Below are 144,179 nucleotides of genomic sequence, written 5' to 3' on the forward strand. Positions count from 1 at the left end.
TGGGTGGAGAACTAACTGACAAAACAGAGTCAAAACTTCCAGTTCAGTTAATATTCAATGTAACACAAATAAATCAATTTAAATGCTGTATTATTTGAAAAATGTGCGGATAAAAGGTACTTAAATTCTCTTATACATCCAGTTGAATACAGCTAGATCTTAGCCAGCCAAATAGTGCTGGCAGCAAAGAGTATCAAATCAATCTGCAATTCATTACCTACATGATTTTTTGATAGAGGAAGATGGCATGTTGGGGGATGCAGAAGGGATGGCAATATTTATGGATATTTGTACTAGCCTAGGGGCTCTACTGGAAGAGGATAAGGATAAGGAGGTTCCTGCTCAAAAATTGACATTTCTTGGTTTGGAAGTGGACATTAAGTCAAAGTCCTTCAAGCTTACAGATGATGAGCTAGATCAGCTGAAATATATAATTCAGAAGTTCCTTGGGGCCAATAAGGCTAAGGCATTGCAACTTCATCAGTTATTAAACTTCAGCTGCAGGGCTATTGCCCCAGGCAGAACTTTCCTTCGAACAGTTTTGAATTTGCTGAAAGTCAGCAAACCCAACCATTATAAAGTTAGGATAATTTGACAAGTCAAGGAAGACCGTGGTTCATGAAAATATAAGCTTGAAGTGAAAGAGCTATTCTGGTAGATGAAATTATTTGCTGCTGGACCTAATGGTGTTAATGATGCCATCTGTAATTTACCCATTTTAAAATTGAAATAGGTTATTGCATGTAATTCATTATATTTGTATATTTACTATATTTTTTCATTTTAAATATTTAATTGAGAAGTTGTTGTGCTCAAATAATAATGGGGTGAGTTTGTATTTTCTTACATATTAAAGTTAATTTTATATTTGACTTGCAATTATATGTCACTGTCACTTTAAATATTTGAAAAGTTCAATGCAGTTCAGCAAGTCCAGTTTTAAGTTTATAAAAGGAAGCAATGTTTCATCCATTTTTTTTATCTTTGATGAAGCTCTGTTACAATTTAGTGGGACGAAAGTGCTTAGAATTTTTCATTAAACGGTTGTAGTACCGTTTTTCTTTCCTGAGTTTCAGATGTCTATTTTTTCTTTATCATTGATGTTTATGCTGATATTGTGAGTGGCTTGCAGTCCTGGTTGTGAGGCACTTTTCAAGAGTGTTCCTTCAAATAGTTTTGAATTTGCTAAAAGTCAGAAAACCCATGCATTATAATGTAAGGATGATGTGGCAAGTCAAGTAAGACCTCTGTCTTTTGTTGGTCGACCTTTTTGAAAAAGTACAATGGAGTATCCTTCTGGCAATCACCTTGGGTATCATCCAGCAAGTTGCAGTTGTTCACCAATGCCACAGCTAGCATGGGGATAAGGGGTTACTTTAGAGGTAGTTGGTTTGCTGCCAAGTGGCCTAAGTCCTTGTCCTTAGGAGGAAAGATATTACCTTCTTGGAGATATTTCCAATTTGGGTTGCCACTTTGGTTTGGAAAGAGCTTTTGAAGAATTGCAGGGAGTCTTTTTATTCAGACAATTTGGAAGTAGTACATTCCATGAAAAAACACTCTTTTAAATCCAAATGGGTACATTCACTGGTTCAGCTTCTAGTCTTGTGTTTACAAAGCAATTTAACTTTTTCAAGCATATATGTTCCAGTGTGTGATAATGGTACTGCTGACAGTTTGTCCCATTTTCAGTTTGTCAGCTTTTGTCAACCAGCATGGGAGGTGGAGTTGCATGGAACCTTCATTTCCCTGGAAATGTGGTTGATTGGAAACATAGCTGGATCCCTAGTGTCAGATTCTTGGGCCATGAATACAAAAAGTACATATTCATCCAAAGTTCAGTCCTTCAAAGTTTTTTTTTAAAGCTGAGTACCCATAAGTCAAAGGAAGTGGAAGTTTATACCTTTGTTCATCCATTTGTTGGTACACAAGATGCTCCTAACACAATTATTATTCATTTGGCAGCCTTAGCATAGTTAGCCATGCTTTGGGGATCACAAATTATTTGGGCCATTGGTTATTATCAAGACTGATTAAAGGCTGGGTGAATGTTAAAGTGCACTATGTGGGTATTAGTGTCAGAGGTTTATTTATTTATTTCTCTCATCCATTATTTTTTACTCATCTGCCATGTAAACAGCATTGTTCTTCTGTCTTTATGCTTGCACTTTTTGTGCCAATGAACTGGTGAATTCCTTAGTCTGGGATGATGATGTAATTCATGATGAATTCCTGCTGATTTGGTTGGGAAAATCCAAGACTGATGAAACAGTTAAGGGATATCAAGTCTGCTTAGAGCCAAGCCCTTGGTTATTTGCCCTGTCCACTAGTTTTGCCTGCATAGCAATGGAGATAGGTCCGGGTTATTTTCTGAGATAGGTCAGGGTTATTTTTCAAGTCCGTGGCTGGCAGACCTGATAAATTGTTAGATGCTAACTTTGTCTTAGTTAAAGCTCTTTCCTACCAAGGTTTAGATTCACATGGATACGTTTCCTCTTCCTTCCGAATAAGGCATACATCTGATTTAGCAATGGAAGGCCACTCCACCAAAGTTTTGAAAAGAACAGGTAGGTTAGTGTATGATGCCTTTTTATCTTACATAAGACATTAAAATTGTGAATTTGTATTACAGGAAAGGAATCTTCCTGGATTTTGGGTCACTTTTTCATGAGAAGAGCAGTTGTCCAAGTTTTATCTCAGCCACTGGGTCATTCCAGTTCCCTTAAGTGTATTCTTTGGCCAGTCCAATGTTTTGTTTTTTTCTGGTCTTTATTGGTATAATTTCTGGGAGACATCTTGCCAAATATCAGCCCACTGACCTCATGCCTTAGTTATCCATTTGGGGGAAATGATTTAGTTGTGGCCCCCAAAAGGATTCTGCTTGCTAGAATTTTGTCTGACCTACTGAGGCTCCTCACATTTAACCCTCAAATGGTATTGTTATGGTTAAGAATCACACCCAGAATTCACTGGGCTAGAGGCAGGAAGGAGGCAGCTATTGAGCACTCCAGATGTTTTATAAGCTCATGCTTCCATTCAAGTTGGATTCCAGGTGATAGAACACAAGGACTTAGACAAGCCAGATGAAGATTTTTATGATGGTGACAGATTGCACATTAACAATTTAGGGTTCGACCTTTTTAATCTAGACATTACTTTGACAGTTGAGAAACATTTCTGTATGCCATCTACCCAGGTTGTTAGTGATTTACTGATTTCATTCTGGTAGAGGCTGCTGAAGAGGGGAATAGCATAGTTTTGCTGTCTGGCAGATGCCTTGCAGCTTTTGCACGGATTTTTCTTTCCCCCTTGGTTGCTTATCAGATGACTCATCAAATGGGCATTGGGCATTTGGCAGTTGTAAGCCCTGAGCAAGGCAATTGGGACTGGTGATGAGAGTCAATCCTATGTTTAGTGATAAACAGGTCCGAGGAAGCCTGTGGTATGCACCCAGATCTTTTAATGTTGGGTCAGAGTAGGCTTGATTACCTTTGCTATTGCTAACCAGCTTGAGGGAAATTTATTTTACAAATGTGTTGTATGGCAGATGCAAAGTTAATTGTTGTATTATCAGTAATGTTGGTTATCATTCAATAAATTGTCACAGCACCAGTTACTGATGTAGTTATTGTTTCAGCTTAGAGAATAAACTCCCTGTGACCTTTACCAGAAGGTACCATGGGATCCCTACCTTCTAACTAAACTCACAGGAACTTGGAATAGTGGGTGTTCAGACCAATATTTCGTAGAAATAATAGTTTAGGAACACTGCTCCCCCTCCACACACACACACACACACACACACACACACACACACACACACACACACACACACACACACACACACACACACACACATACACACACACACACACACAAACAAACACACACACACTAAGGCACTCCTTAAAATGGAGAACATCGATATCTGTGCAGTGACTGAGACCTGGTTCAAGGCTCCATAGAGCACTCCTGCACTACCAGGCTTTAACTCATACCACACTTTTCGGCCATGTAATCTGGACTGAAACACCAAAGGTGGAGGTGTGTCCATATTCATTAAGGATATCCACACCTCCAGGCTAGTTGCTCAGCATAATGCATCTGAGGTTATCCAAGTACAACTAACTCTGGGCAAAACTGCAATCCAAACTGTAGCTTGCTACAGATCCCCCACCATGCCCTAAGGTTTCCACTCCTCTTTTCTCGATGTACTGGAAAATATTAGGGTTCAACCAAACACCCTAATAATGGGTGACTTCAACTACCCCACCATTAACTGGGAAAATGACTTGTGTACCAACTCCTTAGCTCAACGCTTTCTGGAATTCATAAACTCCAATGCCCTGGATCAACTTATCCACACCCACACCAGGGGCAACAATATCCTAGGCCTAGTCATTACCAACATGAGTGACCTGTGTTCCACACATGAAGTCAACTCCTCATTGGTCCGATCTGACCATAAGCTAATCGCCCTTGATATCCACATCCCGCCTGCACCCCCCATTAAGGAAACCACAGTAAAACATTTCTCCAAAGCCAACTTCATGCTTCTTAAGACAGAAGTGGTGAACTTCATGACACCCATGCAGATGGACAATACAGTTACAACTGCTGAATCCTACACAAATGCACTCTATAAGCACTTACACAAGTGCATGGATCATGCTATCCCAAACAGAACCAAGACGCTATCCTCCAAAAAAAGGAAGCCAATCTGGTGGTCCCCTGCCATAAACAAACTGTACAACAGAAGGAAGAAACTGTTGCAAAAGAGAGTAAAATCCCAACAGTGGAGGAGCTCCCTGGTCAGCCTCAGTAAGAATCTGAGATCCCTTATAAGATCCTCCAAAGCTAGCTACGAAAACAAAATCACCACTAATTCCAAGGACAACCACAAAGCATTCTATATAGCTATGTCAAGAATCTCGATGGCAACACCAAGATCTGCTCTGAGTTACAGCACAAAGGCATGAAAATTATAGAACCAACTGATATTGCCAACATCCTGGCAGATAGGTTCAGTGCTAACTTTACCCCTCCTCTCACCCACTGAAGGGCCCATATCTATACAGGAAGAATGCAGAGTCCCTGTAATCACAACTACACAGGTAAAAGCTGCACTCTCTAAAGCCAAAAACACAGCATCCATGGGACTTGACAACATCCCAGGCTGCATTTTGCACGAACTTCAGAATGAACTGGCTCCCCATTTAAGCATTATGTTCAATAATAGCCTTGCATCAGGCTTTGTGCCCACTGATTGGTGCACAGCAACAGTTATCCCACTCCACAAAAGGGGGAGCCACCACTGATCCCAGGAACTATCAACCTATTAGCCTGACGAGCCTGGTCTGCAAGGCCATGGAACGTATCATCATGGAACTCATAACAAAGACATTGGTAACCTCCAAACTCTGGATCCCACCCAGTTAAGGTTTGTGAAAGGCAGATCATGCCTACTGAACCTGATCGACTTCTTTGAGGCAGTCACCAAAGCCATAGATGAGGGTAAGGTGGTTCACACAGCCTATCTTGACCTTGACAAGGCTTTTGACACCATCCCCCATTCTGGAATTATAGCTAAACTCACTAAACTAGGTATAAATCCCTACATCACAAGATGGATTGCCAATTGGCTCACTGACAGAACCCACACTGTAAAAGTTGCAGACTGCAAATCTGACCTCAAAGCAGTAACAAGTGGAGTACCACAGGGTTCCATCCTGGGACCTTTCCTGTTTGGTATCTACTTCTCTGAAGTACAGGCTAACACAGAAGGCCTCTGGCTAATGAAGTTTCCAGATGACTGTAAACTAGGAGCCATAGTCAAGTCCCAAAATTATGTGGACATCCTGCAGAAGGGCCTCGTTGAGACAGATGCCTGGTGTCAGAGCCATGGCCTCAAGCTCAATGCCAAAAAGTGCACTGTCATCCCCTTTGGTAAAACCTCTGTACCCATGAACTACCACATAGGCAGCAATCTACGTAACACCGAAGGCGTGATAAGAGACCTTGGGACCCAGGTGGACAGTAGTCTCTCCTTTGATAGTCACATCGCCACAGTAGTCAGGAAGTCCTTCTACATGGCAAACCTCATCATAAAAGGGTTCTCATCCAGGAAAAAAGAGGTCATTATACCCCACTACTCGACACTCATTAGACCCATTATAGAGTACAACACCCCTTTTGGAATGTACCTCACAAGACATCTGCAGCAACTGGAAAGGTCACAGAAGTACCTCACAAAGAGGACTACTGGCTTCAAACAAATGCCCTACACTGACTGGTCAAAAAACTCCAGCTTTGCTAAGTAGCATATCGCCTACTCCGAGGTGATCTCTGCCTAACATATAAAGCTATGTGAAACTCAGAGCTGTTGAACATGCTACACATAAAGAAATCCCAATCCCTCTGAGCTACACACTCTAGGAACCTAAACCTTGTTGCCACAATAAGCAGGACATGCTGGAGGGATAGATTCCTGTCCCAGAGACTTCCCATACTCTGGAACAGACTACGCATCAATGTCAAGCAAAGTTCTTCATTAGCACTCTTCAAGAAAAATCTTGGGAAATACACCCCGGGGATCACTTCTGTGTCTCTGCTCAACAGTGGCACAGGAAAATAACTTTTTTGGGTGGTGTAAGCCAGGGAACCTTGTTGGCTAGGCTTACGTAGGCCCTTGGGTCGATAGCCTAGTACCTACCTATGAACCTATGAACACACATAGAATCCAGCGGTATCCATGGCAGAATATGAATCCAAGCATCATGTATGGGGCAACAGCATACCCTAATAGTGTGTAATCCACTCATTAAAACAAATATGGTGAACACTGGGCTATTGACACTCCACAGGTGTTTTGAAGGAAAATAGCTAACTGAAAACATTCCCCGGGATTCATGAAGCTTGCGCCAGGCACAGGCATAGCATAGGCGGTATAACGGCAAATATGGCCACCGAGCGATTCAGGTACGATCAAATTCCATGTGCACTACCAGCGTATGCCAGATCTGCGCAGCCCTCGGCTTAGGTATGATAATCACCCCATGCACAGTGCTGCACCATGCAAATGAAGGTACATAGCGATTCGTGATGTGGTGCAGGCGTAGTGTAAGCCCACAGAAATGTAAACCAGAAAAAAACGGTTTACATTTTTCCAAACAGAACATCGGAGCTATGAAAGCGGACCAGACTCATGAATTACAAAGTTAACATATGCCAATGGCTAAATATACAGCCAATGGCATAAGAAAAGATGCACAACACCTAAAAAACAACATTTAATGTCATGTCCACAGTAACGCAAAGTACAACCGCAGGGCATGTGTGCGTAAACAGGAGCACAACGAAAATATATACAAGTGTCATAAAATTGCAATGTAATACAAATCATGATTTCACCATAATACTCACTGGTATGCATGGTACACCACAACCAAGCTGCAAGGGTTGCTAAGGGTCAGTGACAGTGTTCGGCGTGGTAACTAGGAATTTGTAGTCAATGCCATGCAAATGAGGCAAGTAATAGTGAATCGCAAACGTCCCGCCGGACTAAGGATGTACCATACGGCGCAGTGCTACAACACTGAGGAGAGGTTTAGAGGTATACATGACATCAGCAGTGGGGTGCGCCACCATAGCTGTAAGCACATTGGAGCAATGCAAATCTGGCCTGGCCATTGCTAAGCAAAGCCGCAGGACAGGAGTGGGGATGTAGGTATAGCATTGTTTAGCTGAGAGCACATATGGTGCCCAAAAGCACATGTGTACGGGGATGAAAACATGCCCGAAATGCGGTAAGCGGACTCACGCGCCGTGCACCATAACTCAAACAGGAAGGTTAGGGGAAGAAAATAAGGAAATGCCGCAGTAGGGTAATTGGAGTACAACTGAGCAATTAACACCTATTAACTCGTAGTGGGCAATTGACGGCAGCTGACAAGTCTGCTCGCAGAAACCTGCAAAACAGGATAGGGGAGGTGTCAGATTGCAAAGTAAAGAGAACTGTCATAGCAGAGCAAAGCAAACCTGCAGTAGACCGGCCATAGAACACATTACGCAAGATAAGCCAGGTTTAGGAAAGTACAAATGAAAGCAGGCTGCTGGATGCATAATAGGAGGTGAAACGTTAAGAAATGTAAAGGGAAGGGCAAGAGGTAATCCACGGCAGCCAAATGTAATTTAACACCAAAGGCACCACAATAGTAGTACCTGTCATAAAACACATAAGATACCCTGTAGATACAATTGTACATACACACCCTATGACATCATCAGTGTTCACAGCACATTAGTATAAAGTGTGAAAGCACCTGACACACACCTGTGTATTCCCAAACACTGCACCATCGGTGTAAACAGATGGGGAACTTTTACAATGTACATGTTGGGAGATGCCATAGCTGTGATTCATCACCATGTGTTAGAGACTGAAGGTGTTGTGGAGGATGATGCTGACAACCACCGCAGGCCCCGGAGGAGGAGAAGAGTGTTCAGACCAAGGGTAACCTACCAGGGCCTACATGATCTGGAGATAGTAGAGTGTTACGGGGTGTACAGGGACATCTTACAGCAAATAGTTGAGCTGTGCCAGCCATGCCTGAGATCCAGAAACAACAGAGGGGAACCCATCCCAGTGGACACAAAGGTATGGGTAAGCTTGCGAATACTAGCCACAGGTACCTTTCAAAGGCCAATTGGAGATATAATGGGGATCTCAAAGGCATCAGCATCCAGGGTACTACATCAGTTCCTGGATGCCATGTTACCACATGCCAATGAGCATATATACTTCCCCCGAACTCAGGAGGAGTTCGCCAGCAATATGGGTCTCTTCCACCATGTGGCACATTACCCGAAGGTACTGGGTGCGATAGACTGCACGCGCATACTTATCAAGTCACCACCCAGTGAGCATGGTAGGCACTACATAAACAGCAAGGGATACCACTCCATCAACTGCCAGGTCATGTGCAATGCCCAGGGCATTATCATGGATGTGTGTGCTGGCAGCCCTGGAAGCTACCATGACTCCCACATCTGGCATGCCTCACAGCTGTATCAGATATTTGTCAGGGGGGACATCCCACATGGCCACCTTGTGGGGGATGCTGGCTATGCACTGGAGCCGTAGATGATGACTCCCATCAGAAATGCACACATACCCATGCAAGAACACCATAATGAGGCACACGCACAAACCAGAATCATCATACAGCGTGTTTTCGGGATGCTGAAATCACGGTTCCATTGCTTGGATGCATCTGGTGGAGCCTTGCAGTACTCTCCAGGCACGTGTGCCCACATCTTCATAGTATGTACCATGCTACATAATATGATCCTGTGGAAACAGCTGCAGCAGGGACATAATGGTGAAGGCGCTCACAGCCCACCACAATTGCCAAGGCCATCACAGGCACAGTGGGATTCAGACCATGAACACCCTGTGCCAGCCCCAGTAGGTAGACGGAGGCATGCCCAATATGCCTATGCCTTGGCAAAGAGGGAACGTATAGCACATACTCTGACAGTGTAGGCCCCTACGGACTGACACACCTCTCCACCTGCACACACAGTAAAATGGATGGCACACACACACAACCACCTGTAAATTGTAAAGTATAGGTGGCCTACTGTGTGAATCCTACATAGGCAGCCCTCAACCATTGCACACACAACAGCTATTGGAACAAAGAATGTCAGCACCTGAACAGTACACACACCTATCAGCATATGTTGGTACTGTATGTATAGGTTCCTAGGTACATCGGTAGGTACACGCCCGATTGTCAGAGGCCATTCATCAATCGAGGCAAGCAGTGTCTGCTGTTAACACCACATCGAGTAACCAACTGTCCCTCAGTGGAGCAGAGCCAATTGCGGGATCCATGTGTGTAATCACTGTTCCCCACAGACTCTGCATGGATTCCCTGGTGTGTTAATGAGGGGTTCCATATAATGTAATCATGGATGTAGTGGTAAAGCATGGGGTGTACCCATGACAGGTATCTGTCACCCCAGCATGCTCCACCTATGGTTGTGTAAAGGTGTAGCACATTTTAGTGTGTGGCTCACTGTGACATACATTCCCAATGCTGGAGCACATCTATTAAACATCACTTGGACATACTATTAATAGGTCTCATCCATATGTAAACTAACTGAGTTACCCATTTGATTGCGTAGTACAGTCCACATACAAAACGCCATAACACGTGTACAAATCCCAGATGCCCAAGTGGTAAATGCACTGACTGTCGTGCATGTTCCCGGTTCCACATCCTGCAAGGGACGTTACGTAATCCTGAAGGCACGAATAATGGATGTTGGTTGCAGGTCATCAGATCAGGTTTAGCACATGTTAGTGGGAATATGCGTTGCCCAGTGCTGGTAAGCGTCCTTTAAACATGACTATACGGATATGCGCGAAACAGGGCTAAGCTTCTCTGAATATCGCGCAGATCACAGTCAATGATGTCCAGAACAGGTGAAACTAGCATTATTCACCCCTGTACTAATAGTGCCTGCTCTGAAGGGTAAAACGACCACTGCCAGGAGTAGAACATGCAATCATGTACACAATCACCTAACACTAAGCTACCCAAGATGTACCAACGGCAGTTGTGTAATGTGACAAGTTCAAACACAAAAGTGCGGAGTCCAGGAAACAGTATACACCGACATGTACACAATGAAAGGTGTATTCTCCCTCTCACTCTCTCTCTCATAGATATATATATATGTAAATATATATATATATATATATATATATATATATATATATATATATATATGTGTATATATATATATATATATATATATATATATATATATATATATATATATATATATATATATATATAAAATAGAGATAGAAAGGGTATATACAGATTCACTTATATCTGCAAATATATAGATAGGTCAACGACATGTACACATCCATGGAGGTAGAAATAAATAGGATACTGCCAACTATGGAATGTGTCACATACTGACACACGTAATCACTAGGCTTAAAGACTGAAAGAACACAGTACCGGAACACTGGAACCGCGTGTAATATTATTACTATATTAAGGGACATTTAGTTATTGCTGTCAGTGTTGCGGTCCACGTAGGTACTGTGTTCAACTGTGTTTGTGATTGCTGTTGTCTGTGTATGTGTGTGTTGAGGGTGCCGTGTGCGTTTCTGTGGGACTGTAATGCGTGTGTGTGTGTGTGTGTGTGTGTGTGTGTGTGTGTGTGTGTTTGCATCGTGTGTCTGTTAGTGCTAACTCGGATGTAGATTATTACGGTAGGTGTGGTTATAGCTGGCCGTAGGCATACGGTTACCACCTGTCCCACTTTAAGAGGGACAGCCCCTCCCTGGGCAGTTGTGTCCTGACAAAAAATATTAAAAAGGGCAAATGTCCGAGACTATAGGATATAATTATGTTCCATATATTATGTAATAGTTGCATTAAATAGTTATGCCTGCATCTACAAAACGTAAATGTTACATGAAACATGATAAGTAGCTAAAGTGCTACAAGAATAAGTATGTATTCAGGATAAAAGTATGTTCTATCCTGTGTACTGACCGTGGGTATGTGTCGGCCTGTAAACACTGATGTGTGTCCTGCAAATGTCCCACTATGGCCATTTGAAAAGGTGGCAACCCATGCCAAAGAGGTTCAGTCACCAACACAACTGCAATGAGTGCAAATATCTGTGACAGAAATCCACGAGACAGCTGTCATTTAGTAACATTCCTTTACATATTGCTGTATTTCCGGAGGTATGGAAGTATCAACCTCACCTGCATACTATATAGAAACCAAATAACAATGGCTCAATGTATAAGCCTGTAGCAACCATAGTTCAGTCTACTACCTGATAGGACTTCAATTAGGGAAGGAGCCCACACACATATATGGAATATGTAGAAATGCAGTGCCCACAAACCTGCATATGCTATGTACACCCACCTAAATCTCCCCCACACCCGAAACAATTGCAATACAGACTGTAATAACATCACAAACATCCACTCACTCAATTACATCTGCAGAAGTGTTAACATACCTTGTGAGAGACACATTTGTTAAGGAGCCATGTGAAATCATAGCTGTTGTATAATGGAACAGACGGCGATGTTACATGTTTTGCTTGCAATAGTCCCTTATCAGACGGTTGAGATGAAGTGTACACTTACATGTAGAACCACATACTCTAGCCGTCACACACAATCCACGGGGGACATGAATTCAAAATATCCGTGTCTCTACAAATAGCAGTTGCAATTCCTCACAACAGAACAGATACAGGCCATCTCCCCAAAGGTAGGGCAAAAGGGCAACGCCCAAGTGGAGAATTAAATTATACCCCACTGTTGCCACGTAATTGGTGAATGGAGTAGCTGCACAGCTGATGTGCATGTAATAATTTACTCAGGAACACCAATTGGCGGCAGGAAACCACATGTTACAGGTATCGATGTATATAAGGATGACTTGCCATACATTTAAACCGTATGCTCATACCATAGAACTGTTTAAACAGTAAAGGTGTAAGAGAGATATTTACGAAGATTCAGAACACTAACAAGGTATGTAGAACACTCAGTATGTTAGTGTATGTAGATCCTGTTTTGTATTAATTAAAAATGTACGCAATGCATAAAGTGGGAAAAGGTATTATGTAGTGATGTCTTGTTGAGCATAGTAACGTTTGTAGAAATTATGTGTCCTGCTGTGGGCCACAAGGTAAACATCACATACACCACAAGGGATGTTACATGAGGGCTTTAAACAGAACAATTCAACACCACCCGTCGTCAGTGGTAGGGTATGTCCAACAAGTACGTGCCATAGCAGGGGATAGTATATATTGATATACTGTCACAGTAGGCATGTGTATGGGCATATAATGACAATAACATGCCTAAGGTGGTCCTGCTGTGCAAGTATGCTTTGCATTATGGGATAATGTGTAAAATATGTGTAATGTACAGTTTTGTAGGTAGATATGTCAGATATTCTACACAGCATAACTGTTATATCATGCAAACAAAAGGTATCGTCCATTGGCATGTACAATACACAATAACAGGATACATATGGCTTGTAGTCATGGGACACTGTAACAGCATGATAGCTAATTGAAATGGAAGAGCTACTAAAGTAACCATGCACAAAGGACATGTAATAGCGTCACAGGTTCATAGTGAGGTACTATGCTGTCTGGCAAGTCTATGTGTAAACCCAACTACAGTGTTTACACCGGCGTCACCTCTCTAGGGTAGTTTCCTGTCTGGGAACAGCAGAGCCATGTGTAATCTGCACCTCTGTACAGTACAGCCACTGCAGTGATCCCTGGCATATCAGTGTGACCGCCTACAGAGTCACCTATGACTGGTGTGTTGGGGATGTTATAACACCCTATTGGCTGTAGTTGATGGGCACACATGAGTTTGAGGGCTATAAGTAATTGTTGTTGTGTTTGGTGATGGGGCTGCCTCTGGTGCCTACACAGAGTATGGAGAGGTTCTGCAAATGTCGTACTTATACTATGTGTGGCCTGTGGTGGTGGAGATCTAGTGAGACTATGTGATGAGTGGGGTGTGCTGCAAATGTTAAACGTCCCCACATGAATGTCAGGTTCAGTCTGGGTTGGTGAGAGCATTACCCCCAGCATGGCTACATATGTGCATCTCCCACAGGCTGTAGTGTCATATGTTGGGAGGTGAGCATTGACTGTGTACATGAGACAATTGCTCTATTGCCACATGTTTGCCATATTCATCATATAGACAGGCAATAGCACTGGTAAGTGACACTTGGACATGCCTGTATATTCAACCATGTCTCACAAGATATGTGAGTTACGTGTGTACAACAGCTGTTGTACTGTAAGCAAACTGGAAATGTAAGGACATACAGTGTACTTGTAAGAAATGAGTTGGAATGGGTGCTATAGTAATTAGTAGCTCAAGAAGTGTTTGCATGTTCTGAACAAGTGCTGAGCATGAATATGCAATACAGATAGGGTGTTGGATAATATCAACCCACTGCAACCCACAAGTGGAGACGACAGTCATAACTGGAGGCACTGCACTATTACCCTGCTGAGTATGGTCTGCAAGTCTATGAACCTTTATCAACGTAGATGTTAGCAGTACAGAAGTAGTATGACAGTACGGAAGATTTCACACTGCATAGCATACCTGTGACAGGTCATAGGACATCATCACCCATACCGTGTTCCAGCTACACTGAGTATACTAGATGTACCTTCGTATGTCACAGGAGTGTTCTACCAGTGGCCTGTTGACAGAAGCAACACTACAAAAGGTGTCTGAGTGACATGTGCATATCACACCAGTGGCAGCTACAGTAAAACAGGGTTAATGTTTTGTACTCCCCCCTCATTGTAGCCCATACCACACAGACAAATGGGAGGCATCTGTGTATGTAAGGATATGAATGGCCATGACCTAGGAGCAATAGCTGTCTCAGTGTTGTGGACAACATACAGAATGGGATTTGTGGGTGAGGTGTGTGACATATGTGCACAATCTGACAGTTGATAATAGCATTGTCACCGCTAGGTGAATAACCCTGTACCCATTAACTACCACCTAGGCAGCTGTCAACATTATGGACACTGTGAAAGGGATGGTGCTGTGCAGTTCACCTCCCTGATTTGGTGACGTCTCCAGGCCTATTAGGTAGTCATACAAGGCACCCATGTCATGACAGGGTGCTATCCATGAGCATGGAGATCATTGGACAGGCATACTCAGCACTCAGGTGACCAATATCGGATCACATATCTCCTTTAAGGGGTATTGGCCATGCGTGGATGGGCGATACCAGCCTTCACGATCCTCACCTCCACTATGCAGCATGCTGGTTACCTTGCATAAAGACATGTGCTACACTGTGATGTTGGACATGCTACATGTACATATCCTGATCTGAAAGACATACGTCATGGACAGCCACCGTCCTACTACAAGGATCGCCACATGCTGGACAGATCCTTGTGCCATACATGTTACATACTCCTGCCATACCATGCAACCCTGTCCATCAAAGCTGCACATGTCATCTCTGTCATACATGGTGTGATGACCGCATGGTAGATGTATTATTAACTGTCTGGATCAGTAATGTGGCACTGATGCACCTCGCGGTGGCAAAATGGCTGTCAGATACAGCTAGAAAACCACCGCATGGTAGATGTATTATTAACTGTCTGGATCAGTAATGTGGCACTGATGCACCTCGCAGTGGCAAAATGGCTGTCGGATACAGCTAGAAAACCTTGCCCGTACATGCTATAGTTGATAACCATCCCTGCGAATGACGTCCGGCTAGCCATTGTCCCATGTCTATCACATGTGCAACACAGGCGATACATGGCAGGATGTTGAACTGCTGTACAGTGCTGTGTAGATGTATATGGCAAAACACATGCATGTAAAGGTTTCCGTGCATATGTGTACATTGTCACTGCTCATGTCCATTAAGGCAGTGTATGTGTTGATATGTGGCATATACACAGCATCAAGGTCAACAGCATTACTGTGGACACATCCAAGCATGTGCTGATAGGTAAGAACACCAGTACAGGCAAACAGACATGCCCACATCAAGACAGCATTCACATGGAGTATGAACAATGTAATGATATCCAATGCATAATGGGTGTTACATGTGTGTGACACAAACATATCAGTCGTGTCAGTGTCATGACGATTTGCAAAGATAACTGTTCAGATGTACTAGATTTAATACAAATGTATGTGCAGCTGTATCTCTGTAAATCTCTGTGATACGGTGACCTGTCTCCATCATTATGTCTTCCAGATAATGCCTCGTTCACGCCTGCCAGCATATAGCCGCCTGGAGGATGATGCCCTCATCCCGTACCACCATGAGAACTACGAGGTGTTGTTCAGCCATGTGCCACAGCATGCCCAGCAGCGTGACAACCTGTGGCAGGACCTTCGCAGGAGGATTAATGATGTGGGTGGCCATAACCGCACCTACCAGCAGGTGCGCAGACACTGCATGGACCTGATACAACATACGAAACAGCTTGCCAATGCAATCGCCAGGGATCAAGGTGGAACAGGTGGTGGGCCACCAACCCAGCCCCCACTCACACCCACCGAGGAGCTACTGGCCAGCCTGGGGACACCCTCAGAACAGCATCCACAAACACTAGCTGCCATCATGGAGGTGGGTGTCTCCCAACCAATGAGCCTGGAGTTGCCTGGTAAGTCCCTACTGCACATATGACTATTATATCCCATTTAGTTGCATGTGTCACTGTGCAATATGTAATGTAACATCATATGCAAGGTATGTTTACACACATGCCGCATACTACAGTATGCTACCCTGTGTATGCACTCATGTGCATACTATATGCTATTGTACAGGAAATGTGTTAACATGCACAGTGCACCCTGTGGCTGTCATACAGTCATGGATAATGTTCAAACTGCTGTGTCACCCCTATACAGGTACCTTTGGCGTGCTGCACAGACATAAGTCAGTTGCAGGTGAAACAGTTATCAGTATCAGGCATGTTAATGCATATATCTATTCACCGTGTGGCCAGTTAACACATGTAGACATAATGTATGGTCAAGTCACGATATACAGGTTGCATCTTTTATCATTCACACTGGCTACCCATGTGCAATATATACAAACTAAATGAAACACTGACATGAAACCACAGTTTCTGTCATTGCTAGATGTGTGACAGCTGTGCATGCAATGGTGGAGGTGTTCAACGTAGGCATATATACTTTACATTGGAACAACACGTGTGGTACGCAAACAGTACCACACAGTGAGCTGGGATAAGGGCATCCCACAGGAGTCACCATTGTGTAATATGCCCCTGCAAAGGGTGCACACATTGTGATGTGCCATCTGACATGTCCCACACATGTAGTGTTCCGGCTGCAATATTGTCTCACTATCCCATAATACATACCCCACATACCAAACATACAACCCATTGTCTGCATAGCCCCATGGACAGTGACATATCTGACATCTATGGGTGTATGTCATATGGGACAACACAGACGTGAGATAGACGGCCATCACAAACATTTGGCCAACACATGTTCACACATGGCCATGGAGGATAGCCAGAGACATGTAGCCACACAGTAGATGTGATGTGTATACACCCTGTTGCATATTGTCCACACATGGTCCAACTATAGCATTAGTTGACTGATTATATCATTGATTTGGAACACTGACCATCCTAAAAGCCTGTGCACAGCTAGTGGAGGTGTCACTTAATTCGACCATATAAGATACGTTGAACATCACGACTGTGTCATAGCATGACAGTAGTCACCTGTACAGCTTGCACAGACATTGACACCACATCAGGCCACAGATACCATACATTTCCCTTGCTGCTGTAGGACATCACTGTCAGACGTGCACCTCATGTGTGTGGTGCATTAATGTCATGTGGGACATGGTGTATTGACAAAACTGCCATGTGTGGACATAGTTGCCAGGCAGCTAAGACTTTGTAGTAGTTGTGCAGGGGTGTCATCTGTAGGTCTTCCAGTGACCTGTCTCATGACACAGCATGGTTTGTTGTGCATACACCTCAGCGATGTGGGTCACAATCCACAGTTATGTAACGTGTATGCACACAGTTATGGCTATGCACTGTGTGCATATTACACACTGTATAGCAATATAGATGCCTCATGATGCCATGCAATGGCACAGTGTCTGTACTTCACACTGTATAGCAATGTAGATGCCTCACACTACCCTTCAATGCTCATGCACATTTGCTAAAAGTGCATTATATCTGTAGGGCATACAGACAACACTGCAACGTGATACCCATTACAACACTGTACATGTGTCAGGACACCATTGTGTCAGACATGTATGCATGTCAATGCACACATCAACAGATTATATGTCGAGATCACTTCAGCCATGTGTACTGTTAACCTGTGCTGGTCCACATGGTGTATCACAGGGATGCATGCTTACTACCATGATTGTGTGAACTGCATGGCTACTGATATGACACCTGCTTGCTGTTGTGTGCAACCCAGGGAGGTATGCTAACTACCACTATTAATGTCTGAGCTGCACAATGTCTGCTGTATCACGTGCATGCTGCATGCCGTCTGTCAAATCACATGCATGGTGTGTCTGTGTGTCTGTGTCTGCGTGTCTGTGAGTCTGTGTCTGTGTGTCTGTGTCTGTGCGTCTGTGCGTCTGTTTGCCTGTGTGTCTGTGTGTGTGTCTGTGTGTGTCTATTGTAATGTAAAGTCTTTCTTTGCATTCACAGGTGATGTAGGTGCGTTACCCTCCTGCGGTCCATCTGATGTTAGTGTCCCCACAGATACTAGCAGTGATGAATCCCCCTCTTCCCCACACACAGTTCTCATGCCAATACATACCTCATCACCAGTGGCTATAGAGGAAGGACAGTCAGCGTGTGTTAGCTTAGAACAGGAATGTGTGGTGGCTACAGAAGGTGTGTCTCCACACCATGGTGTTAGTGTAATGACTGCAGATGTGCCACACAGGCATGTGGCCAGTGCTGTTTGTAGGAGGACCTCTGGCAGACATGCAACTGCAGGACAGAATGCAGCAGTTGGTGTCACCAGACACATGTTCCAGACTGTGATGGTGGCACAGGCACATGCTGAACAGCAGAACAGAGAAGGGCAGAGGATTCAGAGGGCTGCTATCCGTACTCTAAACGACAACATCCAGGCATTGGCAAATGCTCAATAGCAGATCGCTGATGTTCTGGACAGGTGATTGGGTGGCGTGGTTGGAATTCTTGACCATGGCATGGCAATCCGTGAGCATGAGCTGTCTGTGCTGAAACATCTGGTAGCAGTGAGGCATAGGCCATGTGGACGTAGGCCAGCTACACCACCTAGTGCAGGTCAACGTGAATGAGCCACCTCACATGCCCACTCCCATAGTGCCGGTAGCAGTAGCAGTGCAGCTGGTGCTGTGCTGTCCACACCAGGACACAGCAGGCCATGTGGACGTGGTGCTGGACTTTCCCAGCAGGGACACAGTTCCAGTGGACATGTGTCATCGGACAGTAGCCAATCTGTACCTCCGCCTGGTAGTGCCCGTGTAACCCCTGACAGGCACAGGTCATGTGGCCATGGCCGGACACAGTGAGCTGTATATCCTGGTCTGTACAATCTGGAGCTGTCAATAATACCCCTGTGTAGGCCTGACAAAAGGCAGACCTGTGTGCACACATACATGCACACAGCAGAAACATCTGTAGGGCACCGCAACACCCACATGCATAACAACCACACATGTCCAATCAGATCACCCGACCTTACCCACACACATGATGTCATCCACTGGTGCAGCTTATGCCCCTGGCAAACACTATCACCCTGTGCATATGATGATGCCTGTGCCGCATCCCTGTCATCCACACCATCGGTGCAGTGACATGCTCATATGGTCTGATGCACAGAATAATGAGATAAGTGTATATTACATTAGTTGTGTACTGTTGACATGCACCAGACATACCATGTAGTACAGGTTTATAATGCATTGTTATATGTTCACAGTATGTGTCTTGGTAAAAATGGTAACAGCATGTTGGTAATTATGCTCTGCTTCCCTCCTTAAGGTCTAATTGCAAGTGCCATTATGTTATAGTGTTTTCAGTTGGAGTGCATTGTTGTATGTTCACAGTATGTGTCTTGGTAACAACAGTAACAGCATGTTGGTAATGATGCCCTGCTTCCTTCCTTAAGGTCTACTTGCATGTGCCAATAAGTAGCAGTGTTTGCAGTTTCATATGTGTAGGTGTGGAGTACTCACAGGCATGTATGGCAATACAAGCATGCTATACGTAGCCTCAACCTCACTGTTAGAAAGGCTACCATTCCACGGATGTCCACACATCTACTGATCCAGAAGCATGTGGGCTGTTTAATAGGCTATAGTGGCTAGAGACGTGACATCCATACCAGGTCACATCAAAGGTATGGTGACATGGTGTGGGGGGTTTACACAGTGGTCTGGTCGATGATAACCTTAGAAGCCACTTGATAGCATAAGGCCTCACTGTGTAGCAGTAATACACTGTCACATTACTGGATGATAACACAAACAGACATACACAGAAACACACAGTAACATGCCCACACTCATGGGGTCAACAACACTATAATGCACACTCGATAGTGTTGAGGTGAGGAACCCTGCCTATTTGGTAATCACCCACACAGTACTGTGCACCCAGACGATGCAACCCAGAGAATGAACATGTACAGGTAGCCAGTAAGGCTGAGACCGATGGCATCAACAGGATAGTAGACTGCATCACCATGAGGGGTTGGGGATCCTGTCTGTTCTGTACGATAGCATACACCCTCACTCCATGCACCAGACAGCCATACATACATACACACACACACACACACACACACACACACACACACACACTGTGGAGTCCACAAATGTCATTCACATACAGATAGCTGACATGTGTGTGATACACACACCACCCCTGCCTACGTCATGCTTTCTACACTGCAGTATGTACAGATCTCTACAACAGTGTACAGGGGTGCGTAACAATTGGGATGTATTCCCCACCATACGTGGCATATATGGTCACACAAGCAAACACACATGGCAGTACTGTGAATCATACACCTACTATATGATGATACATCTGACAGACATGCAGCAGTATTGGCCGCATTATGTGTACCAACGCTACCTTCGGCAATTGTGCTGCTATATGCACACGGGAGGATGTAAGTGTTACAGGTGTCAAGTGATTTACAGTCAGTAACACCATGACTGCTCTGTAGGTTGTATGTCTTCACCTTCAAGTAACAGTAACATAGCGTACTGTTTGCACATGTAATGGTAGGATGGCTTGTGACACACCTGTGAGCCGTCTTCAACAAACATCCATCTGCAAAGGTGGATCACCCCTTTATGTACTCACATCCATCCATACCTGATGTACATCCTACCGTAGTGTCAGTATTTCACCATATAAAGGTGTCAATGATGGGGCTGCATTGCAACTGCATGTTGTAGTTAGGCACAGATGAATTACATACATCAGCTACTGCACATGCATGGTAGCTGCATGCACACCACTACATGTACATGTGTGTTGGTCCTACATTCCTGTCATGTAGCCATGTTTGTATGCATTGCAATTGGTGGACATGTGTGATGACATACATAACACATGGACTGTTGTATGATATGATGGTTGTCATGGGTAACTAGTACAGAGGGAATGTTACCTCGGTCAACATTGCTACGTTATGTACTGTTAGCATTCAACAGCCATGGACCTACCATCCATGTGCATGCTTGTGATTGCTGTAGCCAATTGTCTGCATGGAGGACAGCAAAAGCTATGCTATGTACATATGTGTTGTGTGTGTGTGGGCCATGTACATATCCACTGCAATTACATGTATGTCATATCCAAACATGAGTGTTGTTTGGTGTACAACGACAGTCATCTGTTACATTTGTGTAAGACCCAGGGCCTCTGTTATGTGTAGAGCCAACCTGGTTATGAACAGTGGTATCATTGCATTGCAAAACACATGATGGAACCCTGTCAGTACATGTGTAGTCTGCACAGTTGCTGTAGACCTATGTACAGTCCCCTGGTCATGAGTCACATGGTGTTGTAGTAATGTATGGATGTGTGTTGCTGGGCTACACAGTAGAATGCAACATTTACCACTGTGATCTGCACCTGAGACATCTGTGATGGCTCTTGAGTGTGTACTGGTCAGTACATGTGAGTTGCCTTCATGTACGTGGGGACAGTAACACCAAACTGTGGCCTTCCATGTTTAGAATCCATGTGCATGCAAGACAGCCCTTCGCTACTACTGTGTGAGCATGCCCAGTACGCCATTGTGTAGATGGGCACACAGTACATTCCAAACTGTGCCCTTCCGTGTTTAGAATCCATGTGCAAGCAAGACAGCCCTTCGCTACTACTAACTGTGTGAGTAACACCAAACTGTGCCCTCCCGTGTTTAGAAGCCGTGCGCATGCAAGACAGCCCTTCACTACTACTAAGTGTGTGAGCATGCCCAGTACGCCATTGTGTAGATGGACACACTGTACATTCCAAACTGTGCCCTTCTGTGTTTAGCATCTGCATGCATACAAGACAGCCCTTCGCTACTACTAAGTGTGTGAGCATGCCCAGTACGCCGTTGTGTAGATGGACATACAGTACATTCCAAATGGACGTGTGATACTGTGTGAGCATGCCCAGTGACACCTTGTGTCGGTTATGTGCCTTTGTGTATGGGTATGGCCATTGAAATCCTGTATAGCGATGGTGGTCATCCAGGCAACAGATGTCCATACCCCACGTCAGGATGGATTCCTACATTGAACACACTGGTTGACTGTCTTGAAGGGTGTACTGTCTGTGGCATGTCTTGTATCTATGTAGTGTTGTAATAGTGCTCCATAGATAGGCAGTTGTCCCATTCACACCACTGCCGTGTGTTTGTCTACATCTACCTTGGGACAGTAATATACTTTTAGACTGCTCACTCTCTATACATTCCCTATCGGCATCTTTGCCTTTGCGGATGATGTCATCCACCTAGACGTATGCCTCTGGGAGTGCTGTGTTCTAGTAATCTCGGTAGCACGTTCTGTAACTGCGTAATACTGTAGTGTGATAAGGTAGTTTGGTGTATGTTTGACTCCCAGCCCTGCCAAGTGTGTGTGTGTCTGTGTGTGTTTCCAGCTGTCTGGGGACAGAGTAATGCTTTTAGATGGCTCACTCCCCATACATTCCCTATCGGCGTCTTTGCCTTTGCGGATGATGACATCCACCTAGAAGTATGCCTCTGGGAGTTCAGTGTTCCAGTAATCTCAGTAGCACATTCTGTAACTGCGTAATGCTTTAGTGTGATAAGGTAGTTAGGTGTGTGTTCGACTCTCAGCCCTGCCAAGTGTGTGTGTTTCCAGCTGCCTGGGGACAGAGTAATGCTTTTAGATGGCTCACTCCCCATACATTCCCTATCGGCATCTTTGCCTTTGCGGATGATGTCATCCACCTAGAAGTATACCTCTGGGAGTGCTGTGTTCCAGTAATCTCGGTAGCGCATTCTGTAACTGTGTAATGCTGTAGTGTGATAAGAGTTAGGTGCATGTTCGACTCCCAGCCCTGCCAAGTGTGTGTGTGTGTGTGTGTGTGTGTGTGTGTGTTTCCAGCTGCCGGTGGACAGAGTAATGCTTTTAAACGGCTCACTTCCCATACATTCCCTATCGCCGTCTTTGCCTTTGCTGATGATGTCATCCACCTAGAAGTATGCCTGTGGGAGTGCAGTGATGCTGAAACTCGGTAGCACGTTCTATTACTGTGTAATGCTGTAGTGTGGTAGACTAGATAGGTGCTCGATTCCAAGGCATAGCAGGTTTGTGTGTTTGGCAGTTATACCATATGTGTTGGTATCTTTGGGTGGCTAGCTGCAGGATGTGTTCAGTGTGTTTTGTTGATGACCTATATAGTGTCCACAGCCCGCATATTCTGCCAAGACACTGGGTTGTCAACACATACATTCGCCAATAGGTCTGGTGAGTAAATGTCAGCAGCCCTACTCTTACCCTTGATACAGTCTGACCCATGTGATGCAACAAAACACACGTGCCTTGATAGTAACAACACTACATGATGCAGGTGGCACATGTAGTTTCCTTTTCATTCCTGTCTAAAGCTTTGCTGTCATGTGGTCCGCTGTTGTGATATATATGCAATATCTACATATGTGTGTACATGTATATGTGTGTATGTATGTATATATATATATATATATATATATATATATATATATATATATATATATATATACATATGTCTATGTATATATGTATACAAATAATATATACGATATATGTAGATATAGAGATAGACATAGATGTGAACATATATGTCTGGGGACATCAGCACTATTGAATGTTTGTGCCGGATGATCTGTACGTGATAATCTGGGATGTATGTACATCTGCCATGGCGTAGTGGTAATGCACATCGTCTGTAGTGTGCAGGGTCATGGGTTGTAGTCGTGTAGACACTGGTTATTTTGTTGCTGGGAAGACCATGGGACATCGAATATGGTGATAGTAAGGCACCTGTTGCCAGTTGTGTACGGATCTAAGCGACACTTAGCAGTGGTTATTAATTTGGAGGTTCGGTATGGGTCATATGACTATTCATTAGAAGACTGTACTATGCAGATGAGGTTGACAATAGTGTATCCCATTTATCCCCAGGGTGTGATGCAGGTCCCTGGAGTATATGTGTGTAGTTAGCCGTGTGCAGGGCTCGAATATAGTTGACAGCATGGGAGGGGGGGTCAGGCATACTGTACGTACATTGCAGAACTGTTCCTCGGGAGTGCTCCTGCCTTAGAACGCCTAAGCTAGGGGTGTGTCTATACCTGCCTGGTGACATTGGAATGACGACAGCAGTGGTGGGGTAGTCAGGGTGTACAGGCTGCACAAACAGGTGTTGATCAGCACAATCAGCAGATGACATGGCCAGCCCGCACCTGAACAGTACGGTAATGTGAGCAAGCAGCATACACACAGGTTTCTTCCGCACTCTACACCAGCGGTGTATACCTGCGGGGACATGCCATGACACAGTCCAACCAAATGAGAAGGGCTGCAGCAGGCAGCATAAACCAACATGTGCAGGAGGCTGAGGGCAGTAAGGATGTGTATGCTGCCGAACAACCCTTACTGGGGTGACAAAAGACTTTATAGACCCAGGGTGACTTACCAGGGGCTACATGAGCTTGGGATGGTGGAGCACTATGGGGTGGACAGAGACCTCCTACAGCGGCTTGTTGACCTGTGCCTGCCACACCTTACACATCAAACAGGCTGAGGGAAACCCATCACAGTGGATACCATGGTATGTGTTGGCCTAGGTGTACTAGCCACAGGTACCTCACACAGCACAACTGGGGATATCATGGGTATCTCACAGGCATCTGCATCCAAAATATTGCACCAGTTCACAGACGCCATGTCAACACATGCTAGTGAGCATGTACATGTCCTCAACACACATGATTAGTAGACCAGCAATATGCATCAGTTCAACCACATAGATGACTACCCTGGGGTACTGGGTGCTATAGCCTGCACACACATACACATGGAAGCACCACCCAGTGAGCGGGGTAGGGCCTACAGTCACTGCAGGGGATACCCTCCAGCATCAAGGCCATTTGTGATGGCCAGGGCATGAGACTGAATGTGTGTGCTGTCTGCCCAGGAAGTTATGATGATTCCAATATATGGCGTCTGACACAGCTGTACCACACCAATGCCAATATGGACATCCCCTTCAGTCTCCTAGCAGGGGATGCTGGGTAAACACTGGTGTCGTGGCTGATGATACCCATCAGCAATGCACACACACCTGAACACTCACACCATAATGAGGCAGATGCTCAGGCAAGACATATAATTGTGCATGTGTTTGGGATGCTCAGTTCATGGTTCTGGTATCCGGACACATCCGGTGGAGCCCTGCAGTATTCATAAGCTACATGCACACAAGTAGTTATGGTATTTGCTATGCTGTACAATCTTATCCTGCAGTAGCAGTTGCAGAAGGAACAGCATGGGGCAGGGCCACACAGCCCAACACCACTGCCAAGGCCTGTACAGGCACAGTGTGACTTGGCGAAGGAACTACCTGAGGAGGGCACAGTCGGCAAAAGGCTATGCACAGTATGATCTGCCCTTGGAAAAGAGGCAACACAAGGCATATGCACTGACACAGTAGGTACCCATGGATTTCCCCTCTCTGACCCGCACACAGTACAATGGATGCCAAACATGACACTACCTGTGCTCGGCCATGTATAGGAGGTGAAAAGGAATGACAAGCAAAGTAAGATGATCCGTTTAATATATTACACATTTGAAAAGGTGGCAACCCTAGTCCCCAGAATATATCCCAAAGAAGTTTGCATATGTAACGTACGAAAAGCACTTCAGTGTAATATATTAAATGGATCATCTCACTTTGCTTGTCATTTCTTTTGACTTTCGAAGTTTTGTTTGGTGTTTAATATGTATAGGAGGTGCACTGTGTGCATCCGACATAGGCAGCCCTCCAGCACCATCCTAAGGTCCAGAACACCCCCAGGGTACGTCTATCAACCTAACAATTGGCAGATGTATTAGAATGTGTATTTACCCATTGCTATGGTATGTATGTGAGCATACAAGTGACTGTGGTGGCCGAATGTTAGGGTGGCAGACAGTACACATCCATAGTGGCACCATGACCTTTGTAGCACATACGGGGGTCACAATGGTAGACATTAGTACACAGGGTGTCCTAACCCACTGCAGATTATGGGCTGACCATCATGTGTGTCCGTACAGCCCACACACGTTCCATGCAACTGGACAGGTGTGGACCAATACAGACAAATGATATACAACGGCCTATGGATATGCCCAATGAATGACCCCAACCCCCCTAAGACACACACAGACTACAGCAGGCCAGGCAGTTTGATGTAGGTTGTGAAAGCTAGGACGTCCAACACCACTGTGCTGTATTTAAAGCTGGGATCTGATGTACACTGGTATCCCTCCAACCAGCAATTTAGGTAGGTCCACACACTGACATGGAGTACCTGGCATACCAGTACGGTAGCGGCAGATGTGTACAACTGTCAGCTGTGCCCCCGTCTAACCTACACATATGAGAGTCATGTGCGCCACCCATGGTGCTGTGTAGGACTGTGGTTGCGGTCGGATGTCCCCCCACGCTATGCAGACATGTAGCAACTGTCAATGCCACATGACCATTAGCTACCCTGCAGACACAGCATGACACCTGTCTGTGTAGAACGGAGGGGTCAGCAACACAGTACTAACTATCTGGACATGTGACACATGCAATACAGTTGACCATACTTGGCATGCTCACACACATGACAGTATGACGGTAATGGTCGACAACATGCGTAACAGTCATACTGGGCATGCTCACACACTGAAACACAGAACGGCCAGGCATGCATGCACCAGTGGTCCGGACATATCTGCCCGTACATTGCTATACTTTTGGATGACTGCACTGTATGGTGTGTGTGTGGTCTATTGTCTGTACATATGCCATGGTCTATTGTTAATTCACATGAGCTATGTGCACAGGGTACTGCTACCAACACGTGAATAGGGTGGTTCTTTGTTTGCGGACAGACCGACGCCTTTGGATAAGGACTGGGTAAGGCACATTCCAGCAGGTGGGAGCAGTTGTGCATGGGTTTGCACAGTGTTAAGCACTGTTGACCTCTGGTTACAGCATCTTATACCCATTTAGACTTCACATTTCTTTGACAGTGCACTACTGGCATACTGGTAGACAAACACACTTACAGACGCTCGCTCACCAACATTTCTGCTTACATTTGTCACTCATGCTGGGTGTGTGCGATCCCTTGTGATGCGTATTACATCGGACTACATGACTACAGTATCAGGTATGTGTAACCATTTGGCGATGGCAGGCGTTCGACTGTATGGACTCGGCGGCCTGTCCAGTGATGTAATCATATTATATGCGTGTTCATCATATGATCTGCTCCCATCTGCCTGATACATGGGAACCGATACCCTGCAATGCTGACATGTGAATATGATTTTGTTAACGCAGCTGTCTGCCGAGTCATGCTACCGCATACCTACTGTACGTTTTCCACCTTTCAGATTGCACGACGGGAGACTGTAGGAGTGACACCTTTCCCACTTTGCATGGGACAGTCCCTCATTAGGCATATGTCATGTGACAATATCAGAATTCTCAACCAGTCTGGGACAAATTTCTACTGAATCAGGGACAAGTCAAGAAAACATCAGGGACAATCAGGGACACTTTTAAAAAAGTAGTGCTATTAACTTGAAACATTGACAGAATCAGAGCATATCAAAAAATATACATTTTCTGAAGTAAAAGAAGTTTATAACTCTTACTTATTGTCATTAGTCATTAAGTGTAATTCACCACCTTTCCTCCAAAAGTCACTAATTTTAGGAGGGATTCAGAGGGACAGAGTTAAACTTTCAGTCAAAATAAGGGAAGTCCCTGAAAATCAGGGACAGTTGAGAGGTATGGACAATACTCTAGCCATTGCAACTGTTCTGATTAGGGGACATTCTCATGTTGTACATGTCTGTAGTGGTTGCTTGTTACAGGTCTTGTATACCTGATACGTCGATATGTTATATCTAGTAGCATAAGCAACTTTACTGCTGCTAGACTACGCTTTGATTTGTGCCGATATGTATATTTCTGTACTATGCATGGCTGTAGGTATGTTCTGCCCTGGTACGTCTGACATTTCTACAGAGCAGGTTCCACTTTGGCCATTCAGAATGGTGGTGGCCCTATAGATCCTATATGTAGAGCTATCACATGTGTCAAGGCAACATATACCCACAGCCAGTGGTAAACTGATGACTTCCACGGTTTGCATACGTTAAGGTTATTCTTGTAGCATTATAATTGCTAATATTGTTTCCTATTACATGTAGCTGTTTCTGATAAAACAAATTAATTTCTGACACCACTACACACACTATATAGCCTCCTTTCCCGAACTCACAGGCCATGTGCCATAACTGTCATTTTGCAGGACACAACTGCCCAGACGGATGTGTCCCTCAAAGGCGTACGGGTGTTGAACCTCATCTATTATGCTATCATCTACCTAAGGTGGTCAGCAAATTATGCACTTTCCGTCAGTAGCAGATCTCACATACCAATGGGTGTGAATGAACACTGTATCAGGAACAATGCATAACACTCTGTGGGACACATTTAGATGACTGGTTCTATTAACCAGACACATTTACAGTCACAGAGCATATGCATTCATTCATGTTTGTCGAGGTACATACTGTTTATGACTCATACATGTTGTCGTCTGTCATTACCTGTATTCCGCCACCTGTCCACCTAATATCACTAGTTCTGGAAGTGTTTAGTTGGACTTTATTACATTCTGATTCATAACTATGGACGTCCATGCTAATCGGTTACACAACACTGATTTGGTCTCTATGTATTCCCCCGACGGTTTACAGACTATCCGATAGATGTGCTCTTCAGGTTTGGGAGGTGTAGGCGTATGCTATGCCCACATAGGAATATTAATGACTTCCACTGGGCGGGCCTACTACATCTCTGCCAACCAGCACCTGCACACTTAAGCCCATTATTGCATACCAATGGTCCACCTACCTGGCACCCCTCTACAGCAGTCATGACAAATACTTACTGCGAGCGCAGCTGGGGTATGAGCACACCCCTACACATTGCCCACTCTCCCCATCTCGGGACACATGTCGTACATTTTTGTCAACCCATGTATTATCACACTTGCACAACCTACTGTTCTATGTACATCTACATCCTGCTCGCATCGATGACAACAGGTTCACACGTACCCTGAATTTTTGGGGTCCCGCAAGGGACTCCGTTATCCATGTTTAAAGTGTAGACCTTGCAGATCTCTCCCACTGGTACTTTCCTACCGGTGTTTTGGACAGCGGTAGTGTATTGATCTGTATTGCCTATCTGTACGTCTGACTGGCCCAGCTGGGTGGTGTGGGGGGTACAACATTTATTTATTGGAACTCCCAGTCACATATGCCCGGGCTGTAGATATGTTACCCCTAATTGCTGTAAAGTAACCTAGTTATGTACATGTGTATATCTACAATGACATATATATTTGTTTTGTGTGTATGTCTATATATCAATACCTGTTGTTTGTGTATAGATATATATATAATATATATATATATATATATATATATATATATATATATATATCCGTAGTATATCCTTGTGTGTATATATATATATCTGTATAAGTATATCTGTGTATATAAATTAATATATATATATATATATATTATCAATATATATATATATATATATATATATATATATATATATATATATACATGTATATATGTATATATATATATATATATATATATATATATATATATATATATGTATATATACATTTTTATCTATGTATACATCTGTGTGTCCGTTAACCTATACATTTCCCAGACATAGACACTTACACATGCGTATTGGGTTTTATCCCTGCTTCAACAGCATACTATTGCCTTAGTCATTATGACAGCGACATTTCACTCTGGTGAACTTGTGATCAGTATATTGCACATTATACAGCAGACAGATGTCGCATGGTTTTCATGTCTGGGGTGCCGCTGATAAGTGTGACGTGATACAGTGTCATTCGACCTATTACTCGTATGCGCAGCCTATTATTCCTGCTACTGTGTTTGTTTCTGTGCGCATTCATATTATTACTGTTGACAGAGTGAGTGTTTGTGTTACTGAGATTGTACGTCAGCATATTGATGTCTTCATGTAGTTGTGTCTTTCTGCTTTTCCCGGTTTGGGGCTGTCACAGCAGAACTCCGTTCCACTCATGGGTGGCATATAGGTTTTACGTGCTGGGCTGCCAGCCCTGATGCACAACATCCGACAACGATACGCCCATTCACACATGTCTCCACGCAAACAACGCTCTATCTGGGAATCACACCTATGTACTAGCTGACCTCCACGGGCCACTCCATTGCACCTGGCGCAACATACACTAGCACTCCTGTGTCCATAATCGCATATCCATAGTTTCTCCAGCACACCCGTGTTGAGTTTCCATGCATAACAGCCATTATACACCTGATATCGCAGCCATGACACACCTTTACACATTGCCCTCTCCAGAGTGTTGGGGCCCTACACACATTTTGTACCACCTCGTGTATTCACAGGCTCACCATCCATTCATATTTCGCATACATGCCTTTCCTGGTGTTATGGATTATGAATGGTTTGCGGGTTACAAGTGTAGGTGGTTGCAACATGTACTACATTCCGTCTGTTTACAATGTTGACGTAGCACTTCAACGATGTTATGGCCACTAGTATAACCCTGCCTCTGGTGTGAATAGCAGTGCTCTACTCACACTTGTGCAGCTTTATCTGACATATGCTGTGAGCATTTTATAATTCCTTACTTGCTCTAGATTCCCTTCACAACCCTTATGTTTGCTTTCGTCTTTTGGCGTTCCTTACACAGATATATATATATATATATATATATATATATATATATCTATATATACATATATCTTTATATATATAGATAAATATATATATATGTATATATACATATATATACATATATATATATATATATATATATATATATATATATATATATATATATATATAATATATAGATATATAATTGCATATTTCTGTTATGTCTGTGGATATTTATCTATACACACATCTATCTATCTATCTATATATATCTATATAAAAGTTACAGCTGTTCAAGACAACATGCATTTGCTATGCTAATAGCTGCGTACACCCATGCAGGTGCACTTGCATCTACTTATTCTGAGTTACATATGTTTACTGGCACTTCTTTGGGATTACATGTGCCTTATTCCTTATGAAAGTACCACTTTGATTGATGGAATCCGGTTAATGGACCCATGCAAATGCGGTCACCTTTACATGTATAAATGTTGGCTTTACAGCACAGAGGCATTCATTACACAATGAATATGTGCTATAGTTGTACTTGAACTGGGAATGCCTTCATGTTAGGCGGATGCTCTAACCACTACAATATTGTTGTTCTGGCTCATTTATATGTATACCCATTTTTCATAGCTACTCTAACATAGGCCTCACCGCTTCCTTTACACAGCAGGCATCCATTCTCCTGCTGGGAAAACCGCAGTACTACAGTTACGACATTCCCTGTTTCCTACTGCTCTGGTCCCGTGCTGCATGTCTACTCACTCTAAAGATATTCAGAACTCCTACGCTTATAGTCCTCGCACATACGTATTCATAGGTTGATACTAGGCTATCTGCCCTGGGGCAATTATAAGCCTAGCCCGATTCTGTATGGCTTACGCTACTCCTTGATTTGAGTATACTGTGCCCTTTTTAAGGTTTAGTTTACTGTGCCTCTGTCTAATAGTGACATGGGAGTAATCCCTGGGACAAACCTATGATCCCCCATCCACCTATCGAGATTCTTCTTGAAGAGATTCAGTGAGGTGCTCTGCCTCACATGAACTGGAATTCTATTCCAGAGCGAAGGGAGCCTCTGGGTTATGAACCTGTCCCTCCAGCAAGTTCTATTTATTTCTGTGCTGAGGTTCAAGTCCCTTGAGCGTGTGGCTCTAAGGGATTTAGATTTACTGAGGTGGAGCATGTCCATTAATTCTGGATTTGACATAGCTTTGTATGTCAGGCATAGATCGCATCGAAGTAGGCGGTATGCAACTGAGTAGAGCTGGAGTTTTTTTAACCGAGCAGCATATGGCATCTGTTTGAGACTCTTGATCCTCTTGGTGAGATACTTTTGGGGTCTTTCTAATTGCTGCAGGTGTCGGGTAAGGTACATCCCAAAAGGGGCATTGTATTCTATGATGGGCCTGATGAGGGATGAATAAAGGAGCACGATTACCTCTCTTGATCTAGATGTGAAACTCTTCGTGATGAGGTGGGCTATGTAGAAGGTCTTTCTAACCACTTTGGCAATGTGGTTTTCAAAGGAGAGATTGCTATCAACTTGGGTCCCCAGGTCCCTAATAACTTTCTCTGCACTTAATGGGTTTCTGCCTATGTGGTAATTTGTGGGTACATTGTTTTTGCCAAAGGGTATGACTATACATTTTTTGGCATTTAGCTTTAAACCATGGCACTGGCACCAGTTATCTGTCTCTGTGAGACCTTTTTGAAGGATGTTTGTGTCAGCTGGAGAGTCGATTATGGCGCCCAGTTTGCAGTCGTCTGCGAACTTGGTGAGCCATAGTCCTCCCACGTTTGCCTGTACCTCGACAGAACCCTGTGGGATGCCACTTGTGACCGGTTTCGAGTCTGACATGGCTCCAGCAACTTTCACTCTGTGGGTTCTGTCTTTGAGCCAGTTTGCGACCCATCTTGTGACATAGGGGTTTATATTTAAGCTGGATAGCTTATCTATGATGCCCGAGTGAGGTATTGTGTCAAATGCCTTTGCAAGGTCCATATAGGCTGTGTGGACTACCTTCCCTTCATCTATGGCTTTGGTGACTGTTTTGAAGAAGTCAACCAGGTTCAAAAGGCAGGATCTGCCCTTGACAAAGCCGAACTGGGTAGGATCTAGTGTCTGTAGGTCCCCAATGTCTTTGTTTATGAGCTCCATGATGATCCTCTCCATAGCCTTGCAGACTAAGCTAGTCAGGCTTATGGGGCGATAGTTTCCAGGGTCCATAGAGGCTCCACCTTTGTGGAGTGGGACCACTGTTGCTGTACACCTTTCTGTGGGCACATAACCTGTAGTGAGGCTGAGATTGTATAGCTGTTTTATTTGAGGGATTAGTTCCTCTTGGAGTTCATGTAGGACGCAACCTGGGACACCATCTGGTCCATTGGAAGCAGTGTTTTTTGCTTTGGAGAGGGCAGCCTTCACCTGAGCATCAGAGATGTTTGGGAGGCAGCCCTCTGCCGGGATAGATACTTGCTCTTTTGGGGGGGAGGGGGTGGAGAAGTTTGCACTGAACATGTCTGCCAGGATATTGGCGATGTCTGTGGGTTCAGTGTATTTTTTGTCATTTAGAATCAACTCAGAACAAGTCTGGGAGTTGCATCCCAGGTTCCTAACATAACTGAAAAAAGCCTTATGATTGTCTTTGGTGTCCTGTGCATTTTTCTCTCGAAGCTGGCCTTGGAGGATTTTATCAGGGATTGTAATTTTTTGCTAGTACTGATCAGAGATACCTTCCCTATTAGGGATTTTGCTCTATCATGTAGTAGCTTCCTCCTTCTGTTGTACAGTTTATTTATGGCAGAGATCCACCAGACTGGACACCTGCCTTTGGATGATTGGGTCTTGGTTTTGTTTTGGATAGCATGATCCATGCATTCCTGGAGATGTCTGTAGAATGCGTTTATATAGGATTCTGCAGTTTGGGCCGTAGTTTCCACTGGCCCTGGGGCCTTGAAGGATTCCACTTCGGTTTTGAGAAGTGAGAAGTTCACTTTTGAGAAGTTTTTCACTGTGGTTTTTTGGGCTGGGGTGGGGTTGGGATGTGGGCATCCAGTGAAATTAATTTATGGGCTGATCTTACCAATGAGGGATATACTTCTGGTGTGGAGCATAGAGTCCCCATGTTGGTAATGATCAGGTCTAGTATGTTGTCCCCTCTTATGGGAGTGGTGACTAGTTGTTCCATAGCATTTGAGTTTATAATTTCCAGGAACCTTTGGGCTAAGGTGCTGGGGCTTGAGTAGTGCTCCCAGTCAATGTTTGGGTAGTTGAAGTCGCCCAATATAATGGTGTTCGGAGAGATCTTCATGTTCTCCAATGTTTTCAGGAAAGCCGAGTGGGATTCCTGACTTTGAGAGGGTGGTCTGTAGGATGCTATAAACTGAAAAGCAGTCTTGCCCACTGTTAGTTGCACATGGATGGTCTCCGATGCCCGTGCAATGCCACTAACCTGGAGGTGTGGATATCCTTGATAAATATGGAAACTCCCCCTCCTTTTGTGGTTCGGTCCAGGTTTTGGGGCCGAAAAGCATGATATGAGGTATAGCCTGGTAGTGCTGGGGTGCTCTTTGGAGCCTTGAACCAGGTTTCTGTCACTGCACAGATATCGATGTTCTCCATACTGAGGAGAGCTTTGAGTGCATGCATCTTGAGGTTAAGACTTCTGGCGTTAAGCAGCATTACCCTTAATTTCTTGCTCCTTGTGCTGTCTATGAGGGTGGGTTTGACTTTTGAGCCTTGCCTAAAAAAGGCAATATGGGGGTGGCAAGAGCCTTTGCCAATATCCAAAAGCCCAGTGGTGACAGGTGCAAGCCGTCCCTAGTGAAGCAACGTGGCTTGTCGAGCATGTCATCCCAGGCTGACAGACACTGGATCCCCTTTGAATGACACCAAAATTTTAGCCAATTGTTAAAATCGATCATTTTGTCTTTGTACTGTGGCATCATTCTAGGTGAGGGTAAGATGCTGCTCAAGGTCAGGGTCATACCAGTCTGGGCTACATGATCAGAGAACTCCTTTATGTCTCTTTTCATGTAGTCCAGGGAGGTACGTCTCAGGTCATTCACACCAGCATGTACAATGACTGAGTCATATTTGTATTTGCTTTGGAGTGACCTGAGTGCTTATGTTATGTGGCAGATCCTAGCACCCGACAGGCAGCTCACCGTGACCTTCTCTTTATTCAGCCTGGTGAGCGGGACGTCAGTGTGTTGACAATAGAGTCACCTATTGCAAGAGTATCAGGTGTGTCATTCAGCCTTAAAGACTGTGGCTGCTTGGCACACTGACTTTGTGGGCTATGTGTTGTGCGTGTTTTGTTTTGAGGTAGCGTTTGCTTGGATGTCTGCTTTGGAGGTCTCTGTTGCTTAGGTAGATTTTTATTTAGAGCCTCCGAGTATGTTTTTGAGTATTTATGTGTTTGGTTCACTGATGTGGTGGGACTATGTGATACTGGAATTGTGTTGTGTGAGGTTACCTTCTCCTCCTGACTGGTTACACCAGTTGTGAGATGAGAGATCTCAGCCTCCAGTTTGGCTAAATAGTTGCATCTCTCACATATATTTGAACCTGTTTGGAGGAGGAGAGGGTTGTCCGTGTACATGAGACAGTTGTAACATTGCCTCAAAATTCCCAGATTCACCAGCTGGACTGGAGGAAACCATTGACTGACCTTTGGACATGCTAGAGTAATATAGGGAAACTGAATTTAAGATGGACCAGTAGAGGACAGGGTAATCGTAGAGAGTATAAGAGTAAGTAGTGCTTATGGTGTAATAGTGCTAACTTGTAGGATTACTTAATTGGACCAGTGAAGGGCCTTAGAATGAGAATATGGTGTTTAAATTGAGAGATAGAGCAGTTCTAAGGGAAAAAGTGAAGAGCAGACTTTGTGGAGCCAGGAACAGTTTAAACCCAATTAGGAGGCGCTGCCCGCTGTTGCGCTATGCACAAAAATCTGCAAAACCTCGCAAAAGAGGGTTTTAAGAGAGGAAGATGAAGGAGTTTAGAATTGACCCAAAATGGCCAATAAAACTACAGTTTCAATTCAGTAACCACTCCCACAGGAGCAGGCAGGCTGGTCAATGTTTTTCACTGCCACTGATCAACAGAAAGACTTCCCTTTAGCCCAAGCAAAAAATGGCCTCCAAGAAACTTACAAACAGTTCAAGAACAGCAAGCCTGTAACTGAACTTTTTAAAATCTCAGAAAAGTGGGGAAAAAAGCAAGATTTTTTATGTTTTTTTTTTTTTTTTTTCAGAGATAGCAGAGGTTCACAAGTATCAACAAGTTATAACAGTGCAGTAAATGACCCCACACAAGAGTGCTAGGCCAAAGACAGATAAAATGTAAGTTTTGAGAAAAAAACGATTTTAAAAATAAGTGCAAACAGGAAATTCAGTAAACACCTCTAGGTTGTGCTTTAAATACAGTTACTAATGCAGAAATCAAGTTTAACAAGCCAGAAAATGCTCAAAATAGGTGGCTATGCAGAAAAACTTAACAAATAAACAGAGGAAAAATACTTAAAATCTCAAAAGTGGCTCCTTTCTTCTCTCAGCGTTTTCTCCTCTTGGTGGGTGCTTCACCAACAGTCAACAACCCTGAAAAGACGCCAAAACCATGAGGCAACCAGGTTTTAAGAGAGGAAGATGAAGGAGTATGGAATTGACCCAAAATGGCCAGTAAAACTACAGTTTCATGTCAGTAACCACTCCCACAGGGGCAGGCAGGCTGCTCAATGTTTTTCACTGCCACTGATCAACAGAGAGACTTCCCTTTAGCCCAAGCAAAAAATGGCCTCCAAGAAACTTACAAACAGTTCAAGAACAGCAAGCCTGTAACTGAACTTTTTTAAATCTCAGAAAAGTGGGAAAAAAGCAAGATTTTTTTTTGATTGTCAGGGTGTTCATGTGTTGGTCTGGGTTTAGGCTTGGCTGACTGGTGACTAGAACTGCCCTGACACTGTTCAAATATCAGACGTAGCACAACAGAGTTAGTCCAGATTTTAACATTCTACCTGTGTTTACAGATGGAGGTGTTTGGGCACGTCTGACCACATTATTAGGTCGGTGCTACATAATTTAGGGAGGGGAGTGGTTCCACTACATAATGCAGGTGGGTGGTTCCACGTGTTTCCCTTCCCATATGACTATTTCATTCATTTATAGATACAATGGATATTATTCTGGACATCAGTTAAAAAATTCACTACAGGTATGCAATAGTCCTGTCAACAGATGTGACAGTTGGTTGGTGTACTTATGTGTACAGACCTCTGTGATACTCGGGGACTCATTTCTACAGTGCCAGGGACAAGGCTATGACAACTCAGGGACAATCACGGACACTTCTACCATATTAGTACTATTAACTTGGAACGTGTTGACAGATTCGTAATACTACTAATTTTTTGCAGTTAAATGTGTCTATTACTCTTCATTGTTGTAAGTAGTTATTCTCATTCAACACCTTTCCTCCAAAGGTCACTGGCTTTGTGAGTGGTTAAGAGGCTGGCCAGTTATTGTGCAAATGCTCTGACCATTGGCAGCGTTGACATTGTCATATGTACAGGTTGGGATATATTCTGGGAACTAGGGTTGCCACCTTTTCAAATGGCCAAGGTGGGACATTTTCGGAACACACATCAGATTTTACAGGCCGACACATACCCACGGTCAGTACAAAGGATAGAACTTTACTTTTTTGCCTAAATAAAAGCTTATTCTTGTAGTGGTTTAGTTGCTTATTCTGTTTCTTGTAACATTTAGGTATTTTAGATACAGAAATAATTTTTTTATGCAACTATTACATAACATATGGGACATAATTATGTCCTACAATCTCAGGACATTTGCCATTTTTAATATTTTTTGTCAGGATACAACTGCCCAAAGAGGGACTGTCCCTCGTAAAGTGGGACAGGTGGTAACTCTACCTGGGACACCAGATTGTTTAGGCCAACACATAGCCACGGTCAGTGCAGGTTTAGAACATTCATTAGTTTCCTAGCTGTGAGCCTATACCTTTAGCACTTTTGTTGTTTGCCTGTTTCTTGTACGAATTACGTTTATTATATCCTGACATGACTGCTTTAGGCAACTGTTACATGCAGTATGGTACATAGTTATTTCCTACAATCACAGGACATTTGGCATTGTATCATTGTTGGTCAGGTCACACCTACACACACAGTAATTGTCCCTCACACAGTGGATCAGGGGGAATCCTGTTTACGTCAGTGCCTTCATCACCCTTATTCCATGTGCCACTATGCGAATGTGTGCAATATATTCTCTCGCTTATTCGTGTCGGGACACATGCGTCACGGGCAGGTGTTTGATCCTGGGTAGTAGGTTCTGCATGACCATCTAGGGCTGGACAGTCTCGTACACCACTACTGCACATTCCAACTTGTGCCCAGATGTCTACAGGACTGGACATCGTGTCTTGATACCCATTCTATTGTTTACACAGGTTACTTATCCCATGAGGGATATCCAAAAATTTATCAAGACCGATAATAACAAGACCAATACTGACCATTCTTCTGGTGTTACAAAAATGTGCTGGGGGTTTTACATGCAAGGAATACCTAGTTTGCAATCCTGAAACTGCCTAGGGTGACACTACCTACTACATATGCGTAGTGGTCACTATGTGTAAATGTGGCTGTGCCAAACTAGTAGGCCAAGTATGGCTGGATTTGGTGGATGTTCAGGTATGGGAGCGGGTTGTGTGCTGTGGAGGGGATGCTGGGTAGTCCATTATGCATCCAGGTGTGTTGCATTTGATATGGCCAGTTCCATCAGGACCAATCTGTTGGTATGTGCCGGTGACATTTCTGTACATTTGTATTGCACATTTTAATATTCATATGTTTGTGGGATTGTGTTCTACAGCATGGCCTGTCTGGTTGTATTGCAGATGTGTATACATGTTTTTGTGTTTCTTTCTGCTTCACCCGCTGCTCCCTCATACACCTCCAGTTCACCTATTCCGCATACGACACAGTCTCGCCTTTGAGGATTATACCATTACACATCCCCCCCCACACACATATTCCTGACACTCCATCCATCACTGCTTTGGTTGATGGCCCATGACATGGTCAAGGTAACACATTGCATATCCTACATATGTCAGGTACCTGTATGGTTGTGTGGACTACCCTACCATGTTTGACCTTCCACATGCTATACCTCACGCACATAGGTACATGCCCATACTTAACTTTCATTACATGGTTGGTATACCCAGGTAATACCCGTTCAACTGTGACACATCCTGACAAGTTCGGCTTGGATTGCAGATGTGTGGATTTTGGCCAACTGTTCTAATCATTGGTAGGATGCCACCTTTTCCTATGTCCAGAATGGGATATATTCCGGACGCATATCCGATTGTACTGGACAACACGTACCCACAGTCAATGCTATGGATAATACTGTTTCTTTCAGACTACATGTTGCCTTACTGTTGTAGCAGTTTATATGTTCCTTCTGTTTCATTTACATGCTTATTCTATTTCCTGTCACATATGGTATGTTAAATACGGACATACCTATTGTATGTGACTATTACATGCATTGTTGGATATAATTCGGTCATACGGTCGCTAGATATTTACATTTATCGTGTTTTTTGTTATGAACACATCTGCCCAGCTGTGTACCCTCCCTCGCAATATGGGTCAGCTGGTGACCCTGACCATTGGGCTGGACGTACCTATTGGCAGCGTGCTAACATATGATGCGTTTCACTTCCACTTGGTATAACTATCTACACTGTGTTGGACTACAGGCACACGGTTTTCAATGTCATTTGTTTGAGGGATAGGGACCCGTTATTCCCTACCGTGCATTTGTGTTTGCTTCTTCATTTTGTGTTCGCAGGAACTGTCTTGCATGCTTTGCATACGTTTCAGTATCCATGGACACTGACAGATGTGATTACTATTGCTTGCAAATTGTTATATGCAAGCATTTTAGGTTGCACGTCAACAGCTGACATTTCTACGCCTCCGTGCGGCACTTTGACACGCCCTATGATCTCGTGTTCCTTTCCTATGTACATGGCTGTGGCGGCAGCGCGCCTTCATTAATATGCATTTGGCGCTACTGCGCCATCTTCATGCCACACGGTTGGTGCAAGCCTAATGCCGGCCTTGCGCTGAGCTTCCTGAATCCCGGGGATTGTTTATTTTCATTTATACCTTTAATGCATTAAACAGAACATTTTAATTGTTGCAGTAAGGGACCATTGCAAGATGCCACAAAATAACCACCAACAGACATTCAGTATTATTGTATGAACAGGCTTTGCATTATATGCTTGCCGCTGTGACATAAAATAAAGTGGTTTCTGCATTTCACCATTCAGAAGCATTTTTATGAAATGGGCAATAAAACAGTAAATAAAATATCATTTGAAGTCTGTGCACCTTTATGTATTTAAGTCTCGCAACAGCAGCAAAATACTTTCTGTCTCTCTGCATTCTATCTTTTGGCACATAATCCTGAAATGTCCTGTTATAAAATGTAAGAATGTTAATAACAGGTAGCTTAAACTTTTTTACATCCTATGCTCTTCTAAATATATTAGCAGTATTTATATTCATAACTTAGGCGAGATGCCTTCTTAATCTTACAGGGAGAAACAATAAAGAACCCTCAAAAGCTGCAATATGAAGCAGTAGCGCTTAATGTTTTCAACATCTTCTGTGCCTTTCTGTGGTTTATAATTTTCTTACAGATGAAGTCAACAAAAAAGATCCATCTGAACTAATTAAGTAGTGTGTGTCACTTCTACGATCATTCAAGCATTCCCTTAGGGAGGAATTTGTAAAATCCACATAGTATGGATTGACTTATCTCTTAGCGCTGTATATGTTGCACATTTTTTATGTAAATATCGTTATGTATTTTTCATTTCATTGTAAGGGTTGTGTCATGTTGATAAATTGATTAACAGGAGAAGGAGAGTAGAAATTAAGCAGTAACAACTATAAGCATATGTCTGAAGTTATTTTTTTCTACTGGCTCTAGTGGTTTAATTGTCCCTAACTGATATTTACTGTTTTCCATATAAGTTACACTAATAGCTGTGCTTGTCTCATTTGACAATGTCAAGTGCAATGTATCAGAACAGCTGAAATGAATTTAAAGTAGAAACTGTCACTGTTTTGCATTCTTAGTTGCAAATGTTAAATACGCACGTGTCTATGTTTTATTAAAACTGTAACATTGACTAGTAGTGTATTTTACTGAGATGTCTTTTAAAGGGAGAGTTATGAGAGTAAAAGAGTCACAGATTTGCAAAATGAGTACATTATTCCTTTAGTGCAATATATATAATGAAATTAAAGTACAGTACATAAGATAGTGTTATGTCCAACTTCCAAACTAAATGCACCCAGAAATATTGTAATGGATTTTGTCTCATGCACCTTTAACATGACCACACTGTTAGTGAAGACAGTGCAGTATCTATTTCAGTGAATGAATGTGTTAATGACATTTTTATAAATGCTTGCTGCTGGTGTAAGTAAAGCTTTTTGCATAGATCTTACTCTTCTAAACAATCCCTGGGATTCATGAAGCTCGGCACAAGACCGGCGTTAGGCTTGCGCCGACCGTGTAGCGTGAAGATGGTGCAGTAGTGCCAAATGCATATTAATGAAGGCACGCTGCTGCCACAGCCACGTGCATAGGAAAGGAGCACGAGTGCATAGGGCGTGTTGAAGTGCCGCACGGAGGCGTGGAAATGTCAGCTGTCGACGTGCAACCTAAAATGCTTGCATATAACAATTTGCAAGCAATAGTAATCACATCTGTCAGTGTCCGTGGATACTGAAACATATGAAAAGCATGCAAGACAGTTCCTGTGAACACAAAATGAAGAAGCAAACACAAATGCATGGTAGGGAATAACGGCTCCCTATCCCGTGAACAAATGACATTGAAAACCGTGTGCCCATAGTCCAATGCAGTGTAGATAGTTATACCAAGTGGAAGTGAAACGCATCATATGTTAGCGCGCCGCCAATAGGTACGTCCAGCCCAATGGTCAGGGTCACCAGCTGACCCATATTGTGAGGGAGGGTACACAGCTGGGCAGATGTGTCCATGACAAAAAACACGATAAATGTACATATCTAGCGACCGTATGACTGAATTATATCCAACAACGCATGTAATAGTCACATAAAATAGGTATGTCCATATTTCACATACCAAATGTGACAGGAAATAGAATAAGCATGTAAACGAAACAGAAGGAGCATATAAATTGCTACAACAATAAGGCAACATGTAGGGTGAAAGGAACAGTATTATCTGTACCGTTGACTGTGGGTACGTGTTGCCCAGTAAGTCAGATGTGTCCAGAATATATCCCATCCTGGACATAGGAAAAGGTGGCATCCTACCAATGATTAGAACAGTCGGCCAAAATCTGCACATCAGCGGTCCAAGCCGAACTTGTCAGGCTGTGTCACAGCTGAACGGGTATTACCTGGGTATACCAACCATGTCATGAAAGTTAAGTATGGGCATGTACCTATGTGCGGGAGGTATAGCATGTGGAAAGTCAAACATGGCAGGGTAGTCCACACAACCATACAGGTACCTGACATATGCAGGGTATGCAAAGTGTTACTTTGACCATGTCATGGGCCATCAACCAAAGCAGTAATGCATGGAGTGTCAGGAATATGTGTGTGGGGGGGGTGGGTAATGGTATAATCCTCCAAGGCGACACTGAGTCGTATGCAGAATAGATGAACCGGAGGTGTATGAGGGAGCACTGGGTGAAGCAGAAAGAAACACAAAACCATGTATACACATCTGCAATACAACCAGACAGGCCATACTGAAGAACACAATCCCACAAACATATGAATATTAAAATATGCGATACAAATGTATAGACATGTCACCGGCACATACCCACAGATTGGTCCTGATGGAACTGGACATATCAAATGCAACACACCTGGATGCATAATGGACTACCCAGCATCCCCTCCACAGCACACAACCCGCACCCATACCTGAACATCCATCAAATCCAGCCATACTTGGCCTACTGGTTTGGTGCAGCCACATCTACACATAATGACCACTACGCATATGTAGTAGGTAGTGTCACCCTAGGCAGTTTCAGGATTGCAAACTATGTATCCCTTGCATGTAAAACCCCCAGCACATTTTCGTAATGCCAGAAGAATGGTCGGTATTTGTCTTGTTTTGGTCTTGTTCAATATTTGGGATATCCCTCATGGGATAAGTAACCTGTGTAAACATTAGCATGGGTATGAAGACACGAAGTCCAGTCCTGTAGATATCTGGACACAAGTTGGAATGTGCAGTAGTGGTGCACGAGACTGTCCAGCCCTAGATGGTCATGCAGAACATACTACCCAGGATCAAACACCTGCCCGTGACACACGTGTCCCGACACGAATAAGCGAGAGAATATATTGCACACATTTGCATAGTGGCACATGGTATTAGGGTGATGAAGGCACTGACGTAAACAGGATATCCCCTGATCCACTGTGTGAGGGACAATTAATGCGTGTGTAGGCGTGACCTGACCAACAATGATACAATGCCAAATGTCCTGTGATTGTAGGAAATAACTATGTACCATACTGCATGTAACAGTTGCCTAAAGCGGTCACTTCAGGATAGAATAAACGTATTTGTAGAAGAAACAGGCAAACAACAAAAGTGCCAAAGGTATAAGGCTCACAGCTAGGAAACAAATGAATGTTCTAAACCTGCACTGACCGTGGTTATGTGTTGGCCCAAACAATCTGGTGTCCGCAGTAGGGTTACCATCTGTCCCGCTTTGCGTGGGACAGTCGCTCTTTGGACAGTTGTGTCCTGACAAAATACATTACAAATGGCAAATTTCCTGGGATTGTAGGACATAATTATGTCCCATATGTTATGTAATAGTTGCAGAAAATAATTTTTTCACTATCTAAAATACCTAAATGTTACAAGAAACAGAATAAGCAACTAAACCACTACAACAATAGGCTTTTATGTAGGCAAATAAGTAAAGTTCTATCCTTTGTACTGACCGTGGGTATGTGTCGGCTTGTAAAATCTGATGTGTGTTCCGAAAATGCCCTATCTTGGCCATTTGAAAAGGTGGCAACCCTAGTCCCCAGAATACATCCAAGCCTGTACATATGGCAATGTCAACGCTACCAATGGTCAGAGCATTCACACAATAACTGGCCAGCCTCTTAACCACTCACAAAGCCAGTGACCTTTGGGGGAAGGGTGTTGAATGAGAATGACTACTTACAACAATGAAGAGTAATAGACACATTTAACTGCAGAAAATTAGTAGTATTACGAATCTGTCAACACGTTCCAAGTTAATAGTACTAATATGGTAGAAGTGCCCGTGATTGTCCCTGTCACTGTAGAAATGAGTCCCCGAGTATCACAGAGGTACGTTCACAAAAGTACACCAACCAACTGTCACATCAGTTGAAAGGACTATTGCATAACTGTAGTGAATTTATAACAGATGTCCAGAATAATACTGATTTTATCTATAAATGAATTAAATAGTCAAATGGGAAGGGAAACACGTGGAAACCACCCCCCAAACTGCATTATGTGGTGGAACCACTCCCCGCCCTAAATTTTGTAGTGCCGACCCCGTAATGTGGTCAGAGGTGCCCAAACAACTGCGTCTGTAAACACAGGTAGAATGTTAAAATCTGGAATAACTCTGTCCATGTGCTATGTCTGATCTTTGAACAGTGCCAGGGCAGTTCTAGTCACCAGCTGAACCTAAACCCAGACCAGCACATGAACACCCTGACAATCAAGCACATCTATGTGCGAGGACTATAAGCATAGGTGTTCTGAATATCCTTGGAGTGAGTAGACTTGCTGCACGGGTCCAGAGCAGTAGGAAACAGGGAATGTCCTAATTGCAGTACTGTGGTTATCCCAGCAGGAGAATGGATGCCTGCTGTGTAAGGGAAGTGGTGAGGCATATGTCAGAGTAGCTATGAACCATGGGTATACATATAAATGAGCCAGAACACCAATAGTGTAGTGGTTACAGCATCCGCCCAACGTAAAGGCATTCCCGGTTCAAGTACGACTATACCACATATTGATTGTGCAATGAATGCCTCTGTGCTGTAATGCCAACATTTATACATGTAAAGGTGACCGCGTTCGCATGGGTCCGTTAACTGGATTCCATCAAAGTGGTACTTTCATAAGGAATAAGGCACATGTAATCCCAAAGAAGTGCCTGTAAACATATATAACTCAGAATAAGTGGATGCAAGTGTGCCTGTGCGGGTGTATGCAGCTATTAGCATAGCAAATGTATGTTGTCTTGTACAGCTGTAACTTTTATATATATAGATAGATAGATGTGTGTATAGATAAATATCCACAGACATAACAAAAATATGCAATTATATATCTACATATTTATCTATATATACACACATATATATATATATATATATATATATATATATATATATATATATATAGATATAAAGATATGTAAGGAAAGACGAAAGACGAAAGCAAACATAAGGGTTTTGAATGGAATCCAGAGCAAGTAAGGAATTATGAAGTGCTCGCAGCGTATGCCACATACAGCTGCACACGTGTGAGTAGAGCACTGCTCTTCACACCAGAGGCAGGGTTATACCAGTGGCCATAACATTGTTGAAGTGCTATGTCAACATTGTAAACAGATGGAATGTAGTACATGTTGCGACCACCTACACTTGTAACCCGCAAATCGTTCGTAATCCATAACACCAGGAAAGGCATGTATGTGCAAATATGAATGGATGGTGAGCATGTGAATACACGAGGTGGTACAAAATGTGTGTAGGGCCCCTACACTCCCTACACTCATGAGAGGGCAATGTGTAAAAGTGTGTCATGGCTGCGATATCAGGTGTATAATGGCTGTTATGCTTGGAAACTCAATGTGCAGGAGAAACTATGGATATGCGATTATGGACACAGGAGTGCTAGGGTATGTTGCGCCGGGTGCAATGGAGCGGCCCGTGGAGATCAGCTAGTACATAGGTGCGATTCCCAGATAGAGCATTGTTTGTGTGGAGACATGCGTGAATGGGTGTATCATTGTCAGACGTTGTGCGTCAGGGCTGGCAGCCCGGCACGTAAAACCTATACGCCACCCATGAGTGGAATGGAGTTCTCCTGTGACAACCCCAAACTGGGAAAAGCAGAAAGACACAACTACATGAAGACAACAATATGTTGACATACAGTCACAGTAACACAAACACACATCCTATCAACAGTAATAATATGAATGTGCACAGAAGCAAACACAGTAGCAGGAATAATAGGCTGCGCATACGAGTAATAGGTTGAATGACACTGTATCACATCCCAGTTAGCAGCGGCACCCCAGATATGAAAAACGTGCGACATCTGTCCGCTGTATAACGTGCAATATACTGAGCACAAGTTTACCGGAGTGAAGTGTCGGTGTCATAATGACTAAAGCAATAGTATGCTGCTGAAGCAGAGATAAAACCCAATACGCATGTGTAAGTGTCCATGTCTGGGAAATGTACAGGTTAACGGACACACAGATGTATATATATAGATAAAAACGTATATATACATATATCTGTATTAATTTACATACACATATATATTCATACGGATATATATACACACACAAGGATATACTACGGATATATATATATATATATATATATATATAGATATACACCAACAACAGGTACTGATATATACACATACACACAAAACAAAATATATATGTCAGTGTAGATATACACATGTACATAAATAGGTTACTTCACAGCAATTAGGAGTAACATATTTACAGCCCGGGCATATGTGACTGGGAGTTCCAATAAATAAATGTTGTACCCTCCACATCACCCAGCTAGGCCGGACAGACATACAGACAGGAAATACAGATCAATACACTGCCGCTGTCCAAAACACCGGTAGGAAAGTACCAGTGGGAAAGTTCTGCAACGACTACATTTTAAACATGGATAACGGTGTCCCTTGCGGGACCCCAAAAATTCAGGGTACGTGTGAATCTGCTGACACTAATATGAGCAGGATGTAGCTGTACATGGAACAGTAGGTTGTGCATGTGTGATAATACATGGGTTGACAAAACGTATGACATGTGTCCCGAGACAGGGAGAGTGGCAAAGTGTAGGGGTGTGCTCATACCCCTGTTGCGCTCGCAGTAAGTATTTGTCACAACTGCTGTAGAGGGGTGCCAGGTAGGTGGACCATGGGTATGCATTAATCGGCATAAGTGTACAGGTGCTGGTTGGAAGATATGTAGTAGGCCTGCCCAGTGGAAGTCATAAATATTCCTATGTGGGCATAGCATATGCCTACACCTCCCAAACCTGAAGAGCACATCTACCGGATAGTCTGTAAACCATCGGGGGAATACATAGAGACCAAATCAGTGCCATGTACCTGATTAGCATGGACGTCCATAGTTATATATCAGAATGTAACAAAGTCCAACTAAACACTTCCAGAGCTAGTGATATTAGGTGAACAGGTGGTAGAATACAAGTAATGACAGATGACAACATGTATGAGTCATAAACAGCATGTACCTTGACAAACGTGAATGAATACATATGCTCTGTGACTGTGAATGTGTCTGGTTAATAGAACCAATCATCTAAATGTGTCCCACAGGGTGTTATGCATTGTCCCTGATACAGTGTTCATTCACACCCATTGGTATGTGAGTTCTGCTACTGACGGAAAGTGAATAATTTGCTGACCACCTTAGGTAGATGATAGCATAATAGAAGAGGTTCAACACCTGTACGCCTATGAGGAACACATCCGTCTGGGCAGTTGTGTCCTGCAAAATGACAGTTATGGCACATGGCCTGTGAGTTTGGGAATGGAGGCTATATAGTGTGTGCAGTGGTGTCAGACATCAATTTGTTGTATCAGTAACAGCTACATGTAATAGGAAACAGTATTATCAATTATAATGCTACATGAATAACCTTAACGTATGCAAACCGTGGAAGTCGTCCGTTTACTACTGGCTGTGGGTATGTGTTACCTTTACACATGTGATAGCTCTACATATCGGGTCTATAGGGCCACCACCATTCTGAATTGCCAAAGTGGAACCTGCACTGTAGAAATGTCAGATGTGCCAGGGCAGAACATACCTACAGCCATGCATAGTACAGAAATATACATATTGGAACAAATCAAAGCGTAGTCTAGCAGCAGTTAAGTTGCTTATGCTACTACATATGACATATCGACGTGTCAGATATACAAGACCTGTAACAAGCAACCAGTACAGACACGTGCAACATGAGAATGTCCCCTAATCAGGACAGTTACAATGGCTAGAGTATTGTCCATACCACTCAACCGTCCCTGAATGTCAGGTACGTCCCTGAGTTTGACTGAAAGTTTAACTCTGTCCCTCTTAATCCCTCCTAAAATTAGTGGCTGTTGAAGGAAAGGTGGTGAATTACACTTACTGACTAATGACAATAAGTAAGAGTTATAAACAACTGTTACCTCAGAATATGTGTATTAAGTCATATGCTCTGATTCTGTCAATGTTTCAAGTTAATAGCACTATTTTTGTAAAAGTGTCCCTGATTTTTCTTGACCTGTCCCTGATTCTGTAGAAATGTGTCCCCGATTGGTGGAGAGTTTTGGTATTGTCACATGAGATATGCGTGATGAGGGACTGTCCCATGCAAAGTGGGAAAGGTGTCACTCCTACAGTCTCCTGTCATGCAATCTGAATGGTGGACAACGTGCAGTAGGTATGCGGTAGCATGACTCGGTGGACAGCTGCGTTAAAAAACTCAAGTCACATGTCAGCATTGCAGAGTATCGGTTCCCATGTATCAGGCAGATGGGAGCAGATCATATGAGGAACAAACATATAATATGATTACGTCACTGGACAGGCTGCCGAGTCCGTACAGTCAAACGCCTGCTGTCACAAAATGGTTACACATACCTGATACTGTAGTCATGTAGTCCGATGTAATATGCATCACAAGGGATCACACACACCCAGCGTGAGTGACAAATGTAAGCGGAAATGTCGGTGAGCGAGCGGCTGTAAGCATGTTTGTCTACCAGTATGCCAGTAGTGCACTGTCAAAGAAATGCGGAGTCTAAACGTGTATAAGGTGCTGTGACCAGAGGTCAGAAGTGTTTAATACTGTGCACACCCACGCACAACTGCTCCCACCTGCTGGAATGTGCCTTACCCAGTCTGTATCCAAAGGCGTCGGCCTGTCCGCAAACAAAGAACCGCCCTATACACGTGATGGTAGAAGTACCCTGCACACATAGCTCATGTGAATTAACAATAGACCATGGCATATGTACAGACAATAGGCCACACACACACACCATACAGCACAGACTTCCAACAGTATAGCAATGTACTGGCAGATATGTCCGGACCACTGGTGTATGCATGCCTGGCTGTCCTGTGTGTCAGTGTGTGAGTATGACCATTATGACTGTTACGCATGTTGTTGACCGACATTACCGTCATACCATCATGTGTGTGAGCATGCCAAGTATGGTCAACTGTATTGCATGTGTCACATGTCCAGATAGTTAGTACTGTGTTGCTGACCCCTCCATTCTACACAGACACGTGTCATGCTGTGTCTGCAGGGTAGCTAATGGTCATGTGGCATTGACAGTTGCTACATGTCTGAATAGCGTGGGGGGACATCCAACCACAACCACAGTCCTACATAGCACCGTGGGTGGCGCATATGACTCTCACATGTGTAGGTTTGATGGGGGCACAGCCAACAGTTGTACACATCTGCCGCTACTGTACTGGTATGCCGGGTACTCCATGTCAGTGTGTGGACCTACCAAAATTGCTGGTTGGAGGGATACCAGGGTACGTCAGTTCCCAGCTTTAATTACCAGCACAGTGGTGTTGGATGTCCTAGCTTACACAACCTACATCAAACTGCCTGGCCTGCTGTCATCTGTGTGTGTCTTAGGTGGTCGGGGTCATTCATTGGGCATATCCATAGGCCATCGTATATCATTTGTCTGTATTGGTCCACATCTGTCCAGCTGCATGGAACGTGTGTGGGCTGTATGGACACACATGATGGTCAACCCATAATCTGCAGTGGGTTAGGACACCCTGTGTACTACAGGCTACCATTGTGACCCCTGTATGTGCTAGAGAGGTCATGGTGCCACTATGGATGTGTCTGCTGCCCTAACATTTGGCCACCACAGTTACTTGTATGCTCACAAACATACCATAGCAATGGGTAACTACACATTCTAATACAACTGCCACTTGTTAGGTCAATAGACATACCCTGGGTGTGTTCCAGACTTGAGGACGGCGCTGGAGTGCTGCCTATGTCGGATGAACACAGCGCACCTCCTATACATGGCCGAGCACAGGTACTGTCATGTTTGGCATACATTGTACTGTGTGCGAGTCAGAGAGAGGAAATCTGTGGGTACCTACTGTGTCAGTGCATATGCCTTGTGTTGCCTCTTTGCCAAGGGCAGGTCATACTGCGCACGGGCTTTCGCCTACTGCGCCCTGCTCAGGTAGTTCCTTCACTAAGTCACACTGTGTCTGTACAGGCCTTGGCAGTGGTGTTGGGCTGTGTGGCCCTGCCCCATGCTGTTCCTGCTGCAACTGTTACTGCAGGATAAGATTGTGTAGCATAGCAAATACCATAACAACTTGTATGCATGTAGCTTGTGAATACTGCAGAGCTCCAACGGATGTGTCCGGATACCAGAACTGTGAACTTAGCATCCCAAACACATGCACAAGTATATGTCTTGCATGTGCATCCGCCTCAGTATGGTGTGAGTGTTCAGGTGTGTGTGCATTGCTGATGGGTGTCGTCAGCCATGACACCAGTGTTTACCCAGCATCCCCCACTACGAGACTGTAGGGGATGTCCATATTGGCATTGGTGTGCTACAGCTGTGTCAGAAGCCATATATCGGGCACATCATAGCTTCCAGGGCAGACAGCACACACATTCAATCTCATGCCCTGGCCATCGCATATGGCTTAGCTGTTGGAGGGTATGCCCCTGCAGTGACTGTAGGCCCTACCCCACTCACCGGGTGGTGCTACGATGTGTATGCATGTGCAGGCTATAGCACCCAGTACCCCAGGGTAGTCATCCATGTGGTTGAACAGATGCATATTGATGGTCTACTAATCACATGTGTTGAGGACATGTACGTGCTCACTAGCATGTGTTGACATGGCGTCTGTGAACTGGTGCAATACTCTGGATGCAGATGCCTGTGAAATACCCATGATATCCCCAGTTGTGCTGTGTGAGGTACCTGTGGCTAGTACACCTAGGCCAACACATACCATGGTATCTACTGTGATGTGTTTGCTCTGCCTGTTTGATGTGTCAGGTGTGGCAGGCACAGGTCAACAAGCTGCTGTAGTAGGTCTCTGTCCACCCCATAGTGCTCTGACATCTGCAGCCCATGTAGCCCCTGGTAAGTCACCATCGGTCTATAAAGTCTTATGTCACCCCAGTAAGGGTTGTTCGGCAGCATACACATCCTCACTGCCCCAGCCTCCTGCACATGTTGGTATATGTTACCTGCTGCAGCCCATGTCATTTGGTTGGACTGTGTCATGAAAGGTCCCTGCAGGTATACACCGGTGGTGTAGAGTGCGGACGAAACCTGTGTGTATGCTGCTTGCTCGCATTAATGTACTGTTCATGTGCGGGCTGGCCATGTCATCTGCTGATTGTGCTGATCAACACCTGTTTGTGCAGCCTGTACACCCTGACTACCCCATCACTGCTGTCATCCCTCCCAATGTCACCAGGCAGGTATAGACACACCCCTAGCTTAGGTGTGCTAAGGCAGGAGCACTCCCGAGGCACAGTACTGCAATGTACGTACAGTATGCCTGACCCCCCCCATGCTGTCAACTATATTCGAGACCTGCACCCAGCTGACTACACACATACACTCCAGGGACCAGCAGCACACCCTGGTGATAAATGTGATAGACTATAGTCAACCTCATCTGCATAGTATAGTCTTCTAATGAATAGTTATATGACCCATACTGAACCTCCAAATTAATAACCACTGCTCAGTGTCGCTCAGATCCATACACAACTGGCAACAGGTGCCTTACTATCACCATATTCGATGTCTCATGGTCTTCCCAGCAACAAAATAACCGGTGTCTACACGACTACAACCCATGGCCCTGCACACTACAGATGATTTGCATTACCACCATGCCATGACAGATATCCATAGATCCAAGGTTATCACGTACAGATCATCTGGCACAAACATTCAATAGTGCTGATGTCCCCAGACATATATGTTCACATCTATGTCCACCTATACATCTGCATATATCATATATATTTGTACACACATATGTAGATATTGCATATATATCACAACAGCGGACCACATGACAGCAATGCATTAGACAGGAATGAAAAGGAAACTACATGTGCCACCTGCATCATGTGGTGTTGTTACTATCAAGGCACGTGTGTTATGTTGCATCACATGGGTCAGACCGTATCAAGGGTAAGAGTAGGCTGCTGACAGGTACTCACCAGACCTATTGGTGAATGTATGTGTTGACAACACAGTGTCTTGGCAGAATATGCGGGCTGTGGACACTATATAGGTCAGCAACAAAATGCACTGAACACATCCCACAGCTAGCCACCCACAGATACCAACACATACGGTATAACTGCCAAACACATACACCTGCCATGCCTTGGAATCGTGCACCTACCTGTCTAGTCTACCATACTACAGCATTATGCAGTAACAGAATGCGCTACCGAGTTCTAGCATCACCACACTCCCACAGGCATACATCTAGGTGGATGACATCATCCGCAAAGGCAAAGACGCCAATAGGGAATGTATGTGGAGTGAGCCGTCTAAAAGCATTACTCTGTCCCCAGGCAGCCAGAAACACACACACACACTTGGCAGGACTGGGAGTCGAACATACACCTAACTACCTTATCACACGACAACATTACACAGTTACAGAACGCGCTATTGAGATTACTGGAACACAGCACTCCCAGAGGCATACTTCTAGGTGGATGACATCATCCGCAAAGGCAAAAACGCCAATAGGGAATGTATGTGGAGTGAGCCGTCTAAAAGCATTACTCTGTCCCCAGGCAGCTGGAGAACACACACACAGACACACACTTGGCAAGGCTGGGAGTAGAACATACACCTAACTACCTTATCACACTACAGCACTACACAGTTACAGAATGCGCTACCGAGATTACTGGAACACAGCACTCCCAGAGGCATACTTCTAGGTGGATGACATCATCCGCAAAGGCAAAGACGCCAATAGGGAATGTATGTGGAGTGAGCTGTCTAAAAGCATTACTCTGTCCCCAGGCAGCTGGAAACACACACACACACACACACACACTTGGCAGGGCTGGGAGTCGAACATACACCTAACTACCTTATCACACTACAGCATTACGCAGTTACACAACACGCTACCGAGATTACTGGACCACAGCACTTCCAGAGGCATACTTCTAGGTGGATGACATCATCCGGCAAGGCAAAGACACCAATAGGGAATGTATAGAGAGTGAGCAGTCTAAAAGCATATTATTGTCCCAAGGTAGATGTAAACAAACACACGGCAGTGGTGTGAGTGGGACAACTGCCTATCTATGGAGCACTATTACAACACTACATAGATACGAGATGTGCCACAGACAGCACACATTCAAGACAGTCAACCAGTATGTTCAATGTAGGTATCCATCCTGACGTGAGGTATGGATGTCTGTTGCCTGGATGACCACCATCGCTATACAGGATGTCAATGGCCATGCCCATACACAGAGGCACATCACCGACACAAGGTGTCACTGGGCATGATCACACAGTTAGTATCACACGTCCATTTGGAATGTACTGTGTGTCCATCTACACAACTGCGTACTGGGCATGCTCAGACACTTAGTAGAAGCAAAGGGCTATCTTGCATGCACACGGATTCTAAACACGGAAGGGCACAGTTTGGAATGTACTGTGTGTCCATCTACACAACGGCGTACTGGGCATGCTCACGCACTTAGCAGTTGCAAATGGCTGTCTTGCATGCACACAGATTCTAAACATGGAAGGGCACAGTTTGGAATGTACTGTGTGTCCATCTACACAACGGCGTACTGGGCATGCTCACGCACTTAGCAGTTGCAAAGGGCTGTCTTGCATGCACACAGATTCTAAACACGGAAGGGCACAGTTTGGAATGTACTGTGTGTCCATCTACACAATGGTGTACTGGGCATGCTCACACACTTAGCAGAAGCAAATGGCTGCCTTGCATGCCCAGGGATTCTAAACATGGAAGGGCACAGTATGGTGTTACTGTCCCCATGTACATGAAGGGCTGTCTTGCATGCACACAGATTCTAAACATGGAAGGGCACAATATGGTGTTACTTTCCCCACGTACATGAAGGCCACTCACATGTACTGACCAGTACACACTCAAGAGCCATCACAAATGTCTCAGGTGCAGATCACAGAGATAAACGCTGCATTCTACTATGTAGCCCTCAGACATCACCATGTCCTTGGACCAGCAACACACATCCATACATTACCACAACACCGTGTGACTCATGACCAGTGGACTGTACATAGGTCTACAGCAACTGTGCAGACTACACATGTACTGACAGGGTTCCACCATGTGTTATGCAATGCAATGATACCACTGTACATAACCAGGTCGGCTCTACACATAACAGGGGCCCTGGGTCTTACACAGCTGTGACAGATGACTGTCGCTGTACACCAAAGAACACACATGTTTGGATGTGACATACATGCAATCACAGTGGATATGTGCATGGACCACACACACATACACACACACACACACACACACACACACACACACACACACACACACACACACACACAACAAATATGTACATAGCATAGCTTTTTCTGTCCTCCGTGCAGACAAGTGGCTACAGCAATCACACGCATGCACATGGAAGGTAGGTCCATGGCTGTTGAATGCTAACAGTACATGAGGTAGCAATGTTGACCAAGGAAACATTCCCTCTGTACTAGTTACCCATGACACCCATCATATCATACAACAGTCCATGTGTTATGTATGTCATCACACATGTCCACCAATTGCAATGCATACAAACATGGCTACACGACAGGCATGTAGGACCAGCACACATGTACATGTAGTGGTGTGCATGCAGCTACCATGCATGTGCAGTAGCTGATGTATGTAATTCATCTGTGCCTAACTACAACATGCAGTTGCAATGCAGCTCCATCACTGACACCTGTATATGGTGAAATACTGACAGTACGGTAGGATGTACATCAGGTATGGATGGATGTGTGTACATAAAGTGGTGATCCACCTATTGCAGATAGATGTTTGCCGGGGACAGCTCACAGGTGTGTCACAAGCAATCCTACCATTACATGTGCAAACAGTATACTATGTTACTGTTACTTGATGGTGAAGACATAAAACCTACACAGCGGTCGGGTGTTACTGACTGTAAGTCATGTGACACCTGTAACACTTACATCCTCCCATGTGCATATAGTAGCACAATTGCCGAAGGTAGCGTTGGTACACATAATGCGGCCAATACTGCTGCATGTCTGTCAGACGTATCATCATATAGCAGGTGTATCATTCACAGTCCTGCCATGTGTGTTTGCTTGAGTGACCATATATGCCACATAATAGTGGGGAATACATCCTAATTGTTACACACCCCTGTACACTGCTGTAGAGATCTGAAAGCATGACGTAGGCAGGGGTGGTGTGTGTATCACACACAGGTCAGCTATCTGTATGTGAATGACATTTGCAGACTCCACAGTGTGTGTGTGTGTGTGTGTGTGTGTGTGTGTGTGTGTGTGTGTGTGTGTGTGTGTGTGTGCACGCGTGTGTGTGTGTGTGTGTATGGCTGTCTGGTGCATGGAGTGAGGGTGTATGCTACCATACAGAACAAACAGGATCCCCAACCCCTCATGGTGATGCAGTCTACTACCCTGTTGATGCCATCGGTCTCAGCCTTACTGGCTACCTGTACATGTTCATTCTCTGTGTCACGTTGTGTGGGTGCACAGTACTGTGAGGGTGATTACCACATAGGCAGGGGTCCTCACCTCAACACTATCGAGTGTGCATTATAGTGTTGTTGACCCCGTGAGTGTGGGCATGTTACTGTGTGTTTCTGTGTATGTCTGTGTGTGTTCTCATCCTGTAATGTGACAGGGTATTACTGCTACACAGTGAGGCCTCATGCTATCAAGTGGCCTCTAACATTAACATCAGACAGACCGCTGTGTAAACCCCCCACACCATGTCAACATACCTGTGATGTGACCTTGTATGGATGTCATGTCTCTAGCCACTGTAGCCTATTAAACAGCCCACATGCTTCTGGATAAGTATATGTGTGGACATCTGTGTTATGGTAGCCTTTCTAACAGTCAGGTTGAGGCTATGTATAGCATCCTGGTATTGCCATACATGCCTGTGAGTACTCCACATTTATACATGGGAAACTGCAAACACTGCTACTTGTTGGCACATGCAAGTAGACCATAAGGAGGGAACCAGGGCATTATTACCAACATGCTGTTACTGTTGTTACCAAGACACATACTGTGAACATATAACAATGCATTATAAACCTGCACTACATGGTATGTCTGGTGTGTGTCAACAGTACACAACTAATGTAATATACACTTCTCTCACTATTCTGTTCACCCTGTGCATCAGGCCATTTGAACATGTCCCTGCACCGATGGTGTGGATGACAGGGATATGGCACAGGCATCATCATATGCACAGGGTGATAATGTTTGCCAGGGGCATAGGCTGCACCAGTGGATGACATCATGTGTGTGGGTAAGGACAGGTGATCTGATTGGACATCTGTGGTCGTTATGCATGTGGGTGTTGCGGTGCCCTACAGATGTTTTTGCTGTATGTGTGTACGATTGCACACAATTCTGCCTTTTGCCAGGCCTACACATGGGTATTATTGACAGCTCCAGATTGTACAGACTAGGATGTACAATTCACTGTGTCCGGCCACGGCCACGTGACCTGTGCCTGCCAGGGATTGCACGGGCACTACACGGTGGAGGTACAGATTGGCTACTGTCCAATGACACATTTCCACTGGAACCATGTCCCTGCTAAGTACGTCCAGGGCCACGTCCACGTGGCCTGCTATGTCCTGGTGTGGACAGCGCAGCACAAGCTGCACTGCTACTGCTACCAGCACTATGGGAGCGGGCATGTGAGGTGGTTCGTTCACGTTGACCTGCACTAGGTGTTGTAGCTGGCCTACGTCCACATGGCCTACGCCTCGCTCCTACCAGATGTTCCAGCACAGACAGCTCATGATCGCGGATTGCCATGCCACAGTCAAGGATTCTGACCATGTCACCCAATCGCCTGTCCAGAACATCAGCAATCTGCTGTTGAGCATTTGCCAATGCCTGGATGTTGTCGTTTAGAGCCCTCTGAAGGCTCTGCCCTTCTCTGTTCTGCCATTCAGCATGTGCCTGTACCACCATTACAGTCTGGAACATGCGTCTGGTGACGCCAGCTGCTGTGCTCTGTCCTGCAGGTGCATGTCTGCCAGAGGTCCTCCTACGAGCAGCACTGGCCACATGCCTGTGTGGCACATCTGCAGTCATTACACTGACACCATGGTGTGGAGACCCACCTTCTGTAGCCACCACATGTTCCTGTTCCAAGCTAACACACGCTGACTGTCCTTCCTCTATGGCCACTGGTGATGGGGTAGGTGTTGGCATGAGAACTGTGTGTGGGGAAGAGGGCGACATAGCTGGGATGGCAACCATTGGCACAGATTCAGCCCCTGACAACCCTGCCTGTACCTCTGCATATGTTCATCACTGCTAGTATCTGTGGGGACACTAACATCAGATGGACTGCAGGAGGGTAACGCACCTACATCACCTGTGAATGCAAAGAAAGACTCTACATTACAATATACACACACACACAGACACAAACACACAGACGCACACACACAGACACACACACACACACAAATACACACACACACACACACACACACACACACACACACACACACACACACACACACACACACACACACAGACACACACCATGCATGTGATTTGACAGACGGCATGCAGCATGCATGTGATACAGCAGACGGCATGCAGCTCAGACATTAATAGTGGTAGTTAGCATACCTCCCTGGGTTGCACACAACAGCAAGCAGGTGTCATATCAGTAGCCATGCAGTTCACACAATCATGGTAGTAAGCATGCATCCCTGTGATACACCATGTTGACCAGCACAGGTTAACAGTACACATGGCTAAAGTGACCTTGACATGTAATCTGCTGACGTGTGCATTGACATGCATACATGTCGGACACAATGGTGTCCTGACACATGAACAGCATTGTAATGGGTATCACATTGCAGTGTTGTCTGTATACCCTACAGATAGAATGCACATTTAGCAAATGTGCATGAGCATGGAAGGGTAGTGTGAGGCGTCTATATTGCTATACAGTGTGAAGTACAGACACTTTGCCATTGCATGGCATCATGAGGCATCTATATTGCTATACAGTGTGTAATATGCACACATTGCATAGCCATAACTGCGTGCATACACAACATAACTGTGGATTGTGACCCACGTTGCTGAGGTGTATACACACCAAACCATGCTGTGTCATGTGACAGGTCACTGAAAGACCTACGGATGACACCCCTGCACAACTACTACAGAGTCTTAGCTGCCTGGCAACCATGTCCACACATGGCAGACTTGTCAATACACCATGTCCCACATGACATCGATGTACCACACACACAAGGTGCACGGCTGACGGTGATGTCCTACAGCAGCAAGGGAAATGTATGGTATCTGTGGCCTGATGTGGTGTCAATGTCTGTGGAAGCTGTACAGGTGACTACTGTCATGCTATGACACAGTCGTGATGTTCAACACATCTTATAAGGTCGACTTATGTGACACCTCCACTAGCTGTGCACAGGCTTTTAGGATGTCCAGTGTACCACATCAACTGTATAATCAGTCAACTAAGGCTATAGTTGGACCATGTGTGGACAATGTGCAACAGGGTGTATACACATCACATCTACTGTGTGGCTACATGTCTCTGGCCATCCTCCATGGCCATGTGTGAACATGTGTTAGCCAAATGTTTGTGATGGCCATCTATCTCACATGTCTGTGTAGTCCCATATGACATACACCCATAGATGTCAGATATGTCACCGTCCACAGGGCTATGCAGACAATGGGTTTTATGTCTGCTATGTGGGGTATGTATTATGGAATAGTGTGACAATATTGCAGCCAGAACACTACATGTCTGAGACATGTCAGATGGCACATCACAATGTGTGCACCTATTGCCGGGGCATATAACACAATGGTGACTCCTGTGGGCTGCCCATATCCCAGCTCACTGTGTGGTACTGTTTGCGTACCACACATGTGTTGCTGCAATGTATAGTACAGATGCTTACATTGAACAACACCTCCACCGTTGTATGCACAGCTGTCCACACATGTAGCAATGACAGATACTGTGGTTTCATGTCGGTGTTTCATTTTGTTTGTATATATTGCACATGGGTAGCCAGTGTGAATGATGGGAGATGCGACCTGTATATCATGACTGGACCATACATCATGTGTACATGTGTTAACTGGCCACATGGCGAATAGATATATGCATTAACATGCCTGATACTGATGACAGTCTCACCTGCAATGGACTGATGTCTGTGCGGCATGCCAGAGGTACCTGTACAGGGGTGACACAGCAGTTTGAACATTATCCATGACTGTATGACAGCCACAGGGTGCACTGTGCATGTTAACACATTCGCCTGTACAATAGCATATAGTATGCACATGTGTGCATACACAGGGTAGCATACTGTAGCATGCAGCATTTGTGTAAACATACCTTGCATATGATGTTACATTACATATTGTACAGTGACACATGCAACTAAATGGGATATAATAGTCATATGTGCAGTAGTGACTTACCAGGCAACTTCAGGCTCATTGGTTGGGAGACACTCACCTCCACGATGGCAGCTAGTGTTTGTGGATGCTGTTCTGAGGGTGTCCTCAGGCTGGCCAGTAGCTCCTCGGTGTGTGTGAGTGGGAGCGGGGTTGGTGGCCCACCACCTGTTCCACCTTGTTCCCTGGTGATTGCAGTGGCACGCTGTTTCACATGTCGTATCAAGTCCATGCAGTGTCTGCGCACCTGCTGGTAGGTGCAGTTATGGCCACCCACATCATTAACCCTCCTGCGAAGGTCCTGGCACAGGTCGTCATGCTGCTGGGCATGCTGTGGCACATGACTGAACAACACCTCGTAGTTCTCATGGAGGTACGGGATGAAGACATCATCCTCCTGGTGGCTGTACGCTGGCAGGCATGAACGATGCATTATCTGGAAGACATAATGATGGTAACAGGTCACAGTATCACAGAGATGTACAGAGATACAGCTGCACATACATTTGTATTAAATCTAGTACATCTGCACAGTTATCTTTGCAAATCATCATGACACTGACATGACTGACATGTTTGTGTCACACATGTAACACCCGTTATACATTGGATATCATCACCATATATGTGTGTCACCTCATTACATTGTTCATACTCCATGTAAATGCTGTCTTGATGTGGGCATGTCTGTTTGCTTGTACTGGTGTTCTTACCTATCAGCACATGCCTGGATGTGTCCACAGTGATACTGTTGACCTTGATGCTGTGTATATGTCACATATCAACACATACACTGCCTTAATGGACACGAGCAGTGACAATGCACACATACGCACTGAACCTTTACATGCATGTGTTTTGCCATATACATCTACACGGCACTGTACAGCAGTTCAACATCCTTCCATGGATCGCCTGTGTTGCACATGTGATAGACATGGGACAATGGCTAGCCGGACGTCATTTGCAGGGATGGTTATCAACTATAGCATGTACGGGCAAGGTTTCCTAGCTGTATCCGACAGCCATTTTGCCACCGCGAGGTGCATCAGTGCCACATTACTGATCCAGACAGTTAATAATACATCTACCATGCGGTCATCACACCATGTATGCAGAGATGACATGTGCAGCTTTGATGGACAGGGTTGTATGGTATGGCGGGAGTATGTAACATGTATGGCACAGGGATCTGTCCAGCATGTGGCGATCCTTGTAGTAGGATGGTGGCTGTCCATGACGTATGTCTTTCAGATCAGGATATGTACGTGTAGCATGTCCAACATCACAGTGTAGCACATGTCTTTATGCAAGGTAGCCAGCATGCTGCATAGTGGAGGTAAGGATTGTGAAGGCTGGTATCGTCCAGCCACGCATGGCCAATACCCCTTAAAGGTGATATGTGATCCAATATTGGTCTCCTGAGTGCTGAGTATGCCTATCCAATGATCTCCATGCTCATGGATGGCACCCTGTCATGACATGGGTGCCTCATATGACTATCTAATAGGCCTGGAGATGTCACCAACTCAGGGAGGTGAACTGCACAGCACCATCCCTTACACAGTGTCCGTAATGTTGACCGCTGCCTAGGTGGTAGTTAATGGGTACAGGGTTATTCACCTAGTGGTGACAATGCTATTATCAGCTGTCAGATTGTGCACATATGTCACACACCTCACCCACAAAGCCCATTCTATATGTTGTCCACAACACTGAGACAGCTATTGCCCATTCACATCCTTAAATACACAGATGCCTCCCATTTGTCTGTGTGGTATGGGCTACAATGAGGGGGAAGTACAAAACATTAACCCTGTTTCACTGTAGCTGCCACTGGTGTGATATGCACATGTCACTCTGACACCTTTTGTAGTGTTGATTCTGTCAACAGACCACTGGTAGAACACTCCTGTGACATACAAAGATACATCTAGTATACTAGTATACTCAGTGTAGCTGGAACACGGTATGGGTGATGATGTCCTATGACGTGTCACAGGTATGCTATGCAGTGTGAAATCATCCGTACTGTCATCTACTTCTGTACTGCTAACATCTACACTGATAAAGGTTCATAGACTTTCAGACCATACTCAGCAGGGTAATAGTGCAGTGCCTCCAATTATGACTGTCGTCTCCACTTGTGGGTTGCTGTGGGTTGATATTATCCAACACCTTATCTGTATTTCATATTAATGCTCAGCACTTGTTCAGAACTTGTGAGCACTTCATGAGCTACTAATATCTATAGCACCCATTCCAACTCATTTCTTACAAATACACTGTCTGTCCTTACATCTCCAGCTTGCTTACAGTACAACAGCTGTTGTACACACGTAACTCACATATCTCGTGAGACATGGTTGAATATACAGGCATGTCCAACTGTCACGTACCAGTGCTATTGCCTGTCTATATGATGAATATGGTGAACATGTGGCAATAGAGCAATTGTCTACTGTACACAGTCAATGCTCACCTCCCAACATACGACACTGCAGCCTGTGGGAGATGCACATATGTAGCCATGCTGGGGGTAATGCTCTCACCAACCCAGATTGTACCTGACATTCATGTGGGGACGTGTAACATTTGCAAAACACCCCACTCATCACATAGTCTCACAAGATCTCCACCACCACAGGCCACACATAGTATGAGTACGACATTTGCAGAACCTCTCCATACTCTGTGTAGGCACCAGAGTCAGTCCCCATCACCAAACACAACAACAATTACTTATAGCCCACAGACTCATGTGTGCCCATCAACTACAGAAAATAGGGTGTTATAACATCCCCAACACACCAGTCATAGGTGACTGTAGGCGGTCACACTGATGTCCCACTCAGCAGGCTAAACAAGGCGATAGTCGCTTACATCTAGCTGTCGGGTAACTGGTTCTGCAACATAACCTATGCACCCATGCCACACCTCACCAGGTACAATTTGACTGTCATTCTCCATGTTAGTGTGACTGCCCTGAGATGTAACTTCACAGATTACATGTGCAGGGACATGCAATAGCTCTCCGGTCATGTAGCCCAGAAGGTGTCAGCCAAGCCCTGGGGAGCATTCTGCATTCATCCAGACTAGATACCACTGTACAACAACTGACTGTTTCACTTCAACAGTTGCCTATGCTTCTGCTGTCATTCCACAGGCATCCGGTATCTGTCCACTTTGAATGACATGGTCTACAAAACATGATGCTTTGGCACAGATGACCTGCACCTGTCAGCCCTGGGAGTACAGATAACATGTAAGGCTCTTGCTTCTCCTATACTGCCTGTCTTGCACAGTTTTCAATAACATTCACCACCAGAACGGGAACAGGCAAGCAAAACATGGGGTCATGTGACTCAATGCTTGACATCATCTCTGACGCACGCAGGCATGGCACTCCTTATAATGGACCACTTCAATATCTCTGTAGTGACTGGGACCTGCCTCTAGGCTCCGCAGAGCACACCTGCACTGACAGGTTATACGCAGACCACACCTTTCAGTCATGTAACCTGGACCGGAACACCCACATCTGAGGTGTGTCCATATTTCACTATGTTGTACACATCTCCTGGCTGGTTACTTAGCACAATGCATCAGAGGTGATCCACGTGCAACTAACTGTGGCCAGAACTGCTATACACATTGTAACATGCTACGGATTCAACAACATACCCCATGGTTACCGGCCCTCATTTCTTGGTGTACTGGACAGTAGGGTTCAGACAGGTACTACTGATGTGCGACTGACACTACCCCACACTTAACTGGGATAGCTACTCATGTACCGACACATTAGGCCAATGCTGTCCATGATTCATAACCTCCACTCGGCTGGATCAACCCATACACACCACCACCAAGACCAACAATATCCTAGACATGGACATTACCAACATGTCACTGGTGTTCCACACCAGTGGTTATCCCCTCGTTGGTAGTTTCCGAACATATGCTAATCACCCTTGTTATCCACATCCCGGCACCACACCCTTCACGGCATACACAGTACAAGATTAGTACAACGCCTACTACAGACGTCTTATGACAGCAGTAGTAAACGTCATGACACCCGTGCAGATGGACAATGCACATACAAATGCTGAAACATACCCCAGTGCACTTCATTAGCACTAACACGACTGCATGGATCATGCTATTCCAAACAGATCCATGATAGCACCCACCAGATAACGGACGCCACTCTGGGGGTCCAGTTCCATGGACAAAATGTACAACAAAAGGTGAAGGCTGTTGCAAAGTGGAGTACAATCCGATGGGTGGGGTAGCTCACTGGTCAGCCTCAGTACGGCTCTGGGATCCCTTATCACATCCTCCAAACCTAGCTACATAAACATTACTGTGACACATTCCAGGGTGTACCACAAAGCATTATGGAGGTATGTCAGTAGTCAATGGCAATACCCACATCTGCTCTGACATACGATGGTTACTCAGGAACATTACAGAACCGAGTGATGTTGGCAACATTCTGGTGGATGGGTTCAATGCTAACTTTACACCCTCTCACTCCCTACAGGGCCATAATGCATGCAGGAATATTGTAGGGTCCCTGTGGTCACAACTACACAGTTCCAACCTGCACTCTCTAAGGCCTGGAACACAGATTCCATGTGACCATCCAACATCCCAGGCTGTGATTTACACAAACCTCAGAATGACATGTCTCCCCACTTGGCCACCAGATTCACTAATAGCCTTGTATCAGACATTGTGGCCCCTGAATGGCACACAGCAACAGTTATCACACTCCACACAGGTGGCACCACCATGAATCAGAGGGACTATTGCCCTATACGCCTGACTGGACTGTTCTGCAAGGCTATGGGGCACATCATCATGGAAGTCATTCACAGAGACATTGGTGGGCTCCAGACCTTTGATGCCACCCAGGTTGGACTTGTTAGAGCCAGACCATGGCTCCTACACCTGGTGGACTCCTTTGATACAGTTACCAGGGTAGTTTATGATGGTAAGGGGGTCTACACAGCCTACATTGTCCTCTCTTTGGCTTTCAGCACCGTTCTCCATTCTGGTATTGACAACATACGCATCCACCTGCACATCGACCCCTACATCTCAGGATGTTATGCAAAGTTGCTCATGGACAGGACCCACACAATGAGGGTAGGATACCATAGTGCCTACTGCATTTCAGTTACACTTGGCATAGCACAGTCCTCAGTCATAAGGCCCCTCATGTTCGGTATATGCTTCCCTGAGGTACAGACTAGCACAGAGGGACTTTCCCTGACTAGGTTTCCAGACAACTGCATACAAGGCACCATGATTGATCCACCAGCTGATACAGACACCCTCCATAAGGGTGTCACTGCGACAGATACCTGATGTCGATAACATGGCCTCAAGCTGCATGACACATTGTGCATGAACATCCCCTTTAGATTACACCAATCACCCACTGACTATCACATAGGTGGTAGTCCCCTACATACATGTGACATTATACTGGATCTTAGTACACAAGTATGTAGCACCCACTGCTTTGATAACCATATTGCCAATGTGGCATGGATAGCCTTCTACGTGGCCACCCTTATCTGTACTGGGTTTGTAGCTGGAACAAAGACACCCATTGTACCTCTAAACTCCTGACGTATACACACATTCAAAGGTACAACACCTCGTTTAGGGTGTACCTTACAGAACAGCAACGGCTTTACATACCTCAACATTAACACACCATGAGGATTATTGAGCTCCGAAGGTTGACGTATGAGACAGTACTATGGACACCACGACTGTACACATTTGCATACTGCATACTCAGGGGTGACCTCTGCTGAACATACAGGGCCCATGTCCACAACAATATTCATGGATATACTCCACATAAGCGACATACGCAAAAGCCACTGAGAGCAACATGGCTCATGCATATGTGCACAAACGCAACAATGAGTGGGATGTTCTTGAGGGTTACATTCCCAAACCAGACACTCACCATGCTTTGGAACATGATTCCTATGTACATCATGCAGGGACACTCAGTAGCACTGTTTATGAGATACCTCACTTGGTGGATGGGAGGCACACATGTACGCCGGGGATCACTGCAGTGGCTGTACTGTGCAGAGGTGCAGGTAGCACATGGCTCTGCTGTTCACAGACAGTACATTACCCTAGAGAGGTGCCGCCAGTGTAAACACTGTAGTTGGGCTTACACATAGACTTGCCAGACAGCATAGTACCTCACTATGAACCTGTGAAGCTATTACATGTCCTTTGTGCATGGTTAATTGAGTAGCTCTTCCATTTCGATTAGCTATCATGCTGTTACAGTGTCCAGTGACTACAAGCCATATGTATCCTGTTATTGTGTATTGTACATGCCAATAGACGATACCTTTTGTTTGCATGATATAACTGTTATGCTGTGTAGAATATCTGACATATCTACCTACAATACTGTACATTACACATATTTTACATATTATCCCATAATGCAAAGCATACTTGCACAGCAGGACCACATTAGGCATGCTATTGTCATTATATGCCCATACACATACCTACTGTGACAGTATATCAACATATACTATCCCCTGCTATGGCACGTACTTGTTGGACATACCCTACCACTGACGGTGGGTGGTGTGGAATTGTTCTGTTTAAAGCCCTCATGTAGCATCCCTTGTGATGTCTGTGATGTTTACCTTGTGGCCCACAGCAGGACACACAATTTCTACAAGCGTTACTATGCACAGCAAGACATCACTACATAATACCTTTTCCAACTTTATGCATTGCGGACACTTTTAATTAATACAAAACAGGCTATACATACATTAACATACTGAGTGTTCTACATAGCTTGTTAGCGTTCCGAACTTTCGTAAATATCTCTCTTACACCTTTACTATTTAAACGGTTCTATGGTATGAGCATACGGTTTGAATGTCTGGCAAGTCATCCTTATATACATCGATACCTGTAACATGTGGTTTCCTGCTGCCAATTGGTGTTCCTGTGTAAATTATTACATGCACATCAGCTGTGCAGCTACTCCATTCACCAATTACGCGGCAACAGTGGGGTATAATTGAATTCTCCACTTGGGCATTGCCCTTTTGCCCTACCTTTGGGGAGATGGCCTGTATGTGTTTTGTTGTGTGGAATTGCAACTGCTATTTGTAGAGACATGGATATTTTGGATTCATGTCCCCCATGGATTGTGTGTGATGGCTTGAGTATGTGGTTCTACATGTGAGTGTACCTGTCATCTCACCCGTCTGATAAGGGACCATTGCAAACAAAACCTGTAACATCGCCGTCTGTTCCATTATACAACAGCTACGATTTCACATGGTGCCTTTACAAATGTGTCTCTCACAAGGTATGTTAACGCTTCTGCAGATGTAATTGAGTGAGTGGATGTTTGTGATGTTATTACAGTCTGTATTGCTATTGTTTCATGTGTGGGAGATGTAGGTGGGTGTACATAGCATATACAGGTTTGCGGGGACTGCATTTCTACTTATTCCATATATGTGTGTGGGCTCCTTCCCTAATTGAAGAGCTATCAGTTAGTAGACTGAAACTATGGTTGTTACGGGCTTATACATTGGGCCGTTGTTAACTGGTTTCTATATAGTATGCAGGTGAGGTTGATACTTCCATACCTCCGGAAATACAGTGATATGTAAAGGAATGTTACTAAATGACAGCTGTTCCGTGTATTTCTGTCACAGATATTTGCACTCATTGCAGTTGTGTTGGTGTCTGAGCCTCTTTGGCATGGGTTGTCACCTTTTCAAATGGCCATAGTGGGACATTTGCAGGACACACATCGGTGTTTACAGGCCGACACATACCCACGGTCAGTACACAGGTTAGCACATACTTTTTTCCTGAATACATACTTATTCTTGTAGCACTTTAGCTACTTATCATGTTTCCTGTAACATTTACGTATTTTCGATACAGGCATAACTATTTAATGCAACTATTACATAATATATGGGACATAATTATGTCCTACAATCTCGGACATTTGCCCTTTTTAATATTTTTTGTCAGGACACAACTGCCCAGGAAGGGGATGTCCCTCTTAAAGTGGGACAGGTGCTAACCGTATGCCTACCACCAGCTATAACCACACCTACCGTAATGATCTACCTCCGAGTTAGTACTAACAGACACACGATGCAAACACACACACACATATTACAGTCCCACGGAAATGCACACGGCACCCTCAACACACACATACACAGACTACGGCAGTCACAAACACAGTTGAACACAGTACCTACGTGGACCGCAACACCAGCAGCGATAACTAAATGTCCCTTAATATCATGATAATATTACACGCGGTTCTAGTGTTCCGGTACTGTGTTCTTTCGGTCCTTCAGCCTCGTGACTATGATTGTCGGTATGTGACACATTCCATAGATGGCAGTATCCTATTTATTTGTACCTCCATGGTTGTGTACATGTCGTTGACCTATCTACATATTTGCAGATATAGGTTCATAGGTTCATAGGTTCATAGGTTTATACTAGGCTATCTGCCCTAAGGCATTTATAAGCCTAGCCCAAATTTTTGTGGCTTACGCCACCCCTTGTATGAAAAAATACTGTGCCCATTAGTTTGTTGTGCCTCTGTCCAGCAGTGACACAGATATGATTCCCGGGGTAAACCTACGATCTCCCATCCACAGGTCTAGATTTCTCTTGAACAGATTCAGCGAGGTGCTCTGCCTCACATGGACCGGGATTTTATTCCACAGCATAGGGAGTCTCTGAGTGAGAAATCTATCCCTCCAGCACGTCCTATTTATATCCGTGCTAAGGTTTAAGTCATTTGCTCTAGTGGTTTTGGTGGATTTGGATTTTTTGAGGTGGAGCATGTCCATTAATTCTGGGTTGGACATGGCCTTGTATGTCAGGAACATGTCACCTCTGAGCAGACGGTATGCGACTGAATAGAGCTGGAGTTTCTTCAATCTGGCAGCATATGACAGATTTTGGAGTCCCTTTATCCTTTTGGTGAGGAACTTTTGGGGTCTCTCCAATTGCTGCAGATGTCGGGTGAGATACATCCCGAATGGGGCATTGTACTCGATCATTGGTCTGATAAGTGAAGAGTACAGGGGAACAATGACCTCACTAGATCTGGATGTGAATCCCTTCATGATCAGGTGGGCAATGTAGAAGGTCTTTTTAACCACTTTAGCAATGTGAGTGTCAAAAGAAAGGCCACTGTCAACCTGGGTCCCCAGGTCCCTGATAACCTCTTCTGTGCTTAGTGGATTGCCACCTATATGGTAGCTTGGGGTTACCTTGTTTTTCCCGAAGGGTATGACTATACATTTTTGGCGTTTAACTTCAGGCCATGGCTCTGGCACCAGCTATCTGTTTCCGTGAGTCCCTTCTGAAGGATATCCATGTCCGATGCACTTTCCACTATGGCGCCGAGTTTGCAGTCGTCTGCAAACTTTGTCAGCCAAAGTCCTCCCATGTTGGCCTGTACTTCTGAGAAGTAGATGCCAAACAATAAGGGCCAAGGACCGAGCCCTGTGGGACACCACTTGTGACTGGCTTGGAGTCTGACACAGCGCCAGCAACTCTAACCCTGTGGGTTCTGTCCTTAAGCCAGTTTGCAACCCATCTTGTGACATATGGGTTTACATTTAAGCTGGTAAGTTTTTCTACAATACTGTGTCGAAAGCCTTTGCAAGGTCAAGGTAGGCTGTATGGACTGCCTTTCCCTCATCAATGGCCTTGGTGACTGTTTCGAAGAAGTCGACCAAGTTCAAAAGGCATGATCTTCCCTTGACAAAGCCAAACTGGGTCGGGTCCAATGTCTGCAAGTCCCCTATATCTTTGTTTATGAGCTCCATTATGATCCTCTCCATAGCTTTGCAGACTAGACTTGTTAAGCTTATGGGGCGGTAATTACCAGGGTCCGTAGAGGCGCCGCCTTTGTGTAGTGGGACCACAGTTGCCGTACGCCTCTCCTTGGGCATGTATCCTGTGGTAAGGCTGAGATTAAACAGCTGCCTTATGTGCGGGTTTAATTCCTCATTTAGCTCATGTAGCACACAGCCGGGGACACCATCCGGTCCCATTGATGCTGTGTTTTTAGCTTTAGAGAGAGCAGCTTTCACCTGCGCATTTGAGATGTCCGGGAGGCTACACTCGGCTGGGATAGTTATCTCTCCTTTAGGGGAAGAGAGGGGGGTGAAGTTTGCACTGAACCTGTCTGCCAGTATGTTGGCAATGTCTGTGGGTTCAGTGATTTTTGTATCATTTTGGACTAATTCTGAGCATATCTGAGAGTTTCCACCCAGGTTCCTAACATAGCTGAAAAAGGCCTTATGATTGTCCTTTGAATCCATGGCAATTTGTCTCTCAAAATTGGCCTTAGTTGATTTTATGAGTGCTCGTATTTTTTTTACTAATAATGATCAGGGGTGACTTCCCTTTTATGGATTTTGTTCTATCATGTAATAGCTTTCTCCTCTTATTGTAAAGTTTGTTAATGGCTGGGGTCCACCAGACTGGACGTTTGCCCTTTGTGGAAAGAGTCTTGGTTTTATTTGTGATTGCCTGATCCATGCAGTCCTGGAGGTGTTCATAGAAGGCATTTGTAAGGGCTTCCGCAGCTTGGGTTGTGGTTTCCTCTGGCTCAGGGGCCTTGAAGGATACCACACCAGTCTTGAGTAGTGTGAAGTTTGCTTTAGAGAAGTTCTTCACTATGGTCTTTTTTGTTTGGGGTGGGGGTGGGATGTGGATATCCAGTGAGATTAGTTTATGATCAGATCTCACCAATGAGGGATATACTTCCGGTGTGGAGCATTTTGTCCCCATGTTTGTAACAATGAGATCTAGTATCTTTTCTCCTCTCGTGGGAACAGTGACTAGCTGTTCCATGGCATTTGAATTTATGAACTCCAGGAACCGTTGGGCTAGAAAGTTAGGGCTTGAGTAATGTTCCCAGTCTATATTCGGGTAGTTGAAGTCACCCAATATGATGGTGTTTGGAGATACATTTATACCCTCCAGTGTATTCAGGAAGGCTGTGTGGGGTTCCTGAGTTTGAGAGGGTGGCCTGTAGCATGCTACAATTTGTAGAGCAGTTTTGCCTATGGTTAGTTGCACCTGGATGGTTTCCAAAGCTTGCGTTGCCACCAACCTGGAGGTGTGGGTATCCTTTATGAATATGGATACACCCCTCCTTTTGTGGTGTGGTCCGGTTTTGGGGCGGAACGCATGATATGAGGTAAAACCTAATAGTGCCGGGGTGCTCTCAGGAGCCTTGAACCAGGTTTCAGTTACAGCACAGACATCGATGTTCTCCATACTGAGAAGAGCCTCGAGTAAGTGCATTTTGAGATTTAGACTTCTGGCATTGAGCAGCATTACCCTCAGTTTCTTCCCATTTTTGTTTTCTAGGGTGGTAGGTTTAGAATTTGAGCCTTGCCTAAAAAGGCACTATGGGGTGGCAAGAGCCTTAGCCAATATCCGAATCCCAGGGTGACAGGTGCAAGCCATCCCTTGCGAAGCAGCGTGGCTTGTCAAGCATGTCATCCCAGGCAGACAGACACTGGATCCCCTTTGAATGACACCAGACATTAAGCCAATTGTTAAAGCTGATCATCTTGTCTCTATATTGTGGCATCATTCTTGGTGAAGGAAGGATACTGCTCAGGGTTAGGGTCATACCTGCCTGGGCTACATAATCAGAGAGCTCCTCTATGTCTCTTTTCATGTAGTCCAGGAGGTACGTCTCAGGTCGTTCACACCAGCATGGACAATGACTGTGTCATATTTGTACTTGCCGTGGAGTGACCCGAGTGCTTGTGTTATGTGGCGGATTCTAGCGCCCGATAGGCAGCTTACTGTGACCCTCTCCTTGTTCAGCCTGGTGAGTGGGACGTCAGTGTGTCTGACTATGGAGTCACCTATGACAAGTATGTTTGGTGTTGTATTTGGCCTTAAGGGCTGTGACTGCTTTGCACACTGCTTTTGTGGTTTATGTGTTGCTTGTGGGGTGTCTTGAGGTAGCAGTTGTTTGGGTGTCTGCTTTGGCGGCCTCTGCTGTTTAGGTAAATTTTTACTCAGAGCCTCCGAGTATGTCTTTGTGTGTTTATGTGTTTGATTCAGTGGAGTGGTAGCATTATGTGAGGCTGGTTTTGTGGTGTGTGTAGTTGCCTTCTCCTCCTGTCTGGTCATGCCAGTCCTGAGTTGAGAGAGCTCAGCCTCCAGTTTGGCTAAATAGCTGCATCTCTCGCAAGTATTTGTGTTATGTGAGAGGAGGAGAGGGTTGTCTGTGTACATGAGGCAGTTATAACATTGCCTCAAGATTCCCAGATTCACCAGCTGGACCGGAGAGGAGATTGACAACTGACCTTTGGACATGCTAGAATAATATTGGGAAATCCTTAATTGAAAACAAGGGCCAGTGGGGAGTGAGGGTGTAGTGCTTTTAATTTTTAGTGCTGACTTATATAATTGCTTTAGTGAGCAAGTGCCAGGTAACTTGAGTGCAATGTGTTACAAGTAACTAAATGCAAAAAACAACAAACAGTAACTTTCTTTCAAGTGAAACAAGGAAATAAGTACAGTAAGCAATGCAGATATCACTAGTGATCCACAGAAGCGCTGAGAAGTTGCGTATTAGGTGGAATTAGCTTCCAGGGAAATAACAAGCAAACAAACAACAAGCATATAAACAAAGCTAGATTCAGCAGGCCTGGATCTAGTCTATGCTAGAGCAAACAAGGTGAACCAATTTCAGTAAGATACAGTTCAAATATTCAGGCACTATAAACCTTTAACCAGAAATTCCCAGCTCAGAAGGGCGGAGTCCAGCCTCTTCTCCCACAAGAGTGCAGACCACGAACCTTCTTAATGTAAAATAACTGGCCTGAAGCCCAAGTGCCTAAACCAGAACTAATACACTTGGACACTGGGCTCTCAATCAGCAGTTCCCAACTTAGAAGGATGAAAGCTACCTGTCCTGCCACCACAGTGCTTGCCACAAACCTTCCTAATGTAAAACAACTGGTCTGAAGCCCAAGTGCTTAATCCAAAAGACTTGAATGATAGCTACACTTTAATCAAGTTACAACCAAGCAGTAATAAATACTGTGAATCCGTATATATCAACATATATCTCTCTATCACCCTTTCTATCTCTATTATGTATATTATATATATATATATATATATATATATATATATATATATATATATATATAACAGAGAGAGTGACAGGCAGAATACACCTTTCATTGTGTACATGTCGGTGTATACTGTTACCTGGACTCCGCACGTTTGTGTTTGAACCTGTCACATTACACACCTGCCGTTGGTACATCTTGGGTAGCTTAGTGTTAGGTGATTGTGTACATGATTGCGTGTTCTACTCCTGGCAGTGGTCATTTTACCCTTCAGAGCAGGCACTATTAGTACAGGGGTGAATAATGCTGGTTTCACCTGTTCTGGACATCATTGACCGTGATCCGCGCGATATTCAGAGAAGCTTAGCCCTGTTTCGTACATATCCGTATAGTCATATTTAAACGATGCTTACCAGCACTGGGCAACACATATTCCCGCTAACATGTGCTAAACATGATGTGATGACCGGCATCCAACATGCATTATTCGTGCCTTCGGGATTACGTTACATCCCCTTGCAGGACGTGGGACCGGGAACATGCACGACAGTCACTGCATTTACCACTTGGGCATCTGGGATTTGTACACGTGTTATGGCATTTTGTATGTGGACTATACTACAGCTGTTACTAAATACTGCGATCAAATGGGTAACTCAGTTAGTTTACATATGGATGAGACCTATTAATGGTATGTCCGAGTGATGTTTAATGGATGTGCCCCAGCATTGGGTATGTATGTCACAGTGAGCCACACACTATAATGTGCTATACCTTCAAACAACCGTAGGTGGAGCATGCTGGGGTGACAGATACCTGTCATGAGTACACCCCATGCTTCGCCACTCCATCCATGATTACATTATATGGAGCCCCTCATTAACGCACCAGGGAATCCATGCAGAGTGTGTGGGGAACAGTGATTACACACATGGATCCCGCAATTGGCTCTGCTCCACTGAGCGACAGTTGGTTACTCGATGTGGTGACAACAGCAGTCACTGTTTGCCTCGATTGATGAATGGCCTTTGACAATCGGGCGTGTACCTACCGATGTATCTAGGAACCTATACACACAGTACCTACATATGCTGATAGGTGCGTGTACTGTTCAGGTGTTGACATTCCTTGTTCCAATAGCTGTTGTGTGTACAATAGCTGAGGGCTGCCTCTGTAGGATTCACACAGTAGACCACCTATACATTACAATTTACAGGTGGTCGTGTGTGTGTGCCATCCATTTTACTGTGTGTGCAGGTGGAGAGGTGTGTCAGTTCATAGGGGCCTACACTGTCAGAGTATGTGCTATACGTTTCCTCTTTGCCAAGGCATAGGCATATTGGACACGCCTCCATCTGCCTACTGGTGCTGGCACAGGGTGTTCTTGGTCTGAATCCCTCTCTGCCTGTGATGGCCTTGGCAATTGCGAAGGGCTGTGAGGGCCTTCACCATTTTGTCCCTGCTGCAGCTGTTAACGCAGGATCATATTATGTAGCATGGCACATACTATGAGGCTGTGGGCACACGTGCTTGGAGAGTACTGCAAGGCTCCACCAGATATGTCCAAGCAACGGAACCGTGATTTCAGCATCCCAAACACATGCTCTATGATGACTCTGTTTTATGCGTGTGCCTCATTATGGCGTTCTTGCATGGGTGTGTGTGCATTTCTGATGGGAGTCATCATCCACAGCTCCAGTGCATAGCCAGCATCCCCCACAAGGTGGCCATGTGGGATGTCCCCCCTGACAAATACCTGATACAGCTGTGAGGCATGCCAGATGTGGGAGTCATGGTAGCTTCCAGGGCTGCCAGCACACACATCCATGATAATGCCCTGGGCATTGCACACAACCTGGCAGTTGATGGAGTGGTATCCCTTGCGGTTTATGTAGCACCTACCATGCTCACCGGGTGGTGACTTGAAATGTATGTGCATGCAGTCTATCGCACCCAGTACCTCCGGGTAGTGTGCCACATGGTGGAAGAGACGCATATTTCTGGCCAGCTCCTCCTGAGTTCGGGGGAAGTATATATGCTCATTGACATGTGGTAACATGGCATCCAGAAACTGGTGTAGTACCCTGGATGCTGATGCCTGTGAGATCCCCATTATATCTCCAGTTGGCCTTTGAAAGGTACCTGTGGCTAGTATTCGCAAGCTTACACATACCTTCGTGTCCACTGGGATGGGTTCCCCTCTGTTGTTTCTGGATCTCAGGCATGGCCGGCACAGCTCAACTATTTGCTGTAAGATGTCCCTGTCCACCCTGTAATGCTCTACTATCTCCAGATCATGTAGCCCCTGGTAGGTTACCCTTGGTCTGAACACTCTTCTCCTCCTCCGGGGCCTGCGGTGGTTGTCAGCATCATCCTCCACAACGCCGTCAGTCTCTAACACATGGTAATGAATCACAGCTATAGCAGCTCCCAACATGTACATTGTAAAAGTTCCCCGTATGTTTACACCTATGGTGCAGTGTTTGGGAATACACAGGTGTGTGTGGGGTGCTTTTACGCTTTATACTATTGTGCTGTGAACACCGATGATGTCATAGGGTGTGTATGTATGATCGTAGCTACAGGGTATCTTATGTGTTTTACAACAGGAACTACTATTGTGGTGCCTTTGGTGTTGAATTACATTTGGCTGCCGTGGATTACCTCTTGCCCTTCCCTTTACATTTCTTAATGTTTCACCTCCCATTTTCTGGCATGCATCCAGCAGCCTGCTTTCATTTGTACTTTCCTACACCTGGCTTATCTTGTGTAATGTGTTCTATGGCCAGTCTACTGCAGGTTTGCTTTGCTCTGCTATGACAGTTCTCTTTTCTTTGCAATCCGACATCTCCCCTATCCTGTTTTGTAGGTTTCTGCGAGCAGACTTGTCAGCTGCCGTTGATTGCCCGCTGTGAGTTAATAGGTGTTAATTGCTCAGTTGTACTCCAATTACCCTACTGCGGCATTTCCTTATTTTCCTCCCCTGACCTTCCTGTTTGAGCTATCGTGCACGGTGTGTGCGTCTGCTTATTGGGTTTCTGGCATGTTTTCCTCCCCGTACACATGCGCTTTTGGGCACCATATGTGCTCTCAGCTAAACAATGCTATACCTACCTCCTCACCCCTGTCCTGCGGCTTTGCTTAGCAACAGCCAGGCTGGATTTGCATTGCTCCAATGTGCTTACAGCTATGGTGGCACACTCCACTGCTGATGTCATGTTTACCTCTAAGCCACTCCTCAGTGTTGTAGCGTTGTGCCGTATGGTACATCCTTAGTCCGGCAGGACGTTTGCGATTCACTATTACCTGCCTTATTTGCATGGCATTGACTACTAATTCCTAGTTACTGTGCTGAACACTGTCACAGACCCTTAGCAACCCTTGCAGCTTGGTTGTGGTGTACCATGCATACCTCTGAGTATTATGGTGAAATCATGATTTGTATTACATTGTGATTTTATGACATTTGTATATATTTTCTTTGTGTTCCCATTTGCACACACATGCCCTGCGGTTGTACTTTGCCTTACTGTGGACATGACATTAAATGTTGTTTTTTAGGTGTGCATCTTTTCTTATGCCATTGGCTGTATATTTAGCCATTGGCATATGTTAACTTTGTAATACATGAGTCTGGTCCGCTTCCATAGCTCCGATGTTCTGTTTGAAAAAATGTAAACCGTGTTTTTTGGTTTACATTTCTGTGGGCTTACACTACACCTGCACCACTTCATGAATCACTATGTACCTTCATTTGCATGGTGCAGCACTGTGCATGGGGTGATTAGCATACCTAAGCCGAGGGCTGTGCAGATTTGGCATACACCGGTAGTGCACCTGGAATTGGATCGTACCTGAATCGCTCGGCGGCCATGTTTGGCATTATACCGCCTATGCTATGCCTGCGCCTGGTGCAAGCTTCATGAATCCCGGGGAATGTCTTAATCATTGTAAAAAAATGCCTTCTGGTCTTCTCTCCATAATTAAACAACAAACAAATAAATGTAAATTCTTATACAGAGATCATCATGTACCTCTTTTAATTTTTTTTACTAAAGGAAGTTGTGTAATGGCATGTATTGTGAGTTTGTCTCGTCATTTATTTTGCTGTGCCAATTTATACATAACTATGTCATTGTTTTAGTATTCTGCTTAAGAATGCTATGCATGCTTATATATACATATATATATATATATATATATATATATATATATATATATATATATATATATATCTATCTATATATATATATATATATATATCTATATATATATATATATATATATATATATATATATATATATATACATATATGTGTGTGTGTGTGTGTGTGTGCACATGTGTGTGTGTGTGTGTGTGTGTGTGTGTATGTATGTATAAATTTCGAACATCACACAGCCGAGACCATATGATCGAAATTTTGAAACTTCAAACACTTTGAATGGAGATTGCCGTACAATGCAAAATGGGAAATTTACTGTTTTCCTCACTGTAGTGCGATCTCAGAGTTGATATATTTAATTAGCAGGGGGTGTGGGGGTGCATGGGGGGGCTTGCCCCCCCCCCTGCAAAAACATAAAAAAATATTTTTTTAATTTTATTTTCGAAGTTTAAAAACTTCAGTAATATGGCCTTGGCCATATGATTTTCAAAGTTTTGAACCTTTAATAATCTGATAGGGACGCATATATATATAGATATATAGATACATACACACATACATATATAAATCAGTTTATTTCAGAATTGTGTGAATGCCAATACTTTTCACAGATTCTGTATACCTTGGTCGTGTGGCCATCTCATGTCTGAAAAGGCCCATTTGACTAATCCATTTCTGTGGTCAACAAATTCTTAAATACATTTTTATTTAAAATATGAACCTGTTTTTTATTCAATAAGATTTAAAATCATATCTTTATCTCTGTTGCATTTATCTCCCGATTTAGTCTAGCAAAAATTATCACACTAAAATGAGGCTCTGTTATTTGTAGCACTGTGAGTCACATTTGAAGGTAATTGACTGGAGTAGTCAAATCACACTCATCTGCACATAATAGCCATTTCTCCAAAAACAGGGGCAGCTAGAAAACACAGTTATTTCTACAAATTCATTTTTTGAAGACTTGAAAAAATTGTTCTTATTTTTTTATACCTAAGTTTGTAGACTGAGGCTTGCAAAATATATTTTTAGAAGTGGATAAATGTATGCTGCTGATATTTATTTTAACTGGTGGGTGGATGTAGGGGCTGATAACAAAGAGCTGTGCAAGCATTTTTGTGTTTTCCTAAAAAGCATATAAAGTCTCATATTTTTATTTTGCGACATAGTCATGGTATTAGATTGCATTTATTCCTGAAGCAGAGGCTGAAAAATCACTGATGCGTTTGTGTTACTTATTTACCTCAGAGTCATATCCTAGGCCGCATGTAATTTATTAACTATTTGTTCATGTCCTCAAGGTTATTTGCTGGCCCTGAAAGTTTGGCATTTATCATTATGCAGATGCTCTTTAATTATATTTATCATTTAAAGCCATTACACAAGAGACTATCTCTGCAGTGCTCATTTATTCTGCTGCTCTTTGCAATTGGATGAGTGTGTATTTTGGTTTACATTGAAGGATGATTATATCAGAATTGTTAATACTTGGTACTCAGAGTCAGTCATAAAATATTTCTGATCACCCAGCAACATATAAAAGGAACTCAGTAAATAAAGGAGCTGATTTGCTTTGCTCCATGCAGTTAGTATGAGTTTATAATTGTGCTTTTTATTATTGCTGCAATTACAAAACTGCAATTGGAAAAACAAAATGGCTAAGAAGACTTCTTCAAAAATTTGATAAGATATTAGCCCTTACTTTATAAACAAAAAAAAAAAAACAAGTGTTTGTTAATGAATGGGCAACTGTTTGTTTGGCTTCATAAGATTTGTTATGATGGGATATAAGTTTTGGCTGCAGTGACAATCTCTCTGTATTGGTAGTTCTCCATGATTTGTTCACTGTGTTTACACTTGGCTATGGAATTAAAAATGGGGCAGAAGATGGTTCTCTAAGCCCTTAAACTATGTAGGAGAGATGACCTTAATTTAATGTCAACAGCACCGCATTTGAATTATGCATATCTGAGACATTTATTCACAAGGCTAAGCTTGTCAGGGAAAAAAAAAAGATTTGTTCTGTTCAAACAAAGCAGCTATTTTAATCTAAAATTCATTTCATGAAAGCATTAAAACATCGCTGGATCTGAAACTATTATAATACTGGATAACTTCCTTAGATGTGTCATTCTTATTAGCTTATACCAATATTTCAGGTCATTTCTAGTAGCTCAGATGAAGCCTTCTCTTTTGGTCACTTTGCAATATACAAAATGGCTAAAACATTGCCTAGAAATGAGAAATTATGTTTTTTTAATTATCTTTCTTCAGGCCATCACCTCTTGTCTGCTACTGATTATGCTGTCTGATGAAACATTTTTCTTAACAATTTGTTCTATGATATAACATTCGCCCACTCTAAAGAGTTGTAGTCGACCTTTATGGTTACCCATTGCTGTCTAGTAATTACTGTACATTCTGTTGCAGAAAACAATGAACTCTTATGCTTGCAAAAATTATGGAAATATGATATATCTCTATTTTTCTTAAAAGTGATTTTCATATTAGAGATACTTGTCTCTTTTAAGGTCCTGTGAAACATACTGTAGCATAACATGAGTTTTGTGCAATAACCACTGAGCTTTTCTTTCTGTAACACCACTAGAAATTGTATGCACCCAGCCAGAACTTATCAGTTAATAAAGACAAATAACTCAAATGAAATGTCTCAGTGTTTCCAATAGTAGTTCATGCAACACTTTCTTTACTTAACTGGTTGACTGTTTAGCCTGGATCATGACTGAAACTAGTCCCCCCATCAGGCTTTCCAAGCCGGCTAACAAGGAATAAAACGCTGTGAATAAATAAATAAATATTGTACAGGTCCCTACCACAGGCTCCATACAGTATTGCAGCAGAAGTAGTGCTTTCAAAAGGACTGATAGAATTGCTTCTCTATGTGACGTATTTCCATTTTGAATCAAGCCCCTGAGCAGATTATTCAACACTATTCGATAGACAGTACGACTGAAAACTTGACTAAAGTGTAGACTCCTTCCTTTTATATTAAATCACTAAATTTTTCCAGAGATGTATAATGAATTCACCTGCACCTTATTTATGATTAATGGACAGAAGGTTATTTTTCATATCCTGCAAAAACATATTAAATGTTTCTTAAACTCACACTTCAATGCAGGGACAAATGCTGTTTGATGGCCCTGGCATCAGGAACTGGAGAATCTTGGGTTAGGTGGGGTGGGGACTACTTAGAATCATAGTGGTTCAGAAGCAGATTAGTAGAGGCACTGTGTATTTGCACACCGTGAGGGACCTGGAGCAGAGGATCCAACAGTGCATAGGTAACCAAGTGGAGACTGAGACTTCATCCACATCTAATTCGTAGTCATGACTCATTACCCAGATACTGAGATTGCCAGAAAATTTAAACTACAGGACAAGAAAATCACTGTAAAGTGAATAAGGAGATTAAGGTATATGTGTATACTGAAGCAAGGGAGTAGAATGCCTTCCAAGCATACTCCATTTATGTCTATCAAGGTACTCAGTCATGTCATCAGGAGACTTCACTGTGTGTCACTCTAACAGTCCTGAATGCTCATAAGTAGGTAACGAAGCAGAAGTCTTGCAACAAATGACTAAGCTAAATCTTTGTAGACACCAAAGTCAGTCAGGCTACTGGAGACTGTTATAAAATACTGACAGTGACAGCCTTGGTTTGTTATTGTAAATCTGCACAGCTGCAGTTACATCTATGAAGTACTTTATCCACTGTTTCAAAAATCTTTTGGCTAAGGAAGGGTTATTTACTAGTTAGTTTACTAAATTTACAAAAATAATCTATATGTATGGGGAGCTGTATAGAGAAGTGTTAGCCTCACCTTCCTAGTCTTATATTTGCTGATCAGTGAACATGTTAAGAAGGCACATATGGGATAACATGCTGAGAATCAAGCAACATTCTGTGAGTCGGGAGAGGAATAATATCAAAATTTAATGATTGATTTGGACTCAAAAAAGGCATTTTTTCACAATTCATTGCCCCTACCTCTACTATAAGCTGTGTCACTTTACCTTTCCACAAAGTTAAGTACATCTAAGTGGACGGTGGTAAGTGTCAGACAGGGTACATGTTTATCCAACTCTGTGTAACTAAGTGGCAAACTAAGAAAGGGTCTCTTTTTGTAACTGTTCTGTTTCTACTGGCCTTCAGGTCACATGCCATCTTGGTTAGGAGTGCATTCACAGGTTCAGGACCCTGGTAAGTTGTGAAAAGCCCCAGCAGACCTAGCATTGTTTGTGAATGGCCTGATGTTGGTGCTTTAGATACCCATTTCTCCTTGCAAAGAACATGGCCAATGCTTAGGCAACTTGGGGTGCTGTAATAAATTCAGTTTAAATAACTCAGCTCCACTGAGTCAGCATTTTATACCTCTAATCATTTTCAGAAAGGTCCATGCATTAAAGATGGATGTAAATATTTTCAATTTTTGGGTGTTAGATTGTCAAACTACATGTGACAGAGCAAGCATTTGAATACTATTTGAAGATAAGACTAAGGAGGGTTTAATCCAAGGTGGGACCCACTTTATATCCCTTAAAAAGTAAAAGATAATGTCAGTCAAGGTAATCCTCTACCAAAAAAATAGTGTACTGATAACCAGTATTGTCAATCCATCTTATCTTTGTGTTGAGTGCAGGTTGAAGGAGCAAACTAAAATCGTTGCCTAAAGACATAAAAATTATGTAACATTGCTATTGCATCTAGTAGCATGGAAATACCTGAATTTCATAAAAATGATTACTCTTCCTCATAAAGTTTTACACTGAGTCATTATCAAAGTATTTATTTGTTCACTTTTGTGTAATTGTTTCAGTGAATTTTGTGCTCGCAATGTGCATGGTTATACTTCTACATTGTAGCGAATTGGAAATGTCATTTGTTTCTTAGGTTTTCTCTTTTTTTTTTCTTTTAATTAGTATTTATAATTAAACTAAGAGCAGATTTTGGCATGGATAGCAGGTTTAAGTCAGTTAGGTTGTTCTGAGAACACTAGTGTCTCTATATACTCAACATGCATTGTTATATTTATTCACAATTTGATAAATATGAAATGCTGACTGTGTTTTTCTTTAATGTTTTTATTTTAAGTAATTTTAAACTGAGCTAAGGGTAGAATCTAGTTTTCCATGTTATTTGATTTCAGGTAATTATGAATCTATTCTCAGAATCTCCTTTATGGATACAGGATGTGAGATCACAAATTAAAACACTGAATCTGTCACATTTCCTTCACTTTTTAGTAATCAGTTGAGAAAACCCAGCAAACAAAGGATAAAGGTCCACCTTGGTTCAGACAAATCACAAATATAAACAGCAAAAAACCAACAAGGACCAAGGGTTGAATGGATATCTTCCCCTAAAACCCATTTTGAGAGAACACAAGCTCAGGCACTGAAATGGTTAAAGTGCTATAAGCAAGAGCTTAGAACAAGGAGGAAGAGGTGTGGTGCAGCTTTGAGTCTATGACTGGTCAAGTGTTACTTAAAACAGTTAAACACGCTTTGTATTTTGATCTGATGAAGGAATCGTCAGAAAGTGCTTATCTTTTACGCTTTACAATTAAATTTATGATTTTAGCTGTCTTGGTCATTATTGTTTTTTTGCTGCTTATATTTTTAGTAATCAGCAAAAGTATGGTCAGTTTTGGGAAAAAATCTGAGGAAGGGTCAAATGTATGGATAAGCAGATGATGACATGACAATAGTTTAGATAAATGGTAATTATGTTTCAAGAATGTGAAAATAAAAGAATTATCATCACAGTACAACAGCTACATATATTGTTGAAGATACTTTATTAAGCAAATGGCAGTTTAATTAAAATAGATATTGTGTGTTGTTGTAGATTGCATATCAACAAAAATGTATGGCTAGGCTTTTAAAGATCCTCATGTAGCACTAGCCTATTAATTACCTATGAGTCTAAGAGCAGTGTTTACAGATATCAAATGCTACTGACTCAATGTGGATGGTAAAAGAAGTTGGATAATTAAGCAGCATTATACATTTGTGTTAATTGTTTAGCAGAATGTACCGGTTGATATAAACAAACTAAAGCAAAAGCTCTTCATCAGAGAAAACACACGGACTGATCTGCATTTTTGTACAACAATTTAGCATAGTTGATAATTTCTAAAATTATGAAAAAAATATCAACAATGACATTCAGAAAGCATCTCTATGCATTCTGTAAAATAGAAATAAAACAAGCAATCAGTGTAACTACACAATATATCAGGTGTGATTTCACGTAATAAATTTTACAACAAATAATGGACACATCTTATCCCACGACTTTGTGTCTTTACAAATGAGAAAGTAATTTGACAAGGAGTCTCCATGGTAACATTTGAAATTTAATAAGCAACTTTCATAAGCTAACTGAAATTACATCTCATTAATCAAGTTCCTTTTTATGTAAGGGTTGACCAAAGAGGTTAAGTACAGTAGGTAGCTACCTTCCAAGGAGATATTTCTCAGCAATATATCTAAACGAAAATGGTACCACTTTCCGTCCTCTACTTCACTGATTATAATTTAATAGATATGCCGTCTCACTAATAACAACTGAGTTATCGCCACAAATTAGACAGTAAATAGAAAGTAATTTACCCACTGTAGCCAAAATATGAGCAGATAAATAAGCATTGTAGAGCAACATAAATTGCAAATACTTGAGTTTGAATGCAGTAATGTTTATATGCATTATTCCTGATCAGCTCCTATTTGTGGCACATATATCTTTTAAGAGAGCACTTCAATAGTTAGGCATATGGGTATCAGAACAAAAGTAAGAATTTCTGACTGAATTATATAGGAATGATAGAAATCATTTTTTCTTATGATATTTTATTTAAAAATACCAAATTAATTATTTACTTAAATAATATAGGAATCTTTAATCAGATTTAGCAAAGGATATGCAGTAGATGTAAAGTATCATTTTATAACATTGTCATATTAAACATTATTTCATAACTTTAGAGCCAAAGAATCATGGAAACATCATAACGCATGGAAAACTTTATATCCTTAATGGTTCATTATACTCAATATATATTTGACTATTGCATTATTTTCAAACATCTCCCATGAAAAATATATACTGGGTGATTTTAATATTGACTGTCTCTCTCTCTCTCTCTCCTCTGACTCACTTAACCAGTAAATAAATCTCTTTGATATCTCGCAGCTAATCACCAATCCCACAACTTATAATAAAAACAACACTGAGGGAACATTAATTGACTGGATTCTTACTTCTATGCCTCATAAAATCTTTACCTCAGGTATCCTTCCATATGACCTAATTGATCATCTCCTAGCCTATGTACTAAGAAAGTAAACTAATATTCAAAAGCAGCCACATTTCAACATAAAAAGTAACCTCACATATTTCAAAAACATCCCTTTATTTCTTATCCAAAACTGTATAACTGGAATGCTCTGAAATATATTCCATTAGATGATACAGTAACTCTTTCTAATTCTACTTTCTTGAACAGCATAAATGAACTTGATCCACTCAGAAAAAAAGAGAGTTAGGGCCAAACCTGCACCCTAGTTTTCTCAAAATGCAAGCACATTATGAGACTTAGAGACAGATCATAGAATACAAGACTATTCAATAAACCACTGACAAATCTCTAAAAATTCATAGGACTCAGAAACTAAACTAAAATTCAAATTAAATTAGGAAAAAAAACATCCTACATTGACCTGCATCATAAAAAATACAAAAATCCCAAAGCATCCTGGTCCTCTATAAACCAGCTGCTTAATCCTGGCCCTGTCACTCAACCATCTCCTACATTTAATATTAACAACTCTATCAGCTGTGCTGATGCTTTCAACTTTCATTTCATTCAGTGAGTCTCATCACTACTTCAAAATTCCCCTAACATCAACAAACATGCCTCTTCATAACCTCTCCTTCCAACAAGTTCCCACTACTTACATTAAAAACTATTACTTAAATTGAAAACCATCACCTTAGACAACAACAACCTACTTGGTGAATACCTTAAGATGGCTCCAGAAGTGATCGACTGTCACATCATAATTCTAATAAACTGCTTCATCAGTGCAGCACATGTCCCTACCCTCTGGAAAAAAAATTACATTCATCCCCTCCACAGAGGAGAACATTCAGCTGAACTCTCCAACTACAAGCCTATTGCCATACTTTCCCCTCTATTAAAAATACTCAAAAAATGCATCCATTCTCAACTCTTATATTATCTCACACAAAATAGCCCCCTCTAATTATCTCAGCATGGCATCCATCTCTATTACAGTGCTTTTACTGATTTACTTAATTTCACCATTACAGTAAACACAAATAGGAAAGACAGAAATGTAGTCTGCCATCTTCCTTGATTTATCCAAAACATTTAACACAGTCTGTCACTCTATTCTTCTACACAAATGTCATAACCTAGCACTCAACATCACGTATTATATTATGGTTTTATAGCTATCACCAAAAATAGAGCTCAAGTGTAAAATAGCAAAAAGACATCTAATCCTTCTTCCCCGTCCCAGTCTGTGTACCACAAGGATCAATCTTGGGGTCCATTCTCTTTAACATCTTCATCAATGACCTACATAAAGCCTGTAAAACTGCATCCCTAGTTCAGTATACAGGTGACCCACAGTTATCTGCATCACAAAAGATATCAACAGGCTATGAGAACTTACCAATAAGTCCTTCTCTTTAGAAAGCTGGATGACATCTGCCCAGTTACTCCTTAACCTATGTAAATACAATTAATTTCAATGGGCCTTTACTTGGATAGTTCAGCTGAATGCCCTCCTCTGTGGAGGGGAAGAATGTGATTTTTCTTCACTGATGGAGCAATTTATTAATCCATGTATGTATATATGTACATTTATTATGTAAATATCCCCAGGCATCCACTGAAAACTGGGCTTGTGCCCAGTCATACTTTCCCAGTAAATAAAATAAATAAATAAATAACTAGATTATATTATAGTGACTTAATGTCACTGTACTTGGTATCTTACAGACTGCTAAGAGGTGACCTATGTCTGGCATACAAGGCATTCTCTATGTCATTACTGATGGATTTAGTGCACATCAGCAAGTCAAATGGCATCAGAAATACTTGGTCTAAGAATCTAAACCTTTTCTGCAACATCAACAGAATGGTTTGGATGATATTGTTGCTATGGAACAGACCCTCCATGCACATAAAACAAAGTTCACCTCCATCTTTTCTCAACGCAACTTAGGTCTAGGGATGGGAAAAAGAAGATTTACCCCAGGATGGACCCTTGTACTGCTAATAGACAGATACAGCTCCTAAATGCTTTATCACATGCATGGGTTCCCTCAAATTATCTATGGTATGATCCCATTTATTCTTATTAGGGATAATATATAATATTTGACCACTCTATAACCAAATAGGATAGATTATCTTGCGCACAAAAAGGAAAACTGGCTGGGCTTAAAATGGCCTACAAAGGCAGCTAGCCTAGTATTTATCTATAAATATATTATTAACAGTGACATTGGAAATATTTAAGAGGTTGCCAAAACAAAACAAATCATTGTAAATGTCTATTTTATCTAATAATGAGTGAAAAAAAATCTTCATCAAGGAGTTTTAAATATATTTGTAACTGACTAAATCCCTTAGAATTCCTATTCAGAAAATGTATAGCACTATGAGGACTATGTGACAGAGTCAGTGTTTCAATTTGTCACCTCACATCTTGAATCCATAAAGGAGTATTTTGAGAATTTGTTTTCATAATGACCTGGAATAGATAAAAGAATAATAGCACACATAGTAAAACAGAAAAGCTAGAAGTCTGGTATTTGTAATTCACATTTCATCTTTGAGCCACAAAATTTATTCAGATTATATCTGCAGTTAGTGCAGAGGATTAAGACACTGAGATGTAATAAGCTATTTCATGTGGTAAAGGATTTGCGTCTCCTAGACATAATTTACTTAATGTGTGAGCTTGAGCAAGTCAGTTCTTTGGGTGCATTGGGAATTTGGGCTGAGGTCCTGAATGGTCTTTTGGACTGCATACCTAGTAACTTTCAATGACATGAGAAAGTTTGCCTTCCCGGAGAAAGTTATTTATGTTCCTTACTTATCTGCACTCATTCTGAAGGGATCTTTGAGACTGTATTGCTATAGTAATGCAAAAATAGATACATATTTTTATCACACTTTGTTTAGGATCTACTGTTATGATAAATACACATTTTACATTTATTTGTTTGTTTATTTACTGATTTGCTAGTTTGTTTGATTATTTATGTAGTTATGAAATGGGAAAGGAACACTGACCAGTCAGATATGTAGTTGTTTGTACATCAAACCTATTCTGCTATACAGAGGAAAATTAATGTAAGGCACCCAAACCTCACATTCTGTCACACATCATGTCTCCCTCACAGACTTCAACGTTCAACACAGTACTGCCATACTGAAATGCTACTTAGTGGAGAAGACAATGAACTGTTCTTGCAACCAGACTCTTGCAATCCTTCCCCCTTCACCTTAAAGAAAACTCCTATATCCTGACCTTCAGAGATCAACTCAAATGACACATTTAGCAAAAATACAAGTGCTTTTCTACTGGTCACATAACCTAACTCCCTCCTCTCCTGCCTCACATCTGCTTTGATCCTCTGTTCTCAACTATTTCTTCCCTCTCATACTTGCTCCTAAAATTAATTCACATTTGATTTTCTACTCTACTAACATGATTTATATATTGTATCAATTGCTTATGGGATTATCTACCTTCTGTGGTTACAATGTGTTTCTGAATTTGTTCTGCTTTCAGTTTTTTGGGAATCTCTTCACCTGGGCTGTGCGTGCAAATGGTCTATAGTGATCAGTGTATCAGTGTACTAACTCTGGTAAACAAACTAAAAAAAAAATACCCTAACAAAATAAATTATTAAGAAAGGCACTGAACACTGACACCCCCCAAAAACAAAAACATATATATTGAATACCAGTATAAGCACAGCCTGAATACTTTACAAAATCTTCATAAGAAAAAATTAAAAAAAAGTATATCAAAATGGAAATCAGGATTATAACACACTTAAAATAGTCAGATCACTAAAATCTCAAATTTAAATAAATGACCTGACAAAGACCAGGGAAATACATCTGGAAAGTTAAATATATAGCCTCCTGATGATAGTGACAATATAAACCTCACAAATAGAAACTAGGAACTGTATCAGTGTAGTGAGGGACAGGAAGTCATCATAGCAAAAAAAGACAGAATATTAGGAGTCTAGTCATACAGACAGACACACACACACACACACACACACACACACACACACACACACACACACACACACACACATACACACACGCATGCACACATGTGTGCATGCACACACATACATTAGAAAGCCTCTGGTAGACATTGTTTAACCTAAGAAATAAATTTGAAGCTACAGTGTACAAAAGTAAAACACTGCATAATTGCAGAAGGATATTACAACTGCAATAAAATCACTGCATAATTTAGATATAAATCCAATTAAATAACAGCAACACTCATACCATCAGTTAGAAAAAAGTAAGAACAATTGCTGGGGTGCATTACTGCTTAAGTATGCTCCTTTTAGTTCCTGGAGTTGTCACCAATGGGACTATTTGAGGAGATACTTTTTTTGTTACACCTTGTATTATTTTCGTAAGGAACCTCTAGAGGTCAGTCTAGTTGCTGCATAGGCCTGGTCAGGTACATTCTGAAGGAGCATTGTACTCTATCGTTGTTCTGTTAAGGGCAGAGTACAGTGGGATAATGACCTCTTTGGAACTAGATCCCATGCCCTTCCTTATAAGTTGTTTAACATAAAAGGATTTCTTCTTCAGTGTGGCCACATAGCAGTCAAAGGTAAGTCTGCTGTCTATGTACATGCGCATATCCCTGACCACTGGGTGGGAAGATTATCAACATGGTAATTAGTTGGAATGGTTGACTACCCAAAGGGTTCAGTTATGAATTTCTTAGCATTGACTTTAAGAACATGGCTTTGCCACCATTCATTTAGCATATATATATATATATATATATATATATATATATATATATATATATATATAATTTATTTATTTATTTGTTTGTTACTGGGAAGGTCCAACTGGACATAGGTCCACCTCCAGCGGAGGCCCAGGGAGAAAAGCTCCAGACATAATAAATAAAATCAGAACATAATACATTGAATCAGACATGATATAATACATTTAATCATAACATAACACATTACATTAGACATGATATAATACATTAAATCAAACATGATACAATCCATCAATCAGACAACAGATATCAACATTATATGGATTACTGATGTTATGCTATAAAATGGCTAAGATGTCACTTAGCAACAAGATGAGAGATATTAATATTTTACATGTAGTTTCTTGTTGAAAATTATAACATAATAAGTGTATCTTGCAATAGTGCTGAGTTCAAGAGGTCAATGGGATTCCCGTTCATATTTTAGCTTTGCTATTAACAGTTTTAGTGTTTTAACCCTTTTGCAGGTTTGTGGATGCATGAGTCTTGCAACTCAACATGGTGGTATAGATATGACGTGCAATACTTTAATTTTCAAAAACATTTTTATTTTGTTTTCATTAAAACATGCGCAAATGTACATATAACAAATACAATAAAACAGTAACAAAATTATTTACAATATTTACATTCATCCATGATAAACAATCATTTTATCCATGAGACGTTATCAGTATTTTCAAAAGGTTTTCCAATTTTTGCCATGCTATTTTTTATGAGTAATGTTATTAGTTCTATAACAAATAGTTTGCAGTTCTTTTTTACAAACAACTTTTGCTAAATTAATAAAATCTTTAAACATCAATTCTTGTTTACTTTTCCACTTCAAAGTAATAACTTTTCTGGCAATTGCAAGAATTGACCATTGTAACTGAATCTGAGATTTAGGTATTACATTAGGTATAGGAACATTGAATAAAATTAATAAGTTAGAAATATGACAGTTGTCAGACCACAAAGCATTTACAAAATAAGTCTTTCCAGTACTGAACAACATTTCTACATTCAATGAACATGTGAACCCAGTTGACCTCTAGTAATTCATCACATTTCCAACATTTACTTTCACTGTTTTTGAGTATAAGATTTATTTTATGTGGAGTATAGAAACTCATATTCATAAATTTCCATGTATACAATCTCAAATATAATGAAGAAGAAGTACCATATGTAGATTTCAATAACAATTTTTTGGATTCATCAGATATTTGTTCTCCATTAATCTTTACATAGTAATTCCAAAAATCTTAGTCAAACTTTAAAGTGTCTTCTCTTAGTACCTTGAAGATAGGTGAAATACTTAATTTTTGATCATCTGTCTTTTCAAGACACCTAATAAAAAGCTGGATTAAACTAGGTATAGATTCAGTCTTTAGGTTGATTGATAATCTCATTTTGTTTTCTATAAACTGCCGTAATGAGTGTATAAACAACCAACTGTCTTGACTATTATCAACACTACATAAAAGAGAATTTAGTGGTTTAATACTCATTTTCAATAAACTGATGCCAGAATATCAAGTTATTTTCCTTTAATTTTTGCATTGCATTGATGCTGAAAGAGTCTAGGCAATCAGAGGAGTATGCTATAGGGAATATAAGAAATAGGAATTGTTTAATTTTGTGATTCCAATCAATTGTATATTTAAAGTTATTAAATATTTGATTAATGCCATAAGAAAAATGATCAAACTTCTTATTAAATAAGCAAAATTCACATAAAACCCAATGAACTCTACTTATTCCATATTGTTTCTTAAATTGATTTTTCTATAGTTCTGACATCAGTTATATGAATATCATGTATTATTTTCCACCAATATATATAGGTAGGTGTTATGCAATGTAATATTACATTAATTATAACTGATTTGGAATAAAGATCTAAGCTAGAAAATGCTATCTCATTTCTGTTCTAAGCTCTTATGTGCCATTTGTATGCAATCCTAGGTTTTAAGGGGAACCATAAACATTTAAATAGCATGGAATCTAATTTTTTAAATAAGTTTTTGGGAGTGGGTAGTATCAATGATTGTATATAAAACAAAATTTTAGATAAAATTATCATTTTAATTAAAGGGGGGCTATCCTCCATTGTGAAGAACATTTTATTCCATCTTTTGATTAGTTCACTAATGGTGGTTATTAAATTATTGTAGCTTAGTTTAACAGACTCTTTCCATGTACTCATTATACTGACACAAATATTCTGCTACATCATTCTCCTAATTAAACAGGCTATTCTCTATTAGGTTTTAGTTGATATTTTTGTTAATTAGTAATATTTTGGATTTGTTATACTTAAATTTAAGCCCTGAAATTCTTTCAAACTTGCTTAAGGTATTTATAACATCATGCAAAGAACCATCAGTATCACCCAATGTTAAAAAAAATATCATCAGCAAATAATTGTATCTTAGGACAATAGTCCTTATTAACTTGAAAGCCTTTTATATTTTGCTTGTTTCTGATATATGTAGCAAAAGGTTCCACTGAAAGAGCAAACAATAATGGTGACAAAGGGCAATCTTGTCTAGTTCCCTTGAGGATTTTTAGTGGTGAGGATAGACATGATCCGATTTTCATATAAGCTTGTGCCCCACTATAAATTTTCATCAATAAGTTGACAAAATCTGAGGAGAATTCAAAATCAATCAGGATTCTTTGTAGGTAAGACCAACTAATAGAATCAAAAGCCTTTTCTATGTCTAGGCTGTTAGTTGTTTTTTGTATTTGCATGCTATGTCTATTAATGATAGTAATTTAATAATGTTATCTTGCACTTTTCTATGAAGACTGAACCCTCTCTGATCATTATGTGATCATTATGACCTTGCTGGCTAGGCTTACGTAGGCCCTTGGGCCATTAGCCTAGTACCTGCCTATGAACCTATGAACATATACATTAGATTAGGTAATATTTTCTTTATCCTATTAGTTAATATTGTCATGAAAATTTTGTAATCAGTGTTTAGTGATGAAATTGGCCTATATGAATCACAAGATTTGGGGTACTTACCTTGTTTTACTATGGGGGAAATAATTGCATATTTCTACAATGGGGATGTTATACATTTTTGCTTAACCATAGTAAAGTCACTCATCATTTTCTTTATTAAATATTCAGGAAAAATCTTCTATAGCTCAGGAATTATTCCATCCAATCCTGGAGCTTTATTATCTTTTAAATGTTTTATTTGCTCTTATAGGTTCATAGGTGTTACTAGGCTAATGGCCTTGGAGCCTATATAAGCCTAGCACAATAAGATTCCTTGGCATCATGCTGCCCAAAGTTAATTCCCGGTACCCCTGTCAAGCAAGGCCACTGAATTGATCCCCTGGGTGAACTTCCTATTGCCCATCCACTCGTCATGATTTCTCTTAAAGAGGGCCAGTGAAGTGCTCTGCTTGACGTGAATTGGAAGTTTGTTCCAGTGTATGGGAAGTCTCTGGGTTAGGAGCCTGTCCCTCCAGCATGTTCTGTTTATTGTAGTAATAAGGTTTAGGTCATTGTAGTGTGTAGCACAGAGGGATTGGGATTTATTTAGGTGTAGCATATCTAGTAGCTCAGGGTCAGACATGGCTTTGTAGCTCAAGCAGAGATCGCCTCTAAGTGGGCGATAAGTGGCAGAATATAGCTGGAGTTTTTTGAGTCTGTCCATATAGGGCATGTGTCTAAGGCCTAAGATCCTCTTAGTCAGGTATTATGTGGCCTTTCCAGTTGTTGTAGGTGTCTAGCATGGTACATACCAAATGGGGCATTGTATTCTATAATAGGTCTAATGAGGGATGAGTAGAGAGGGATTATGACCTCTTTCTTCCTGGATGAGAAACCTTTTGTAATGAGATGTGCCACACAGAAGGGCTTTCTGAATACAGTGGTAATGTGGTTATCAAAGGAGAGGTTGCTGTCAACCTGTGTCCCCAAGTCTCTTATCACACCTTCGGTGTTTAGTGGACTACTGCCTATGTGGTAGTTTGTGGGCACCAAATTTTTGCCAAAGGGAATGACAATGCACTTTTTGGCATTGAGCTTAAGGCCATGGTTCTGGCACCAGTCATTGGTGTCAGTGAGGCCTTTTTGTAGAATGTCTACATCAGTTGGAGAATCAATAATGGCTCCTAGCTTGCAATCATCTATGAACTTGGTCAGCCAGAGTCCCTTTGAGCTGACTTGAACTTCAGAGAAGTAAATGCCAAACAGGAGAGGACCTAGGACCATTTCCTGTGGGACACCGCTTGTAACTGGTTGGGAGTCAGATTTGGAGTCCGCTACTTTCACAGTGTGGGTTCTATCGGTGAGCCAGTTGGCACCGGAGTTGATGCCTAGTTTAGTGAGTCTATCTATGGTTTCTGACTGAGGGATGCTGTCGAAGACCTTGGCAAGATCTAGGTAGGCTGTGTGAACTACTTTGCCCTCATCCACAGATCTGGTGACAGATACGAAGAAGTCTATCAGGTTGAGCAGGCATGATCTAACTTCACAAACCCATACTGCTTGGGGTCCAGAGTTTGTAGATTCCTTATGTTCTTATTGATAATGTCCATGATGATATGCTCCATAGCCTTACATATATCAGACTCGTCAGACTAATGGGGTGGTAGTTCCCAGGGACTGTAGTCGCTCCCCCTTTGTGGGGTGGGATGACTATAGCAGTGCGCCATTCGGTAGGAACAAAGTCAGCAATGAGGCTGTGATTGAAAAGGTACTCAGGTGTGGTGCCAGTTCACTTTGTAATTCATGTAGAACACAGCCAGGGATATTATCTGGTCCCATGGAAGCTGTATTCTTGGCTTTCGACTGTGAGTTTTTTACCTGTGTAGCTGTGATAACAGAGAATTGGCATTCCTCAGGTATTGTGATAGGCCCTTTAGGGGGCGAAAGAGGGGTACAGTTTGCACTGAACCTGTTACCCAATATGTTGGCATTATCAGTTGGTTCTGTATATGTATTGCCATTGTGCTGTAACTCAGAGCAGATGTGAGTATTGCCATGTAGATTCTTGACATAACTCTAAAATGCCTTGTGGTTGTCTTTAGAATTTGCAGCAATTTTGTTTTTGCAGCTAGCTTTAGAGGATTTGATGATGGATCTCAGTTTTTTCCTGAGGCTAGCAACGGAGTTTTTCCAGTCTTGGGAATTCACCTTTTCTGCAACAGTTTTTTTCCTTTTGTTGTAGTTTGTTTATGGTGGAGAACCAGCAGATTGGCTTCCTTTTGGAGGAGATTTTCTTGGTTCTGTTTGGTATGGCCCATTCCATGCACTTGTTTATGGCTACCTTGTGATTCAGAATGACATGGACAATGACAGAGTCATATTTGTACATGTTGTGGCATGACCTAAGTGCATTGGTGTATGATTCAGCAGTCATGCACCTATTTTCCATTTGCATGGGGGTCGTGAAGTTAGCCACCTCTGGTTTTAGAAGCCCAAAATTGGCTTTGGAGAAGTTTTTTTACAGTGGTTTCCTTTAGGGGGGTGAGGGTGGGATGTGGATATCCATGGTGATTAGCTTGTAATCATATCTGACCATGGAGGAGTTGATTACTGGTGTAGAGCAACAGTTGCACATATTAGTAATGACCAGGTCAAGGATGTTTCTACCCCTGATGGGGGTAAGAATGAGTTGGTCCAGGGTGCTGGAATTAATGAATTCCAGAAAACTTTGAGCAAGTGTGTTGATACATGAGTAATTTTCCCAGTTAATGGAGGGGTAGTTAAAGTCTCCCAGTAAAAGGGTATTGGGTTGTACCCCAATACTTTTCAGTGTGCTTAGGAATGTACAGTGTGAGTCTAGGGACGTGGTGGGGGATCTATAGCAGGCCACAAGCTGGATTGCAGTTTTACCCAGTGTTAGTTGCACCTGAAGTATCTCTGATGGGTTATGTTGGGCTACTAGTCCGGAGGTGTGCATATCCTTTATGAATATGGAGACACCACAACTTTTAGTGCTTTGGTCCAGATTTAGAGGCCGAATGGTGTGGTATGAATTGTAGCCTGGTAGTGCTGAGGTGCTCTCCAGTGCCTTGAACCAGGTTTCAGTCACTGCACAGATGTCAATGTTCTCCATTTTAAGTAGTGCTTCGAACGAGTGCATTTTGAGATTTAGACTTCTAGTGTTGAGTAGCATTATCCTCAGATTTTGTTTGCTTGTAGCTGTTATAGTGGCAATTTTGTCTTCAGGACATTGCCTAAAAAAGGCACTATAGGGGTGGCAAGAGCTTGGCCAGTATCCAGAATCCCTGGGGTGACAGGTGCAGGCCATCCCTGGTGAAGCATCAAAGTCTGTCGATCATGTCATCCCATGCAGACGATACTGGATCCCCTTAGAATGACACCAGAAACTTAGCCAATAGTTGAAGTCAATAATTTTCTGCTTGTACTGTGATATCATTCTGGGTGATGGTAGGATGCTACTCAGAGCTAGTGTCATACCTGCCTGGGCTACAAGATTTGAGAGCTCCTCTAAGGCTCTTTTCATGTAGTCCAAGGAGGTAGGTCACAGGTCATTCTCACCAACATGGACAATGACAGAGTCATATTTGTACATGTTGTGGCATGACCTAAGTGCGTGAGTTATGTGGAGGATCCTAGCACTCGACAGGTAGCTGAATGTACCTTTCTCCTTATTCAACCTAGTGAGTGGATCATCAATGTGCCTTACTATTGAGTCACCTATGACTAGTGTATTGGGTAAGTTGTTTTGCTTTATTGGCTTTGGTTGAGTGGCACACTGTTTATGTGAGCTATGTGTCTCACTTTCACTTCTGTTAGTGTTATTTGTTTGTTTAATATGTTATTTTGTTGCATTGACACCTTAGTAGTTATATTTTCTTGAATAAAAGTATTTAATACATTATCTGTCTCCAAAAGTGGTCTTACTATTTATAGCTTTACAGTAGTTTTTGAAAACTTCTAATATGCAAGTTAGATGTACTCTTAACTGAACCATCACTTTTATATTTAATCTTATTAACAAGATTTTGATTATTTATTTATTTTGGATCTTACCGCTATTTTTATGTAGATATTTGGGATTTACAGCATAAGATTGTAATTTAAATTTTTTTAGGTTTATGGCTACCTTGTGATTCAGAACGTCTAAGTATTTTTGATTTAACTTAGTAATTTAGTTGTGTGCTACTTTGTTATTTGGTTTGCATCCATTTTCATCTTGTCTATGTTTTTTGGAAGTCTAAAAGTTATTTGTCCCACTCTCTCCTTTTTTTAAGGTACCAAGATTTTATTTAGAAATATTATATTTATATCTATCTATCTATCTATCTATATATATATATATATATATATATATATAAAAACTTTAATGGTGTCCCATAGTATAGTATCAGTCACTTCACCATTATCATTTGTTTCCATAAACATGTCTATTTCTTTCATTATCCATTCCCTAAAGTCTTTTAACTTAGTTATGTAAGCAGGAATTCTCTATACAAATCTTAAATCATTGGTATGCATAGTTAATGTAAAGTTTATAGCATTATGGTCCGAAAGTGGACAAGTCATTATAGATATGTTACTTATTTTAGAGTATATATTATTTGATACAAAGACCTTATCAATGATTCTTTGTGTACCAAACTGATATTAATAGTAAGTATAGAATAAGGAATAATATTCTCTTAGACCATGTATATCTTTTAGGTTCATCTGGTTTCTAAAGACATTTAACTTCTTGGCTTGAGATGTTAGTTTTATTTTACCATTTTTAGAAGTATCATTGCCTGATAATAGGCAGTTAAAATCACCTTTTGCTATAACTTCCCCTTTTACATTTAAAGTAATCAGGTCTAGATATTTGTCAACATATTTAGCACTTGGTCCTGGTATCCAGTATGTATTAATCAAAGTATAATACTTCCTATTGATTTCCAAAATAACCATGCTTAGCATCCTATCTTTATCTTGTATCTATAATTCTTGGCATAGTATAAGTATTTTTCTATAGAATAAAAGTTCCCCTTCTCTTCGTTTTAAAAGATGAGTCAGCCAGAATGTTATGGCCATTAAATGAGTATTTTTGTAGGTCTTTTTTAATAGATGGGTTTCCTGTAAAAATATGATCTGGGCATTATGCATTTTGATATATTTAAGCAAACCAGCTCTTTTGACATTATTGTTCAAACCATTAATATTTAATGATAAACATTTATAAGCCATTGAATATAATGTGTATGTTGTTACTTACTGAAAGACCTTTCTTCCATGTTGACTTGAAATCTGCTGAAAACTTACTTATCATGGATGCATAAAATGTAATAAGCACTACTTTCAAAAACCTAAAACTATTTACAAACACATACATGAAACATAAATACATGAAACATAACTAAACCATCCATCCACCACCTCTCCAACACCAAAATACACAAATTATCCATCTCTGCTTAGAATATAGTATAAAAACAAAAAAGAAAAGCATTATGAAAGCAACTAAAGAAATCTGAATCCATGAGATATACATCAGAATGAGAGTGTCCAATATAACTGAAGCTATATGAATATGTCACATATCATAATAGCACCTCTAATAAGTAGATATGCCCGAAATACATATCAGATCAAAGTATGTATAAACATTAGAAGCTGAAGCTTAAGAAGATTGGCAATAGTTTCAAGACTTTTCAAGAAACATAAGTTGATTTAACCATTTTGTTAGTCATCTATTGAATATTTTTCATGTAAGAATCTGTTGAAAAAAAAAAAAATATATATATATATATATATATATATATATATATATATATATATATATATAAACACTTATTACAGTATATCTATTATACTTTCCACTTATACACATATTACTCATATGTATTAACAAAACAAACAAATTAAAAAGGCTCATAGCCCTCTGTTTAGTTACTAAAGGTTTAGTTATGTAACATAAGTCCGATGTTAATATGCATAATGAGTTTCCTAATGCAGCTCCTAGTTCATTTGATGTCATTTAGTTGCTAATAGTGTCAGTAAAACTGCAGAATGTATGAATCTATAAAAGAACATAGGTATTTTCAAAGGAGTCAAACACTTCCATCAGAACTAATTGTTTACCATTTAAAGCATCTAAGTGAAGGATAACAGAATTTCAAGAGAAAAGAATGCTAAATACAGCCATTTAACAAGTTTAAAAGGTCAAGTGATGTTGTTAATGTTGTTTCCTCAAGGTGCAGCTTCATAAACTTGTTAAAAAGTATCTAAATAGGCTCATGCAGAACAGAGGTTGTCTCTAGTCAGGAAAAAAACATTTTCAGCGGGAAATTCAAGTCCTGAAGCTATTAGAGTTTACAAAAAGCAAAACAAAAAAAAAAAAAACTCTTGAGCTGCCTTGTTAGTGCATGTCATAAATATCCACAATGAGAACAAACACACAGATGACCACTTTACTGACGAAACATCATCATGAAAAAAATAACTCTTTCATATAAAACCAGCTATTTAGAAAAAAAATAACCTAGTATATATATATATATATATATATATATATATATATATATATATATATATATATATAATATATCTTATATTTAGCTATCTATAAAACACCATTAATGTATTGTATTAATGTTTAGATGTATCTAAACAAAGACTCTAAAACATTTAGTTAGAAACACTAATCAGAAACACATTCTTACCCAACCACTGACCCACTAGAAAAAAATGCACTTTGGTATTAAGTCAAATTATACTATTACTGAAAAATTAGAAGACATATATCATTTGTAGTGATTTAAAAGGGAAACGTATGTACAGTACTTATAATGAGAAAAATAGAAAAAAAGGAACATTAGTAACAAAAAAGAATAGGAAGAAAGAAGAGAGAAAGAGGGAAATGTTATTTAAATACTCAGTACTATAGGAAAAGAGAAATTTAGTAATAAAGATGATTCATGCTACCTTACAGTACAGTGATTTTCTAAAATAAAATATATTATGATTCATAAAACAAAGCATTTAAAATTAGAAGGAATTTGTTCATTTTTCCTTTAGTTTCTTAGTTTTGTTTGCTCCTTCCTTCACAGACCATCCATTTTTTGTTGCCTGTCTCTTCAAACTCTGAAATGCCCATTCCATTTTTTTTATGTCCGACAGTGTTTTCTTCTTTTGGATAAATTCTACTGCTTCTTGTAGGGAATCAAAGATCTTCACTCCGTCTAACACGATGATTTTTATTCTTGCAGAAAAAAGAATTTGAGCTTTAATATTGGCTTTTTTCAAGGACTTAATTAGAGGAACACACTTCTTTCTTCTGGATATGACTTTATTTTTACCCTCTTTTATTGTATCTGTAACTTCTTTGCAGGATATGCAGATATGCTTGCAGATCTAGTTTTAATTTTTCTGTTTTTTTTTTTATTTTAGAACATTTTTCATCTAGATTTAATTGATCGATATGTATATTTTCTTTTTGGAAATGTTCCATATAATGATTTTTTAGGCATCAAGAATGTCACCTATATCCGAGACACTTTTCCCCTTTCTTTTCATGGAAGATACTTTTAATGTTATTAGCTTTTGATTGTATTTTGATTCTTGTGGATAAATTATGTAGATATTTGGGAGAAGTGGCCAAGGTATTAAGTTTTAGGTTTTCTAAAGCTAAACTAGTTTTATGTGTTAGACTTTCATTGTTTTTATTGTTTAATACCTCTACTTTTGTTTCATCTCCAAATGATTTTGATTTTTTCATATTTTACTGAAAAAAGTTTAGATTGAAGATCTAATAAATCAGAATCCCATTCTCGGATTTTTTTTATACCAAGTTAATGTTTTACCATATATGTAATCTTTTAATGAGTCCCATATCATTATTTTATTTATCTCTGTGGTGTAATTCATATCTAAAAGGACTGTGATTCAGATAATAACCAGGGTTTGAACTCTTTAATTTTAGTTGTATATGCTGGAATTCTGGCGTTAAAGATTAATGGTTTGCACCCATTTTGAAGTTTTAGTATCAATGAATTGTTGTCTGAAAAGGGGCAGGGAGTGATTGAGAAATTAATGATTTTAGAGTGTAAGTCATGGGCAGCAAATATTTTATCTATTCTAGTTTGGGTACCAAATCTGTGATCTGGATGGGAAAACAACAAAGATTTATCTAATTTAAATTGAAAGTATCTACAAGATGAAATGATTCTATCTTACTGAATCTATCCTGCTTGATGCTCTGAAAGTCTCTGTCCTGTTTGATGTATTGATAGTCTACATGTATCTCACTGCATATTGAATTATCCTGTACATATTGTCACCTTTACTATTGTAAATACCTACTTTACTTTATTAATACTACTGTATTTTTTTAGTATTCTTATTACTTCCTGTCTTTTTAATAATCTTCTATTGAAATCTGTTCATTTGCTATGTATTAATATTGATTTTTAATTGTTAAATTTCAATTTTTATTTGTTGCCAATGGAGCTTTTCTCCCCGGGCCTCTACTGAAAATGGAAATATATCCAGTTAGACTAGCCCAGTTAACAGATGTAAAATAAAAATAAAAAAAATAAAATTCTACCCACTTGTTTAAAGCTTTTGATACAGCAGATGTATGTAGCAGTCTTTTATTTCTAGTTTCAGAAATATCAAATATACAGTTAAAATCTCCACCTAATATTAAGTTGCCTTTATAATTATTGGAAATTAAACCCAAGTGTTTTTTAACAGGTCCTGTTACAATGCTTGGGAACCAGTATAGACTGGGTAGGGTCCATATTCTGTTATTATATTTAACTATGACCAATGCCATAAGGCCTTCTTTATCTTCATACTTATAAATCATTTCTGGGTTAATCACATTTGTTTTTCATAAAATTGTTACCCCTTTTGTTTTTGTCTTATAAGTGGATTGCGCCAATATCATATATTCCTTAGGATTCCACTTGTAATTGTCAATTGTTTTGAAATGAGTTTCTTGAAGGAAGAACATTTCTGCTTTGTTCACTTTTAAATATTTCAGTAGATTTGATCTCTTGCTAGGATTGTTTAAGCCATTGGTATTTAAAGATAATAAAGTTAAATCCATCTTAGGTTATTTAGACTATGTTTTTTTTGTTTTATTGTGACTATTAAACATTTGCCTCTAATAACTATAAAGTAGATGTTTGAGCTTTTAAAGGAAATTATCAGTTTTATACTTTAAGTGTTTACCAATAAAGTAATGTTTTGGTCAGGCACACTAAAAATGTTTTGTGAAATAAGTTTAAATTAATAAATGTTAACAAAACTAAGATCTGCACTAGCCATGGAATGTAAATCATTCCTAATCTTATGGATAAACCTAAGTCAATCAGATTATCACTCATACCTTGACAATCCAGAACATCTGAGCTCCATAAATTTAATTATCATACGGAGAATATTTATAATAGGAATAAGCAATATTTATATTATTTTGAACATATATAGTACTATTGTAGAATAGACATAATTCTAATACAATATAAATGTCTACTTTTTGTATAAGCAATTAATATTTACATGAAAGGTTTATGACAAGCAATTCAGTCATAGTAAAGTAGGATGTATCATATATAAAACCTCAGTAAAAATTATAGCAAACAGTTATTTAACATATTCACCCTTATTGATGAAGTTATTCAAAATTTATTACTTAATATAAATAGATGGTAATAATATTCATACCTAATGTTTAGAATACAATTTATTTTAATGGATATATCAGACGTTATATTTCATTGTTTGCCAGCATTTAAGTAATCAATTTGTTTGTTGCTAACTTACTTAAAGCATCAAGTTTGTTTTATGTGAACGTTGATGAAAGTTAGTGCATTTTAATATTCAGTGCATCCCTCTCCCCCCCCCCATTTCCTACACATAAGGATTTTTATATCTGTCATTTCTTATTATAAAATAAGTGAAATTATAGATTAAAAACAACAAATTCACTTATTGTGATTAACGATTACAACTTCCCTTTCCATATTCATAAATTGCCATTTTATGGCTAATACTGACATTTTTTAGATTTAAATGGCGACATTTTATTTTGTATAATCAGCAAATGTGAGTGATTATTGTCAATTTAATACTATTTGTTCAGAATGTGATGTTACATTCTGTGGCATTCCTAGTTCAGGCTTCTATTGTTTCCCTTAAACAACTTTGTCACATCGATATCATATATAAAACATTAGTTACCTTGGTAACAGCTAAAGTATTATGTATGGTCAAGATAGGTTACAAAACCACAATTCAAGTTAAAGCAATGATATGGCTTGTTATGCACATTTACTTTTATGAGAAAATCCTCATGCTTACTATTGATGTTCAATATAGTGTATCTCATTTATGACAAGTTAAAACAGTAGCGTTATTATATGCGAGCCTGTGTTATTAAACTGAGTGTCTATTGTCGATTTAATACTACATGTTCAGAATATGATTGTTACATTCTGTGACATTTCAAGTTCAGGCTTCTATTGTTTCCCTTAAACAACTTTGTCAGTTTGTTGTCATATATAAAACATCAGTTACCTTGATAACCACTTATGTATTGTATATGGTCAAGATGGGTTACAAAAACTACAATTCAAGTTAAAGAAATAAAATGACTTGTTATGCATATTTACTTATATAAGAAAATCATCATGCTTCCCCTTGATGTTCAATGTAGTGTATGTCAATTATGACAAGTTAAGACAGTAGTGTTATTAGGGTCTATATTACAACGTCGAACTCACAGGAGTCCGAACGTTGTAATATCGAACCCAAATGTTCAAAATATGAAAATAGCAAAGCCATGGCACACTGATTTTTTCCCAGGGTAAAAAATCGGTGGGCCATTTTCGGGGCTTTGCTATTTCCTTTACTGTGGTGCTATCTCGGAGTTGGTATATTTAAGTAGGGGGGTGGGGCACAGCCTCCTACATTGGAGGGTGTGGGGGCGAAGCCCTCCACATTAGTTTAAGTTTGAAGTGTAAGCAGGGTTTTTTTGTACCGGCACAGTGATTTTTTTCCCTGGGAAAAAAATTGCTGTTCTTTGTTTCCGTAATTCTTGGGTTTCAAAGTTCATGGTTCGATATTACATCGTTCAAACTCCTGTGAGTTTGATGATGTAATATAGACCTGTGTTATCATACACAAGCCCATGTTATTAAATCCTGTCTTTAATATCTAAATTCAGCAGACTGATTCATCTTATATGACGATTATATATGTTATGTCTAGATTTACTAAAATCATACATTATATAACTATTGTGTGTTTTTTTTTTTTTTTTTTTTTTTTTTTTTTTGGCTGTTGCTTATACAGTCCATAGACTTTAAATTATGAGACCCTTCTAGCTTCACATTTGTTATAAGTATATTTCTATCCTTACATACACACATATCAGTACTTCAAGCATGGGCAACAATGCCCATCCAGTTTTGCCAGAATACCATTCACTAGTTCATGTGATGTGTTTCCAGCCTGTTCTTAAAATATCCAAGCCAATATTTCTCCTTTTCCATTTTACCAGTCTGTTTCATACAGTGGCCACTCTGCCAGTGAACCACTAAGCACACCTTCCATTCCCACAGATATTTCCATAAAGGAAATCTGATGACTCTCTAGCACTTCATGGCAACCCGAAACACCCCTAGAATCAGCTATACCCATATGCCCAACACGTCTGAGCAAACTCACCTCTCAGACCATTGCAAAGGGTACTGCACAAGACCAAATGCTCTTAGTCTTTCACAGTAACTCAGAATTCCACTCTTATGTAAGTCCTTAATGTGTTTGGACCAAAATACATTTTAAATATAAAATTGCACTTATTATTTATTTATTTAAATAAAAAATCAACTTATGAGCTAAATGAAGTGTTGGGAGACCATCAATATGTGTATATGTGGTTTAAAACAGCTCTTTTATTTATATATATATATATATATATATATATATATATATATATATATATATATATATACTTTTTTTTTAAACCAAAAACTTCATTGTCAAGAATCATCTCGGAGGCTCCTCAGAGCCATTAAGCATTATAGTCACTCTGTCTCCATTACCATAACAACCTGGGAGCGTCTTTTTCTGTTAGTGTGTCTGTGTACTGCATACCAGAGGCTCACGATGCACCTGAAGCAAAGCTTCTCTTCACTGCAACTTCAAGCCTAAATTCCCTCCCTTTCAGTGAGGCAGCAGCCAGGAAAAGAACGGAGAGAAATCAGATAAAAAAAACTCCCAACAAACCGCCACAACAAGAGATAACACATTCTTCCAGCCTTCCCACCTCTCACTCAGCAAATGTATAAAAAAACTATTTTCTGCTAAAATATCCCATGTCACAGTTTTATCTACCCCCTTCCCCTGGATCCAGGCTAAAATACCAAATGTATTTTCCTAATACACAAGCATCAGTAAACCTCGATCACAAACCGCTACCCACAGCTTCCTGGAGATGAAAACGGCAACATACAACAGCTGACTGACACAGCTGCATCCACACACACCATGTCAGGCTTAATCAAACAGCACTTGAAGCTATAATACTTGCCATAATTGATATTAACTATGTTTAGACAGAATAATAATGACATTTTGTACTAGCTGCCAGACACAGCTGAATCCATGCACACCATATCAGGATTGATCAAACAGCACTTGTAACTGTGATACCTGCCATGATTGTTATTAACTATATTTAGACAGAATAATGATGACATTTGTACAAAGAACTTGCTACTATTATTTAACCAGGATATATATGACATTTCTAAATCATACTTTAACTGAAAAAGGCATTAGTCTCCATGACAGCATTTTTTTTTCAAAACACTCTACTGTTACTGCTATTATATATTATGTTAATTTGTTACATTTGAGTCTGAACTCTGATGAATGTTACCTTATTGAATTGGTTAATTAATTACTTAAAATATTATAAATAAAAACAATGAAAAATGAATAAGATAAGTATTCATTGAGTTCCAGTAGGGGAATAGAAACTTCTATGTTTGTATTATATGTTGCTTTGTTTGGCTTGTATATAATGTAAATAATAACCCATCTTCACCTACCTTTATTTGTGAAGAATTATTGGACTCTTTGAACATTCTGAATAAATTATTACTATTTCTCGGTTGTTTAAGAAACCCTCCTTTTTTTTAAATAAAAACAGATGACAAGTAATGTACCATATCAATTGTGGTCTAGGACTCTTGCACGAATGCACGTTTCACCGAATCGCTAATGGGCGGGCATACTTACACGAAAATGCTTTTCACCAAAGCAGCATTTTTGCATAAGTATGTCTGTTATGCTGGTTGTAGTATGGTGCGGATAAGGGAAAATCCCCTTTTCCCCACTGTAGTGCGATCACGGCGTGAGAATATTAAAGTATGGGGGTTGTGGGGGGGTGCAGCCACCACATGGGGTGTAGAGGCAGGCTTGCCCCCCTGTGTAAAAGTAGATTTAATGTTTTTTTTAACACACTTTAGCGAAAGCGCTTTTTCGGTGAAAGTGCTTTCGTTAAAGTGTGTTCAGTGATAGTGGACTCAGACTGTTGAAGTTTCATTCAACAGTCCTAGATCCATCAAGTGATACTTTGAGAGATGTAGTTGTAAGAGTTATTTTTTGGGACAGCTATCTTGGAATTAGTTTTTGTTTCTTCTTTCTAGCATCAGTCCAAGAATTTGTTTCTTTTATTCTTTTAAGTGTAGGGGTCATCCATTCCATTTCTTTTGGGATAGATGCTATGTTGTTGTTTTTGATGAATATAGTAGCTTCTTCTAAGTCATTAAAGGTTCTCATCTCATTGGCAAAAAGTGTTTTTATCTTGGCTGGAAAGGCCAGCTGTGCTTTAATGTTGTTTTGTTTCATCAGTTTTATTATTGGCCAGACTTTTTTCCTTTGTTCTAGTATTCTGGTAGAATAATCATTGTCAAATCTTATCAGGCTTTGATTGTATTTTAAGGGTGATTTTCTCCAAGCAGATTTTAATATTAGTTCCTTGTCCAGAAATGAAAGAAATTTTACAACTATGGATCTAGGTGGAGTATTTGTTGAGTTAGATGCAGGTTTCCTTGGTGCTCTATGTGCCCTTTCAATTCCAAATGAAAGTCCCTCTTTCAAGTCTAAAAATTCAGGAATCCAGGTTGTTAAGAATGAAATAATGTCTTCTCCTTCACTGTTTTCAGGCAGATCAAAGATCCTTATGTTGTTTCTCCTTTCCCTGTTTTCTAAGTCATCTTTTTGTTAAGCAATCATATATTCTGTTTAAGCAGAAATTCTTTTTGGAATTCTTCCTCTTTGAGTCACCCTTCAATGTCATTTAGAGAAGTCTCTATATTTGTTATTTTTGTATGTTGTTGCTGTAATAGTTCCTTAAGAGTATCAGTCTGTTTTTGAGAATTTAATTTGATGTTTTCTAAGTCATTTTTAAAGCCATCCATCTTCAAATATAGCTCCTGTAAGGTAGATGTCATCAATTGCAGTTCTTTTTTCAAAGCAGCATCTGGATGAGAATTCCTGCAGTTGTTCATATTCAGTGACTCAATATATCTCCAAGTTACTTGACAGGAAAATGTTTGTATATCTCCACCAAAATTGATATTTATGTAGTTTAGTAGTTTATCTATAGATTTCTGACATTTTAATCTTGAAAATAATAACATTTTCCTATATTATTATACTAGTTTATGGAGCTTCTCTTTCAGTTGGCCAGCTAGGCTCCGCCCCTCTCTGGATATTACTTTAGAGGTGTAATCATTGTCAAAACGAATAACTTTTTCACCCATCTTGACAGAGGAATTAGTCCAAGCTGATTTCAGCACTAAGTCCTTGTCTTGTGAGGACCTGGGGTTAGATGAGGAAAGAAGTCTCACCATTATAGACCTGGGGTTAGATGAACTCAGAGATGAAGCTGGATATGCCAGGGACCGATGACCCCTCTCAATTCCAAAAGAAAGGGATTCAGGCATGTTTAGTGCTGATGAAAACTAGTTGTTCAGGAAATGAACCATGTTAGCACCCTCTTCTTTCACAGGGATTCCATATATTCATATGTTATTCCTCCTTGATCTACTTTCAAGGTCTTCCAGTTTCTCAGTCAACCTGGTGTTTTGTTTCAGAAGAAATTCATTGTGATGTTCATTTTCTGTCACTCTAGTATCTAGGTCAGTTACTGTTTCCTCTAAGGCAAGAATCTGTTCAGATTGTTTTTTACTATTCCATTTAGAAGTTCCAGTTGTTTACTGCATTCTTGTTTGATAATATTCATTTTGTTTTCAAATTTGTCCATTTTTAGTGACAGTGCTTGGATGTTTGTTATTATTAGATGTAGTTCTTTCTTCACCACACTCTCCTGCTGTGGGTTCTTCGAGTTGCTCATGTTGAGATCTCCAGTAGAAAACTTATTGACAGTTATAATTAAAACATTCTGTGGACTATGTATTAATTTTTAGAAAATTATAAAGAGCCTATGCTAATCTTTCTTTTAGTATACTTTTAGATAGATTTTTCCAAAAATTAAAATATATTTCCTGTCATGATATTAAAATCTAAACAGAGCTATGGATTTCTGCTGCTATCAGAATGGCATCTTGGCCACGCCCTGCTCAATACTTTAATTTTGAAGGTGTTGCGGAAATGTTGAAGTTATTCTGAAATGATGGCTAGTGGAAGGAATGAAACAGTGTAACATCAGACATGTTGTAGGAAGTAAGATTCCAATTAAGTTGTAGGGTACTATTAGGTAGAGAAGGGAATAATACTGCATATTGGCAATGTTTTGTCTGTTGAGTGTTGTACAAATTGATTTGTATGTGCTTTCTCACAATCACTTTCTTAAATTGAATTTTGGATCTGAGTCACATAAAAACATTGCTATATTTCAAGTGGTAGCACTTCATAGATGGTATGTTGACAATTTGAGGACAGAGTGCTAATTATTGGCAGTGTTATGAGCATTTGTTGAAATAAAAGGTTTAAGAAAAACGTGTTGCCTGTTTTAACTGAAATATTTTGATGTAGAGTTATAACTTTTTACCTATGTGGAATTTTGGAATCAAATTTTAAGAGTGGTCATTTTTGTGCTATTTTTAATTGTTCCATACGATTGTGCCATTTTGTTTGTAAATACAATTTTGTAGTCATCTTTGCAAATCACATTTTTTATTTTTTTATTTTTATTTTATATTTGTTAACCGGGAGTGTCTGACTGAGCCGAAAAGGCCCTTTTTCACCAGAGGCCAGGGGAGAAAAGCTCCACATAGAAAAATTACAGATACCTTTAGATATTTAGACATGATCAGTATACAAACAAATTACAATAGACATTTTTTTACAGTGGTATGCAGCACATTAACAGTTACAGTGGAGATAACAAACAAGAAAATATTAATTTAAAAATAAAGGTATTTAATAGATTTGCGGTGTACAGCTGAAATTTGGAACATAGGTAAAATACATACATTGTACATTAGCCAGTGTTTGCGAGTAAGAGTAAAAACTATTATCAAGTACTCTAGGTTTAGTCTGTGTACCTTATCCGCTTTCACTAGCCTGGGGAGCAGTCATGGCACTGCCAACTTTGCTTGAGATGTTGCCTAATGAGGTTTTTAAAGGAGGCTTTGGACACTGTGTTTTGTATGCTAGTGGGGAGAGAGTTCCATTTTTTAGCCACTGAACTACTATATAGTGTGTTTCCAAAGCAAGCTATTGTAGCTGTTTGTGACTTCTCGTAGTAGTTTGCTTGATGATCTAAGAGGCCTTTTGGCTGAGTGATTTGTACTAAGTTTTTGAGGGCAGGACACTTATTGGGGAGGTAATGGATAGAATGACAGAGGTAGAGCTGATTGTAGGTTAGGAGGTTGGGCAGTTCAAGCCAGTGGAGCTGTCTCAAAGCAGTACAGTGATGAGTTCTATATGAGCAATTTGCAGTAAAATTGCACAAATTCATTGACGTAGTGGTAGTAACCTGTGGATGGTATGCTAATAACTTGAGCTCAGAATGCTATGCTTTGTCAGAGTAAAGGATATTTTGTTTAAAATAATATATGAAGTATTCATAGGATCATAGGAGATTACTAAGCTATCGACCCAGAGGTCATTTTAAACCTAGCCATTTCAACACAATTTAATACCCCAGAGGAATTAGTCAATACCCAAGATTGCATTTGTGATTACTGCCCATGTCCAGGAGGGTTGTGGACACTATTCCCGGTAAGACTTTACAGTGCCCCATCCACTCATCTACATTCATCTTGAACAGTGTCATAGAGGTGCTCTGTTTCACATGAATTGGTAGCCTGTTCTAAAGATGTTGCAGTCACTGGGAGATAAGTTTTTACCTCCAGCATGTCTTATTTAAGTTGCAAGGCATATTTAAGTCCCTGCAATGGTTGGCCCTACACACATCTGATTTAGGGATATGCAGCAAGTTCATTAGGTTTGGCTCTTGAGTTGCTCTGTAGGCCAGGCATAAGTCTCCCCTAAGTAGTATGCATAATATGGAGTAAAGTGAGAGGGATTTTAGTCAGTCAGTGTAAGGCACATGCTGGTGGCCCTTGATCTTCTTTATTAGAAACCTCTGAGGTGTCTCTAATTGCTATAGGTACTTAGTATGGTACATACCAAATTGGGCATTATACTCAATTATGGGCCAGATAAATGCTGAGCATAGGGGGTTATAACTTCTTTTGCTCTTGAGGTGATGCCTTTCCTAATCTAGTGAGCTACATTGAAAGTTTTCTTTACAATGGTAGACACATGGTGGTTGAAGTTAAGGTCAGGGTCGACTTGTGATCCCAGGTCCCTTATCACTTCATGAGTACTTAGGGTATCGTTATTGATTTGAAAGTGTGAAGGGACATTGTTTGTGCTGATGGGAATGGTGATGCATTTCTTTGCATTCAGTCTGAGACTGTGACTAATACACAATTCTTTGGTCTGTGTGAGACCATAATATATTGGCTTTCTAATGGAGCTCTGATGTTTATAGCTTCAATGGTAAGAATGTTTATTTCTTGACTCTTTTTTGCCATGTTGAATGGTATTTTCTGTTTTTTTTTTTTTTTTTTTTGTTAAAATTGCCAGAATTAAACAACAGGTATGTCTTATATTGCAAGAACCAAATGACTGACATACTTTGAAGGGTGTGATTAAGAAAGGATTTATGATATAATGTGATGTCTAGATGGCATGCACTACCTTTGAGGCACTTAAATCAGCACCCTTTGTACTGCTTTGAAGTGAGTCAGTTGCAAACATCTTCCCATCTCAGACACAGTTTCTAAGTGTTTATGCTTTATTTGCTTCTAAAGGGAGAAGAACAGTTCTGTAGATACTACAAATCATTGCCTGGTTTGCACTCTTGTGCATATGAATAGAATCATGTAGTAAGTGACTTGATTTTGATTTTCTATTGTATAACCACAAGGTATGTTCAGTACTTGCTTGACACTGTTCATATCAAAACAAATGGGGGATTGAATTTACGGTAAACCAGGACAAAGAAAAGATTACTTTTCTGGATGTTATGGTGATTAAAGCTCCTGATAACACCTTAATAACAGAAGTCTATGGTAAATTCCCTGAATACAACTCCCTTCTCCATGCCTCTAGCTTTCACCCCCCCCCCATATATGTAAAAATATTTCTAAATCTCAATATATGAGAGTCAAACGTATATGCTCAGTGAATGACTCTTATCAGCACTTCAGAGATGACCTGTCCAATAGATTCAAGGGAAGGGGTTATAAAGCAAGTCACATTTTACAAGCCAAAAATATGGTTGACAATATGGAGAGAGATAATCTCTTACAATATAAGACTAAGGCTGATACACCAAAAGATAATTTCAGGTTTGTGATGACTTTCGGTAGAAATACTGGGACACTAACAGACAGCATGCAGCATAACTGGAACATCCTAATGGCTGATAATAAGCTTTCTTGTATGATAGGGTATAGATGTCAATTTTCCTTTAGAAATGGAAAAAATTTAGCATCTTTCTTTAATCATTATTAACAAAGGCACCATAGGCTAAAGGATAATTTACAAAGTACCTTAGATGGACAGGTTGCTATAGGATGTTATCCATGTGGTCACTGCACACAATGTCACAGAATATTGCAAATGAAAAGTTTCAGCAGTAAAAATACTAGTCAAGTATATGATATCCCTTTCTTTGCCAACTGTAATTCAGACTGGGTTATCTACCTTGCCATTTGTAAATGTTCTGCATTCTATATAGAGCAAATGTCAAGACCAGTAAAACATAGAATATCAGAACATTTCAGTGAAATTAAAAATAAGAGACACACAAATGCACTATTTAAACATACTGAATCCCATAAAACTGCATTATTTCACTTTATTATAATCGATCGAATTTTAGGAATCAAGTATAACAAATCAGGCTGGCATGAATTTCTCAATACAAAAGAGAAGAACTGGATAATTAAATTCGGAGGGCTGTTTGCTCCTGGGTTAAATGAACATCTCTAACTGGACACACAGGCACTATAGACAGTATATAAATGAGAAGTTTTTTTGTATCATTACACTGATGAAGGCTATGTAAGTAACTAGCCGAAACCGGTCTGTTTGTCTTTTTTGTATACTGTTGCTATGTTTGCAATTTAAATATAAGAAGACTGCTGCCACAGTCTGCTGGTCTTTTGCAACAGATTGATCAAAGTTCAATCTGAGAATGCCTTATATGCTAGGCATAGATTGTCCCTCGGTAATCTGTAGAGGATTGAGCACTGAAATAGGGCCTTAAGGAGAACTTTGTAGGACAGGATATTCATTCCCTGGATTTTCCTGGGGGGGAACCACTGAGGGCATTCCAACTGTTGTAAGTGCCTGGTTAGGACCACTCCAAATGGAGCATTGTACTCAATGATGGGTCTGATAAGGGCTGAGTTGAGTGATGCAATAACGTCCATGGACTTGGATGCCAGGCCCTTTCTTGGCTGCATGTTGGTTAAAGTCCAGATTACTGTCCACATATATTCCCGTATCCTTGGTTAACACTTAAGGGTGCTTCATCAATAGAGTAATTAGCTTGTGTAGATAATTTCCTAAAGGGCACTATAATTCATTTCTTCATGTTAAGTTTTAATCTGTGGCTTTGGCACAAGTCATTTACTTGTGTCAGACCCTGTTGTAAGTTGCCAGTGTCATGGAGGGTATCTATGATAGCTCCCAGTTTATAGTTATCTGTGAACTTGGTGAGTCAGAGGCCTTTGACATTAGTCTTGACTACTAAGTAGTAGATGCCAAACAGGAGCAGGCCCAACGTGGAGCTCCTGGGTACTCTGCTGGAGTCCTGTTTCCTGATCAATGTTGTCTCACTGTTCCTGACCTCTTGAGTCATATATGTGAGCCAGCCAGCAATCCAGTGAGTTATGTAGGAATGTATGCCTAGTTCTGAGAGTTTGTCAAAACTACCTTAGTGGGGTATTTTATCAATTGTCTTGGACAGATCAAGGCAGGAAGTAGGCACCATTTTCTCCTCATTCATAGCCTTGGTGACTCTGTCAAAGAAATCATTCAGTGTGAGTAGGCAAGAACTTCCCTTAACAAATCCAAATTAGAATGGGTCCAGTGTCTGTAGGTTGCCAATGTGCTCGTAGATCATTTCCATGATAATTTGATCCATGGCTTTGCATATAAGACTTGTCAGACCGGGTCTAGTTTCCAGGGTCAGTTGATGGTCCACTGTTATGAAGAAGGATGACCACTGTGACTGTCCATTCATGTGGTATGTAACCTGTTTTGAGGCTGTAGTTGAATGTGCATTAAGTGGTCCTGCTAGGACTTGCTCCCTGCTGATGTTTGGGGGGATATGCTAGAAGATATTTCACAGGAGCTATTGGGAGGGGAGTGGATGACTTTTGACCTAAATTTATCATTCAATAAATTGGCTATGTCACCTTAGTTATTGAAGGTTGTGCCACTTACAACCAGTTCTACACACAGCTGAGTTTAAGTTTTAAAGTTCATTACATATTTGAAGAAGGCCTTGTGATTGTCTTTAGCCTGAGAGAATATTCTGACCTCATGATTGGCCATATTTGACTTTATTAGACCTCTTAGTTACTTGTTTATTTGAATCAGAATGCTCTTGTCTTTATGAGAGTTAATGTTTCTGATTTTGGTAATTTTTTTTGTTCTTTTATTATATACTCTAATGTAAACATTCCACCAGTAGGGTTTGTTTTTGGTTATAGATTTGGGCTTAGTTCTGGTTGGTATGACAGGGTTTCTGTGAATAATTTTGCATAGATAGCTGTGTTCTCAGGGTTTGGGTGAGCTGCGAAAGTTTGACAAACTATCACTTAATAGGATGTAGTTTTTTTAAAGTAAATCTCAACTGTTACAGGTTTATTTCTTTTTTACAGGTTGATTTTTATTTCAAAGGAAACAGCTTTGTGGACTGAACGTACCAATGAGTACATGGTGCAGGAGAGGGTGCAATGTTCTCCAATTTTCATGAGTAATAGGCTCAGTATGTTTGATCCTCTAGTCAGAGTTTGCACTATCTAGTTCAGAGTTTTAATGTTGATAAAGTCCAGGAAACATTGTGCCTGTGAGTTAGGCATGGTGTAAGTTTCCCAGTCTATAGAGGGCTACTTACAGTCTCTCATAAAAAAAGTATTCTGTAGCATGATGAGTAGCTCTAGGAGGTATAGGTAAGAGTTGTGAGTTTTGTGGGTCATAGAGGATGACCTGTAGCTGTCCATGACATGGTACGGAAACTTGTTTATGGAGACTTGGACATGGATGAACTCAAGGGCATTATCTGTTTTAACTAAGCTGGAGTTATATTTGTTGCTAAAGTAGATCAAGGCACCACTACTTTTATTTCTGTGCTGCTGTTGGCCTAAATTTGTGGAAGATACTGTAGCCTTGCACTGCCAGAGTATTTTCTGTGCTTTAAACCAAGTCTCTATAACAGTATATATGTCCACATTCTCCACAGTGAAGAAAGCTTGTAGAGTGTGAAGTTTATTGTTAGGCTCCTTCCATTGAACAATAACACCTTAAGGTTGCTTTGAGGTTTTTATTTGCTATGTTGGTAGTTTTTGTCATTTTCACTTTGCCTAAAAAGGCTCTAAGGGGTGCATACAGTTTTATTCAATATACGAAAGCCCAGGGGTGCCAGGTTGCAGACCATCCTTAGCAAAGCAACATGGTCTGTTAACCAAATCCTCCCATACTGTTAGATATTTAATCATCCTGGAGTGAAGCCACAAACATAGTTAATAATTAAAATCAATCATTTTCTGTACTGTGGCATCCTCCTTGATAAAGGTAGAATACTGTTCAGTGCAAGACACGTACCTGTCTGTGACACATATTGAGAGAGATCCATAATGCCTCTTTTCATATAGACCAGTGAGGTATGTCTCAGGTCATTTACACCCACATGGACTATGATTTAATCAGTACAGGATACACCTCCGAACAATAATGGCTGCAGCACCAATAATCATAAAACATGTATTTGCACACCTGAAATGATGTTCAACAGCAGTGCTCATGCTGGATGAGCCCTGCAGTAAACTCCTGCAAAGGGCTGTCAGATATATATTCTATTGCATATTACACAAGGTCATCTATACCATCCTTGTATCTTACCAATGGACTGATAACATTTTACAAGCACAGACACATCACTAAGATGGTGCGACTACAACATCAAGACAAGGAACAGGTCAACAAGAATGACAAAAGTAGTCATAGCAGATATACAATGCAGTGATGCAGCAGTTGTTTTCCTTTTCCAAAAACATTTTTATTTTGTTTTCATTATAAACACATGCAAATCTACATATAACAAATACAATAAAACAATAACAAAACTATTTACAATATTAACATTCATCCATGATAAACAATCATTTTATCCATGAGAAGTTATCAGTATTTGTTCAAAAGGTTTTCCAATTTTGCCATACTGTTTTTTTATGAGTAATGTCATGGGTTCTATAACAAATAATTTGCAGTTCTTTTTTACAATCAACTTTTGCTAAATTAATAAAATCTTTAAACATCAAATCTTGTTTACTTTTCCAGTTCTAAGTAATAACTTTTCTAGCAATTGTAAGAATTGACCAGAGTAACTGAATCTGAGATTTAGGTATTACATTAGGTATAGGAACATTGAATAGAATTAGTGAGTTAGAAATATGACAATTATCAGACCACAAAGCATTTACAAAATATCTGAAGTATTTCCAGTACTGAACAACAGTTCTACATTCAATGAACATGTGAACCCAGTTGGTCTCTAGTAATTCATCACATTTCCAGCATTTACTTTCACTGTTTTTGGTACAATATTTATTTTATGTGGAGTATAGAAACTCCTATTCATAAATGTATATGTATACAATCTCCAATATAATGAAGAAGAGATACCATACATAGATTTCAATAACATGTTTTGGCATTCATCAGATATTTGTTCTCCATTAATCTTTACATAGTAATTCAAAAAATCTGAGTAAACTTTGGAGTGTCTTCTCTTAGTATCTTATAGATAGGTGAGACACTTAATTTTTGATCATCTATCTTTTCAAGACACCTAATAAAAAGCTGCATCAAACTACGTATAGATTCAGTCTCTAGGTTGATTGATAATCTCATTTTGTTTTCTATAAACTGCCATAATGAGTGTATAAACAACCAACTGTCTTGATTATTATCAAAACAACATAAAAGAGAATTTAGTGGTTTAATACTCATTTTCAATAAACTGATGCCAGAATATCAAGTTATTTTCCTTTATTTTTTGCATTGCATTGATGCTGAAAGAGTCTAGGCAATCAGGGGAGTATGCTATAGGGAATATAAGAAATAGGAATTGTTTAATGTTGTAATTACAATCAATTATATTTTTAAAGTTATTAAATATTTGATTAATGCCATAAGAAAAATTATCAAACCTCTTATTAAATAAAATTCACGTAAAAGCCAATGAACTCTACTTATTTCATATTGTTCCTTAAATTGATTTTCTATAGTTCTGACATCAGTTATATGAATGTCATGTATTATTTTCCAGCCAGATATATAGGGAGGTGTGATCCAATGTAATATTACATTAATTATAATTGATTTAGAATAAAGATCTAAGCTAGGGAATGCTATCCCATTACTGTTCCAAGCTCTAATGTACCATTTATATGCAATCCTGGGTTTTAAGGGGAACCATAAAAAATTAAGTAGCATGGAATCTAATGTTTTAAATAAGTTTTTGGGATAGGGTAGTATCAATGACTGTATATCAAACACAATTTTAGGTAAAATTGTAATTTTAATTAAAGAGAGCCTCTCCTCCATTGTGAAGAACAGTTTATTCCATCTTTTGATTAGTTCACTAATGGTGGCTATTAAATTATTGTAGTTTAGTTTAACAGACTCTTTCCATGTACTCTTTATACTGACACCCAGATATTCTAATACATCATTCTCCCAATTAAACAGGCTATCCTCTCTTAGGTTTTTGTTGACATTTGTGTTAATTAGTAATGTTTTGGATTTATTATGATTAAATTTAAGCCCTGAAATTCTTTCAAACTTGCTTAAGGTATTTATAACATCATGCAAAGAACCATCAATATCACCCAACATTAACAACATATCATCAACAAATAATTGTATCTTAGGACAATAATCCTTATTAACTTGAAAACCTTTTATATTTTGCTTGTTTCTGATATATGTAGCAAAAGGTTCCATTGAAGGAGCAAACAATAATGGTGACAAAAGACAACCTTGTCTAGTTCCCTTGAGGATTTCTAGTGGTGAGGATAGACATGATCTGGTTTTCACATAAGCTTGTGCCCTACTATAAATTTTCATTAATAAGTTGACAAAATCTGAGGAGAATTCAAAACCAATCAGGATTCTTTGTAGATAATACCAACTATTAGAATCAAAAACATTTTCTATGTCTAGGCTGATAATAGTTGTTTTTTTTTTTTAATTTGCATACTAATTCTATTAATGATAGTAATTTAATAATGTTATCTTGCACTTTTCTGTGAAGAATGAACCCTGTCTGATCATTATGTATTAGATAAGGTAATATTTTCTTTATCCTATTAGCTAATTTTGTCATGAAAATTTTGTAGTCCATGTTTAGTAATGAAATTGGCCTATATGAATCACAAGATTTGGGGTCCTTACCTTGTTTTAATATTGGAGAGATAATTGAATATTTCCACAATGGGGTTGTTATACATTTTTTGCATAACCATAGTAAAGGCACTCATTTGCTTTATTATATATTCAGGAAAAATGATATATAGATCAGGAATTATTCCATCCAGTCCTGGAGCTTTATAATCTTTTAATTTTTTTTTATTTGCTCTTTCTCTTCTGTTAGTGTTATCTGTTTATTTAATATGTTATTTTGTTGCACTGACACCTTAGTAGTTATATTCCTTGAATAAAAGTATTCATTACATTATCTGTCTCCAAAAGTGGTGTGTTATTATTTATATCTTTATAGTAGTTTTTGAACACTTCTAATATGCCTATTAAGTTAGATGTACTCTTAACTGAACCGTCACTTGTATATTTAATCCCGTTAATAAGATTTTTATTCTTTAGTTTTTTTGAGTAAGATGCTGTCCGGTTCGATTCTCAGCTAGAGCGTCTTCTGCGTGGAGACATACGTGAATGGGAGTACCTTCGTTGAAGGTTGTGCAACAGGGCTGGTAACTCAACATGTAAAAATCAACTACCAATCATTAGCGGACCGGAGTTCCGCTGTGGCGACCCCTAACCAGGAAAAGCCAAAAGACGCAAACAAACAAACTGCTATTATATGTAGATATTTGGGATTTACAGCATAGGATTGTAATTTCAATTTTTCCATGTTTATTGCTACCTTATGATTCAGAACTTCTAAGTATTTTTGATTTAACTTAGTAATTTCATTATGTGCTACTTTGTTTTATTTGTCCCACTCCCTCCTTTTTTTAAGGTACCAAGATTTTATTCTACCATATTAGTGATCAGCAGTATGGTTTCATGCTGGGAAAGAACACTACAGATGTGATGTTTGCTCTGAGAGTGTTGATGGAGAAGTACAGAGAAGGTCAGAAGGAGTTGCATTGTGTTTTTGTTGACTTAGAGAAAGCATATGACAGGGTTCCAGAGAGGAGTTGTAGTATTGTATGAGGAAGTCGTGAGTGTCAGAGAAGTATGTAAGAGTGGTACAGGATATCTACGAGGGTAGTGTGACAGTGGTGAGGTCTGCAGTGGGAATGATGGATGTATTTAAGGTGGAGGTGGGATTATATCAAGGATCAGTTCTGAGCCCTTTCTTATTTGCAATGGTGATGGACAGGTTGACAGACGATATCAGACAGGAGTCCCTGTGGACTATGATGCTTACAGATGACATTGTGATCTGTAGTGAGAGTAGGGAACAGGTGGAGGAGACCCTGGAGAAATGGAGATATGCTCTAGAGAGAAGAGGAATGAAGGTCAGCAGGACTAAGACAGAATATATGTGTGTGAATGAGAGGGAGGATAGAGGAATGGTGAGGATCCAAGGAGTAGAGGTGGCGAAGGTGGATGAGTTTAAATACTTGGGATTAATAGTTCAGAGTAATGGTGAGTGTGAAAGAGAGGTGAAGAAGAGAGTACAGGCAGGATGGAGTGGGTGAAGAAGAGTGTCAGGAGTGATTTGTGACAGATGAGTACCAGTAAGAGTGAAAGGGAAGGTCTACAAGAGGGTAGTGAGACCAGCTATGTTATATGGGTTGGAGACAGTGTCATTGACAAAAAAACAGGAGGTAGAGCTGGATATGGCAGAGTTAAAGATGTTAAGATTTGCACTGGGTGTGACGAGGGTGGACAGGATTAGGAATAAGTATTATAGAGGGTCAGCTCAGGTTGGAAGGTTTGGAGACAAAGCCAGAGAGGCAAGATTACATTGGTCTGGACATGTGCTGATGAGGGATGCTGAGTATATTGGGAAAAAGATGCTAAGGATGAAGCTACCAGGTAACAGGAAAAGAGGAAGGCCTAAGATAAGGTTTATGGATGTGGTGAGAGACATGCAGGTAGTTGGTGTAACAGAGCAAGAAATGGAAACAGATGATCAACTCTGGCAACCCCTAATGGGAACAGCTGAAAGAAGATGATGATATATACCTTTTATGTTGTGTTGCTCAAATAAGTATGAATTATTTTTAACTAGCGAATACTCTGTTATTTTTAACATAATTTTCTTTCATATTTGTCCATGTTAATTTTTTTTTATGTTACTTTGCAGCTTTGCTCCCCGGGCCTCTGCTGAAAATGGAAATATATCCAGTTGGACTAGCCCGGTTAACAAATGTAAAATAAAAAATAAAATAAATTATATATATATATATATATATATATATATATATATTTATATATATGGATTCACTTCAGAAGCTCGAATTTACAAAATCTCGAACTGCAAATAAACGAAACCAAAAGATCGAGTTTCGAAAACTCGAACTTCTGAAGCGAAACCAAAAAAAAAAAAAAAAAGACAAACTTCGCTTTTGCACCCCCCCCTACTTAAATATACCAACTCCAAGATCGCGCTACAGTGGGGAAATGGGAAATCTCCCATCTTGCACTGTATGCGGAAGCGCAAAATGGGAGATTTCTCATTTCCTGTCAACATCGCAAAAGAAATAAAACATTACGTACACACAGAGTGTACAAGAATCCTTGCCTCTGTATGCACGCAATGTATTAAGGTAAGTAAACTCTTATTTTTAAACACTACACATATTCGATTTACTGAAATCTCGATCATATGGTCTCGACCATATGAAATTCGAGATTTCAGTAATTCGATTATGTGAAGTGTTCATATATATATATATATATATATATATATATATATATATATATATATATATATATTTACATACTTTAAAGGGGTCCCATAGTATAGTATCAGTCACTGCACCATTATCATTTGTTTCTATAAACATGTCTATTTCTTTCATTATCCATTCCCTAAAGTCTTTTAACTTAGTTTTGTAAGCTGGAATTCTCTGTAGAAATCTTAAATCATCTGTATGTGTAGTTAATGCAAAGTTTATACATTATTGTCTGAAAGTGGGCAAGTCATTATAGATACATCACTTATTTTAGAGTATATATTATTTGATACAAAGACCTTATCAATGTTTGTTTGTGTACCAAATTACCATGAAGGTTGGGAGAGTGGCCTAATAGTTAAGGTGTTTGCCTTACAAACACAAGGTGCAGTGTTTGAGTCTCACAAGCCATAACTGGCTAGGCTTAAAATGGCTCGCAAGGGCAGTTTGCTTAGTACTAACCTATGAATAGTGAGTATAGAATACAGAATAATGCTCTCTTAGACCATGTATATCTTTAAGGTTCATCTGGTTTGTAAAGTCATTTAACTTCTTGGCTTGAGATGTTAGTTTTATTTTACCATTTTTAGAAGTATTGCCTGACAATACGCAGTTAAAATCACCTGTTGCTATAATTTCCCCTTTTGCATTTAAAGTAATCAGGTACAGATATTTGTCAACATATTTAGTACTTAGACCTGGCATCCAGTTTATATTTATCAAAGTATAATACTTCCTATTGATTTCCACAATAACCATGCTTAGCATCCCATCTTTATCTGAAATTGTACCTATAATTCTTGGCATAGTATAAGTATTTTTCGATAGAATAAGAGTGCCCCTTCTCTTAGTCTTAAAACACGAATCAGCCAGAATGGTATAGCCATTAAAAGAATATTTTTGTCAATCTTTTTTTAATAGATGGGTTTCCTGTAAAAAGATGATCTGGGCTTTATGCATTTTGATATATTTAGGCAATCCAGCTCTTTTGACTTTATTGTTTAAACCATTAATATTTAATGATAAACATTTATAAGCCATTGACTATAATGTGTATGTTGTTACTTACTGAAAGGCCTTTCTTCCGTGTTGACTTGAAATCTACTGAAAATGTACTTATCATGGATGCATAACGTATATTAAGCACTACTTTCAAAAACCCAAAACTATTTACAAACACATACATGAAACATAAACCCCAGGATTCAGGAAGCAGCCTTGCAGGAATAAGTTATTCCTGCATGGCAGGGACCATTCATGTGCAGCACAGCAGTGTGCTATGCATATTTATGAAGGCGCGTTGCCATGCTGTAAAACAGACATGGTTCAGTGTGTGAGTGCAGGGGGTGTGACTGAGAGCAGAGCTCTCACAATACATACGCCTCCTGCACTCCAGAATTGCCATTCGGAAATTTCAATTGAGTAAGAACGCTTGTAACACCCCCAACCCATCAGGGTAAGAAATCTGGACAAAGCCATAAGGGACAAGCATCCCTACCAAGCCATAAAGTTGATAGAATAACAGGTTTAGCATATGCATATAGCACACTCCTCCCAACCCGTTAGAGTAAGGAATCTGGACAAAGCCATAAGGGACAGTTGTCCCATAAAGCAGAAAGTTGATAGAATAACAGGTTTAGCATTAGCAGGGATATTCTGAAGGGTGCAAAGAAAAAAGCACAATGTATAATTTGTTTTATAAATCCGATAAGGTTTAAGTGTAGCTGTACAGCATTGCTTAGCTATGCTTATTCCAGTTTAAACAGCACAAGAAGTTAAATAGCAAGAGACATCAACTTAAGCAGTGCTGCAATAGTGTAGTGGTTAGAGCATATGCTTTGCAAGCAGCCATTCTCGGATTGATCCCCACTGTAACCAATTTGCATTTTCCATGTGAAAGCAGTACATAGAACATTTTTTTTATAATTAGCTATGAAATAACATATTTTTTAACAAGAGTACTGTAGTAGGTCCGGATGTGAAGTGTCAGTGGAATAAAGTTGTGAAACACCCATATAAACACAAGTGCACCATACAGTATAGTCATACATGAATTAATGTAATGAAAGCATATTGGGGGATGTCAGGGACAGTAAACAGATTTCTAATATGTAATGAATGCTGAATGAATCTCATACAGCAGATAGTGTATAAAATATAAAATAAGCAATGCTAAGCATTGCACAGCTCTGCTTACCAGGTGTAAGCATTGTGTAAATATGACTGCTAAGCAATGAGTAGCCCAGCTAAGTGGATTTGCCCATTGGTAAGCAATGCTGAACCTGCCCCTTTAAGCACTGCCAACCTTAGCTAAGCAGGTTTGCCTGTAGTGTAGCTTAGCTCAGCATATTCAAAACCATCAAATCACTGCAAAGGGTGGGAAATTGGCCATATTTAAACTTCACAGGCGGGAATATAGCTCATAACTGGTTGCAGCTTCCCACTGTAGACAGCATGGCAGGAGTTGGTGAGGGCATGCATTTTTGGGTGCAGTGCTGGGGCATACAGGAGTCCAAGGACATGGTAGGCTCCTGGTAAAGAACCATGATGAGAGACTGCTACAGGGCCGGTACCAGGGCTCCCAATATAAAGCAGAAGCCTGGGACCATCTTTCCCATGATATCACCAGTACCACTGGTATCCCTTGGACTGGTGAGTAGGGCTGGCACTACTATGCTGACTTGAAGCTGAGAAAGAGGGAAGTCTTGGACCAGTGGGTCCAAGAAGCAAGGCAGAGAGGGGATGTCCCAGCATTGTGTAAGTATTCATATCAAAAACTGTTTACTAAAGTCAAGCCTGTGTATGTGATGGATATGTATGCCTAAATATTTCTCTATTCCCTTTACAGTTGTAGCTGAGTGGGCTGTGAATCAAGAAGCCCATGCTAGCAGGTTGCAAAGGCTGTGTCGCGAGGCTGGTGAGTAACAATCCTGCTTGTAGTAGTCATACCAAATAAATATAAAGTAGTAGAAAGTTACCTGGCAGTATAAAAACAGTGTATGGGTTGTACTGAATAAACCAGACAATATGACAATAATAGTCCCATATAGGTCATATTTCAATAAAAACATAACTGCCTGGCAATAAAGTTCTAAATCCTGGACTGGTTGTGCTTACTCTGGTATTGCATGGCATTTAGTGTTGTAGACTTTGAATAGTAATGTGTTAACCACTGTTACCCACACTGTGCTACATAAAAAACTATGTCTAGGAATGTCTGTATAAAACTGTTGAGGTCTATATCACAATGCCGAAGATGCATTACTTCGAATGCATCTTCATCAAACCCATAAAAACGAAAACTGAAAACAGCAAAATGACATATGAGTGATTTTTTTTGCATGGGAAAGAAAGCACTTGTCCAAAAAATATATATATATCACTACACGCAAAACACACACACCCCCAACATGGGGGGCTATGGCCCCCAAACCCCCCCAACTAAATATACCAACTCTGAGATCGTACTACAGTTTATAAAACAGCAAACTACCAGAGGTGGGCAAGCGATTCCTTTCCCAGGGAAAGAAATTGCTCATATGTCCCTTCGCTGTTTTCTGTTTTACTTATTGTAAGTTAAGCGAAGACACATTCAAAATTATGTGTATTTGACGATCTAATAGGAACCAGGCTGTTGTAAGTACAAGGTCTGATTGTATAAACAAGAGAAACTTAGACATAACACACTGAAGGAACAGAGAACAGTTTCTAAATAGCTCACTCTGATGAAACACAAATTGTATTTTAGCACACACAGCCATGGTTTGAATCCTGGGAGTGCTAGTAGCAAGCTGTATCCATAATCATACTTCTCAACTGTACAGATTTTTGCACAATGTCCAGATAATTGGCTCATATTTTAGGCCTGTTCCTCTGTCTCCCTGGCAAATCACTGGGATGATCTCAGAATTGTAGTCACTAAATAATGACATACATTTAATTTTCAGACCTCAAATCCTTTAAAAAATGTTTATAAAAACAAGTCCTGTTATTCAAGCAACTCTCCAAGTTTATAACAGCAATATTCAAAATATGTCCCTATTTGTACCCCCATGTTGTCATGCTTTGTCCAGATGTTGTGCATTAAGAGATTGAGAGGTATGTGCATAATTACAACTAGGAATCTTGGAATATGTGTAGAAACAGTCAGGTGGTGTTAACAAACATTCCCTCCACAGGTCTACCAGGTAAGACAAGAAGAATTTAGCTATAAGACAGTTGAAGTATACACTGTGTACAAACATACCACTGCCTAAACCAAGGCCATAGGGTACTGTAATAATAATACCTGCAGAGCAATGATCATTAAAGTTGTGAGTACTGCAAGGATATATAAGTTGCTAAGTAACATCTCCCCCCCCCACTATATCTGCAACAATAATCTAAACACACAAATCAGTGGGTATGTTTACACTAAACCTAGTGTTGGGACATCAGTCCTATTGTTCAATAAATATTGAAATGTGTTTCTATTAATGTTCCATGTTGAAATACTACCATTGGTGGCCTGTTGCTATAAATGTAACCTGCATGCCATTGTAATGGCCACTGTGGTTCCATATATGCATGTGTTCTGTTTGCTATGCAACTGTTCCAAATCTGGTGTTATGGGTTAATGGGAATATCTATGCATGCTGTTATAACTAATCCTGGATTGTGTCAATCATTACTAACCCACATATATTCTAAAACTGCAACACCATACCACATTTGGGAAGGCCAGTCCCAGCGGACCCACCTCTCCCACCTCATCTGGCCATGACACTGGGCCCCAGCACATCTGGAACCCACCTCGGGACCTCCTTGTCTGCTGGTCCTGCACCACCTTCTGGTGGAACTGCCTCAGGGGATGGGGCTCGTTCCCCCTGGGAGTGGGCACAGACAGGATCCTGTCACCTGAAATCAGGTCCGGGGTCTGGTGCGTAGGGAGCTCCACAGAGAATTGGGAGATTTGCTATGCCAGCTTGAAGGCTGTGTGGTGCAATTAGAGGGACAGCCTTCCCCTCCTGCTCAGCCCCCAGCACAGCCACCTTTGGGGCAATGAAGGTGCAGTGGTAACTATCCATGGGTTGGGACCTCAGTCCCACTGTTATCATTTGGGGGCTCATGGGCTTCTGATTTCCAAACACCCCTCCCCATCCAAGGTGGTTACCCCCACATGTGTTATATACCACCCCTGTATGCTGTCTTCTTTATCTTGTCTGTCTTCTGACCCAACCTACCTCCCCAAATATACATACTATCCTTCCCCAACATCCCACTCTCACCTTAAAAAAAAATTTTGCCCCATACATAACTGTCTATTTTGCACACATGTTTACTGGACACATGTAATCTGCTCTAATTGGCTTTGCAATACATTATTGTTGTTCTCACCCCTCTTTCAGGGGTTTGAGTGTCCAAATATACCTCCAAATTCAGTATATATGCACAGCTGTTGCTGTAGAAGAAATGGACAGCTGTGGACCTTCCCTACGCCATTCCTGCACATCCCTAGCTACTTTCCCTATTGTCTTTCCCTCTTTTCACCCCCCTTTTTTATCACTTTCCTATCACCCCTTTTTTCTTTTCTTTTAAAGAAATTAGTGCGGTGGTAAGTGGGAGTAAGCACTTTTAAGCAGTAGTAAGCAGTATTAAGTCTGTTTGTGTGGTGGTAAGTAATGCCTACATAGAATAAGCAATTTTCTGGCTTCTGTAAGCATATTTCACCGAAGGTTAGCAATACTTACCGCCGCGCAAAGCCATGCAAACCTGCTTAAAGCTTCCTTAACAACTCTATATCCAACAGTCCTTGTTCTGCCTAGCAACAAAATAAACAGCCCTTGCAATCCTTGAACCCAGGACCCTGTACACTATATTCACAGCAGTAAATCACTAAGCCATCTGAGCTGTGAAGATGTCTGTTGTTTTTCAAATATTTCATTCAGTACACATACTGAATAGTAGTGAACAACTGCTCTGATTACTACAGTTGTTTAGTACTTCTCAGTGAAAAAGGTGTTGAATCAGTGATGTTCTTATATGTAAATATACACATATCAGATTAATATGGTGGGGTACATCTGAGAAGGTATACGCAACACTCATGTGTACACATAAAAGGATATATATATATATATATATATATATATATATATATATATATATATATATATATATATATATATATATATGGGTCTACTTCATTTGATCGAAAGACCATTTGACCTAAACCCATTTGATCGAAATTTCATTTGATTGAAAACCAGTATTCAAGGCAAATAACAGGGATTTGTCCCCCTCCCCAAAGTTGTGCAACCCTGGGGTTGGTATATATAGTTAGGGGGGGTGGTGGTGGGGGTGCACAGCTCCCCACATTGGGGGTGGGGGTGGGGGATGAAGCCCCCTACTTATTTTGGTTTAAAATCTGTACTTTTTGGGTTATTTTCTTTTTTAAAAGAAATTAGGTGAGGGGCTTTGTCCCCCACAACCCCCAATATGGGGAGCTGCACCCCCACACCCCCTAACTATATATACCAACTCCAGGGTCGCACAACATTGGGGAGGGGGATATATCCCAGTTACATGCCTTGAATACTGGGTTTTGATCAAATGAAATTTCGATCAAATGGGTTTAGGTCAAATGGTCTTTCGATCAAATGAAGTAGACCCATTTATACACAGTTTCCAGGACCAGGATTAAACTCCTACCTAACTAGTTTGCTACACTATGGTATTACACAGTTATCGCAAATGCCATGGCAGTTATATGTTGGAGAGCTGTCCAAAGGCATCTTTGAAGGTGAATGACATCAGCTGCAGTGCTCAAAGGATGGGTGAGGGAAGTGCAAATGACCACAAAAGCAGGTGTCAACAAAGACTTATACCCTCTCACACACAAACACACACATCTTCACAGTTGCCAGGACCAGGATTAAAACTCCTACCTAACTAGTTTGGTACATTAGGGTATTATGCAGTTATCATAAGTGCCACAGAGCTTATAGGAATGAGTCTTGCCCATCTTGGACATCAGCAGACATGGTAACATCAGCAATGGGAAGTGCAATGTGTGTGAATAGGCCATCAATCATTCCTCTGGAAACACACACACATGCACACACACACACACACACACACACACACACACACACACACACACACACACACACACACACACACACACACACACAAACACACACACAGTCACACACAGTCACACACAACTTTACATTTGTCAGGACTGAGTATACAAATACTACACAAATACTGTTTTTTACTATTGTGTTACACAGTTATCACAAGCACCACAGACACTTTAGGGCTGAGAGCTACCACAAAGAATGTTTACAGAGATTGACATCTGCACATCATGCGATACTGGCCAATTGGCTGTGTAGTGGGTGGGACAGGTCTTATAATGGAATTTTATCTGTCACTGTCAGTCTCTCTCTTCCCCACATCTGTGTGTGTGTGTATGTTTGACATATTATAGTGTGTTGGCCTTGGATATGTGTGAGTATTCCTGTCCAATGTGTGTGTGAAGCATACATGGTGTACAAATTGGTGTGTGTGCACAGACATCTGCAAATGATAGATATGTATAGTCCACTGTATCGTCAGACATAAGCTTCATTTTTCTAAGTGTAGGAGCATGCCCAGTATGACCTTCTGTACTGAGTGTGTGAATCCATTCCAGGTAGGGCTGTACTCCAGTCCAGTGTTTTGTGTTCTCAACCTACAGATAGCAACCTGTTTCTGCAGGATATCTGTAGATAGGTTGACAATATGGAGTCACAATGGGCAACAAATAGGGGGATACAGTAACTATTGCTGCCTATGCTGCTTGTGTTACATGGTTGGTGTTAGCAGAGATATTCAGACATATGTACTGTTTTGCACTGTGATGTATTATGTCATCGACTACTGACAGATATAAATTATTTGCTCACAGTTATTTACTGGGAAATACAAGATGAATGAAGCTAAGTCCAGTATTGTGGTCCGCAGCCTACAGATTCTTGCACACTCCTGCCATTCTTGACACTTGCTGATGGGTCTGTGTAAATGGTCCAGCACCTTGGTAGTATGGTGGCTGAGGATCCCCTTGTTGTACATATATCAGCTTAACAGAAAGGCCATATTCTGCTGTGGCCATACCTCTAAGCTGTACAGATACACACAGGTTACCCAGAGGCAGGGCTCATATATCTGGTCAGTTCCCATTCATATTGTGGTTTATGAGCAGGTATGTAGCCACCCATTTCTGGGTTTACAGGCAGGGGTTGTATGTGCACACATCAGAGTGTCAGAATTCACACACTCCATGATGTCCATGCATCTACACCTCCCAATCTGTTAGTCTATCCTCGTGCTAGCATTATGCAAGTGATATCTGGGAATTATCCCTATAGCTGGCCCATCATCCTAGCAGTATTTATGGATTGGCCCCCCAGTTCATGCAGTAGGACATGGGGGCATGCTACTGGGATTTGTCAATATGGCCTTGCATTTGTGTTCTGTTGACTGTGTTAGTTTGTTATTTGGGACCCCATGATTTACCATACATTGGCACTATGGGTGAGGCACAGGCCTTTGACAGAGGACTGTAGGCCATTTGGTAGTAATGCAGGCCATCTATAGCAGGCCAGTGCATTCTGTCACTCCTACATTCCCAGGCTGAGAGCCAGTGGATTCACCTGTGGGGACAGTAAAGTGTTTGAGGTGTTAATGTCAATAGTTCCTGTACATATTAACCCATTGGTCTGGATGCATGCAGGGTACTGCTTACAGCTAGGGACACACTTGCATAGAACACCTCTTCAGCATGCTGCATTCTGTGGGTATTCCCATACAGAAGTGAGGTCATACTGTACTCATTCCCAACAGCAGGGATATGACCTGTGATAAACCTGTGACTGATGGTGGGGTGAGCTAAGTGCATGTGTGATATGGAAGCAACTTGCAGCAGACTCATAGATATACCTGGGACATTCCCCTTATGCTGCCTTGTGCAGGGACATAGGCAGTCTCTCATTACTTCATAACTGTGCCTTTTGTGGTCTGCCAGTGAATGTTCAGAATATACTACATCAGTAGTCCATACTACACTGACAACTAATGTGCTGCTAAGCTGTATGTACAATTCCAAAGTTGTGTGCAGTTGGTAGTTAAATTTTATGCACTCTGTCTAGGTTACTTCCACCTGTGTACTGTGTGTATGTATGGGCCCACATTCATGGCATGTCCATCTTTCAGACAGTGACAGATATTTACATTTGGACAGTGAGTATGGATGACTACTGACATGGGTATTGCTGAGAAGCATTGTGGTTGGCACTGTAGTTGTCAGAACATGGCCCTGCCATCCACAACACTGCCCATAGGCCACCAACACACAGCCCTCCATGCTTACAAGCTGATCCTTTCCACACAATATTGAAAACATGACAACCTAACACATATTGTACACATGCAACAATCTATCCTGTAGATTGGGCCAGCTCGGGTAATCTGTGCTCTACTGTTATTATACCTCACACTTATATGTTACTACATTTCTACATGGGATTGGGGGGGCACACCTGACACCTTTACACATTTGCTATGACTGTAATGGTATTTCAGGTACTCTGTTGGCTTCCATTTCATTTTGTATTCTGACCAATCATGCAGACTGGAGGCATATCAATAGTGTACAGATCTTATGTTTTATTGACCTACATTTCAGTTTCAGACTTCTTACCCTTCAGGACTGACATACAACTGCCAGACCTGTTGTAGTCTGTCTGTGTAGGTCTGGAGGGGGCCTGTTAACAATTGCCATCAACTGGAGGCCTTAGACCAGCCTTATGTTATGATCATCTACACCTGTCCTCCTTGCTGAGGCTGGTGGTCGGTATGTGAGCCACAATGACAAGCATGTGTGTGTCCTATAGACACATATTTGGGCTACAACATGTACTGCAGTGGGATTTGTCAGGTTATCTAGTACTGCCTAGTATGTTGACAGCAGTATTTGTTATGGATTTCATGCTGCCCATATAGATGTCCAGTATCTGCTGCCATCGCATTCAGCCACCCAATTCCCTTGCATGCTCACATCCATACCACAGATACAACTATCAGAACATACTACTCCATTCAGCAATTGATAGGTAGACTGACTTATCTTGTGTCTGTCCAGTAAAACAGAAACACCGTGGTTCACTTTGTTCAATAAACAAAGTCCAAAATCCAAGATAAAAAAGAACACAGTTACATAAAATCACCAAAATATATTGCAGCAAAGCTTTTGGGTCTCCCCTTCCTCAGCACTGAGGAAGGGGAGACCCAAAAGCATTGCTGCAATAAATGTTGGTGATTTTACGTAACTGTGTTCTTTTTTATCTTGGATTACCTTGTGTCTGTGCCAGTACTGAGGATGGTGCTGGAGGACTGACTATGTTGGATGTACATAGTACACTCCATATACATATACATGGTAAAGCACAGATAGTGTCATGTTTAGCATCCCTTTTACTGTATGTGTGAGTCAGAGAGAGGTGTCATTCCCTGTGTCCCTACCGTGTCAGTGTATGTGCTATGTGTTGTCTCTTTGCCAGGGCCTGGGCATACTGGGCATGCCTCCTTCTGCCTACATGGGCAGGCTCAGGTAGTTCCTCCTCCGGGTCACTCTGTGCCTGTGATGGCCTTGGCAATGGTGGGGGGGCTGAGTGGCCTTGCCCTGTGCTGTTCCTGCTGCAGGTGTTTCCGCAGGATCATATTGTGTAGCATGGCACATACTATGAACATTTGTATACATGTAGCTGGACAGTACTGCAAGCCTCCACCAGATATGTCCAAGCAGTGGAACCGTGACTTGAGCATCTCAAACACAAGCTCTATTATGATTCTGGTTTGTGCGTGTGCCTTATTATGGAGTTCTTGTTCTGGTGTGTGTGCATTTCTGAGGGGTGTCATCAGTCAATGCTCCGGTGTGTAACCAGCATCCCCCACTAGGTAGCCATATGGGATGTCCCCACTGGCAAATGACTGGTACAGCTGTGTCATATACCAGATGTGGGAGTCGTGATAGCTTCCAGGGCTGCCAGCACAAACATTCAAGATAATGGCCCAGGCATCACACATGACCTTTCAGTTGATGGAGGGGAAGCCCTTGCAGTTTATGTAGACCCTACCCCTCTCTCTAGGTGGTGCTTTGATGTGTATGTGCATGCAGTCTATAGCACCCACTACCTCAGGGTATTCTGCTATTTGGTGGAAGAGACACATATTGCTGGTCAACGCCTCATGGGTGTTGAGGAAATATATGTGCTCACCGGCATGTGCTGACATGGCATCGAGGAACTGGTGAAGTACCCTGGGTGCTAATGCCTGTGAGATCCCTATGATATCCCCAGTTGGCCTTTGGAAAGTATCTGTGGCTACTATTCTTAAGCCTACACATACCTTGGTATCCACTGGGATGGGTTTCCCTCTGTTGGTTGTGTGTGTGTGATGTGGAAGGCACAGCTCAACAATTTGTTGTACAATGTCCATGTCCACCCTCTAGCGCTCCACTATCTTCAGCTCATGTAACCCCTGGTAGGTTACACTGGGTCTGTACACCCCTCTCCTTCTCCTCACTATGGGTTGGTTGTCAGCATTCACATCCTCACCACCCTCAGCCTCTTGCACATATTAATGTATGAGAGTGACTGCAGCCCCTAACATTTCGTTAGTTTTGTGAGGTAAAATTCCCCCATCTGTGTACACCTGTGGTGTAGAGTTTGTGGGAAAAACAAGACTGGAAGGTGTTTGCATAGTTTACAGTAGTGTGCTAGGCTGTTCCATCTGTAATTGGCTGATTCTGATACATTTCACCTGCCAGCTGTGTTAGTTCTCCTTGATTGTCTTCCTACTGCTGTTTCCCCCAAAACCAGTGTGAAAGGTGTTTGCATAGTTTATAGTAGTGTGCTGGGCTGCTGCATGTGTATTTGGCTGTTTCTGATGCATTCCATCTGCCAGCTATGCTATTTCTCCTTGATTGCCTTCCTACTGCTGTTTTCTCTTCCCATTGGCTTCCTATTTAAGCCCTGATGCACACCATGCATACCCAGTGCTTAGATGTGAACAGAGCTGCTATTTCCTGTCTTTTTTTGTTTGTTTAAAACCCGGTACATGGTGCACACACCCGTTTAGGCTATGTACACAGTGCTCAGGAACATCTGACACACCCTTTTCCTTAGCTGTGCTTAGCTAAGGGCAAACACGAGCCACAGAGCTCCAATGAGCTTACAGCAAGCATGACACCCCCCTTATGAAGTCATTCAGATCTTAGACTTGCACTGTTGTATTGCTGCACCTACATGGTTGGATGCAAACTAACACTGAGAGGAAATATTTGATTCAGTATCAATCCCCTCATTTTCATAAAACAAAATGCCAATTCATAGTTACCATACTCACAGTCAGCCTTCCCTGGTATTGTTGTCTTATGCATGCCATTGACTATCATGGCAAAATGCTGATTTGGGTTTAAAAGCTTATTTCCAACTTTTTTTCTTATTTTCGGCCCGATCCCATTTGCGCACCACTGCCCTATGTTTAAACAGATGAAATCAGCCAAAAAAAAAGTTATTTTTTATAATTTTGCAACTATTTATCATGCCATATATTTAGCCATTGCCATGCCTACTCCATTGAATACATGTTTTCTTTGGAGCTATCATGCCTCCATTTTGTAATTTGCAGAAATGTATTCAGTTAGTAACCGAATACATTTCTGTAGGTTACACTATTCCTGCACAGATGCCTGCCTGCTTCCTGGATCACTAATTCGCCTCAATGGTAGGTTTTCATCTACAAATGGGGTAATTAGCATATAGCAATGGTGTCCATGCAGGAATAGTGTAGGAGCCCTCATGCACATCCTGGTAGCTCATTCCTGGATTGCTCATCGGCCATATTGCATGCAGCAGCTCTTGCACTATTCCTGCACACTGGGCAGAGCTTGCTGAATCCTGGGGTATATTAATCGACATTCTCTTATTCTGCAAATGTTTCAAGTTAATAGTACAAATCCTTAACTACTATGTACGTGCAAACGCTGCAAGACCAGCAATATACAAAGCACATAACACCACTCACTCTGTCTGTAGGTCTGGAACAACCTAAGATTGTGTAGTTGTCCTGTGTCTGCAAGCCCCGCTGTAACAGGTACTGCAACCTGCCATCTGTAACACTGCTGCCCACATACAGGAAGGATGTCCTCCATACTGGAAAGGTGAAGGGACAATACCCACATGAGTAAGCATTTTATAGTACTGGGTTGCCATGACGATGGTTAACAGAATCACTACACAGCAGGCTGCATGCAGTCAGCAACTGTTGCACACTGATTGGTGCAGAGTCCATCACCTGATCATGTGCATCACGTACAAAAGCCATGCTGAAATCCATTCAAACCAACTCATTCGCTCTACTGTAGAGGGACAGAGATAAAGAGAGAGAGAGAAAGAGAGAGAAAGAGGAAACTGTTGATGTAACGTAATGTTGCACTCACCTGTTATGATTGCCACAGCGGTGGCCACTGACATCAGCTTTCTCGCACTCCTATGTAGGCCCCTCCAGGATACAACCACAGCAGCAGCCCATAGCTGGTGAGTATGGTTCATGTTCATGCATGATGATAAACTGGGCATGTAATAGCTATGGGCCATCCCCTATGCACACGTCTAACACACCTACCCATACTGCATTCTGTACACGTTCACGTTTTGTTGCTAAGAAATGCACTGCATCACAGTAGAGACCATGCTGGGGTATCAGAAGGGTACAACAGACACATGCAAGATAACTAACATCCTGTCAATGTGTAATGTGGCAACAGGGATGTGACATGTGGCAGGACAAATGTCCTACAGTAGGGACATGTGAGACTCAACACCACCATGGCTGCAGCTGCTCACAAGCAAGTTAAGTAAACATTGCAGATGTAACCCTGACCCCACAGCACTCATCACAGCAGTGTGTGCACTCCAAGGGATGTGCACATGAGTAGACCTTGCAACCATGCAGAGGTCTGGGACATGTGTAGGGCACCCCTCACATTCATGGTAAGGTCCACTGGTTGTCGGTATAATAGTCATGTACTTGTCATACATGCACTGCTGATGTTGTGATTTGTAATGCAGACATCAGGCATCCACAACTGATAGCTGTTCACATACCATCCCAGGTATGTGTTACTACAACACACATGGGCTGTGAGCATTAGAACTGACATAACCAACACAGTACTACAGACACATCAATGGTTTCTACACCTGCAAGGTATGGTACACAGTGCAAGGCAGGGTATGGAACAGGCCACAGTAACACTTTGTACATGGGTGCAGTGTTAACACAGGGAGGGGCCATCACCTACCAACAAAGCCCATGCCTCACACACATGTATACTGCCACTAGCATGATGTCACTATAGTTGCACTGCATGCTGTTGAGCTCCATGTGTAATGCATCTTGACAGAAGGCTAATGGGAGGACTGTGTGTACAAATGTGCAACTCCACATGTAGGAGTGTGGGGTGTGTGTGTGTGACTCGGTTCTGTTTGTAAGTGCAATCTAGTGGAGTGTGGATGATGCATGTCAGGTGTGTGTGTATGTGTGTGTGTGTGTGTGTGTGTGTGTGTGTGTGTGTGTGTGTGTGTGTGTGTGTGTGTGTGTGTGTGTGTGTGTGTGTGTGTGTGTGTGTGTGTGTGTGTGTGTGTGTGTGTGTGTGTGTGTGTGTGTGATGTATGCACAGACGATAGTGGGATTGACCACATGGTGGTTCTTCCCCTTGAGATTGTGCCGTACGTGGAGTGAGACATGGGACAGCAGGACAACCTGTCAGGTATGTGAACACAGGACAGCTGATAGCATATCAAGGTCTGTAGCATGGAGCATGCATTGGGAGGTGCAGTACATACCAGGTATACACATCATATTGCCAGCAGCAGATAGGTAACCAGCTACTCACATATGCAGCACTACAAATGGAATGGGGAATTACCACAGCACATCATACAGGTGGGATGTAGTACAGATAACATTGTGTGCCCATGTTGCCACTGGCCCTGGTTATGGGATCACCAACACTTGGTAGTGTATTACAGGGCAGATGTGTTTGGCTGGGGGGAATGCCATTCATACGACTTGTATAGTGTGTGGTGCCTCTAAACCCCATTAAGGTAACATGTAGCCTGTTACACTCCACTTCCTAACAGCTACATGTGCCTTGCAGTGCCAGCAAAACAATGTTGCACCAATGGGTCAGTAGGCATAGGAATCCCATTGCGGTCTGCCATGTTTGTGCATATGTGCATGTGTGCATATCTGTAGGGTACACCGGTCTGAGTCCTCATACTCCTATTATAACACACATTGCCACACAGTAGTATGGATATTGTTGTTGTCACCCATAGGGGTGACAATGCAGTGCAACACCCAACTATGCCTGTGACATGTGCATCACATGCATATCCCTGTGGTACCACTGTTGTGATATGCAATGGGTTGTTTTTGTGTCATGGCCACTGTATGATAGTGGGTATATCAGAATATCTAGATGGGTTCTAGTGTGTACAATATCCAGTAGGGTATGTGGTTGCTGTGTACACTGTCTTTACACCATGGTACACCTGGTATATGGCCCACGTACCACTCTCAGGTGGCCAATGTCACCATTACCCATACAGGTAACAGATAACAGGATACGGCCCAGTTACACATGTGCTGTATGCAGCCTACCTGTAACACATTGGACACATGGACTAGTTAGTTAGCAACTATACAACCAGGTCTCTAAGATGTGAGTCTACCCGTTATGTGTCGGTCAATGTGTATATGATGGTATGACACACTATGTATTCACCATATACAAACATTACATCCCCCATTACCATATTGTACATGTCTGTGGATGGTCTGCATGTAGCACGTGACCTGGTACACACCTCACCCTACAGATGGTGTCGTGTGTGCAATGACATCTGCACTGTATCCCACTGCCCTGTCTGACATGCATGACTTTTAACGGAGGTCTGGCAGCAGGACATCTGGCTAGTATCTGCACATGACATCCCACTGGGTAGGTACACTCAGCTGCTAGGCATGTCACAATGCACTGTGCAGGCTGCAGGCAGACTGGCTCAACACTGGCCTACACCTCCCAACGGGGAATGCACATGAACCTGCATATATAGCAGGCTCCACAGGCATGTCACAGCACAGGGTAGGATACACCTGTGTAACAGTGCATATCCACAACCAATGTGAACACAGCCACAGCCACATATGGTTAGCTAGCATGGTATGACAGTATATGGACTATGTGTTCAACACCATCCTCATATGTGCCACTCACAGACTGCCCTACATATAGTGGCTTGCTACACAGTTTGGTCTGGTGGCTGTCTGTGGTATGGGATACGTGTGTTTATGGGATACATGTGTTTATGGCCCTACAAACATGTACACCACTACAGTACCATACAGTGAGGCAGCATGTAACATCAGAAAGTAGGGGAACTAGAACAATGTCATCTACCACAGTCTGTACACAGGCTAAGGTACATATCAACACTACACACACTGTCGACATTCATCATAGGTACTCAGACCTCAGTACTCTACGAACATCCTCAGAATGTGCAGGTAATGTAATGTAATGTAACCCCTACTGTACATAATGTGTAGCAGTCCAATATATCTGTGGCTTGTTCTCCGATATGATGCCATGAAGGATGGTGTACAGCACATATGCACCACTTCATGCATGACATATGTACAAAGGTTGACAGAGGTGTGGCTGGGAGCACATACACAAGGCCAATATTGACATGGTGCTGTGATGACCACATACATTTACTGTTGTTACAGGGTTGTTGAAACATATGTCCTTTGAGAGATATGATGCCTGTGACTACCACAGCTTTCACAATCTACTGACTGCAATCCTCACACTACCTTCAGCAGTCGACAGCTAGATGCTTTGTGGTTGAAACATGCAGCCATGGACACAACACTGCCCCAGCTGCAGATGACCCTGCAGATGGAGATTCCCCATCAACATGGAACTGACATGGCAGGTATTGAGACATGTACATCAGCCATATCCACACAAACACTGTGAAAGCAACATTACTCCAAATGCAGTATAGCGGCACTTACAGGCTGTAGTCAGATCAGGCACATCCACCTCCCATTTGATGCACTGTTTCCACAATGTATGTTGTTAGAGGTACACAGAATCCATCTGGGATGCTGTTTGGCACACAACAGATCTACTTCCTGCTCACAGTTGGTGACAAGGGCAAACACCACCATGATGTTCCTGGGTATTGGAGTGTGTTTCCATACAATTGGCGATGGGGATGTTACCACAGCTGTTTCACATGCAATCAGCTAGGGGAGGGCTGCAATTCATGCAGAGGCCACCAGCTGTTCATGAGCATTACTTACATTACACATGCTGCTGCCTAAGCAAAGCAGGTGTAGGTCTCCACATCCACCTGAGAGGGGGTGGGGGATGCAGACAGAGACTAATACATGTCAGGGAGGGGTGGGAGGGTAAAACTGAGGCATGGTTGTGTCACACACCTAGCAGCACAGGGTATCAAACTCCCTGATGACTATATAGTAATAGTACAGTTTGCTGCAATTATTGGATGTGCCACAATGGTTAGCTGTTGTGGAACAATCAGAACATATATGGGATGGTGAGTGACATCTGCAACAGGGATACAGTAGCTGTATGGTAGGTGACATACCCATGCCTGTTGGCATGAACAGGTGCCAGCATCAACACAGCCATACTCTCACAAGGACACACACACATTGACACATGTGGCAGGGCCAGGTGTACAACTCATCATTTGTGGGCTTGCCACATCACATCACTGTGCAGGTATCCCATGCACCACACAGGTCATACGGGGCTGTACAGGCGAAAGGTATGGGAAGGTGTCTGACATCAGACAGCATGCTACAGTATGCCCATGGGGGTTGTAGGGAGTGTGGATGTGAACATCTGCAGAATGCAACACACACACAAACACATAGGGTGCCACTACTGACATGCATATGTGCATGTCTGCACAGGTGTGTGATGTTCGACTGCGCCAGATGGTTATCCATGGCTAGGCAATGGGTGTACCTTGGCATCAGGCCACATGATGATGGTCTGCATTGTGGCTCAGGGATGTAATGTCTGCATTGGCCCACACAGGTGGGTACTGTATCCCCATCCAGTCACCTGGATGACTGCTGTGTGTGCGCATTGCTGTGCATCACTTGCCATATCTGTGTTCCTTCGTCCATGACATGAACTATGTCTGGGATGTGCACACCTCCCACATGCATGTACAATGGCATGTGGAACTGTAGTGGGGTGTCCGGCCAATGTTGTGAACACAGATTATCATCAGATGTGCCAGTCCTGTCCACTTGTGGTGGGAGCTGGTAATGGCCAGCAGCTGTACCCTGCACGTACATGGTGTGCATGCTATCTGCATTCCTTTGTGTGTCAGTGGCATCTGTTCATACGGGCATGTTGTCAGGCATGGCATGTCTGTTGTGGGTCATGTGATGGCACCACAGGTGGTGCAGTTGTCCATTGGAGAACATGGGGGGGTGCACTGTCTGCATGTATGTGCATATTGGACAGATGGACTGGGTGTCATGCCCTCTGTGGCCCACCGCTGTCACTCCATAGTTACTATCGGTGGCCAATGTGCAGTGTACTACTCACATATCGGCTGTTGCCTAGGCATGTGTGTGTGTACGACACATGGGGTGAGAGTGTGCTGTGGGTAATACTGGGGTTGCTAACTGTGATTGCTTGGCCTTGATGTCACATGTCTGGGTATGGCTCTGCACCCCCGCCTCTCAGCCATATCACATGTTTTATCCCTGTACAGTGGACATTGTGACATACAGTATGGCCACCATATAAGAAAATGCAAAACCCACTCCACATTGGCCACGGGTGTCACACAGTCACAACCACCTCTACACAGGATACAGGTTACACACACACCTGTCATGTTTGGGAGGAGAACCCATACCTGACTAGTGTATGACACTACAGAACTACACAGTTATAGTAAGTGCCACGGATATTACTTGGGGGAAGTCCTTGCCCAAAAGTATATTTCACACTTACTGACATCAGCAGGATTGCGAAAGTAGGGCTTTGAAATGACTGCAAGAGACTAGCCTAAAATGCACTGCTCCCTACACAGACAGTGGCACAAACAATACATCCAGAACTGCCATGTGTGGGGATGGAACCCAACCACACATCTAATTCACACTACAGCAGTACGCAGTTACAGCATGCGCTGCAGAGATTACTGGGCTACAGCTCTCCCAGGGGAGTATTTCTAGGTGGGTGATATCAACAGCTTTGCCAAATTTTGGTATGTGAAATGTACAGGGTGTGAGTAACCTAAAAGCATTGCTCTCTACACAGTCCGACATGCACGCAAACATACACAGTTGGCAGGTCAGGGGCTTGAACTCCCTACTAACTCATTAATCACACTATGGCCATACGATGTTATGGGATGTGCCATGGAGATTACTCAGCTATGCTCATCCCAGAGGTGTATTTCAAGTTCTGTGACATCATCAGCCTTGCCAAAGGAGGGTATTCGACTTGTAAGGGGTGTGAGTAGCCTAAAAAGCATTGCTCTCTCCACAGTCAGTGACAGACAGACATACACACATATGTACACACAGACTCACACATGCACAGTTGCCATGTTTGGGGTTTGACCTCCTACCTAACTACATTATCACACTGCAGCAGCACACAGTTACAGCATGCACTACGGAGATTAATGGGCTTTAGCTCTCCAAGGGGAGTATTTCTAGGTGGATGACATCAGCATCCTTGCCAAAGCTGGGTATGTGAAATGATTGGGGTGTGAGTAACCTAAAAGCATTTCTTTCTACACAGTCAGATATATACATGTACACACACAGATGGCAGGTCGGGGGCTAGAACTCCCAACTAACTCCTTAAATACACTATGGTCATATGATGTTACGGGATGTGCTAAGGAGATTACTCGGCTGCAATCCTCCCTGAGGTGTATTTCAAGTTGTGTATTTGACTTGTAAGGGGTGTGAGTAGCCTAAAAAGCATTGCGCTCTACACAGTCAGTAACAGACAGACACGCACACACAGACAGTTGCCACATCTGGGGTTTGGACCTCCTACCTAACTACAGTATCACACTACTTCAGTACACAGTTACAGCATGCACTACAGAGATTACTGGGCTACAGCTCTCCCAGGGGAGAATTTCTAGGTGGGTGAAATCAGCAGCCTTGCCAAAGTTGGGTATGTGAAATGTAATGTGAAATGTAAGGGGTGTGAGTAACCTAAAAGCATTGCTTTCTACACAGTCAGACATGCACGCATACACACACAGTTGGCAGGTCGGGGACTAGAACTCCCAACTAACACCTTAATCACACTATGGCCATACGATGTTATGGGACATGCTACGGAAAGTATTTAGCTACAATCATCCCAGATTTCAAGTTGCATGACATCAGCAGCCTTGCCAAAGGAGGGTATTCGACTTGTAAGGGGTGTGTGTAGCCTAAAAGGCATTGCTCTCTACACAGTCAGTGACAGACAGACAAGCACACACATGCACAGTTACCACATCTGGGGCTTGACCTCTTAGCTAACTACATTATTACACTACAGCATTACGCAATTACAGCATGCACTACAGAGATTACTGGTCTACAGCTTTCCCAGGGTAGTATTTCTAGGTGGGTGACATCAGCGGCCTTGCCAAAGTTGGGTATGTGAAATGTACGGGGTGTGAGTAACCTAAAAGCATTTTGCTCTACACAGTCAGACATGCACGCATCCACACACTTGGCAGGTAGGGGGCTAGAACTCCCAACTAACTCCTTAGTCACACTATGACCATACAATGTTACAGGATGTGCTATGGAGATTACTCAGCTATGATCGTCCCAGAGGTGTATTTCAAGTTGCATTTCATCAGCAGTCTTGCCAAAGGAGGGTATTCGACTTATAAGGGTGTGAGTAGCCTAAAAAGCATTGCTCTCTACACAGTCAGTGACAGACAGGCACACACACATACGCACACACAGACTCACACAGTTGCCACATCTGGGGTTTAACCTCCTACCTAACTACATCACACTACAGCAGTACGCATTTACAGCATGCACTACATAGATTACTGGGCTACAATTCTCCCAGGGGAGTGTTTCTAGGTGGGTGACATCAGCAGCCTTGCCAAAGTTGGGTATGTGAAATGTACAGGGTGTGAGTAACCTAAAAACATTGCTCTTTACACAGTCAGACATGCACACATACACACACAGTTGGAAGGTCAGGGGCTAGAATTTCCAACTAACTCCTTAATCACACTATGGCCATACGATGTTATGGGACATGCTACGGAGATTATTCAGCTACGATCGTCCCAGATTTCAAGTTACATGACATCAGCAGCCTTGCCAAAGGAGGGTATTCAACTTGTATGGGGTGTGAGTGGCCTAAAAAGCATTGCTCTCTACACAGTCAGTGACAGATAGACATGCACACACAGACTAACACATGCACAGTTGCCACATCTGGGGTTTGACCTCCTACCTAACTACATTATCACACTACAGCAGTACGCAGGTACAGCATGCACTACGAAGATTACTGGGTTACAGCTCCCCAGGGCAGTATTTCTAGGTGGGTGACATTAGCAGCCTTGCCAAAGTTGGGTATGTGAAATGTAAGGGGTGTGAGTAACCTAAAAGTGTTGCTCTCTACACAGTCAGTGCAAGACAGACACACACATGAACAGTGACACACACTCGCACACACAGTTGCCATGTCAGGGATTAGAACTCCTACCTGACTAATCTATCACGCTACAGCAGTATGCAGTTATGGGATGCACTACAGAGATGACTGACCTACATGTCTCCCAAAGGTGTATTACGCATTGGATAACTGCAGCAGGCTTATCAGGGTACTGCTATGGGGTGGCCAGTGTGTGCATGGCCCATACACAATTCATGTAGGGGTGACACACCACAGGCGGCCACACATGGGGTCATATGTGACAGGTGCATGTCTAGGGCAACTAGCTGACTATGTCCTTGTACAGCCATGTTGCACAGCTGGTACGTGGACCACATAGTCTGTGGTGCTGAAAGGTACTGGTCGCTAGTAACTGCAGTGTGTGACATCTGCAACTGATGTGTTTGGGGCCCTTGGGCTGTTTGCTCAGTGGGACAGGTGTGGATGGCACCTTGTCATGGTCACCCTCTTCCACACATCTATATCTATCTACATTTAGCGTATTATGGTGTGTTGTCCTTACATATATGTCTGCATTCCTACCACTGTGTGTGCAAGGCATGAGTGGTGCATACTGACATGTGTCTGCAGTAACTGTTGCAACCACTGGATATGTCTGGTCCACTGGTGTTTGCAAACATGGCCTTCATGTGTTTAAGTATGTGAGCATGCCCAGTATGGCCTTTCAGTATGTTGATGACTGACATTGCCTTCATTTCTATAAGTGTGTCAGCATGCCTAGTAAGGCCATCTGTTATGCATGTGTGGAGCATGTCCAGTGGTTTGTACTGCACAGCTGACCTTTGTGTTGTACACCAACAGGTAGCATGCTGTGTCTGCAGGGTATCCACCGATCATTTGGCATTGATTGTAGCAACATGTCTGCATAGCAGGGGGTATACCTGACTATTTCTATGTTTCTACACAGGATTGGGGGTACACCTGACTGTTACTGTATTTCTATGTGAAATGGGGGGGCACACCTGACAGTTGTACACATTTCCTAGGACTGTACTGGTATGTCCTGTAGTCCGATTCTGTCAATGGTCTTACCCATCATACTGGCTATGCCATACGTCCATTCTTATCTTTTGATTGCATACGCATTAATTTCTGACTTCCTAGCTGTCACAACTGACATCCCACTACCTGTCCTGCTGTGGTCTGTCCATGTACGTCTGGGTGGGGGTCACCCATTCCCCTCATTCAGAGGCCACATTATGGCATTTGTTTGTGTTTGTCTATACCTGTCCTGCTGGCTGTGACTGTTGTTGGGTATGTGACCCCCCCTCCTAACTGGCATGTGTGAGTCACTTATCCTTTTGGTGTCCCAGTATTGTGGGTGGTGCTGCAGGGCTGCCTATGTCGGATGCACTTAGTACACTGCCTAAGCATGGTTAGGCACAGGTAGTATAATGTTTGGCATCCCTTTTACTGTATGTGAGAGTCAGAGAGAGGTGCTATTCCCTGGGTCCCTCCCATGTCAGTGTATGTGCTATACATTGCCTCTTTGCCAGGGCCAAGGCATACTGAGCATGC

The sequence above is a fragment of the Protopterus annectens genome, chromosome 1.part1, assembly GCF_019279795.1.
Source record: "Protopterus annectens isolate FY-2018-M chromosome 1.part1, PAN1.0, whole genome shotgun sequence".
Classification (NCBI taxonomy): domain Eukaryota; kingdom Metazoa; phylum Chordata; order Ceratodontiformes; family Protopteridae; genus Protopterus; species Protopterus annectens.